Source organism: Acipenser ruthenus, chromosome 6, assembly GCF_902713425.1.
Source record: "Acipenser ruthenus chromosome 6, fAciRut3.2 maternal haplotype, whole genome shotgun sequence".
In the NCBI taxonomy this organism is placed as follows: Eukaryota; Metazoa; Chordata; class Actinopteri; order Acipenseriformes; family Acipenseridae; genus Acipenser; species Acipenser ruthenus.
Window position 1 is genome coordinate 18,535,967 of NC_081194.1, and position 115,054 is coordinate 18,651,020.

At 36.2% G+C, this 115,054-nt stretch overlaps 2 protein-coding genes across 5 annotated transcripts; both read right to left on the reverse strand.

The window, feature by feature from the left end:
- Positions 1-1,862: 1,862 nt before the first annotated feature.
- On the reverse strand, positions 1,863-74,748 carry adgb (androglobin). 4 transcript variants are annotated; one of them, XM_034017338.3, is made up of 35 exons: positions 74,552-74,746; positions 63,237-63,399; positions 61,530-61,628; positions 61,207-61,278; positions 60,552-60,755; positions 57,620-57,759; positions 52,093-52,179; positions 51,558-51,742; positions 50,612-50,710; positions 48,525-48,616; positions 47,151-47,325; positions 46,199-46,289; positions 44,493-44,634; positions 33,758-33,800; positions 32,138-32,285; positions 31,700-31,763; positions 28,994-29,126; positions 27,575-27,716; positions 27,041-27,155; positions 25,916-26,083; positions 24,280-24,415; positions 23,696-23,833; positions 22,418-22,511; positions 19,333-19,467; positions 18,918-19,071; positions 17,606-17,793; positions 15,856-16,031; positions 15,277-15,470; positions 14,720-14,831; positions 7,813-7,997; positions 7,224-7,379; positions 6,793-6,898; positions 6,440-6,542; positions 3,280-3,463; positions 1,863-2,802 (listed from the first exon to the last, which is right to left on the reverse strand). In XM_034017338.3, the coding sequence occupies exons 1-35, from the start codon at positions 74,629-74,631 to the stop codon at positions 2,617-2,619; spliced, it is 4,689 nt and encodes a 1,562-aa protein (XP_033873229.3). In that variant the 5' UTR covers positions 74,632-74,746; the 3' UTR covers positions 1,863-2,616. The 4 variants fall into 4 exon arrangements, with proteins under 4 accessions (XP_033873229.3, XP_033873230.3, XP_058881154.1 ...); XM_034017339.3 differs by having other exon boundaries at positions 1,865-2,802; positions 15,277-15,434; positions 74,552-74,744; XM_034017340.3 differs by lacking the exon at positions 3,280-3,463 and having other exon boundaries at positions 2,668-2,802; positions 74,552-74,747.
- Positions 74,749-78,104: 3,356 nt separating this feature from the next.
- On the reverse strand, positions 78,105-113,382 carry LOC117411082 (ras-related protein Rab-32). The gene is made up of 3 exons (XM_034018158.3): positions 112,382-113,382; positions 88,877-89,157; positions 78,105-79,767 (listed from the first exon to the last, which is right to left on the reverse strand). Exons 1-3 carry the CDS (start codon positions 112,593-112,595, stop codon positions 79,618-79,620), a joined length of 645 nt encoding a protein of 214 aa, XP_033874049.3. The 5' UTR covers positions 112,596-113,382; the 3' UTR covers positions 78,105-79,617.
- Between the last annotated feature and the right edge of the window lie 1,672 nt (positions 113,383-115,054).

A 115,054-nucleotide genomic window follows, 5' to 3' on the forward strand; every position in this document is an offset into this window, starting at 1 on the left:
CGGATCAACCAAGAGTTTTTCAGTTTTTCATTCAGTCATACTGAATGAGCAACAGAATACAGTTTAATGGGAGGGATAGCCTCACCATCATAGTTGGGTTGTATACGTTGTGCTGTAATACCAGTATGTTCTTTATTCTCCAGTGTTTTAGGATTATGTTGGCAGATAGCACACATGCGTTTTGTAAATATCCATCCTTATGCAGCGCGCCTTCCCCAACATCCTCAGCAGCCTCCCAGTAGGTCTCTAGGGAGCACTTAGAGGTCATACGACTAGTGGACCATGATGATGGATGTCTCTTGTATTATCTGCAGAGAGTTGTATGTTGTTCGTCTTAACTGATGATGGCTTTCTGTGGTTGCTTGTGTTGCCTTGCCCCTTCCACTGCTTGTAAGGGGGTTGGAGGGAATGCAGAGTTAAGGGCTAATCACACTACAGCGTTTATTTGCTGCATTTTTCGTTTTTAAAAATTGAACCTATGGAGTTGAATGTTACCATTCACACTTGAGCGTAATCGTTGCAAAAAATAAATCGAAACAGGTTCAATTTCAGGACGAAAAACGCTGCGATTTCCATAGAGTCCTTCTACATTTGGGGGCAATATCAATCAGGTGCAGGCTGCCGCATTGTTATTGTTCCAATGAAGGAGAGAAAAAAGGGGATGAATGTGGGTTCATGCTATAATAAAATACCACTGACCTGAGTACTGACACACGCAACAGAAAAAATAAATAAAAAATACCGGTAAGTAAAAAATAATAGCAGAGGTAGCCAATTTGATCTAATTTCATTAAACCACAATACTTCACAATGCAGTTTATGTTGTTTCTGAGCTGCAGTGTTTACTGAAAGCGGATGGATTTACACGGGGAGAACATGCAAACTCCACACAGACAGAACCCTAGACCGGATTTGAACCGAGGACCCTGGCGCTGTGAGGCAGCAGCGCTAACCACTATGCCACCGTGCCGCCCACCCAATGGACATTTGAAGAAGAGAAAAGCGCTCATGTGTAAATACAAAAATCGCTGCGAATCAGCTGGTGTAAAAAACGCAGCGAATAAATGCTGTAGTGTGATTAGCCCTTTAGGGTTAAAAACCTTAACATCGCACTTCCCTACTTTTGTCATTTTAATATCAACCCTAACTGATGCATTAACAAAGTTTTTTGCAAAGAATATATATATATATATATATATATATATATGGACTGTATCCACATTGAATCACGTTTTTCTTTTTCTTTTTCTTAATTTAATTAAAAAAAGATTGCCAATGTAACCATTACAGTCAGATGTGCGGCACATTTTTTTTAATATACTGTAATATGATTTGTATAACAAAGCGTTCTGTTGTTAATTATAATTTTCATAATTCACCCTGTGAATTCACCATACATCAACCTGTTCTTTTTGTACAAATTGTTCTAGTTTCCAGTTGAATTTCAAATTTCTAAGAGCTGCCACTAGAGGTCACTGTGGTCATTCCTATAATATTTCCGTAACTGCATTTTAGGTCCACTGCCTCCAAGCTTGCTTGTACAAAAATGTAAACTTTTACCTCTTGAGTCAAAAAAGTATATTGGGACTTAAAAAAAAACTTCAAGCATTTATAAAAATGTTCTAAACATGTATATATTGTAAATAAAATTATTATCCAATCTATGCAAATAAACACACATGTATTTGTATCGATTGAATGGATTACACATTCACATTAGGCACTCTGTGGAGCCTTTGAATTAATAATCAGCCTGGTGGAACCATTCTGAATACAGATGTATCATTTGACTCAATTAACTGAAATGTTTTTTAAGCTGCTTTTCAGCTGTTATTATGCTCAATATCACTACTAGGAAAGCAAAAGTTTCTCATTGGTACTTACCAGCCTACATAAATGTAACTGCACGGCGCCTCCACAGCTATACGATTTAATGGCTATGGTGCTGCCATCAGTTTCATTCAATCCAGACTACAGTGTTAAAACTATGTAATAGAAAACTCAATTTATTGGATGATACTCTGTTTAATTATGATGAAATTAGCTAGGGACACTGTATAATGATGACATTTCTACATCAGACGGAGTAGCACATTTTCAAAGTACAGTTTAATACATTTTATTTTTGTTGAACATACATAGTTTTTTAATACACAATATTAAACCATGAATACAAAATGTGGTAGGATAAATTCATGTAATGGTTAGTGCTGTACTATAATATAGAACTTTGAAGTAAAATAAATTAATACTACGACTACTACTGAGAGGCCACACTTTTCAGAGCTCATCAGTTTTCCAATTAAAAACAATTAAAACAGTTATTTAAACTTTTTATTTTCAAAATCTTTATATATTTTCTGTTTTCTAAAGTAGTAGTGCAACTTTTTTTGTTAAACTTTTTGGTTTAGTTGTTTTATTTTTAAATAAAACACCTTTTTCGTTTTTTTTTCTTTTTTCTCCCTGCACTTGTGCTTATATACAAGTGCAGGAGAGATTTTTCCTTCTTTGAATTTTCTTTTCTTTTAAAACCCCATTTGCACCAAACTTTTAATTTTACTACTACTATGACTACTACTCCTCCTCCTCCTAACAATAACAATAATACAATTCCATTTACTTCTTTTTCCCAGCACTTTTCCCTTTCTGCTTGGGAGGGGGGCTATGCTTTGCCAGCGCAGCTTGACGTGCAGCTTCCAGTGCAGCCGCTTCTTCCTTCATCTTGTGCTCAGCCTCCAGCAGGTTACTCCGGTATGCTTCTCTGCACGTCAAGATCCTCTGTCTCTTTTCATCTAGTATTATCTAGAGGCGAGAGAATTATCTCAATGCAGGAGGAACCATTTGAGAAAAATGAATGAAAATGTGATATAAAATAAACAAGACCGAATTACTAATATAATCCAGAGGAACTATATAGGCTGGTTTAAATTCAGTATTTATTACTGGATACTAAAAATCACAATTGACAAGCCAGCCTTCCCATTACAAGTTTGTTTTAAAGGTGCAGTATGTAGAATGTCATTGTTTTTGTATTTTGTATTGAAATACATAACAAAAAAAAAAACTGAAATACAGTAATAGTATTTTAAAACATAACATTTAAACCATCATACATTGGAAATGTAAGACTTTTATCTGGCCTTCAAATGATTGGGCTGCTATTGGGATCCAGGGAGTCCTAAAGGGTTGTTGGGATTTTGAAGTGAAGAAGTAAGGGTTTGAAGTTACTTGTATATTTTTTTAAAAATATTTTTGAAGAGGCACTTTTGTATTACTCACTTGCAGTTGCTCATACATCTCTAACTGTCTTTTCTTCAAGATGTTTCTTGATTGCATCTCCTGCTCTCTGCGCTCCATTACCAACTCTCTAAACTGGCGAAACTGGTGGATTTCCTCAGATTTCTCTTTTTGCTGTTGCTCAGTTATAAACTCATCCTTCAGCACAGCTTCTGGCAGGGCTTTTCTATTGCAAAACCAATCAAGAACCTTATGTTGGTCATGGATTCCACGAGGGATAATTTTTTTAAATACTTGATTTATGTCATCTAATCTTTGATGTGTAAAATCAGACTCTCTAGTAATATATAAGCAAATGCCCAATATACATGGATGAAAGAGTGCATTTGAAAATATGATTTTCAGAAGTACAATGAATTATGACAAATGACACATTGAAACATTTTTCAAATCTCAGAAAGAAGAAAATCTCAATCATATTTACGTTGTGGGTCAGTAAACTGATCAAGCAAGGTTCCAATGGGACTATGACTAATTAGGTAGTGGCAGCAAGCACCTAACTGTAATTTCATCTCATTGTATGCAAATAAAAGACTTTACAGTGACTTTTAATGAAAAGTTGATACAAATGAAAACTACAGTAGGTCATTTTTTAAACATCAATGTACGACTGAGAAAAAAGGTGATTTAATCACATGAAGGTGGGGAAGTAATTATCATTGTAATTGACCTTTGTGATAATAAAGAAAGAAATAATGAATAATGAACAATAACCTTTGTAATCTAGAGGGTGAAATCTCTCAGACTAATTTTCCTTTCAAGGCATAATAGACTCCCCTTCTGTGATTCTGTCTTTTGGTGTCAGCTATCATTAGATAGATAGATAAGGGTGACCAAAAGAAACCTCCAAGGGACACCTAGCATTATGCTTGAAATAGCTTTTCAATTAATATAAAATAATATCTATCACAATTAACTGAAAAACTTCTAAAGTAAAGCACAAGGGAGTCTGCATACATCTAGGCACAGGCCATTTAGAGAGTTAATAATACAATTCCTCTGATATCCTGCCATCAGTTTTCACACTTTTCTTTTTTTTTAGCACCTGGAACACATTTCCCTCACTGATTCTTGAGAGTTGGGACAAAACAGGCTTGCCAACTTCTAGTATCAATTATTCTTACAAGAATAATACTTGCTGCAGACAATTGTATTTAAGTTATAATTATTGTATGGGGCAAAACCTATACAATTAAAAGTGTTCAAAAACACTTTATTAGTTTCAAAAAAAGGAAGAAATATAGCTGATTTTAAAGGGAAAAAAAATCATTAATTAGTATATCTTCAGTTTTTCTAAATATTTCTGAAATTTTAAAAAAAAGAACCTCATAACTTGTGTCAACTCCATCAGATTGTTTTAAAATTCTGTTTAAATCAGACATAAACAGAGACAGATATGTTCCAAGGGTCCTTTCTGCACTTCTGTGTTGTCTTTATACAAGAGGCCAACACATGACCTTTTAAGTATTTTATTTTTCTATAAATTAACCAAACTAATTAGTTTTGAACTGTCACAACCATAACATTTCAGCTCTGTACACCTTTTAGACTAAAATTAAAACATGATTTAAGATAACAAGTGTGTAATTTTACTTCCCTTTATGTTACCTTAAAACTTTAGTAAAACAAGATGGCTGCTTTGTCTGGCGTATCACGACATCACCGCAAGTCCAAGACCACGCAGGCCATTACTGCGTGGGCCATTACAGCGATTGCCCATAACAGCACTATGACATCACCACGCCGAACTACAATTCAATTCCCAGAAGACTCTGCAAAGTTCACAAAAGTGCAACTTACCAGGAACTCCCCCCACCCCCTCAGTATGCAGGTTTTAATATGACTTAGCAGTGTCAGCGAGACTCGTATTGCACAATTGTAAAGCAGTTGCATACCAGGTTTGATGAAGATCTCTTGCAGATCGAAATGTTGATCTTGGGTATAATAAAAAATATAAATACTTTGGAGCATAATATATAAGTGTGCGGGTACTATGTTTGTTTAACTTTAAAATCTTTCTACCCTGCACCCTGAAAGACTTTGGATGTGCGTATGTTTTCTCTTTGTTTGCTAGCAGCCCCCCATCCCATTTCTCAGAGCGTCCATTTCTCAAGGCAGAAATAAACAGTGGTTGCTGTTACCACTATTTTGGCCCCAAAACTGCCTTTGGTGTGTGTCTTTTGTCCGCCGCCACAATATGTAGAAATGTTAGTTTGCAGGGCACCTAAAAATCTAATCCTGTAAGCTGCTAGAGAAAAGATTTATACTGTGTGTGTGTGTGTGTGTGTATACAGTGGTCGTCCAAAGTTTACAAACCCTAATTTATGGAAGTGTAACACCCTACAATTAATGTTGACTACATGTATATAGTACATTCCTATGAACACCCCTATTTATTTATGGTAAATATATAAATGAAAATAAGGAAATACCTGAGGTCCAGAAAGTGAGTCCTTTGGAACAACCACGGAAATCACTCTCTAAAGCCTTCAATTTGGAGACTGGCTAGCAGTCATTTATGACAATCACTGGTGGTTATCTAAAGTCATCATAGTAGATGTCGAACATCAAGACCTGAAAGTGAAATTTCTACACCCCCATGGTCCACATCTCTCATAGATGTGCTTGTTAAAGAGTAAGTAGCGGGGTTCCGAAAACATAGCGTTACACGTCCCCACGTGTTGCTACAAGTGTTTAAATAAACGTGCCTGTAGTTTATCTTTACATTGTTAACATCCTGACAACTTTTTACACTTATAATTTTAAAGTCTGTTTTGAAAATGTCTGCTCTAGTGCACTGATACTGTAAGGATTATTGCCCACATTGTCAAACAGGTAATACAGCAATAACGATCCATGATGTGGTACGGGAACAGAAAAGTCAAAGCACGATAGATAGATAGATAGATAGATAGATAGATAGATAGATAGATATCTCTTTTCCTGCAGTGATTTAGAGGACACATCTCAAACCCCAGTGTACTAGTGCAGACATTTTGAAAAGAGCTTTGAAACAAACTCTAAAGTTATAATTGTAAAAAGTTGCTTCAGACCTGACAAGACCTATGCAAGAGGGCTGGAATGGAAAACACCAGACGGCATGATCAATTAAAAAATAAAGTGAAAGAGTCTTGCATGCTACCTGATAAAAGGAGTAAAGTCCATGGGTGGCTGCACAAATGCTTCAATTGAAGCCCTTCGAACCTGATCATGAGCAGCAAGAGTAGGTGGTGTTGCAGGACACTCTGGAATAGCAGACACAATGCCGATGGGAATGAATAAGGTTTTACAGGAAAAAAATAAATGCACTTAAAATTACAAAAGAAACTGTTCAACATGATGAAAAAAACAAACCACATGCTACATTGATGAAGTGTACTGTAGCCTTTAGTTTCTAACATGGAGCTATTTTCTGAGGATGATTACATGTTTTGGTGGAAATACATTTCTTTAGACGAGCCAATTTCTCATCTAAACACATTGGTGCATAAATACCTCCATCTGGGGCTGCAGCAGTAATGTCTTTGCCTCCCTCAGCAGATGGCTCTGGATAAATCTTTTTCAAATATTTGTTTATATATTGTAGGCGAGACTGCATTGCCTGGAAAAAGAAGATGCATGATGTTTACAGTACTGTTCCTATGGAACTGACAGAATATGTTGCCTGTATGGTTTACTTAGTGCGACACTAAAATATTCCTAGCTTGTACCACAACACACAAGAGGTGTCTGTATATTACAGTACGCATGTAAATCCTGTCATGTGTTATTACTTACATATTACTTTTAACAAGCATGGAGATAGTTCATATACTTTCACATGTCTGTTATATCCTTTTTGAGCTTACTTTCAATACAAGTTGGTTGCCACAAAATCATTTTATTTGGCATAATGAAAAGTTATTGCAGTAGAAGTGGTAATTTACCTTGATTGCTCTTCCTGGTTCTGCTGTTTCCCATGCTTGTTTCAAGGCCCTGATTTCATCCACTCGCTCAGTGTCTTTTTTTACTTCAATTGCATCTGCGTCATTCTGGTCACTAACAACACGAAGAGTCCAATTGGGCTTACTGGCATCCAGGGACTGTATAGCAAAAAACAACAAAATGGCACTTCATAAACCACATCATATCAGGACCAGTAAACCATGGATTTTATATCTTGTTTTTAAACCAGTTAAGAAAGTAAAATACCTATTTATAAATTATATTCTGTTTTTATTTGTATAGGTGTAAACCAATTAAGAAAGTAAAATACTTATTTATAATTTATATATTTAAGTGTTTATCTAACTGCATGCAGATGCCAATTGTTACAGTACTTTTTAATGGCATTAAAATTTCATGCAATCTTAAGACAGATCTAAAGAGATTGCATTTTAGAACTGAAATTGCACTTAAGGAGTATTTTTTCTCTTGTTATGTATATTGTTGCAGATACAGTATTTATGCTTGTGAATTGGTGATGCCATGGACAGCAGTAGTGAGTATGATTGCAAATGTACTCTGCCTGCCTACCGTGGATAATGGCACTATCTTCTCTCTGTCTTTGCTGGGCTTATCCTTCTCAGATTTCTCAACAGGTTTTTCCCTTCCCTTTTTGCTTGATGATTTAGGGGGTGTCGCTGCTGGTTTCTGTGAATCAGTGTGTGGTGACTCCATGCTTACTGGGGTTGTAGCTTCCTCACGCTTCTCTCCATGAACTGTGGACACAGAAATACGAGACATAAGCCCTGAAGGCTGTATATGTATAGCACTCATGAGGAACAAGCAGGTTTCAAGTCAGCATCTCGATAACTTCCATAAAGTGGGCCATATTAAAAATAACACCTGCCTAATGTAAATGCCTGATATGTTCAACCTTCTTAAATGGAAGGGAATTTCCAAAAAAACAAAAAACAAACATGATTTATCTGTTTCAAAATTGACAATTTTAGGTTGTAATGATGTGACGTGACTTTATGACAATTCAGAATTTCGGATTATTTCAGATAACCCACTGCCTTATACTGCCTCAGTGTTCCAAATAAGAGTTGAATGCTAGTTTATGTAAACACAGTTTTTTGGCACTTACTTGCAGTACATTGCACTGAGCACTATGCAACATTTGCTTGTCACTAGTAGCAGATGTACACTAAGTAGCTCCCACTCCAAATACTCCTACTGCTTAGCACACCTAGGAAAATGTATATTGTAGTATTAATGAGCAGATGTACTACATGGAAAAACACTAGGTGCATTTATGAAGAATTTATAATATAAGATATATTGTAAACCTACTGACTGCTTTAATGGTTTAAACAATTATATATGGTAGTGATGCAAGGTCAGAGAGCGAAAGGAATGTTAGAAAATATTATTAGACTGTTATTTTTTTCTTTAACTGTGTAAGTTGGCATCTAATTATGTGTGCTCTGTCTGTGTCATTGCTGTACTGTCTTACACTTCCCTAATTTACTCATAAGTATTGTACCTCTGCCAATTAATTTGAGTGCCCTTTAAGTTTGGGTGGCCCTTCAGTTTACTCGTTCTGCACATAAACTACAGTTCTCAACATTAAATGGTAATGCTCTATTAGGGCTGTGAGTTAAGCCTCCAAATAGCAATCGACTAATTGGGCACACAAAATATAATTATTACAATAAATATCAATGAAGACATAAGCCCGATACCAGCTCCTGCAAGGGAGCCGTCTCTTTTGTACAGAGCGGGAGGTCACGGGTTCGCCTGTGAGAAACTCCTGCTTACGGGAACCACGGTTCTCCACAATAGCAAGCGTTCGGTGATGTTTCGTTGATAAACTTAAGTTATGTTATTAACTATGCGCGTTACAAAAATGTAATTATTTAATCGATTATCCAGTATTTATTTTGATGTATATAATGAGGAATGGCATCGATTGAAAAATCGATTTTCGATTTAATCATAGCAGCCCTATGCTTTATCTACATTTATATAATTCTATTCAGTGGTATGTTTCACACTATAAATGTTTGAGTTGAATTGGCTGATTTGTTTTATTTTTTATTTTTGTATTGTAGTTCTTTTTTTTTTTGTTCTTTTGCTGCACAAGACTATAGAAAGCTTGTAGTGAAACAAACAAACAAAAAACACTAAAAGATTCTCGTCTACCCTAACACTGGCCTCATTTTATAACATAAATCAGTCAGATTGCTAGACTTCTTTATGGTCTAAGAAAATCAGAATGTATGTTTAAGCATCTTTTTGTTCATAGAATGTACTGAAGAGACCAAAGCTGTCAGAATCAGTTTTAATGTTGTTAGTTATAATGCTGTTATGGCACGAAAAGCATCTTTAAAAAAAATTAAATAAACAGCTGTAACGGATGGGGGGGGGGGGATCTGTGCTGACTATCTGGCGCATGCGTGGTACTGCAGGAAGGGGGCAGCAGCCTCGTAGATCCGCCTATCAGTCATGGCAGTGACACAAGGGAGGTGGGGAAGAGCGTGTGTTGGCTTTCCCTCTCTCTGAGTGGCTGAGAGGCTTGGTTATGCATTCGGGTGGCCTTGATTGGGAATACACAGAGACGCTGGCTGAGAAGGCCAGTGTAAACATAGACCAGGCAAGAACACCAGTGGTTGGAGCGAGCGACCAAAACAGGCAAGCACGGCTGAGGAAGACAGCCAGCAATAAATAAATAATTTATTAAAATATATTGTTACGTACCGGAGGGGACGTGTGTAGTGATAGGGGAACCTTGGCCACCCCAGTGTATAGTGCATAACAGTGTAGGACGGAGATCCCGAGCTGACCGGCTTAGCAGCAGTGGGAGCACTGTGTAAGCAGCATCTTTATTTTGTAGTTTTATTACTGTGTTTTATTTTCCCTTTTCATTTCGCCTTATGTTTTCATTATTATTTTGAGCACCTGTCAGTGTGCCAGCTTTTAACTGTTTACCAGTATTGGTATTTCTGTGGTCCTGTTTACCGTTGCCGGTACTCAGGCCACGGACAACAGCGCCCTCTGCGGGCTAAAAGAAAATTTCTAAAATAAGAAAACTGGGCATCAAATAAACCTTCTGTCTCCCGTGTGTGTCAGTGAATTGCCCACCACCCTTCCACAAGGGCCTATTTCAATTGTCTAACAGGTGGTGGGTCTAAATAGCACCCCCATTTGACTCTACGTCAATACTTAGAAAAACAATAACATTTTATATATATATATATATATATATATATATATATATTTTATAGCATACAAGAAATTCACTCCTGAAAAATGCACCCTGTTACATGATTTTAATTAGTTCACAGTTTTTAGTGAAGGTGCTAGAGTAGCAGATATTGTAAAAAATGCTCTTTTGAGATATTCTTTGAAAAGGTGTTAGTCAGAAAACAAGAATGTACTCTAGTTGCAAAATAAGATTTTGTTGGTAACTGATTGCAAGAATTATCAAGAAACAATTTATACTACCATTTCAAAACCAATAAGTAGGTTGTTGAGCGAAAAACTTGGTTTCACACCATAGTTTCACACTTCAAGTCTGTGAGTTCATCCTAATCGGTGCTATCTATATTGGTACAAAAGGTAAACTTTACAATGCATGATTAGTCAGTCACATACAATTCTTCTTTATAAATATAATCTCTGACATGTATAAACACAAGTACACTTGAAATTAAAAGTGACCTGACTACCAAAATGGACAGGATTTTATATATGTTTGCACTATAGGCCAAAGTCCTAAACAATTGAAACTGTACATATACTTTAATTCTTCCATAGCAACGGTACTCATAGAAACCGCTCTGACCTAGACTGACGTGCTCGCCATGCACATCACAAATAAAAAATATGGTGGAAGCTTGTTTTCCTCAGCTTTCTGAAGATTAGCTTCAACAAATTCTAAATGAAAAAGTCGCTAAAATTACAAAAGTTGTAACAAAAACATACCGCCACCTTTCACAATATATCAAAAAACACAGATTTACAGAAGTCATGGAGCCTCAAGGCCTGTACGAGCCACAAGACCTGAATGCAGATACAGCTGTCTTTCATGGTTTAATAAAACATATATGGACTGGATATTTCATATATCCCCCTCGGGGACAATCATTTTCCACGATATGCCTCATCTTCAGTGCATATTTTTATACTATAGTGTCATGATAAGCACAGTTTTAGAATACCATTCTATTGTGCAAAAAGGTAAATTATACTGTCAGGTAGCTCAGGAGCTTCCATAAATTCACAAGACAAATATTCTAAATGTGTTCATATTTATGACATCCACATGTATAACGTATTATAGTGTAATTTTATGATATCTGAGACTGTCTGTATTTCAAGATCAGACATCTCCCATTATTATGTATCTCAAATAATTATTAATTTATTTTTAAAAATACTTCAAAATGCTGATATTCATTCTCCAATCAAATGCAACTAAATAAAATAAATTGCTTTATTTGAAGCTGCAATGTGGTTTCATAGGAATGAAACATGAAGGGATATAGGAGGGGGGAGGGGGAGGAGTTAGCAAATCAAGAAAAACTGACTTCCCCTTTAATGTGTAGTACTTCTTACTGCCCATGCATTTTCTGTAATTTGTAGATAATAATCAAATAAGCATGCATTATTTCCATTATAGAAAACATCCATCCACGGGAGCATGTATTGGATACAGTGCAGAAACTGTAACTGCACAATATGGAAGGTAATGACCGTTAAAAAAATAAAATAAAATACACTTCATACATCATAATTACTATGTCATTTATTGTCAAGTGTTTTAAATGTGATAATGCAATTATTATTTTAAATATCCTATTTTTCCGAACCCCCCACATAAATTTGATATGTGCCTATAATAAAATGAATCAGTTTGGAATTATTTATTTCACACAGGTATGAAGTATGAGCTTTCTATCATCAAAAACATTGAAAGATATCATTTACAGAGCAGCATAAGTTTATCAAGCCAGGTTGTGATCCAAGGTACTAGTCTGCAGATGCAGGGCAGGGACGTTACAATCAAAAGTTGCATTGCAGACATGTCTGTGAACATGTAAGATGAACACCAGGATATTTTGTTAGTTTTCTGTGTTGCTTGTTTTGTTAATGCAGTTATATTTTAACGTCTGATTTTTTAAAATATCTGCAACTATGAAGCCCTACAAATTGGATATGTGCCAGTTTCTCAAATAGTAGAATAGGACTGAGCTCCTTTGGAACGGCAGCTGCATGTCCCCCCCTAAATTATTGGTAAAAGATAGCTTGAGTCAATATAGTAATACCCAAATTTAGAACCTTTGAACAGGAATAAGGGAGCTATCATACAAATGGTATTCAGAGAAAAGGGAAAAGAAAAAAGAAAAAAAAGCAACTGTGATCATGGTAGCCTTATACAATAATTTGCAATCAATCATCACAGGCATCCCTTCAATATTAAGTCTGAGAGAGTAGGTCCAATATATTTCAAAAAGGGATCCCAAATTTTATGGAATTGTTTAGCTTGTTAATCTCGATAAAACATAAACTTTCAAGTGGGAGCATACTGTAGATAGCCTTATACAACTGCAGGATCATACGTGGACTATCTGAAATCCAACTTGTCAGGATACATTTTCTAGCCATTACAGGAAGACCCCTTATGAGTTTGTCCATTTCACAGTGTACATTCCCGGGATCTCCTAAAATGAGCACTAGTGGGTCACTTTCCAATTGTATCTCACACATATTCTTGACTTCCCTACATATTCGATCCCACGATTGCTTTAAATGAGAACAGGACCACATACAGTGTACATATGTCCCTGGTGCCTTTTTACACTTGGTGCATATTTGTGACTTTTGGGGGTTGAATTTGTGTAATTTATGAGGAGTAAAATGCAGTCTATGGATAATTTTAAATTGCCTTTCTGTGGTTTGGTTACTTGTCAGATTTGAGTGTATCCGGACGATAATGTCTTCCCAGGTTTGATTATTTATTGTTTTGTTTAGGTCCTGCTCCCATCCCAGCCTACTGTCTATTTTGTATGAATTCTGTCTAATCTGGGTTAATAATATTAGGTAAATCACGTTCAAGTCGTCAGGCTAGCACCTTAGCAAGGGCCTTTACATCCGTTGTCAATAAGGATATTGTTTTAGTCAAACTCTTGGCGGCTCTTCTCAACTGCAAACGAAAAGTCCTGAAAGAACATTATTTTCCTCCTGTTGAATCTCAGGTCGCCCTTCTTCCTTGCAGCTTCCAGTACAGCTTGTCTATCCCTGTAGTTGTGGAATCTCACAATTATGGGTCGTGGTCTTTCCTTCCGCTCCAGGCTTGGGTGAGAGCGAGCGGTGGGTCCTCTCTATTTTGAGAATTCCATGCTTGGCTGTAATGTCCAGTTGTTCAGGTATCCATTTTTCAAAGAAGCGTAATCGGTGATTTACCCTCTGTGTCCTCTGGCAGACCAATGATTCCTGAATGTGTATGCCTCACCCTGTTCTTGGCATCCTCCACACGCTCTTGTAACTCTTTAATAGCCTTCTCAGCCGATGTGATACGTTTATCTTGATCAATTTCTCTGTCCTTAAGAAATATACATTCTTCTGTTGCTTGATTCCTCTTACCGGATTCAATAATTTCTGCCTTTAGTGTGTCGACTGAGCTGATAACCCGTTCAAGCTCTGTATCCAGTATACTCTCGATTCTTGCAGAGACATCTTGAACAATCTGCGAGATGAAGGCTTCAGGTACACAACAGCAGTCGCCATTTTGTCCCTCTTCTTATTGTCGTGCAGCACTTCTAGTTTTGGTTGATTTTGTAGCGATCTCGGTCGAATTCACCCAATATTCATCCAGGGAGATTGTTACTGAAGTTGTGGTATTTTTTTAATAGCGGAGTAGAACAGGAGGGGGTAAAATGGTGGCAAAATACAATCAGGTTATGAGGAGCTTGTCTCTTTCACATCCACTTTAAGCGTCACATGATCCCCTACATATGTCAGAATTAACAAGCACAGAGATTGCAGTGCCCATCTCGGAGGGTAAAGAAATATTAATCTGTGTGTGCTGGTTTTATAAAACTATGCTGTTTTAAAACTTTGTATATCATAACTTTAAAACGAATATGCTAAAACAAATGGCTGACAGTGACATTTTAACGCAACATTATTTAACTATGTATTTCAACTATTAAATTTACTCTGAATTTAGAAATACTTAAACTAAAATGCAATGACGTTATGACGACAAGTCTATTTCAATGTCTTCACTGAATTTTAGTTTACTATATTATTTCCAAGCAAAACCATCTGTTATCGTCTTTTGATAAAAATGTGCTTCAATAACTTTTGAGGAATAAGATAACATCTGACACACTCCTAAATCATACTAACAACAACATAATCATGTTAGTCATAGTAATAATAACTTGCATCCTACCTACGGACAAGCAACTTTTTATTTGTAACAGCATACCTTTAATATCATTTTTCTCAGCTTCTTTCAGCACCTGCACATAGGCTAGCTCACTTTCATTCAGGGTCCAGCTCTTGTGCAGCACTGTAGCTTGAATTACGTACTTGTGCATCTGTAACAATACATTGTTAACAATAAATACCATAGATCAGTACACTTCCACAAGATCATCTTTCAAGTCTTCTTTCTCAATGTGAACTTTTTAAGAAGGTGGTGAGGGGGTGTTGCAGATATTTCTGGATGACTGCTCACTAAGAAACACCTCATTAAAAAGATAAATAGTCGAGAACTAATTAACAGTCTGACACACATCTGGCTTTGGAATTTGATTAATGCTTACATTTTCAAAAACCTTCAAAAAACTGTTAGTGTGATAAAATGGCTGATTGAAACCCTTGTATTTTTGTTTCTGCAGATTTTTTAGAAAGCAAAAAAATACGTCTTCAGGAGATATTTTTCTCCACAGTTGCATTTTTACTGTACAAGATTTTATACTTTAGCTACATCTGAAGATATTTTAACGAAACGGTTACAATTCAATAAATACAATGTATTACCATTTGCAGAGGTTGTGGTGTGGAGCTGCTGGTCTCGTCATCCCGCTGAGACTGGGATTCTTCAACAGATCTGGCACTTTGACTGCAAGCAGAGCTGCTTCTTTCCTTTTTACTTCCCACTGTCAGGCTTTGTATAGCTGTACCTTTACGTGATGCGGCTGTCATTATATAAGTCAGGTTTTTAATTGAGACACCTAAAGTTTACAGTAGCAAAGCATTTGTGAGAAAAAAAAAAAGTCTTCACAATTAAAGTCAAGAAATCATCAAGACTTTAGGGACCAGAATTGCCAGTAAAACAAAAAGCCATTTGGAGCATGTGAAGACTCTCAAATTCTATTTGCTTTCAATCGTCAGTGGCCCAATTTGTGTCTGATAAACACCAGTTACAATTCTGTGTGTGTGTGTGTGTGTGTGTGCGTGTTAATATCTAATTCATTATTGCATTGATGAGAATATGTTTTAATGATTTAGAAAACTGTGTATAGACGTTGTGAATAGAATGGCTAAATGCTGTGAATTAAACACAAAAACAAAAAAAATGCTGTCTACATACTATTAAATTAAATATATTTGACTCACATGATGGCTTTTCATTTGGTAAAAAAGTGAAAGCAGGAACAACAGCATGACCTTTCCCAGTACTGCAAGCCACTTCATCCTCATTATCTAGAATTTGCAGTTTGATATACACGTCTGGTTTGGAAGTCTGTACTTGGACAGTGGCAAGATGATCCGAAATAACCTTTACTTGGTACCTGTCAAAAGAGGGAACATACAAGTTCTGCAAGACAAGTATTTACAAAAAGAATATGATATATATTATATATATATATATATATATATATATATATATATATATATATATATATATATATATACACACATCAGTCGCAGACAACAGTATTTGGGCAGTTAAAAAAATGAGAAAACCACATTTCTAATTGTTCTACTGAAAGATATAAGGTTCAGCTTTATAATAAAACAACACACTATTACATAACATGCATAAAATGAAAAGTAACATGCAAAAACTGATTTAATACTTTGACAAAAGTATTTGGGCGCCCTTACATTAGTATTTTGTGTGCCCACCCTTTGCTTCCTTTACAGCTCTTTTTTTGTATTTTGAAGCCAGTTCCTGGCATCTTTCCGGAGATATTTTTGCCCATTCTTCAACACATACAGTTCTGAGTTCTGTATTCGACTTTGGTTTCCTTTTTGCAACAGCAGCCTTCAAGTCAATCCATAACATCTCGATGGGATTCAAGTCTGGGGACTGAGATGGCCAATCCATAACTGTAATCTTCATTTTTTTCAGAAATTCCTTTGTAGACTTTGCAGAATGCTTAGGGTCATTATCCTGCTGGAATACAAACTTCCGTCCAATTAGCCTTCTAGCGCTGGTAACAAATGAGAGTGCAAAATGTATTGATATTTTGCAGCATTCATTAATCCTCTACAATACAAAGGTCGCCAGTGCCTGAGGAAGAAAAACAAGCCCATAGCATCACACAACCATGTTTAACACTGGGCATGATGAACTTTTCTTTAAATTCTTCTCCTCTCTTCCTCCAAACATACTGTTGCTTTCTTGGTGAAATAAGTTATATTTTGGGTTTGTCTGACCATAAAATTTGGTTGAAGAAATCATCACAAGTATTCAATGGAAAACTCCAATCGCTTTCTTTTGTGTATTGTTTTTAAGAAAGGTTTGCATCTTGGTTTTCGTCCGTGGACATTCATCTTGTTAAGGTATCGTTTAATTGTTCGCTCGTGAATTTCTTGACCATCTTCTCTCAATCCTTGTGTTCTTTTGCAGTAAACCATGTCTTTCTGCTATTTTTCTGGTAGTTTCTCCTTTTTCGTTTGTTGAATCACTGCCATTTTGAGATTGTTTCTGTACACTTTAGTTTCAACCATTTTTGTTGCTTTTTTTAATCACAAATTTCAAATTTATTTTTCAGCACTTGATTATGTATTTATTTATTCTATAATTATCACCAGTTGTTGATTTTCAATCATAATAATTGTCAATAATTAGCACCGAATGGGTTTTATACAAAATATGCTGATTGCCCAAATATTTTTGTAAAAGTATGAAATTAAGTTTTGCATGTTATTTTCCATTTTATGCATGTTATGTAATAACTTGTTGTTTTATTATAAAGTTGAAACTCTACTCTAAAGAACAATTAGAAATTATAGAAATCCCTTTTTTTAACTGCCCAAATACTTTTGTATGTGACTGTGTGTATATATATATATATAAGTGTGTGTTAATATTAAAATAGTAATACAACTTATCTGTCCTAAATATGTAAGTGCTCACCTACAAATAAGGTTTTTATCATTAGGCAGAAAATAATCCTTTACTTCCTTAATGGAAAAATTGTTGTTTACAGTCTCACGGCCGAGAACTGGCAAGGGATTGTAAGAACCAATCAGGCGCAATTTCCACTTTCCTGCTGGTAGCAGTAAATCGCCAGAATGTGCTTCAGCCATGAAGGTATATCCATTCTACAAAAAAAAAAAAAACACAGTTAGATGGGTTGCAGTATCACAGAGTGCTGTCATTTTTATCACCAGGCATGAGTTGCATAACATTAATAGTCAAAGGGTTTTTCCAAGGAATACCAGCATCATAAAATATTTTTTAAAAATCCTAAATACATTTTGGTCACCAATGGCATGCAAAATATGCTACATGACTATTACCTGTATAAGTACAGTAACGTTTAGAATGTTACAAATCTGGAAGTAAGGATACTGTTATAATCCCATGTTATAAAATCTAAGTAACACTATTCAAGGTTTAGATACTGCAGTGTATCAACTAACAACATTAGCAAATATAGTCAGAATGATATGTAGAATGATATATAATCTGAGATTTTCTGGTTTTATAAGCACTCAAGGGTATTAGCAGTAATGTTCAGTCAATGTCAAAGAGAAGTGATCAAACAGCCCAATATATTTATTTTAGGAGCTTGTATCTTGGAAAATATGTACAGACCACATTGGTAAGATTCACTGCACTTGACGAATCCTTCAGTAAGTGTCCTCCACCAAAATCACCAACAACGAAGCAAATTAGAACTAACCAGATTTACAGTGTTTTGCTCCTTAAGATTAAGATAATTGAAAAAGCTACCCTTCTCAACGAATAAGAAATAACATTACATATTTACACTGGAGATTATTAACGTGGTTAATATGATGTTATACGTTTACATTTTTAAAAGTATAAATTGTCTTTTTTTTGTATTACAACTTCAATAAAAGCTATGTTTTGGTTTCTTCATATTTTGTTTTAGTAATTATACATAAAATGTGATTCCCCTTTTTTCTTGTTTATTCACAAAACTTTAATTAAGATACCATCCTGTTTATAGTGCTGCAGTACAGTACTCTAGACAGGAGGTGGAGGAGGTGCAGGAATCTGCATCCTACTTAAGAGTACATATATCGTAAGGGGGGCCCTGTGCGGAAAGGGTTGTGAGAAAAGTTTGCTCAAGCAAAACATACAACACACTAGTAAAGGCTTAGGCCCATCGTGCTTATTGAAATGGCACCAAAAATAAATCCCCAAATGAAAAATAAAAAGATGTTAATAAATTAAAAAGTTCAAATTTGAAACCAACAATGTTCTTTGTATAAACTCTGGGTTCAACTTTTTGAAAGACTCTGGGAACTTCCTCTCCTGTGTCATTGTTAACCACATGAAGAATGCAGACTGGTATGGAACAGGAAACCTTGGGAATCACCAGCATGTCTTCAGGGACATGAAACACCTCCCTTTAAAACAAAAAAAGAGAAAATACAACATGTTTCCTGTTAAAGACAGACACTTAAACAACTTTCAATCAAAAAAAGACAATAATTACCTCTATAATTGAAACTTATATTAACCTATACAATTTACAATTAATACAAGTCCAAGCTTAAATTGATAACAATCCCTTACTTTTGGCTATTGTTATCTCGTGCAATCATGGTTGGGTAGAATAACACAGGTTTAATGTATTGAAAAAAACAAACAAGCAAACAAACTCATACCTGAAAACTATGAACCAGCTATTCATTGGTTGATCAGGATATGTTACACAATAGTCATCATAACACATTTTGGTCCATTCATCATGAAAGCATGGATACAGTTGGACTGACTTCTCATTGCTTCTGAAAATGTGTCTAATTAATGAAAGCAAAAACACAAAATGTGTGGTTTGGTTTATCTCTTGGTTGGTGCCGATTAGGCAGCACTCTAACTGTTCTCTCACATAAGACATTCAACCTGTTTTAAAATGTCATGGTGAGGAATAAGGTCTCAGCACGTTGTGTGGCATGGATCTTTAATTCAATGCAGTAATCTGTAGACATAGTAGTTTCTGTGGTCTTGTGTTAATACAGCTACCCTTTTATAATGCTGTGGTCATAACTATAGTTAAGAGAAAACTATGTGTTCCCTTATAAGAAGAATGCAAGTGGTAGTCATTTTCCCGGGCAACAATGGGAGCCATACTATACTCCCTTAAAACAGGTTCTGCAGTACAAATGCTGGCTTACCACTGTATATCAGTATAGTGAGCCATCAGATAAGACATATGCATTATATATATATATATATATATATACACACACACACAGTTTTAGTCAAAAGTTTACATATCCCAATAAAAATGGATAATTTCTAGAAATTTCTTGAAAACAAATAATTATAGGAAAAATCTTTTGTAGCAAAAGTTTTGCTTTTGTGGATGAGGAAAAAAAGTTACAAGAAATAGATGTCTTACAAATTATTTATTTCAGCAATTTATTTGCAAAACTCCAAAAATGCTAATTCAAAAGAATTCATACCCTGACAAGGAAAATTAAATTAATAGCTAGTTGAGGCATGTTTAGCAATAATAACTTTAAACGATTAGGATATCTGTCAATGAGCTTTTGGCATGACCTTTCTTCAACGCAAAATTGTTCCAGTTCATTCAAATTCCGAGGACTTCTCTTGTGCACAGCCTTCTTCAACTCATACCTAAGATTCTCAATCGGATTTAAATCAGGACTTTGACTAGGCCATTCCAGGACCTTGATTTTATTCTTCTTTAACCATTCTAAAGTAGATTTTGATGTGTGCTTTGGATCGTTGTTGTGTTGGATAATCCAGTTGCGCTTTGTAGCGGAGGGTTTCAGATGATTGGACAATATCTTTTGGTATGCTATGAAATCCATTTTACCATGTATTGGAACTAAATTTCCTGTGCCATTAGAGGAAAAACAACCCCATAGAAGGATATTACCACCTCCATGCATATGGTGCTCTTTTCTTTGTACGCCTCACCAGACTTTCTCCAAACGACTATCAGCGTGACCAAATAGCTAGATTTTTGTTTCATCACTCCACAAAATCTTTGACCAGAACTCATATCCATAGTTCAAATGCCGTATTGCAAACCTTAAACCGATTGTTCTTGTGATGTTTTCCTAAGAGTGGCTTGGCCTGCGACCATTGAGACCTTCACCATGCAATACTTGACCTATGGTTGAAATGGAAACCCCAGTCCCACTTGCAGCCAATTCACTTTGAATATCTTTGGCAGTCAATCTCAGATCGTTATTAACCTTCCTCACAATTCTTCTACTTGTTCTTGGTGAAAGAACCTTCTTTCTTCCAGACCGAGGGAACGTTGTGACAGTACCATGAGTCTTGTACTTCTTGAGAATAGAAACAATAGCTGAAATTGGGATACTCAAATGCTTGTAAATCTTCTTGTATCCTTCTCCAGCTTTATGACAATAAATCATTTTCTTGTAACTTTTTTCCCTCATCCACAAAAGCAAAACTTTTGCTACAAAAGAAACTATAAATTTCCATTGGGGTATGTAAACTTTTGACTACAATTATATATATATATATATATATATATATATATATATATATATATATATATATATATATATATATATAATTATACACACACATACATATATATTAGGGATTAGACACCAATATCGATATTTTGATATGATCAATATCGATATCGTTCAATAATTTCCATATCGCGATATCGTGTGATTAAAAAATAAAATTGATGTACGCTTGCAGAGGCATACTTTTTATTGCTAATACTGCTAAAAATACAAATGCAGTATAATCAAGTTTATTTGATATTAATATACAACAAACCCTAAATATACCAATCACAGTCAGTCTTGTAGGCAAACACCACACACTAAAGTATTATTTAACCATTTTTTTCTACTGATTGGCGTTTAGGTACCAAACGCTATTTGCATGCTGCATTAGGTACCATTGGCCTTCCATTTTGCATTATTATGTGCATGCGTCACCGGTTCTTTACTTACGCTATTATTAATGTATTTTTAAAATTTTAACTTTCGGTATTATAAATGAGATGTACTTTTAAAACATCAAAACACATCTCAAAATAATACAAAATTCGGCATGACACCGTATTTTATACTTTTAGAGGTGTCGTGAGTCAGCATTTACACGCAGAGCAGCTGAAGATTCAATTACTTCCGGATTGGCTAGAATGTCTGTGCGCAGTGAAGTATAGAAATATTTCAGTTTTGAGGTGGCTGATGATGGAATAGTAAAACAATATAACAAGACCTTGTTTTTCTCCATGGATATTGCGAAGCAAAGCACCACTAAGTTAAAATATATATATATATATATATATATATATATATATATATATATATATATATATATATATATATATATATATATATATTACAGTAAAAGTCTGAATTTGGTCAATCTTACCAAATAAGGTGGTGAATGGGTTTTGTAAGTAATTGATAATGTACCATTAATGTTATTTTGCTGAGGTCTGCTAAAGGAATTCAACAGCTTAACAGTGCCAAGAACTGATATCCACAAGGAAGTTAAAGAGATGATACAATTGCAGTTGTTACAAAATTTGTTTTAACTTAACTAAGCATGTTCAGGGTCATCCACTGATACAAACTACCTCACATTTCTGCATGAAAAAAGTTATTTTCCTGGATCAAAACCAAGTTGATTCTGACACCAAGGAAAATATTTTCCTTAACGTCTTATTTCTTAGAATACTAGAGTCCTCTGTTTAAAAATGTAAGCACCTTATTTCATTACCTTAATAAAACAACAGCATGCTGTTCAGTATTTGGCTCCAGTGCAGCCCAGATTCTCTGCAAGATTTTTTTGGCAAACACATTTTCTTTTGTACCTATATGAATAAAATGAATCAGAGTAAAAGGAAATATTACCTCAGACTACTGTATTACTGTGTATTTGCAATACACTACAAAACACGATGTGGCTATTGTGTGCATATTGTGTGCGTTACAACAATTCATACAGTAAACATGCATAATTACCCCCTCAAAAAAAATTGATGATAAGGTATAAATATGTTTCAAAGCTCTTTTCAAAATGTCCGCTCTAGTGCACTGGGATTTGAGATCTATCCTCTAAATCACTGCAAGAAGAATGATAAAAAAATAAATAAATAAATAAAACACAAGTGCTCTGGTTTTTCTGTTCCACACCACATCATGGATTGTTATTGCTGTTTTACCTGTTCGACAAGGTGGGCAATAATCCTTACACTATCAGTGCACTACAGCAAACATTTTGAAAAAAAGCTTTGAAACAGACTTTAAAGTTATAAGTGTAAAAAGTTGTCAGGGTGTTAACAATGAAAAGAAAAATGACAGGTATGTTATTTAAACAGCTGTAGCAACACATGGGGACGTGTAACATCATATTTTTCAGAACCCCACTACTTACTCTTTGAGCTATTACACTGACTTTGTAATATATCTATTTATTTAATCTTTTGTATTCATCCTCTATTGCAACTGGAAAAATGAATTGTGACAACTATTCAATTCTGAGAGTGTCAAAAGATGGCCTTAGGCCTTGGCAAAAACAGAGTAGCTCTACAGCAGACGTCTTGCACTTCAACAACCCTGCTCATATTTAGACTGTAATTTCAATTGCCCACATACTTTTCTTATATGATCAAAGTTGAGGTCATTTTTTTTATTTCCCCTTTGCTTGACCTGTCAGCATAGATTTTGCTGATCTGAGTGATTGACAGCTCAGTCAGCCAGCTGTGGTAGAGAGGGCAAACACTGCCATCTAGAATATAAATATCAGATAGCGGCCAAACAAGGCTTTATTTAGTATCAGTAGATGGACAAGATAAGTTGCAGGCTTTTTTTTTTTTTTGCAGTATTTCTGTTGCAGTGTGGTAGGAGTAACGCCAGATCTAAAACTGATTGTAACCTATAGCATATATCATAATCAGTTAATGATATAGAGGTAGGCTTCCATATGCAATTCGTTCAAAAGGTATTTTAAATGTAAAAGTTACTATAATTAAAAGGTTACCAAATAGAAACAAACCTGGTTTACTGGCCTGTTTGATTTTGCGAACATAACATCCTTTCCATCCAGCCTGGAGTTTGGTTACTGCCTGTGTTTCTTCCAAAGTGGGTTCTCTGTTTATCCATGACTCAGGTTCTTCTGTTCTGGGACCTGGTACTGTAAAATATTCATTTAAACTATACAAATTATAAACATGATGCATATTTTATGACTTGCATATAAAAAGCAGGAAGCTACAATATTTTTTTAGCCATGTCAAATTAGCGGTACATTTTTTAGCAGATTTCAACAGCAGCACTGTGAAACGTCCTTCCTGTCTGCCTGCAAGTAACTAACCCAAGGAAAAACAGACTATATGAAAAGGAGTTTCTACCATTTCTTTTTTGTGATCTTATGTATGCCAACCTAGTCTAATGAAGTTCACTTGTAAAACCTGGATTGGCTCAAATTGCTGTGCAATGTGAGTCTTAGTTCCATCTCTGCAAACACAAGATAACTGAGAAAACATCACAGCAAATTAAAACGAGCAACTGTAAATTTAATTCCCTCTTACCTAAAGTACACACCTGTAAGATGGCACTTTCATACACATAAAAATGTACCTGAAGAGAGGTGTTCCTTGCTGTCCCTGTCAATGGTAACATCATAAATAAGTGCCCTGATCGCAAAGATGTCTTCAGACGTTATAGTGCTTCCCAAAGCTTTGGTAATTGTGTAGTACAGGGCTTTATTGAAGGCCTAGGGATCAATAAAGTCATTATTATAACAAGTTTGTACCTGATGTATTTTAAAACCACTTCAATATGTGTACTGATAATGTACAACATAAATTGGTAAATTGAAAAAGTAAATTATTACACACTCAAATGCCACTTTTATATATTAGTCCAAAACGTACACGTATATATTTCTGCACTATTATGTGTACTGGCAATCTGGTGATAATACAACAGCCATTATGATACGGCTGAATTACAAAAAATAAAGCAATAATTAAGAAAAAAGAAGAATATTGTAAAAATGCAATCATTATTGTGAAACAGAAACAGGAGATTTTTGAGGATCTATTTTCCCCTTCATTCCGGTGAAAATCATTCAACACTACAGTAGAATCAGGTCAATATTCTGGCAAGGGAATACCTGAACTGAATTCTAGTGCCCAGCCCAAAGAGGATTCTCTGCACAACTCATAAGTAATGTTGATTGTTTTCTGCTTCCAGTTGTGTTAATATGGCTCCTAATCTCATAACAAAATGCTGAAGTGACTCTAGGATTGCCATGGTTTTAATTCAATTTTGTACTTTTTAATTGTATGCCAAAGAAAAACTGACAATCAAACAAAAGTGTTCCATGTTAAATGACATGGTGATCCCATTTAAAAATATATATTTATTTTGTTTTTCTGGTTTTACTTAAGGGATCCAAAGGCTCCATATATAACTGTGGCATATATTTCTCATATTTTTATGAATATATATTTTTTGCATTTACAAATTTAGAATTCTACATTATTCTTTTTCACAGATGGTTTTGAATTGAAGAAACAATTGTAAAGTGATAACAAGGGGCTCAAACAGTTTTGTTCTAAGTGAATATCTGTTTAATGAATTAGGAAATTCAGTACAATGTGTGTTAACCAGAATGTAATCTTTAAACATGGCAGTCTTGGGAGTGTGTTAAATTGTATATAGAATACAGCAGTGTCACCATGTGGCAGCAGGAAAGAGACCCAGAAACAGAAGCTGCACTTCAAGCACTAAAGCACACATTTATTAAACAAACAGAAAAACAGGAATAAAACAAACACAGCACCAGGGCCAAAATAAAAGGTTCACAAACAAAACAATACAGGCAGGGCAGTCGCCTTCACTATAATAACGTGTACACTCCAAACACAGGTACACTCAGTTGACCCCCCTCCCCCACACAAAGGATTTCTCCTTCCTTATATACAGGTGGCCACTCCCCAGTTATCACTCAATTACCTAATTGAGGAATGGCCACACCTGTGATTGCTGGCAGGGACAGATTTAACCCCATCCCTGCCAAACTTACACTTACACCGGCACGTCTTCCACCCTGCCATACACCACATGCAGCAAAAACAATCAGCAGATGGAGAACATGCACTTTTTAGGGATACAGAAACGAGTAGTGAGAATATCATAACCTTATGTGAAGCATCTGTGTGACATATCTGGAATTTTCTAGAAACCCAGGCATTATGTCTGTGTTCACCTTGAAGTGTCCTTTAATCATGCCTGTGCTGTGCAGCTGTGGGGGGCAGTGAGCTAGTTCCATCTCTTTCTGGGCCTGGGGAAGTTCATTCTCGTCACTGAAGTTATTTATCACGTTTCCAATAGCTTTCACGATAACCAGAGCTTGTTCTGTAAAACAGTTGCTCTCCTGGGGAGAAAGAGCATATTGCTGCAGCCATTATCATAGCTGAATTATGCAGCCATTATCATAGCTGAAACTGTTTCTCTAAAATATCATATTTAAAGATGGCATTGATTACATTTTGTAAAGCTTTTTAGCCAAAGCAACATCATCATTCACCCCCTTTCTTGTGCTAACGTTCTATTGGTCATTGGCTTGTGGTAATCCAGGGTCCACCTCCTAGAATTAGAATTAGCAATATTATCAGCAGTATCCCTTTTTCAGTTTTTTTTTTGCTTATATTATACTGTATGTAGGTATCCCAAAGACCGTACTATAGATGCAATGTTGATGCTGCTTCCTGGTACCGAATCACATCATGTGTTGGGGTTCAAATTCAATCCAATGAGATATCTACACTTAAACCAAGTGACCTAGAGCTAAGGTATCAAAATGCAAAAATATAAGGACTCCTTTAATACATTTATTTTTTATTTTTATATATCTAACTGGAACATGTTTAGGTACCAATAGTCTAAAGCACTGATCATGAACAGTGATTGCTTTTTAATCCTTGTTTTTTCAGGAGGCTAGTCATATTATAGAGATGGAAAAGCTTGCTGACTTTTATAAATACTCTCTGAAATACTGGTTACCTTTTACCAAAAACACGCCTTTTAAAGAACATGTAAACTATACTAATAATTTTATCAAATAATTTAATAGCTTAAAGAAAAGCTTTAAGAAATTAAATATGTAACTAATTAATGCAGACACTTCCAGATTGCAGCTCCAGTTTAAAAAAAAAAAAAAGTTTTTCCCCTGTTAAGTTGCCAATATATCACACATTTCTTTTGCTTTCACAATACAATTGGATGTAAACTGTAACACATTTTCTAGGAGGATGGAAAAAGACTACTGGTACAAGAGAATTAATCCTAGTTTGAGACCTAGGATGTCTACAGTTGCTATGGTGATGCTTACCTTGTCAAGGTTTGGCATGACAGTTTCCTCCTCACCAAAGACAAATGGCACAGTACTGCACAGGTGGATGTGGTACCCTAGGGGGGAAGTTGCAGTGAAGCGTGATACGTGACGCCTGGAACAGCAAAAGAGCAGATGTTTCAGCAACTACAAAATTGTCCCTTTAATAGCCTTTATGAACTTTAACTGCCTTTTACAGACACGCTTTAACATTTGTAATTGGTCAGTTACATTACTGTCAATTATACATTTTTTTGCTTTTTTATTTTCATTTGCATCTCCTTTAGGCCTTTCTTGACAGTATATTGATTAATTAACTGAGTTTTGTAGCATTAACTAGAAATCTAAGTTCTGCTTCTCTCCTTCCATGCTGTGAACAATTTAAGTGGTAGCAATACATTGGTGCACTGAATCAATAGTATTGCCTGATCACACAGAATTGTACACTATTGTCCCTATACTAGTTGTAGTGTCTATCCAACAGGTTACAGTGTAATAATTGTATTGGGGTTGTTAGCAGCTAAAGTCACTGACCCCGGTGGCAGAATCAACATTGTTGCTTTGGTGGCAAAAGTATGGATTTGTAGCACAGGTGGACGAGGAGACAGACATTTCCAGGAGAAAGGTTCAACAACAAGCAAACCAGGCCGTGGCAAGCAGCTGTCCTTCTGACCCTCTGAAGAGACAGATAATTCCACAGGTAACCCATTACTAAACAATGCATATTGATAAAACAGACATTAGATGTATGGTATATGATTAATTAAAAAGTTGTAGCTCCAAATAAAATATTGATTTTAGTAATTTGAACCTGCTAAAATCAATCGTTTTACTTATATGTTAACAGGCACCATGTTTTTCATGACAAGCTTTTTAAAATCAAAATACTGCAGTTACAAATACCAGTTCAGCATAGGTTCAACAGTTCCCATTTTATTTCTATGTGCCTTTCAAGATGATGTTTGTCAACAAGTATTAAATGAAACTGAACTTTTAATTCATGTATTAATTTCACAACCAAAACAGCTGCCTTTCCCTCACCATTACAAATGAGTACCATTTAATGGCAATTAACTTGTTCGTGGGACCAGAGAGAGAGAACGTGCAGGTAACAGAAAGAAAAGCCATTACATTGTCTGTGTGTTTTTGCCGTCAGACTAAGCAGTGCTGTTTCCCTGCCTGTCTGCTGCCAAGGATTGGCCACTTTTTTTTTTTTTTAAATGTAGTCGTCGACAATGTTTTTTTTACCCTGGTTTTCTGCCCAGTTTGGAATGCCCAATTATTATTTGCATCCCAGTTCACCGCTGCAACCCCCTGGCTACTCAAGAAATGGAGGCTGGAATACGCGTCCTCCGAAACATGTTCCTGCCAATCCGTCATTTTTCGCACTGCGGATCCACAGTGAGGCCACCAGACCTGTAGTACCAGAGGACAACACAGATCTGAGAGCCTATCGGCCACAGGAGTCGCTGGTGCGCAGTGAACCATGGATTCCCCTACCGACCTAAGCCCTCCCTACCTGGGTGGCACTCAGCCAATTTTGTGCCGCCCCCTAGGAACACCCAGTCACGGTCGGCAGTGACATAGCCTGGATTCGAACCTGCACTCTGCAGGCTATAGGGCGCATCCTGCACTCCACACAGAGCGCCTTTACTGGATGCGCCACTTAGCTAAGACAAATGACCACAGACACCATATGAGTGGTTTTAGTTAGATTGATGACAGCCGGTCCTATATTAAATTACACTGTCAGATAGTTATTGATTGGTCCTCAATAGCTGTCTAAACAAGGGCAACTGAGGGAGCGGTTTGTTTTGTGAGTAATTAACACATTTTATTTCATTCAATTAATACTTGACAACTTAAAACATCTGTACTGCCCTACATTTATCCACCCTTAAACTGATCTCCGACTACATTCATTTGAAGATTGTCCAGGCTAAAATTACACACCTTTTTCATGTTTTCCTTTGGTCTGAAAACCAACGTCTCCCCAGTGTACCAGTGCAGAAAAGCTTATTAGGATTTCTGTTGGCTTCAGGTTGTCCACAAATAAGTAGTGAGAAGAACACTTTTCATCTTGTAACTGAAAATAATAACTGTGTTATTCATCAGGGTAGGCTATCTTTTGAAGTTTTCTGTTAAATTAAATTGTTCGGGGAAATAAAAAAAAATAAAAAAACAGGTTTGTCAGTCTTGTTTAGTGTTGCTTTGAAGAAAAACCATAACTTTTCGCTTTTTTTGTTAAAAGTTACTTTAAGGACATTTTACCTTCTATAACAAAGATGATGGCATTTTTATTGTTATTTCAATTAATAATATACTTGAATATTAGTGGATGTATGAAGGATTTATCTGCATTTATGTGGTAATAAAACAGATCGAAAGATACATTTGCAGATTAATTTCCAACAAAATAATTTGAATTTGATTTGAAAATGCTGCATGTTCAAATTAAGCCATACTACATAATGTTGGACATTAATGTGTAACATGTATAAACAAACAAACAAAAAAAATTGGTTTTGAGAATACCTACGGAAATGTATAATTATCTAAAGGCACATACAGCTGTTATAGCAGTAACATTTAGAACCAAATAAATGATGGGTTTGGAGATCACTAAGCACCTTGTTCAGTGCATTCAATTAAAGGCTCATTTGATTGAAAATCTAAACTATTCACCTAATTTACCAAAAGAAGTTGATAATATTTCAAAAACTGAGGGACGAGATTAAATTACTGTGTGGCATTGTTATCTTTATATCAGCTTTAAAGAAGTACAAACTATCTTCCTGTGATACCTTCAGAACGGATTATAATGAGAAAAGAACACAATGTGAATCAGTGATCATCAAATCTCATGGTACACAGATGTACGTAAGTCAATATTAATTCAAACTGGAAGAAAAAGACAGCTTTATATAGACACAATCATCTGGTACAGTAATTGGATACATCTTCCAAATTTGTGCAATGACATCATCACAGGTCATGACATTTCAGTGGTCTTGTTAAAACCTTTTAAAACAATCTCCAAATATCACTAAACCTGATTAGAAAATAGTATGTACCAATAAGTGCAGAGTTTATGCTGCTAAAACCTTGCCTATCTTGGAAGCTATTTTTAAAATAAATATGTGTTATTAATATTTCACCATTAACTCTTAGGTATATTTCAGAGACTGCCATTTTAGTTTTGAGCAGATGAACTATGTACAGTAGTCTTAGTTTCTCTAATTATATTTTTAGTAAGAAATAGAACAGCTGTGCACTTGTGGTGTGACTGCAGCTGCTGTAGAGCCCTGTTGCTTGGCAGGGGAGGAGGTGGTAATTGCAGAGGGAGCACTGCCTGACACACTGGTAGCAGATCCTTTCCCTGACACCACATTCTGCAAAAGAATTCGGGAACATTCCTTTGTTGCAGTAAGCTAAATATACATTGCCCTACATATCACTAAATTCACTTAAATCTTAAGTTAGCTGGTAAGTGCATCCACTATGTACTTACACTTTATATATATATATATATATATATATATATATATATATATATATATATATATATATATATACATATATATATATATATATATATATATATATATATATAATGTAATTATACAATTCTGCACAACACTTATTAAAAAATTCAGTTTGTTGACAAAAATAACGAAATAAAAGGAAGTGCTCTAAATGGTACAGAAACTGCAGCAATCTATGCTGTCTTGGTCTTGAATTATCTGCTGTAAATGGAACTGTTCCCCTGATACCTGTTCTAAAACTGCAAAAGTAAGACTGCTGCACAAACCATGTTTTGAGTTGAAACATGCTACAAAAAACCCTATTGCTAAATAAATGTATAATAATAACATACCACTTTAATAATAATAATAATAATAATAATAATAATAATAATAATAATAATAATAATAATAATAATAATAATACGTATTTTTATTATAGGACAATGGATATATTGTGTACAAATATGACTGTACACAAATTAAGTAATGCTTGGGGAAAATGTAGTTCCAACAACAACAACAACAACAACAACAGCAACAAAAAGTATATTAAAACAGCAATATTTGAAAAATAAGTTTCTTTTTGTTGTGATTTTCCTCAGTTCATAGCTATAGCAGTTCATTTCTTAAAGGAAAACTTTGCCACAGATAGCTTCAAGCTAAGAACAGATGTACATACATAACAGCGTTGACCTACATAGACTCACATTATGCAAGGATGCTTGAAAGACTGCATCAATGCCAGGACTCATATGGGAAGTACTTAACATAGAGCCCCAATAAACTTTCTGACAGTCTGTCTACCTTCTTACAAGAGCAAAATAATGATCTAGTTTGCCAGGCAATATGCTTAAATTATTTTGAGATGTCTGTGGTTATAGGCTTATTTCTGGGAAACACATGGGTTCACATAATTATGCATTTTACACTTTTCATTGCAGTATTATCAGTAAATACTGGAGGACATAACCATACTGGTTTAAAGACCTTTTTGCATGTATAAATAATTACAATATACATGGAACTATATGATATCTTCAACCTACAATACAGTACACACAATATCCAGCTATATTATACATAGTACTCTTTTGTAAAGTTTTGATAGTGGGTTGGGATAAAATAAAATTACCTTAAAGTCTGACTTCTGGAATGAATTTGAGTATGTGTTTGGTTTATGATAAACCAACAAAGTTCTGAAAAGAAAATAGATAAGGAAAGAACTGAATACAGTATAGTGTAGATTTACAGATTGGTGCACTGTAACTACACAGTGTAAATAATTTACAGTATTTTTCTCATTCTGTCCTTGAAGATCTATATTAGTTTATTAATCACATATTTTCTGAAATGTTGAAAAAAAACATCTAGAACTTATGACAGGTTAAGTATATTGGTGTTCATTTTCCATAAGTGTAAGCGGGGCCCTCTTGAAGTTTTCTTTTTTTTATTTAGATTATATGATTAAGTAGAACACTTAATCATATAATCTAAATAAAAACCTAAAAATGATTTGTCTTTCTGTATTAAATTAACAGAGTAAGGCAAAAAAAACTTCTGTAAGTCTTACTGGAAGCATTTGCAGAAGTCATCAAAGTCAATCCATGTTTCCCTGGAGATGGGCTTCTCAGAATGAACATCTTCCTGTGATTTATCTATCACATAGCTGGATACTGCAACTTCCTCTGACATGTGAACAGCTTCATAGGCTACATGTTCTGTTTGGTATGAAAATATAACAGGGACAATAAAGCACAAAACGCGTACAGATGAATTGTTAAAGACAATGTACCGCTTGGGTTTGAGGTCAGTAAGTAAACTCTAACGCAGGTAGCTACACAAATGATCCAAGATTCAGGAATCTATAAAGTAAGAAGCTGATGAACAAACTGTGGGATTAACATTCTATTCATGTTTCTAGCTTTCTTAACCCCAGTCGATTTATTTTGCATACATCTGATTATGTAGTCGTCCTGATCAACTTATTTAATGAGGAATTCATTTTGCTGGAGTATGAAACCATTAAAAAACCTGCAATATCTACTTAGGGTCAAACAACTAAACTGACAGTATTGGATTGATTTAATAGTCACCAGGGGAAATCCTAATGAGAAGAATCATTTGGACTAAAGTACAAGGGTATCCTAAGGGCAGTGCCAAAGCAGCCGCAACACATTGTACCCACTGTACAGCATTTATTAAAAATAAAGTTTTAGATAAATCTCATGCTGGGTGATCATTTCTTTTGATCTCTGCCCTGAAACAATGTATAGTTCCCCCACTATCAAATATATTATACATATAAAAGAAACACAAAATATAAAAGGATCTAAAAATAGGAGCAATGGTCCTAGTATAGATGTGGGACATCTTTTAAGCCCATTGTATAATCTAGATCATGTTCAATCTAATGTGTTAGGAGTATCAGGTTAATGAAAATAGCTCTTGATCCATCACTGAATAAATATATTTCAGGATATGTTATCCTGCTCATGTTCACCAACATTAATAACTGTGAAAAATCACACTGCACTGCAATATTCATTTCCTTTTTACATTTTTTTTTTTTAAGAGAAGCTCTGTAGTTATTAAAAACAAGCCAACGCTTTCATTGACTAGTGTACCCCATCAATGATCCCGGTTTCATGAAGTCTAACTTAGCAATATTAATCATTTAGAAGCTGTTACTTAGCAACACAAAATACATACTGGTACCTAACCGAGAATTAATTAACTTGGCCTTTATTGCACAATAGGCCTGATTTTTCGTGGCTTAATGGTTGGCACCATTTTTTTTAAACTTAGAGTCCTATTTTGAAATAAGTGTATAGGATTAAGACAATTTTCTCAAATAAAAACTATTTATATTTGTAAAAGTATAAAACCAGTTAATCGTTTATTTTATTTCTCTTTGAGAAACTGCCTTTATATTTGCACATGCTTCAAATTGGTCCCTTAATACCTGTCTTACAAAAAATAGTAACAACCATCTAAGTACCCTTCTTAACAGTTTTATTTTATTTCCACAAAAAAAGATGTGGCTGAGCTACTTCAGATTATACAGTACTGAAATCTCTACTGGGAAATTAAATCTGCAATACACTGCACTGAAAGAAACTGGTGCATTGCCATACTGTCAGTCCAGTTGTATAGGTCTGAAGAAGTTTTGGATTCAATTGGAAATACTTACCTCCACTCACAGCGTTCTCTTTGTTTCTGTCAGCTGCAGACACCTAGTAAGAAAAAAGTTTTTTTAATATGGTGGCCAAATAAAAACAAATAGCTTATGTAAGTTATAAAACTATATTTCCAAAGGTCATATTTGTCATTATTTATTTAATTGTACCTTTTTATCATAAAGTATAACCTACATTTAATACAGTATAATACAGTATTTACAGTAAGTGGCCTTACCTGGGTTACAGGATAATAATACTTTTTTACATAGATAAGTTCAGAATACCAACATAACAGAAAAATAACAATGTCCATATAATAAACAATGGACAGATGGTATGTTAGAGTAAATGTTTGAGGTTTCTATTAATCTAAAATGAACAAGTTTGACCTTAATGCCTGAATGTCCTCATTATCAGTTTACCACAGGCCATGCGTGGTATAGATCCAACAAAGACTATGGCAAGTTGAGTCATCATGCAACACAGGAGTCGTATTTTGATGCCAAATTAATTAACTAGCATCTATATTTAAAAATGGCTGCTAGCCATGATCTTCATTTGGAATCACAAGATAAAAACCAAGTGGGCTACTACTGTAGTTCTGAGAACATAACAAGAAAGACTGTGTTGGAGGACATGGTACAGAACAGAGGGCTCAGGACTTGTGAACCTTCGGGGAACAGAAATCTCCACAGGAAGAACAGTTTGTATTTTGACAACCTTGAGAAAATGAAAATCAACTACATAACACAAAAGGGATCTGCAAATGATAAGAGTGTGAACAAATTCTAGCAGCAATCAAATAAAAAAGCATGCGGTGTATAGGTATTAAAAATAAATGGCTTACGGTGTATAGGTATTAAAAATAAATGGCTTACTCTAGGTTAGGGATTATTTCAAAATACAAAGGAAAAACATGTTCTGACATGACAGAAAGAACATAGAGGAAGAGGTAGTGCTTTATATAGAGCCCTGTGAAATTATTTTAATTTTTTTATAATTTTCCGTTTTATTTTTCACAAATGTTGTTTCATTTAGTTTTATTTTTCACACGTCATTTTATTACAGATACACATTAATAAAAACAAGTCAAATAGATGTATAAAAATAATAGTATAGTATACATCATGCTTTAACTACATACATATTTTTTCCCACAAAAGCAATAAACAGCTAATGATGCTTAACAACGGTATCTTTCAAATCCCATTCCAGCCGACACTTGCAAAATCTGCACATCATTATTTTGTCAGCGTCAGCTGCATACATCCACTCATGTTCAAATTCTTTGCAGTGTTGTTTAATTGTTAGGCACGGTTTAGGCATTTTAGAAACAAATGTCTCTTCTCTTCCATCACAATTTTAATTCCCAAATGACTCGCTTGAAATTATACATCTGCGCAAGTGCTAGTCAGAGCTTCCGTTTCCCTTCAGACTGTGTCTATTGTATTGGCTGAGCCTTGACAACTACGATTGCAAGTATTAAAATATATTCTGTATTTATATATTGCAATATAAAAAATAAAAAAAAACTTGAAGCAAATTAAGTGTAGTTTTGTAAGACAATTGCCAACAGGTCTGGGCTGAGCTATCACGCAGAAGATATTAATGATAAAGGTATTTTGACATGACCAATATAACATACAGTCACATATAATCAGATGAGAAAGGGATGTTTGGACAAAATCATCAACAATAAAAATCCCAAATATAGACTATCAGATGTAGTATGGTGTATTGAAAAGTCGTATCTACGTATCTGTCGTTTGTGTCCAAATTTGCTCCTAGATTTGCAATTTGTTACCTCATTCAGCACTAACTCATTTTACAGAAAGACTACCCTAAAATAACATATTAAATAATCTCAGTGTCTTACACTGAAAAATAAATACAAAAAAACTGTTTTTACAGTACATATTACATTTTTTTAATGGTCTTGTAACAGGGGAGATCTGTGCTGACTGTCTAGCGCATGCATGGTGCTGCAGGAAGAGGGCAGCAGCCTCGTAAGATCCGCCTGTCAGTCATGGCAGTGACACGGAGAGGTGGGGAAGACGGTGTGTTGGCTTTCCCTCTCTCTGAGAGGCTGAGAGGCAGGCCTTAGGGGATTGCTGGGCCTATAAAATAATGTTATGTTGTTCCCTCAGACCTGGCCCTCTAAGACGAAAACGAGCCAGCGGAAGCTCTGCTGCCGGACCAAGCACTGCCGGAGAGGAACGAGAACAAAACCAAATACAAATAAAAAAAAGATAAGGGATTTTTTTTTTTAGTAGCGGGATAAAAACTTGGGCAGACCCCCGTAAAGTATATATATAACAGGTTGAGGGAACAGGTGAACGTAGGACGGAGACCCGGGCCGTGCGGATAGCAACGGTCGGGGTAACGCTGCAGAGTGCAGCACCTTTATTTTGTAGTTTGTTAAAAGTGTTTTGTTTAATCTTTTTCCTTTGTACCTTCTGTTTTGGATTCTTATTTCTGGCACTTGCATGTGCACCAAAGATGACCAAATAACCTGCTAATACCATCGTTGGTAGAAGCAGTACCACAGTGCCACCTTGTGGTAAAGAATAAATCGGGCACCCAAGAGGTGTTAAGAACTTTCTGTCTCCGGTTTCAGTGAATTCCCCACCCTTCCACAGGTCTACACTTTTGAAAGGAGTTATCTTTCCTGTACTACAATACAGCTTGTGGTTTGGAACGTAACTATCTTTCCTTGAAGGATAGGGAGAAAGGGCAGGGGCTTCGCATTGATCAGTACTTCTTACGAAGCCGGTCAAATCAGACAAGTGAAATCCAGCGACAGGATGCACAACACAGGTCGACACGGATCTCTGCTTTTTGTTGGAGAAGTTAAGTTGAACAGTAGAAAGGAAGTTGAATAAGTTTGGGGATACCATCAACACTTATGGGTGTGAGAGGTCTGGAGTAGAAGATGTAAGATGACGAATAAAGGAAGTTGAATAAGTTTGGGGATACCATCAACACTTATGGGTGTGAGAGGTCTGGAGTAGAAGATGTAAGATGACGAATAACTACAATTCCAGGAACGTCTAGAAGACTGCTGGAGATTTAAAGCCTGGTTAAAGAAAGTAGGCAACTGAGGAAGCAGTGGAGGAGGGCTGAAGAAAGTCAGAAGGAGGCTGTAAGTTTTTTGCAAAATTATCTGAAACAGAAGGTTGCAAAGTTGTGCAAAGTGGAGCGCATATGAAGGCGCTGTAAAAAGAAGGAGTGTGCCATAGCCAGCTTTTATAAAGATCTGTTCAAGTTTATAGAGAACTTATTCACCAGCGAAAATAATTGTATACTTACAGCAATTAAGCCAGAGTTGTATAGATATTATGAAGAGATGCACAGTGATATCAGAAGAGGGAAGCTTGTGTTGATTCCCTCTGATACTACACCTATTAGTCCACTGGAATACCAAATGGAGGACTCTGCTCCTAAGTGGAAGGTGGAGCCAGCAATGAAGTAAGCAAGAGCTTCATCATCGCCTGGGCCTAATGGTGTACCATACTGAGTTTACAAGAATGCATCTGGGGTTCCTTGTGGAAGTTGATGAAGGTAGAATGGGTAACAGGTAGTCCCAAGGGCAAAAATAATCTACCTGCATCAGCCAACTGTGGCACAAAGGTTGTTAACCTATCTATTGAAGAACCACATGATCGACACCTCCATATAGAAAGCTGGAATTCCAGGCTTTCCAGGATACCTGGAGCATGTCAGTGTGATCTAGCAACAGATTCAGGGGTAGACGTACTAAAGTGGTGCAACTGTCGCAATAGTCGCAAATCAGTTGCAAACGACTCGGAAGTCTGGGGTGAAATGTACTAAACAAGCGCAATGCTGTTAGCGACTTTTTAGAGAATGCTTTGCGGCAGCAGTTTTGATTTGCGGTTCAGACTTAGATGAATATGTAATTTGTAATTAGGAGATATGCAGGTTCTCAAATATATAATAAGATGTACTAAAGCTGCCGACAGTTGCGACACTTACAATTGTCAAATTCCTATTACCCCTGCTCAATCGCATGCTCTTGATTGGACCAATTTATTCCTAGGTTTATTTAATGTCAGGTCTCTGTCTAATAAGGCTCTGTTAATTAGTAATATTATTTAGGATTACGACATTGATATTCTCTCTTTAACTGAAACTTGGCTTGGACCGAATTACAATGTTTCCCTGATTGAGGATTCTTTTATTGGGCGATTTTAACTTCACGTTGACATTGATTCTGATTCTAACTGCTTGGAACTTTTGAGGCTTTTGGATTCCTTAGATTATATCCTGCATGTCAAAGGTCCTATGCATAATTGCGGCCATACTTTAGATTTGGTCATTTCTCATGGTTTAGCTGTTAAGAACATCATAACCCTAGATCTTACTATTTCTGATCATCTTGCCATTCTTTTTGAGGTGAATTTGCCAGTATCTACAAAGACTGTGGACCATACATTTAAATCCCAGGTAATTAATTCTTCAACTGCTGTTAAACTTTCTGATGTATTGAGCTCATTACCACTCTCTGAGTCTTTATCAGTAGATGAGCTGGTTAATACCTACAACACCACCTTGACTGGTTGGTACCTTAGATACTGTAGCGCCAATCAAAATTCGGACAGTGTCTTTTAAAAATAGCTCACCGTGGTTTAATAATACAACTCGTAAGATGAAATATGAGGGTCAGAAACTTGAACGGAGAAATATAGGAAGGCTCTGCCGTTGGCTAGATCATCATATTATTCTAATTTAATTGAAACAAATAAAAATAATCCTAGATTTATTTTTGCTACCCTAGATAAATTAATTAATCCTTCCTCTAAGAGTCCTACCCTTGACATTGGCTCCTCTTAGCTGCAATGACTTCTTACATTTATTTAAAAATAATACTAGACATCAGAAATGAGATTCCACAGACACCTTCTATTAAGGAGGACTCCAGCACAATTTTACCAACAACACCCATTAAGGCTACTATGAGGGCTTTTTCTTTGATTACCCTTCAGGAACTGACAGAGCTAGTTCAACATATGAGAGCTACTACATGCTCTCTTGATCCTATTCCTACAAAACTATTAAAAGATGTTCTTGGTGTTATTAATACCCACATTTTAAAAATTATAAATGATTCACTTTCCTCCGATATAGTTCCCTCAGCACTCAAGGCAGCTGTGGTAAAGCCTATGCTTAAGAAACACAATTTGGACCCAATAACTATAGGCCAACCTCCAACCTACCATTCTTAGATAAGGTTCTAGAGAGTTGTTGCAATTCAATTACAAACATTTCTAACTCTTAATGGTATATTCGAGAAGTTTCAGTCTGGTTTTCGTGCTGCACATAGCACCGAGACGGCCCTTGTCAGAGTTGTGAACGATCTGCTGATAAACTCTGACTCGGGCTTTCCATCAGTTTTAGTTCTTCTTGATCTAAGTGCTGCTTTTGATACTGTAGACCATTCCATCCTTCTGAATCGTCTTGAAAGCACAGTAGGACTGTTTCGCCTTGTCCTATCTTGGTTCAAATCTTATCTTTCTGATAGGTTTCAGTTATTCTCAATTGGGGAGGTAAAATCTGTGTTATTAGAAGTTGTCTGTGGTGTTCCACAGGGCTCCATTCTACGTCCCTTGCTGTTTTTATTATATATGCTACCGTTAGGTGACATTATCCGCAGACACAGAGTGAAATTCCATTTCTATGCTGATGATACCCTGCTATATTTGTCCCTAAAGCCAGGAATTTTCTGCCTAGGTGTTATTACTTGCCTTACAGACATCAAGCATTGGATGTCACAGAATTTTCTAATGTTGAATTCAGATAAAACAGAGGTTATGCTAGTGGGCTCACAGAACCAACTTAAAGGAAATGTGGGATTACATGAGCTCGACCCATGCAGTCGCTCATCAAAACGTAAACTAGAACTTAAGAGTTTGGGGGTCATCGTTGATCCTGATCTATCATTTGAGACTCATATTATGGAAGTTATTAAAATCTTTTTACCATTTGAGAAATATAGCCAAACTTAATTTCTGTATCTGATGCTGAGAGACTGTTTAATCTATAATTGATTATTGTAATGCACTTTTTTCTGGTGTCCCAAAACATGTGGTATCCCGCTTGCAGCTTATTCAAAATACCACCGCTAGAATTCTGACTAAAACCAGGAAAAGTTAAAATATTAGCCCTGTTTTGGCCTCTTTACACTGGCTCCCTCTGCAGTATATAATTGATTTTAAGTTTTTGCTGTTAACTTACAAGGCCCTGAATGGATTACCACCTACTTATTTGCAGGAGTTAGTGACCCTGTATCTTCCAAAACACACTCTGAGATCACAGGATGTGGGGCTGCTGGTTATTCCTAGGGTCAACACATGCAACACAGGAGGTAGGGCTTTTTCTTGTAGTGCTCCAAAATGATGGAATGCTCTGCCTTTGTTTGTCAGGGAAGCTGGGATCGTTACAGTTTTCAAGTGAAGACTAGAAATGCACTTTTATAAAATGGCTTTCTTATCTTAGTGGGTTTTAATGTAATTTTAAAATTGCTGATTATGGCAGTTGTATGTGTGACATGCTATGTACTGTACAGTGCTTTGCAATACTTTTGTATAAAAAGCGCTACATCAATGCAATAAATAAATAAATAAATAAATAAATAAATAAATAAATACATTGAATTGTTAAGTACTTTAAGTACTTTTTAAACAGTCACAATTAGCAAACCTTTAAAAGGCAGAATGAAAAACACTATCCCCTAACCATGGCTGCTGTGATTGCAGCAAGAAGAAGACATTGTCTTCAGCAAGAACGAGTGATTTGTAGGATGAAAAGAGAAAGTGTAATTTGTACCCGCATTACTCTCTTCAATTTAAATGAAGCCCAAATTCAGCACAAGTACAGGCTTGGCAGCCACATAATGGAGCCTGTTACCCAGAGAAGCCATGCAGTGGTCAAACTATTGTCCACCCTGCATTATCTTGCCTCAGGTCCTTTCGGGGACTGTGGCAGCTGTTGCTGGCATTTCCCAGTCTGTTTTTAATCGTGTGTTGCCAGTTGTGCTCAATGCATTTTTGAGGTGTACACCCAAATACCTATTTTCCCCATAAAAGCAGGGTTTTACATGCCTTGAAAACAAATTTCTATGACATTTCTGGTTTCCCCAACGTGTTGGAAGCAATAGACTGCACACATGTGCAGCTAACCCCTCCAGCTCATTCTGAGCGTATAGGAATAGGAAACACACCTATTCTATTAATGTGCAGGTGGTTTGTAATTGTGCACAATTTAGCACCGCACCCCTGACTAACTTCAATAAAAACTAACAGTATACATTTGGCTTATAGGCTATTCATGATAATATGAATTAGTGGTTGTCACAAAGACGGCCGGAGTGGGTGGTGTCAGACCAGAGCCAGGAAGTAACACACAGAGACTTGGAGTTTTGGTTAAGCTGAGCGTGTGATCGCGCTCAGCATTTAATGAATAAACAGACAGAACAGAAAATAAAAGGTTTGAACACAAAAACACGGGACACGGCACTATACGCCAAAATAAAGAGACAAACAAAACAGACTAAACAGTGAACAGACAAACGGACAAACACGGTGAGTGAAAACACCAATTACTTTACTTTACTTTACTTTACTTTACTTTACTTTACTTTGCTTTCCTCCTCTCTCTCCCGTTCTCCACTCACCGAACACCAACCCCCCAGTGAGTGAAAACATGCAGCTTTTATGCAGTTGTACCAAGACTCGATTGCTAGTCAATCATTCAATTGGAATCTCGGTACAACTGCACGTGAATTAATTAAAGTGCAATTCCCCGTGCTCACATATTATTTTTTACTTGCACGTGATGTGATGTGCCATCCCCGTGCCTAAATACAAATACACAATTTACACACACGTGAAACACAGACCCGCTTATATCCCGTGTACCAATGCTTATACACCGACATTTACACACAACACGTAACATATAACATACACAGGGGGGGCACTTTGCCACAGTGGTATAATGCAAAATGTGTTCCATACATGTCATTCTTTATGTATTTATTTTTTGTTGCCAAACCATATGCCCTGCATCCCATAGTGACCCACTGGATTATAAACTGATTTGTTTTTATATACAGTAGTTGTAATTTGGTCACCTGAAAGTCCTGGGGCTCGTTTGTGTCATACAATGTCGTACTATATAGCGTTTCTATATAACGTTGCTCACACAGATTGCAGGTGATAACTAATCGAAAGACCGATCATATTTGAACTTACGATCTCGCAATATAGAAACAAGCCCCCCGGTTGTTGTCTGTGCAAAAAAATTCTCATTGAGCTCAAATGAGCTGTGTGACGGACTAGTATTGCTGGAAACAGGGGCGGGACTGTACAAACTTGGTTCCCATTCCTGGAAGTCCGTTGCTTCGCTATGCAGTTTACAGTCCTTTTAACTGTTTTTTTTTTCACTATTTATTTTATTTAAAGTTAGTTAGATGTTCACCTATTCAGCAACCTCTTTTTGAGGAAGTTAATTTGAATAGTTTCTGCAGCCCTCGATTCTACGCTGACTAACCAGCAGACAAGTTAATAGATAATCGAATGCACCAGCGACAGTGTCTCGCCCTCCAGTTTGAGTGACGCTCAGTGAGAAATACTAGAGTGAAAAGATTGTGCCAAAATGAAACAAAACAAACACATAAACTTAATGCATTTCAATTTTTATTTATTTAGTTATTTTTTAATTTTTTAATTTTAGCACGAATTCTCCTCCATAGTAAACAGCAGCTAGGTGTCAGCTAGAATGTGACACTAACAATGCGCCTTGTTCAACCTTGACCTCTGTACACCAGAAGCAGTTTTACTGAACAAGTATATTTACGTAAATTTAAAGCAGCGTTGCCTGTATTGATGATTATATATGATAAGTGTAGTGATCTGGTTATCAAACAAACAAAAAAAGCCTGGCGTTTTTTTTTTTGGCCCCACCCAAAGTGCAAAACTAAAAATTCTCCGATAGCATTGAAAAGTCGTATTTTTCCGTGATATTCAGCAGCAAACGAATTCATATGATCCCTGTTTATGATGTAGAAAGTTTAACATTGCATTTCAGCAGTCTGATCAGTCTAAGCACTAGTATCAGCAATCTTACCAGTTCCAGAAGTGTCAGTACCAGTCTTACAGTCCTAGCAGTGTCAGCACCAGTCTTACCACTCCCAGCAGTGTCAGCACCCGTCTTACCAGTCCAGCAGTGTCAGCACCAGTCCCAGCAGTGTCAGCGCCAGTCTTAACAGTGCAGCAGTGTCAGCACCAGTCTTACCACTCCCAGCAGTGTCAACACCAGTCTTACCAGTCCCAGCAGTGTCAGCACCAGTCTTACATGTCCAGCAGTGTCAGCACCAGTCCCAGCAGTAGCTGTACCAGTCCCAGCAGTGGCAGCACCAGTCTTACCAGTCCAGCAGTGTCAGCACCAGTCCCAGCAGTGGCAGCACCAGTCTTACCAGTTGCAGCTGTAGCATCAGTGTCATCAGTCTCAACATTAACTTCAGTAGCAGTGAACCAAACACATGTCTCTCAATGAAGGTATTTTTACTACTGTACTGTATACTGTATAAGCCTTTATATTTTTACATAATGTAATGTGTAGCCTACCCAAAACACATTAGTGTTACTTCAGCACAATGATTTATACAATTAAAGTACATTGAGCACTATAAATATGTGTGTTTGTCTGTGTGTGTGTGTGTGTGTGTGTGATTTTATTGTATTTTTTTAAAACCTGACACCTCCTTATGTCGGACAAACATGTCCGGTTTAGCGAGGGTCTACTGTATGACTATGAAAAGTTTTTTGATTGAAACACATTTTTTATTTGGGAATGAAGTTGGGGGCCCCATTATAGAATCTGATGGGATTAAACTGCCTTTCATTATTTATTCAAAAAAATGTTGCAAGACTCTTGCAATGCTAGAGATCTCGCTAAGATGACCCAACAAATATTTAGATTAGTATATTGCGGCTCTCTTCATTAACATACTTTCTCTTAGTACATACGGCAATGAAAATTCAAATTGTTCTACGTTTGTGCTGCGACTGGCCCATCTTAGTACATCTAACCCTTAGTCTACAAAAATAGAGAAGGAGCTCCATGTAACATTCCTGGATTAAGCTAATGCATATGGTTCAGTGTCACATAAGCTCCTTTGGACTGCATTTCAGTTCTTCAACGTATCCAGTACTATAACAGGGGTAGTAAAAGCCTATTTTCGGGGACTTACAGTTTTTTTTTTTTTCACTCCAGTTTCTCGAAGTCAGAATTATGTCAGGTTGCACCATTTCTCTACTGGACTTCACCATGGCAATGGAAGTCATTATTAGGGCCTCGAAATGGGTAGTGGGAGGAGAATAACTGGTTTCTGGCATGCAGATGCCACCACTTAGATGACATGACCACCATGACTACAACGGTAGTCTGCACCAATCGGTTACTTGGCAAACTAGCAGATAATACCAGATGGGCACATATGCAGTTCAAGCCCGCCAAGTCGAGGAGGATCTCCATTATCAAAGACGGAGTAGTGGATAAGGAGTTCCATATTGATGACGAGGCCATTCCAACAGTGTCAGAAAAGCCTGTAAAGTCTTAAGAGATGGCATGTGAATTTCGCAGGGCCCTAATCATGACCCTACATATTAAGATATTTCACAAGTAAATGCTTTTGTAATAAGATCATGTAAAGTAAAGTTTTCTTACCTCTGTAGTATCTAACTCCTCCTCTGGCTTGAGACTCTCCTTTGCAATGTCAATATTATTGTCGCTCTCATGGTCAGTCTCTGTAAAGGATGTAAGGCTAGGGCTACCTAGTTCCTTTCTAATAGACGACGAGTGTAGCTCACTAAAAAGATATAATAACAATAATCAAAAACTAACAATAATATGTACACTGTATATTGCTTGCACCTAAAGTAAATAATTCCATCATTACGCTCCACTTGCTTAAGGAAGTCAGGGGTTAAGCAAAATGATGTAATAATTTGTGCAGTCTTTGATATGGAAGCACCTGCCAACTACGAAAGACCTGCTGTCTGACAATATAAATGCAACTTCTGAACCCACATTATCGATCAAACCAAGTGGTATAATTAAAGTAGAAGTGGTTAGACAACCAAGATCACACTGATCCTAAGTTTCTATGGTTCATTTTTGAATTGCAATATAAATATGAAGATATATTTTAACCAAATATAATTTTTTAACTTTAGCTACACTATTTTTTTCTTTCTTTTTTTTTTGTTTTACTTTTGCATTTTTATATAATTTAGTTCTGTATTCTAGTCTGCAAATGTTAATGAATTCACAGATCATGAAATAACATGGTTGCTATGGATTCCATGGAGATTGAACATACATTAATACTTTCATGTATCTGCTAGGTTGTAATTAGTTACAACAGACTCATTTTCTACAGCACACTTAGCACTTCCATTTCTAGGCATCCTACTAATTCCATATTGAAATAATTTGAACTAATTTGCAGAGTAATGGCTAGATGTAGTTTTACATTTTATAATTTGTGCTGTCTGTACAAAGAGAAATTAAAGCATTCTGCAATGCCCTTTCCTTATAACCAATGTGCCTGAAATGACAGAGTATGATAAAATATATTTTTCATGGTAAACCACAAATAAGAGTATAATTGACCTTTACTGCAGAGCTGTTTTGAACTGAATTTTCTATTGGAATATGTGTATGCTGTACACCAATTTAAACCACCAAACACATTTCAAATGCAAATTGCCAGCACAGGTGTTATTCACACAAGGCTTGATGGAATTTGTAGATTCTACTTATTAAAATTGCCAAAATTAAGGCGGATGTATTCAGTATTAAAAACAGTTTTGTTCTAATTATTTTCTTTAAAAAGTATTATGTTTGGAAATAAAGGTATTTTACATTATGTATTGTTCCAAATACTGTACAGTATGGTTCATTTTATGAGAAATATGGATTTTTACTGATTCAAAATATATGATACATAGTTCTGAATTATTTTGCCCTTTTTTCCCCCCCAATGTAGAACATCCAGTTATGTTCCCTCACCACAGTAACTGCCCACAATAGTTCAGGTGATCTGAAGGTCAGGGGGAGTCCTCAGATCTCATTGTCATGCCTATTGTCTCTTACACCCAGGAGCTTGACAGTGAATGAGATAATGCGACACTCCCTGTGAAATCCCTAGTAAAGATCAGCAACTTTGCAGAGCCAGGATACAAACCTGCGATCCCTGACTGCATGACTCACCATACCACTCAGTTGTGCCTTTACCACATGAACCACTTAGAGATCCCTTTATTTATTAATGTAATCATATTTAAAACAAATGTATACACTTTGATTTTCTGAGACAGATATCCAGATTACAGATAGATGGAACCATTTTTTAATTTTTTTTTACTTACTGCTCTGAAGTTATATGGATAGGATTTAGTCTGTAATTAAGGAAAGGGCTTGCAATCTCAACAAACTGGTCAGGTTTCACAATCACTGGTTCTGTAAGAAATGTTAACATATTAGAGGATTTAGCATATTGGTAAAATAACACAAAACATTGTTTACTGGTAATATGAGCTAACAAATTGGTATTATGAGATACACTACTAACATACATTGGGCTGGATTCTCAAAGCTATTTACTCCAAATTGTCATTAGCGTAATTTTTGTCTGAAAGGAAAAAACACTATTTACATTTCTAAAATGAAACATAAACAGCTTTCGACTACTCACAAACCCCTAAATGAAATGTCTGAGTTATTTATTTCTGGTTTGGTATCTTTATTGAGTGCGGTTTTGCTATCTGAAAAAAAAAAAAAAACATGCTAATGACAAATAGCTCTGAGAATCCTGCCTGTTGTGTTAGAACGGACACAATCAATGCTAGGAACTGACACAATCTATGTTAGTAGTGTATCTAGAGAACAAAAGCAAATATCAAATGCATTTCACTTTATGCTTATCCCTTGCTCAGCTTTAGAGCTGATAAGCCAAGTGTCTGTTTTGATCAAAGCAAGGAACATGCAAATGACTTGGTTTGCGTCTTTACTTTCTTTAAATGAATGTGAATAATTTAAAATATGAGAGGCTTTTAACATTTTTACAGATACTCATAACTAACCAGATTAAAGCGTGTGTAAGCAGTCTTGAAATCATCTTTTTTTATTATTAAGTCAATTTTAACTTGTGAAAAACCTAATTCATTTCAGCTTAATGGCAACAGAAATAGTTGCTTCCTGAATATCTTAAATTGATAGCAAACACAGAAAACATTCTATCTGCCAGGAACTAAGATGGGGTCACCAGACTTTATCATCTTTAATGTAAACACAATGTATGTTCTTGGTTATGAAGCCTACCTTTTGGCTCATCTGTTGGGTTTGTACGTCTTTTTGGTCTTATAAGTTTCCATCTAGGAATAGGTGGTGGTTTTGGAGGCGCAACAAGGGGGCATGACCTTGTTCTGGTCACTAACACTGGATGGCTGTATGCATGGGACAGCCCATAATGCCGTAGTTTCTCTGATGAATCAGCCTGGCGAAAAATAAAATAACCAGAAACAAAATATTATTACAGTAGACTCTTGCTAATCCAAATCCTAGTAGTCTTAATTGACCAATATTCTGAACATAGCTGAGACAGCAGCCATAGAAACAAAACTTCAATATTATAATGCTATGATAACTGTAAAACATATATAGTGGTCCCTGTTTTTTTAAATGTATATGTTATTACAGTTTTTTGATGACGTGTAAATATCAAAAACATAAAACAAAAAAGGGATTTTTATAAGATTAAAATCAGTTGTCTGAACAACTCACTGAACCTAAAATACTCTGTATGAATGCTGTCTTAAAATGAATTATTTATTTATTTATGTATTATTTGGAATCGTCAATTATTTTTTTCTGTTTTTCTCCCCAATTTGAAATGCCCAATTATTTTTATTTCAACCTGGCCCACCACTGCCACCCCCTCACTCGGGAGAGACAAAGACAGACACACACATCCTCTAAAACGTGCGCCGTCAGCCGTCCAGCTCTGGGCAACTTACAGGCAGGCCCGCAGGCGCCTGGGCAGTCCACAGGGGTCGCTGGTGTGCAGTGAACCGAGGACACCCTGGCAGACATAATCCCTCCCCCACCCGGGCAGTGCTCGGCCAATTGTGCGGCGCAACCTGGGAACTTCTGTCCATGGTCGCCAGTGGAATAGCCTGGACTCGAACCAGCGACCTCCAGGCTATAGGTTGCATCCTGCACTCCACGCGAAACTGAATTTTTAACGCTGTGAGATGTTTTGGCAATTAAAGGTTTTCAGTGATTACCTCTTCGCCAATGAATATGTAACACCCAATTCCCAATGTTAACTGAAATTAATGTGGATGACAGATTTAAATAGGGGAGTTCGGACTGGCTACATCCTTCTGTTACCAACAAGCACACAGAATGGAACTGAAATAGCATTGAAAGAAGATATTCTCAAGGGCAGTGTATGAAAAGTTGCTTATATTGTTGACCTTTAAATCAGTCTCAGTCAACCTAAGAAGAAAAAAGTAGACTACTATAGTACCTTTTGGCATCTACTTAAACACAATGTAGAATACAAATCCATTATAATGTTAGACAGATAAAAAATAGAGGTAAAATGTCACTCTGTATCTATTCTAATTTTAAATAAAAATAACAATACCAATACACACTGAAATTGTAAATCAGATAATGTTTTAATCATACCATTTGGCCAAGGATAGAAATCTTCTTTTCTGACAAATGTAAAGGCAAATAGCTGGCACAAACAACCATTTGTGGAATCTGTGGAACCGCACCTGAAAAAAAAACCCCAAAAACAATATTATATATATATATATATATATATATATATATATATATATATATATATAGCAATGAGCAGGCCAATACAATATGAGTGGGGCATACTGTATACTGGCAGGATACAATGTAAAGCTGATTAACTATTTCTCAGCTGCCATGATTGATTCCCCAAGTGATCTTTGGGTAGCTGACATTGGCGGCGTTTACATGCACAAGTCATGACTGTTGTCCTTACTGTTTGCCGTACTTTTCAGGAAATGCGTTGCTATGCAGTTCTGATTCAGGAAACAAAACCGTCTGTACCAATGCAGATTACTCAATTCATAGTCATTTAGGGGAGGGGATATTTAAATGTCCGTGTCTGCTTACTAAGTAGGAAAAGAACGACTCTGAATATCGACTCTGAAAAACATTCAACAAGAGAAATTCATTCACGTGTTGTCGCACACATTCTGAATTACGCCGCGCATTAGCTACTTGTTGTCTGGTTATTTTTTTGTATACAAGCTTATTTATTTATGTATTTAGTTTGACTGTGTAAGTTACCTGTAGATTTCCAGAATGATTGATAAAAAAGTTAAACTTAACCACAGTTGGCGTGTGCCACACATCATTGCCTGTTTTCACTCCAACACAGAACTCAGAAGCACATGGATGCAAATAGCTTTTCCTTATGTATCAAATTTATTTGTCTATGTAAATGTGAAGTAAAGTTTAATTCTCTTGAAAAGGCCCTGCCCATCGTTTAAACAGTGCCGTTCAGTTTACACATTTACAAAATAAAAAAATAAATAAAAACGTATCAGTCTTACCAATAACCTAGCCTTAATTTGTTGACCCACTGCCACACAAATAAATATTTAGAGTATGTTCAGCAGCCTAATAAATTCATAGTCAATGGAAGTTATAAAAGGATAACCAAAAGTGATATGTGAATATGTCCATTAAGAGTGTGGGTGTCAACTGAAAGGTCACATCTCACCTGTTTTTATTTCAAATATGTGACGCCATTCTAAGCATTTGTATGAAGTTGAATATACAGATACCTAGAATGCAGGAGCCTTATGTTGAGCTTTGATCGTTTGCCTGATTCCAATTGATTTTATTAATATTTTTGCAAAAGGCATATTTGCATATAAGATTAATTTCCTGTACAAGCGGTAAAACTGTCTTCAAAGAAATATATACATTTCAAAGTGTATCAGACCAAGTTTTGAGTCAGATTCCACAGAAGAACCAGGCCAATTCAAAATAAACCAGGCTCGGACATACAACTGTCTTGATTAAATCAATACATTTATGTTTGTCAGGCCTTTCACAGCATCATGAAAAGCAGCTGCCTCACACATATTATATTATTAAATTGTAAAATTAAACAGCATAAGTCATAACGTTTTAATTCCATACTAGAGCTCTTTTCTTTAAATAGTTACTCATTTGTGAAATAACAGGTGGAGCCTTAAGCTATATTACTGTGTCCAGATGGACTGAAATAACACCTCCACAGGGTGCTGAGCAGCTACTGGAGCATGGACAGCAAATAAACCATTTTAAAGTTAGGTCATTCAATATTTGGTACACTACAAGAATGATATATGATTTATATATATATAAATCACGTATGGAAGCTATTGATCTCTGTATTTTTAAAAATTGTCTAAATACTACTATGCAGCATAATGCCAAAATAAATGTACCAGTACTTAAATGATCTAACTATGCACATATATCTTTTTTTACCTCATCCCAATTAAGACATGTTTTACATGTTTAAAAACATAATGCTTCTTAGCTTGCTACTTAATCGCTTACGACCAGCAAAATGGTCATTGTGACCAACAATCTGAAAAAGGTGTTTTGTTTGTACTGTTAAAATATCTAGACTATATTGACATACAAATATCTACATATTGACGTGTGATTGTCACTGTTTTATTACTATACACAGAACATTTTAGTTGTGTGCAGTCACTGCTACCATCACTTACTCTCACAGACAGAATGATGCAGAGCATTTTGAGCTTCCGATGAAGGCCGAGCAGAATGAAACTTTTTCTCCACATCTTTACCTTTTTTCTTCCCAGCATCTTTCAAGTCAGAAAAAACACACTTGTATTAAGCAAGTAATTCGACACACTGTACATACATTTGTACATTACAGAAAAAGCAATTACTGTGAACTCTTTTACACTGCACCAAAAGTGCCTAAAATGTCTTTGAGAGAGTTTTTAGAAGGTGAACAAAGACTAAAGGGAAAACAGTAAAAACACACGATTATATTGTAACAAAGAATCACCGCAGTTGCAGGTAGTATTTAGTTATTGTTTTAGTTTCTTCTTTCTAGTTTTAAAACTTTGCGTTTCTTTCTTTTAGAAAAAACTCAAGACAAACTATTCAATTAGTATTAACAGTGGCCGATCAAAATACTGTTTCACTCATTAATATAGGGACCTTTGAGTATCAGGGTTCTGAAACGCACAAAAATATCAGGAAGACTACTATGTAATGATATGATTACGATATTTAGATCTGCCATTGTTTAAATCCATTGCAAAGTCTCCAATGCCTCTAAGAACACATATGGTTTGTGGCTGTACCCTGGTATCAGGGAAAGGTTATAATGTTTGCTATTGCAAGCTATGTAATGTATTGTAATAATAATAAACTAAATAATTTTTCTAATGCATCATTTGAGATCATGTGATGTCCCTTTTGTAAACATGGTATGGCAGATTATTTTATGGAGTTGTATCAATGCATAAATAGCTCAGTTCACACTGGATTAACTGAAAGAATAAATAATGAATGTTAATATAGCCCTAATAATTATAATGTGTACTTAATTACTCAGTATATCACAATTTGCTGTCAAAGACCTTCTTTGGAAAAATATGATATTTTTTAATCTGCTGTAATAGTGTGCAATTTCACTACCTTTGCTGTATTTTTCAGACGTTTTGTTGGCAGGTGGCGTTTCACTCTTGACCTCATTTGCTCTGGAGTCCTTCAATTTTGAATCAGTAGAGGGGCTTTTGGTTTCAGAACTTTCTTGATCTTGAAATTGGAATTTTGGGACTATATCTTTTAAAAGATTCCAAACCTTATCCAGGTACCCAACCCTAAAATAAAGAAAACAAACTGCATGGTTTGCATTTAGTAAATTCAGATATATGCAAACGAATGTGTTATAGGCTACATTTACAATGACTGTTGCACTGCTATTCCTGAAAACAATCCTTGACCCTGGCATTTTTTATTTTGACATGGGTTTACAACAATCTTCTAGTGGGTGTCATTTTATGGTAGTAAAGGAGGGGCTATGACAATATTCCATATGGCATGCACCATAAGAACGTACCAATAATTAAACGCACATTGATATTCAATTGAAAGACCTGCTGTTGAAATTCATGTAATGCATCGTTATTTTTTTAATTAAATAAATACTGTGTTCCTAACAGATACCTACTGAAGTGGAATGACCTCTGGAAGCCAACCAGTGAGGGTGTGCAAGACTGTAAACTCCCCAAGTTCCCTTTTTCCACATGTGTTCACACTGTGAATGACAATAATTAAAAAACAGCTAGATCATTAAAAAAGGAACAGACATTGCTTGTGGCAGCTTAATAACCTGTCACTATCAAAAACTGTGACAGTCTCACAGGGAAGTAAACCAATTATTGCAAACACATTGTATTCACCATAGACATAATGAAAGAAAAACATTTATAGACAGAGATTTTGCACCAGTGAAATCACTGTTTGTACTGGTAATTCATAGAGTTAGTCAAAGCATACTATTTCATTAATAAAACCTCAATACTAAAAAGGATACAAAAGAACGAACACAGACCTCAAGGGGTATGGTAGATCTGTTTTTATGCAATTAACGTAAGTTCAAAATTACCCAGGTATTCTTTCAGGATTTTCATAAAAATAAAAAAAGCCAATATTAAAGGATTACCCCATAGACCAGTGTTGCACAACTCGGTCCTGGAGGACCGGTGTCCCTGCAGGTTTTTATTCCAACTGCACCCTAAAGTACTTTATTGGACCTTATTATGAAGCTTGATTGGTCCAATTAACTAATTTAGAGTATGGTTAGAACAAAAACCAGGAGGGACACTGGCCCTCCGTGACCTGAGTTGTGCAGCACTGCCATAGACTATCATCCGAGTACCAAATTTGGTGATGAACCTCAACCCCCGGTAGAGATAATTTTTTATGTGTTTTTGGGACAGACAAGGTCCTAATACATCCTTCTACGTCATTGGCAATGGGTTAAAATAAAAAAATAAAGGCAGTTTTTCATGTAATTTACCTGAAATTAATATTTAAAAAAGTTAGGTGTGGTGGTAAGACAAATAGCAGTAACTAGATTTTTACACATTGGATTAACATAAAAGTGGTATCTTTGCATTGAACAAGACCTGTGTTTTTATTAAATATATCACAGTGTAGGGTAATATGATCATGTGACATTATCAGAGGTCAAAGGTCACATAGAGTCACTTTTTTGAGTTCAAATGGCTGAACAATGCATTCCACCTGAGCTAGAAGTGTTTAAGAAGGTTCATTATATTCCTGAGATTATGTGTCAGTTTTTTTTTACCAAAAAAATTTGATCTTTACCTTACTGTTCGGTTTTGGCAGAGTGTCTCAAATGTCCCTTTTTGACAAAAATGTGTATGGTTTTCGAACATTCCATGACAATGTCAACCCGTGGTGCAGAATTCTGATTGTCTCAAACCCTTGCAAGTTATACATCTACGGAAAGCTTTTTTGCCTCCCCTTTTATATTACACATCATGTTTTTCAATATTTTCATAGGCAGAAGTTGCAGTGTTACGTTACGTGTTGCAGTCAACAATTTTACAGCAAGCTAAATCCAGTTATGCGGCTGCTGCAGATGTTCAAGAAGGAGTGCAGCAGTAAGTCAAATTCAGTGCTAGGAAGAGTACATAACTGTGATGCACATCCTCCTAGATTTCATCCGAGCAGAGGGAGATGGCAGCTGGAGCCTCCATCTGAATGCAGCTGCTGCCATGCTTCTCTATGTCTTTACTTCTGATCGGCAAAACTATTTCCAGTGGCTCACTGTCTACGTTAGTGGCTCATTGTCTACGCTAGTGATATGCAACTCCTTCCTTAGACTACAGCTGAGGTATACGTTCAGTTTCAGGAAGGCCATCATGCCATATGCAGATCAGGAAAGCCTTTCTCTGGTGTGTGGATTGAACAGTCCCTTGAACAGTCAGTAAACCGGGATACCAAGTCACCAGGAGGAAACATAGGCATCTCCCGGCAATCCAGGGCTCTGAACATGTGGCTCCTGACCTCCCACCAAAGATCAGCTATTGTCACTGCAATGATGCAAATGAGCGACATGAAAGGTGATGATGAATCTGCTCACAGGCTGGATTTCAAAGAATGAGCCATGATGAAAAAGATGTCCAGCAACTGTACTCTGCAATCAATGCCCTAATGAGGAACCCTTTTGAACTGCAGGAAGACTTTGTACCTCTTAGCAACATTGCAACTGGTATAGCACTCAAAGAGGAGGATGTCTTCAGACTGCTGAGTGCTAAACAGTTAAGAGAGGAAACTTGCAACATATTTTTTGAAACCAGGCTTACACAACAATTCAACATCTGTGTTTGATCTCATCAAGAAAATTAGGCTACCTACATTTGCTAATATTAACCAACCATAGTACCCCACACATTCTTCAGCCATTTTAACTCAAAAAGTCCAAAAACAGCTCAAAACATGACTCTATGTGCCCTTTGACCTCTGATAATGTCACATGATCATAGTACCCCACACTGTGATATATTCAATAAAAACACAGGTCTTGTTCAATGCAATGATACTACTTTTGTGTTAATCTAATCTGTAAAACTCTAGTTAAACACAGAAATATTTTTCTCTACCAGGGGTTGAGCTTTTTCAAGATTTAAAGCTCTTTTTTAATTCAGATGACAGACTACCATAGCTGGGGAGAAAAACATTGATGTTCTTTTGTAGATGATTATAGAAGCTTGTGTAAATATGTGTCAATACTCTAGGTGTAGACTGACCTTTAAATTTGCTGTAGCTTCTGGACAAAATATCAAGATCTAAGTTTGTTTCACTTTGTTTTTATTGTACTGTACATATAAATGTGTTGTATAGATAAACAGATATGGCAATATTAAAGATTATAAACACCCATATGGAATATCTTTAATTCATACCAAATTGGATCTTTGCTGTAAATTATTTATGACACCAAGTCAGTGCTTTTTATCTCAAAATGAAATGCTATATCAAGTCATCTGTATCACAGAAATTACACGGAAAATGTACCTATTTTTCTGCATCTCTGGTCAATAAGTTTTTTAAATTATGTGCATTTGTAAAATGTACATCCATTCACCCGCTGCTCTTATTGGTGTTTGTATTTTCGGAGTCTGTTTCATTGTATTTTAATTGGTCGAGAGAACTGTCAGCAAGCAATATGCACATGCGTCATAATCTATAACCCAGATTTGACTGTGTTTTTTAAGTTTTGAAGTGTAGTAGTGTATTCTGTTTAGTTTTGGCAAAAAGATTGAGGAATACTGTTCTTTTCAGCCGGAATGTACTGATATGTACGCCTTTATGGAGAAGACAGGATCAGAAATCGAATTTAAAACACCATCTCATGACAAAACATGCTGCGTTTTCTCCATCCTGCCTTGATGGAGTTTTACCTTTTCACATGGTGTCGCACAGTCACAGCTTGTGTGGTCGTATTTTGAAAAGTTACACTGGGGCAGGCTGTGTGCTTTAATTCACTGGTTTTGACATTACTATAACTTCCATCGGCATTGAACTTGCCCTTAAAAATGTAATCACGGTCAAGGAAGTGAACACTGCATACGCGAGCATGTTGTAAGTCTGGGACAGTTTTCCTTTTTATTGCCTGCAGCCACTTTCTTAACCGGTTATCGCTGTTATTTGGGAGACGGTGGTAATGCATAGTTGTAATTTGTGCACCCAGGGGCAACACAATGTACACCTGACAGCTGTTTCTTTACTGACATGTTGCTTGTCATTGTTGATATTTGTTTACTATACTCATTTCATGGCCTTCTCACACACTACCCGCTGCCTTCGCCAACCAGTGATGTCACAGGAGTGATTTCCAGCAATGGCGAATTACAGTTTGATTGCCCACGGAATCTAAACAGCTTGTTTGACATATAGCGATCAACCCTGAGATTACATTGCTTTCCCATCTATTTGATAATTTACAAACAAACCAAAAAGTGTTTCCTATCCCCTTTAATATACTGTGTATGTTTTGAACTGAAGTCCTTTATTTCCATGGTTATGGACAGTTTGGTGTAAGGTCTGTAGGCATCAGCAAATTTACTTTTCACAAATTAAGATCTATTCTGGATGACCTGTGACTTATTCAATAAAGTTTCTGTAATGCTTCAAATATATAGTATTTGTAGAATATTGTACAGTTTTAACATCAAGAGATATTTTATTTGTATGGAACACCATCCAGAACCATAACAAATGTCTAGTTTACTGGCCAATCTATTTACCAATTACTCCTGATAATAAATATATACAGTCTAATCTTCCATATATTTTAGCTCTTGATCAAAATGACTGATATATATTTATTTTATCTGCAGTGAGTTTTTTTTTAATGATTTATACCTTTCTTTTATGTCCTGTAAATTTACTTAACAGACAGATAACAGACAAGAAAATGTTTTTTTTAGTAACAGAAAAGTTTAAAAAAATAATAATAATACAAACACTTCAATGTATTAATAAACGATGAAAGATTGAAGAAAAGCTACTGCTATGCGTCCTAGTCAGTTGATAATTATTGCATTCATCTATAAGTTAATACGTCCTATGTAAGCTGTGTAATTCGAGAGGATCACAAGCAAAGAGGAGAGGTTCTGGATGCTCAAACTGTGCGAAATTATATATCTTATACAATAAGAGACACCCTGCGCATGACTTATTAACTTATTATAAATCACTCAAAGATTCTACTCAGGAATGGCTTTAAAATGAAAACTATTTTTATTTTTGTAAAACATCCCCCCTACCCCTGTTGTGAAATGGTTCAGTACAAAATCAACGGCCACAGTCCCTGAATAATGCATGTTGGCCTACAGGTGTCGTATCATGGTGAGACTATTTATTAAAAACAAAAGGTTAGCTGGAGAAACGTGCGTCTTTCAAAGTTTGTAGTGATTTCAGTAATATTTTCTTAAGAGAAATTTGTGTCAAGTTCATCAAAATTTAAAGAAAGAGTGAAGTTAATAGAATGCTCCATTTTACAAAAGGTACTGTACCAGATATGTTTTTTTTTTTAGTTTTTAGTTTGTTTTTTTTTATTCTGAACATTGGAATTACGTGTGGTTTTCTATGCATGTGATGACATTTGTACACAGGATAAGATGTACTGGAATTTTGGCAAATACTTCACTGTGATTAGTTAATTTCTGATATATGATTTATAAAAGCCTTGAGGTGCTGTTTTTTTGTCTATACACTATGTATGCATACTGTAGTTCTGCAAATGCTAATTCTCTTGTTTTTTGTAAAAATATACTGTAAATAAGGTATTCATAATTTTTCTTTTTTAATTAAAAAACATGAGGCATTACATAGTAATCAAGAAACACTTTCCATTTCTCTTATTAGTACGATAGGGATTTTAGGGATTTTAGTAAATTGAGGGTGAAATAAACTGTTTTTTCTGAATAAAAGGCTGAAGCATAAGCATGTCTAATATATGCAACACACCAGAATATATATTTTAACTCCTCTAAGTTAAAAGATGTGTTTATTTTGTGATAGACTTTAACAAAATATCACTGAAAGCCTATTTTTTTTCAACTTACAGCATGCGCACTCAGCGTTTTGTAAAACATTTTTTGTAAAACTGTAATGCATTTCCTTTTTCTGTTGTATGATTTTGACAGTCATAGACTTACTCAACATTTGCTAGTTTAATGATTGCCTTGGACAGCAACAGTGGCCACAGTTCTGTTCGACAGGTTGTAGCTGGCAGTAACATGTTATTCTCCTCATCAAAAGGTACAGTATCATCCACAGTGATCTTTCGCCAACACCCCTGGGAACAAAAATAGAGGCACAAAAAAGTCAGACAAAATATTAATATAGCAGAGGGATCCAGAATACCCTCAACATTCTCTCAAAGCAACTACAGCAAGTCCCAGCAGATTACTCAACAACTGTACAGTTGATTGATACTACTGATGACTTTAATGAATGGAAGTAGGTCGCCAAGACTGCAATTTAAAAGCCTAATTGACCCAGTCAGCATGACAGTTACCCCAATCTGTTATTAATTGCTCTATCCAATTGTGGATTCATTGCCCAACATGCTATGCTTCCTATCACATTACTCACACTGCTCTTCACCACAATCTTAAAGCATCTTGCTGTGTTATTTGTTCCAAATGATTTGACAAAAGCTGTAATTTATCTGACTCTTAAACATCTGCAGAACATATTATTAGTTTGTATCAGGAACATTTAAGCGACCATATGCTTATAAGCCTTTACATCCATGGTGCTTTCATATGATCAATATCCCGACTTGTCTTTAATCAAAGCCTGATTTGAAACCGTAGCCATCAAGTTGGGATCTGAAGAAATTACTTGCAAATGAGACAGACCCTTTTACAGCACTGTATATGGAATAATACCTTGTACAGTAACAAATTCTCATTCAGATATGAATCCAATTCTGGTGGGAAGACCATCCAACCATAAACAAAGGCAGACATGAATCCAAATTCAGAGAAGATCAAGTCAGCTTTTACAATAAGGGAAATCAAAGTGCTTGTTATGTACTGTACTACCCAACTCAAAAGTAAGCCTCCATCTTGACTTAAAGTTAAATAAAAGATCTTAGACTGTCACAGAACACCCTGTTAAAGAGTAAATAGCGAGGTTCCGAAAAAAATATATAGCGTTATACGTCCCAACGTGTTGCTACAACTGTTTAAGTAATGTACCTGTATTTTTTCTTTTCATTGTTAACATCCTGACAGCTTTTGACACTTATAAATGTAAAGTCTGTTTCAAAGCGCTTTTCAAAATGTCCGCTCTAGTGCACTGGGGTTTGAAATCTGTCTTCTAAATCACTGCAGGAACAGCGATTAAAATAAAAACATAAGACCAAGTGCTCTGTTTTTTTTGTTCCGTACCACATGGATTGTTATTGCTGTGTTACCTGTTTGACAATGTGGGTAATAATCCTTACACTATCAGTGCACTAGAGTGGACATTTTGAAAAGAGATTTGAAACAGACTTTAAAGTTATAAGTGTAAAAAGTTGTCAGGATGTTAACAATGAAAATAAAAATTACATGTACGTTATTTAAACAGTTGTAGCAACACGTGGGGGCATATAAAGCTATATTTTTTGGAATCACGCTACTTACAGTACTCTAAGTCTCAGGTCAACTGGAAATGAACATCTTCAGCCATTTAAAAGTAAGGATACCCAGCTTCCTTTAGCAATTCTGAGTCACACTGTTCTGTTTATCAGACAGTTGTTGAGGCTGATGGATTAGAAGGGACATAAGAAAATTTGAAGCTGATTTGCAGAGTATTTATTACAAATGCTAAAGGATCTGTGATTCTTGACACTAATACTTGATGCTGTGGTTTGAACATGGTTGGAATTATAAAGACCATTTTTTAAGGCATGGTGAATATATCCCTTTTATTAAAAAGTGAAAAAACACTTTTGTTGGAAGTTCTGCAATTTTGTAAGGCATATGACAGATACCAAGTCTTGGAGAGAGTTCACAAAAAATTTAAATGTTCACAACCATTCTAGATGCAGTTACTGTATAAAAATATCACATTGAAGATGTAAAGAAATCTATTTAACAATACCCTTTTCTGTGATAATGACCTTGTTCATCAATAAATATTTAGTGGTACAGCTTTCCTTTTAATCACGAATAACAAGGAAATCACAGCTTCAATTAAACATTAATAAGGCTGAAGAGTACAGAGCAAACCTGAGAAAAGAATAATTAATCAAGTCTCAGCTACCGTCAACAAAAGGCATGAATCTTCTTTTCAATTCTCGTAGTTCCATAGGACATTCTCACGAACTTCAACAAAACATCTCATCATTTAGATGCAGTATTATGCAAACGTTTAACAGAATGCTGTTTTTCTGTGTTCCATGTATTATTGCAAATGTCTACTTAAACACAATCATAATGGTTTAGATATTTATATATAGTCCTGTCATTTAATCATACCCTTGAGCATTGTTACCAAAGGCATTTTACTGCCCACTACTGGATTTCCTTTGGGGAAAATCCCCAGTTTTCCTTTAGAACGTCATATCGTTGCACGGTTTTGTGAATATTAAAGTAGGTTAGTATCTGAGAGAATATGATATCCTCTTTATTCCTGATTCCCCCCCAAAATACAGACAAAAACAAGTGAAATTTCATAAGTGACAAGACCACATTTATGGCCCCTGGTTCTGAAGGGGATACACCCCCTTTTCAGAGAAGTAATTTACAATTTCTATTTCACAATGCTTCAAATCCTAACTGTGGGGAAATTACCAAAAACTAACATTTGAACGGCATGAATTATTAAAATTGGTGCAATGTTTAAAAAAACGAACGTCAATCGTGTATTTATGGGTACCCACCAAAAAATCCCTAAATCTAAAACCATTCATAAGGACTTTCTATACACAAATGGTGTTGAAATAACAAAAGTTAAGTCTTAATAGTGCTATCTGTATAATGTATAACCAATCTTCGTGTCTGCTGATTCATACATCCTTGTGGTTTCATATTGCTCTTTGCAACCTAAGGAAATCAATGATATTTCAAAATTAGGAAATCAGTGATAACTTACCATCCAGAAGAGCTTCACCACATATTTCCCAAATATGTTGTACAGCGGTACTTGTCCCTTTCCAGCCTTACAGAGTGCATAGATGTGCTCCCAAGGTTTCCATGATAGCGATGATGGGTCTGTTACACCTGTTTTTTCACTTGGCAAGTTCCCATTGCAGATTTTCCAAACAATGTTGATTTCACTGATTATCAGTCTTAACAACTGAAATAACAATATAATTTGTTTTTCATCTTTCAAATCAGTTAAGCCAAATGTTATTTACATAATGTGTACCCGTGGAAACCAGTTCATCAATAAAAAATGATGACAAATACTACAGCAAACTATTTGATTTGTTCATATCATTTACATTTACATCATGTGCTACATCAAAGTACTTAATTTTGTAAATCTGTATTATCTGTAATTTACTTCTATTTTTTGTGAAAAACAGACAGTAGATGCTTTAAAAAATATGCAGCACCTGCTTAAGAAAATGTGAATCATTTAAACAATGCAGGTTGATTTAGAAGATAAAACATGCTTGTAATGATATTAAGGTATTTTATGATATTTGCTTACGATTGTAAGTCGCCCTGGATAAGGGCGTCTGATAAAAAATAAATAATAATAATAAGGTACTGTACTTCATACAATCGAAATCCTGACTTACCTCACTACCAACTAAATGTTCATTTGCTGAAATAAAGTCAAACCAGCATTCATTCTCCACAATCACAAGAGCCTGAAATAAAAGTAGGTTTCAATGTATTTATTTTTATGTTATTTATTTTTTGCATACATACTGTATACCTATAAAAATAAGAAGTATAATGGCAAGACAACATTATTAAATTGTTTTTCAGGATTAATTTAAATCTTAAAGCTGGTGTAAACTGGAAATATACAAACGTGAGTCTACAAATGAAAACACATTTTGAATCAGTTTTTGTTCCAAAAGTCATTAATAACAAATGATATTGTCGAAACACTCACCTTGTCAGACATTGTTAGAAATTCAGAAGGACGCTTCCATGAATGAATCTTCACTGATGGAGGCAATTCAATTTTCCCTTCAGGATCTTCGAAAAAGTTCTGAAAATAAAACAATGTCAATATTTCATGTCTACTAGAGTAAATGAAGAATGCAGTTCATCCGTTAAAACTGCAATTCTTACCTGCAACTTTTATCTGTTATGTGCTACTGCTATTGGTCTTATATGAAATCACTGTTCTGCAATATTTATAATCACTTTCACACTGTAAATTAACAGGGAAAACAAGATCCAGTTATTATATGCAAGTCTGTGCTATACTGGGTTGTTCACAGAAAAAAGTGTGTGCGGTAGTGCAATAACTTGGGAGGTAGCAACAGTGGACCATGGACCATATGGCTTTTGAATGTTCATGATGATTGGTAGATGCATAGTTCACACAGCCTAGTCTCTGTAAGTCACCTTGGATAAGTAAGCAAATAATAGATAAACATGAAGTCATAAAGCTGATAAGCTGAGATTTAATATTATTTGGTTAAAGTAAATCATAATATTTATAAGTATATCATAATATAAAAATATAATATAAAGCACAAATATTCTGAAACGAGTGGACAAGAGGACGTATTCCAGAATATTGTAGTAGTGTAAAACTCTATCAAACGCGTTCCGGAATACGTCCTCTTATCCTCTCAAAAGTTGAGTTCGTATTCCAGACTTTGCTGGTGTAAACGCGCTGAGGAAATATTCTGGCAAGACTGGAGAAAATACTCAGTGGGCACTGCATGCCAACCAACAGCATCATCACAGTGCTGCCTTCCCATAATTCATAAACACAAACAAGAAAACATATTCAACTTCTAAGTTGTACCATCGAATTAAAGTAAGTGCAACTTATTTCTATACATTTTTATAAGTTAGTGATATGCTTGGTATTTCTGTTTTTCTTTAATGCATTTGTTTACATTTTTCCATGTGTAGACTGGGGGTCCGTGTAACACTTATCAGTTCAATTTTTAGAACATTTTCCGAAATTGAAAAAATTCAAATATAGTCTCGTTTTTTCGTTTTGGTGTTACTTAAACCATACTTGCTGTTTGTGTAATGAAAGGGTCATAATCAGCCTGTATCATAACGGTAGGAAAGAACACTGCAAATCAAACCTAAATTTATTTATATAGCGCTTTTCACATACCTGCGGCAAACGAGAAACGATAAAAGTAAATCTACAAAAAGCTTTTATTTATTATTATTATTATTATTATTATTATTATTATTATTATTATTATTATTATTATTCACCCAAATTTACATTTTTGAATTTTCTAATTGTAAACGAAAAAATGTGACGATATTTGAATTTTTTTCAAATGATGGCACTTGACAATATCTTCATTACAGCACAGTGTCAGCACATCTTTAGTTTACAAAGTACACATGCTCAGATTCTTGTCCTGAGAGAAGCACCCCCTGCTGCTCCATACAAGTGTAAACACACCGTTCCGGAACAGATCGTGCCAGAATGAAACAAGTGTAAACGCACCTAATGTATGGAATAGATTAGCCCAGTGAGTGGATTAATGAACAAAGCGTGTAGCAATACTGGGTGTGTATGGGATAAGCCTCTTGGGGTGGGGTTGCATATAACAAAACAAAATTAGAGTGCAAGACTGACACTGATAGTTAGATGCAATTTACTTTTACTTACAAGACTGGGGCTTTTACCAGATTTGTCTCGATCTTTTGAAACCTTTGCTCCTTCCCATTTCTCTGCATTTATATCTGCTTCATTCCACTCTGGCCAGATAGGAAACTTTCCTTTTTCAGGTTCAACCACTGCGCCAGCAGTGCTAGCAACCAACGATGATGTTCTGCAATGAGAATCAAGGCACATGTTAGTTATCATTTAGGAACTATTTAAAACACACACACATGTACAATAGTTATTTTAAATTGTTATAGTACATATGTGATTAGAAATATTCTTTCAAAATGTAACCAGTAACAGTAATGAAATAACTAAGACCAGCCGGTAAATACTTCAAATGGTGAAAGCATACTGTAGTAGAATGCTCAGTCACTGCGGTTGATATGAAACCAAGGAACTACAACGCTGTATGTCTCTTGTGATTTCTCCCTGTAAAGAATCATGTCCCAGGTGTAATGTGGTACTGTAATTTTCCAGGAATAGCTTTGAAAACAAAGAACAGTTGTACAATACAGGAAGTACTGTATACAATATGAGTAATACATGAAAGTATATGCTGTGTACTGCATCTACATTTTACCATATTTAAACATACTTCCATACTCACATAAATTGACATTTTGTGATTATGCATGAACAATTTTTTTAGGAACCTGTTAAGATTTGGAACAAAAAATGTGGGTAAATGTAGGTTGACTCATTGGGTGGGCTCTGATATTCAGTCACTTTTTTTTATATAGAAATCTATGATCCTATTTTTTTTATTGCGAAGTGTTGGCATCCTCACAATCTTTTTGATGTAACCAAAGAACTTCAGGAGGCGGGGACAGTTGAAAGTCTCTGAGATGTAGTGGTATATGAGCCTTGCCATACATCTGATATTGAGTTATAAATTCCATACTGTTGTTGAGGTGGTTTAATGTCAAAGTAAATGTGAAGGTGACACCAATATATCATCAAAACAAATGACATGAGAATTTGTAAATTCAACTTTAGCAGTATGTATTACAGCCAAGACATTTTTGCAACTTGTAATCCTGAAGGTCAAATGGGGAAGCGAAATGCAAAAGATTATGTAACATTTCATATATAATTATTATTATTATTATTTTCTTTTTAAAAGGATTTTCTGCTTATTGTCTTAATGGGTGAATGGGCCAGAAAAGATAAACCAATCAGCTGCAGAAGGCCTCTTTGTGCCAACATTTACAAATAAACTTCCAGCACATCTGGAATCATCATTCATGTTAAGTGAAAGGTTTGAGCTTATGTATAAATACAAATATATTTAGAGGGGTGACCCAGTTTTCACATGAAAGCAGTACCTGAAATTCAAGTAAAAAGGCTGATTGAGATGAGTATGTTTTTTTTTTTTTTTTTTTTTCCCCCCCAAGACATGAGCAGATATAAACAATGCAAGCAAGCAAAATACAAAATTGCAAATAAGAAAGCAAGTAGATGATTTTATTTAATATGACTTCAAAACGAAAGTAACATGTAAGAGTGTAAATGGATTGCGCTCTATTAGTTCAGAGATAATTTCAGAGAGTAAGCTGGGGAACAGTAAAGTTCTGATACAGGATGCAAACCCATGTACAGTAAAGAATCACTGACAGACCATGTCACAGACATATGCTCGCACCCCAGGTTACAAAGCAGTTGCAGGAAAGCTGGTGATATCTTCATTGTATGCCACTAACCAAATTACTTTTTGACCTCTAGCTGAAGCATTTTTTGGGTTCATGTCACAAATATACACTGAAATCTTAAGTTAAATTTACAGTAAAGGCGTTTGAGTGGTAAAATACCAGTTTAAACTACTTGACTGAGAACAACTATAATTCTGTTTTGTTATCCAGGAGTATTTTTAATTAATTTCCACAAGCAGGTTAATATGTTGTATACTAATTAGTGCACGCTTTCACAAAATTCAGGTTAGGGATTTATTAGCTCAACCAATCACATGTCATATTTCATGAATAAGTCAATCATCACTCTGTCCTACTATAAACAAACAAGGCATGCAAACTTGGAAGTATAAATCACTTATCAGCACTAATGTATCCCATGTGTAGCTACAATTCTTCACAAAATGATTTGAACATCACCACAGTTAAAATCCTGCCAGTGGTAATTCCAGAAGGGGTCATTACCTTTATGACAGCCACTTATCCCTTCAGATACATAATTATCCTTTGCTAAATGTAAATGACACTGCTTTTTCTACAGTATTTAGCAAGCCCAACATCCAAGATCAGTATTTGCTGTACTAATATTTAAGTAGACAGGCAGCTAGAACAGGTGCAATGCAAGCCTGCAGAGAAGTGCCCTACAGTAGGACATAATTCAGTGTTGCTGTAAGAAAGGCCAGATTCTGTACTGTATGCTGTTTACAAATGTTGCCTAGACTTCACATACCTCATTATTAAACTAAAGACACTCTCTATCCAAGATGTTGCTTCGCCAACATAAAGGCTTGGATTACATTTTAATTATGGCTATTCTTATTGACTTTTTGATATTAAAATATGATTAATATATTAAAACATAAACAAGAAATGTTTTATTAGTTGGTACTTCTTGAGAGTACCTATGGAGAGCGGTGCCACAAATAAAATATAGGCTAATTTATCAAATACTGGCATAGAACAGAGAAATAACGCAGATGATGATTTATTCCCTCCCCCTTAGTCATTTTGCTTTGTTTATTATTACTGGGCTTTTGTTACATTCTGTATTAAATGGATACCAAGACACATTCTCCAAAAACAAGCAGTTCATTTTGTATGCACTCCCAGAGTGTCAAAGCAATAGGCTATAACAGTACAGAGCATGCTTCTTCCACTTGACCAAAAATTAATTAATTTCAGCCTACAGAGTGCAGTCTCCTTGGAATACTAAAATTAGAACACATTTTTAAAGCTGTATAGCCTGATAAAAACAGTATCATATACAGTAAGTACATAACCTCTACCAAGTGACCTGAATATGTCTAACACTGTGCAGCTTCATTTATCTTCCTCATCTTTGAAATATCCCACTGAAAATATTATAAGGATTGTCTGGATGTACACTCTATTTGAAGGCCAGCATTTGCAAGGACATTTTTAATTGACAAGGTATGTTTTTTACTAAAAAACACTGCAACCTCTTAACTGCATTTACCACATGTACAAATTCCCATTTGATAAAAACAGCACAGACCTTTTGTTTTAGTGCAGACAATGTCCTTCATTAGGCTATATTTAGAATTGTATAAATGAATATAAACATTTATTGTGGTGTAAGAAACTGCTACCCTTGTTTATGCAATGGGGAAAAGATTCTGATCTGCCGTATTTTGAGATTATCCCAAAATGAAAATAGTTATTTTACAAAAATGTAAAAGCAGAAGAAATGCTATCAACACATTACTTTATGATTAGGGATACATATTGCTCATGTTTTAAAAACAGTAAAGATGAATTACCTGTGTTTGAGAAGCAACGTAAGTGCTTGATAAAGATGAGCAAAAAAGACTGTATAAAATAAATAGCTATATTGTAATTTTCCAAAACATGGAATATATTTGACTTTATTAATGATTCAATGGAATCAACCAAAAGTACACATTTCTCAAATTATAAATTTATTTCCCAAAAAAATGAAGTGTCACAATTATTGGAACCCTTGTTTTCAGTACTTTGTGCACCCTCCTCTTGCAAGGATAACGGCACTGAGTCTTTTTCTATAATGTTTAATGAGATTGGAGGGACACCAGGAGGGATCTTAGACCATTCTTCCATACAGAATCTTTCCAGACCCTTGATATCCTTCGGTCTGCGCTTATGGACTGCCCTCTTCAATTGAAACCACAGGTTTTCAATGGGGTTCAAGTCTGGAGACTGAGATGGCCATTGCAAAATGTTGATTTTGTGGTCAATTAACCATTTCTTTGTGGATTTTGATGTGTGCTTGGGGTCATTGTCTTGCTGGAAGATCCACTTGCTGCCAAGTTTCAGCCTCCTGGCAGAGGAAGCCAGGTGTTTGGCTAGAATGTCCTGGTACTTGGTAGAGTTCATGATGCCGTTGACCTTAACAAGGGCCCCAGGACCTAAGCAAACAGCCCCAACATCAAAGATCCACCACCATATTTTACAGTAGGTATTAGGTTCTTTTCTGCACATGCATCCTTCTTTCGACGCCAAACCCACCGCTGGTGTGCATGGCCAAAGAGCTCTATTTTCATCTCATCTGACCATAGCACCCAGTTCCAATCGAAGTGCCAATGCCGTTTAGCAAACTCCAGGCACTTATGTTTGTTGGTTGCTCTCAATAAAGGCTTTTTTTCTGGCAACCCTTCCAAATAGCCTATTGGCATGGAGGTGGCGTCTAATTGTAGATTTGGAGACTTGGTGACCCCAAGATGCAACCAAGTTCTGTAATTCTCCAACTGTGACCCTTGGATTTCCCTTTGCCTCCCGAACCATCTGCCTCATTGTGCATGGGGGCAAGATACACTTTTGCGTCCTCTACCAGGCAAGTTTACCACTGTTCCAGCGGTTTTGAACTTCTTAATTACTGCCCTAATAGTGGTAAGTAGTATATTTAGTATTTTGGCTATTGTTTTGTACCCATTGCCTGATTTATGAAGGTCAACAACCAGTTGTCTCTCTTCATTTGTGACTTCTTTGCCTTTCCTCATGGTGATGGATGACAAATGGATTTCATATGCTTGTTACCTCATTTTTATACCCCAGTGAAACAGGAAGCCATGGAAGGCCACAATACAGTTCCTTAAGACTGAGATGAACTTAAAGAAGTAGAATGTTAATGCAGATTTAATTTTGTTTGATTTTATTTATAAGAATCTTTAGGGGTGCCAATAATTCTGACACCTATCTTTCTGAGAACATTTTTTATTACTTGTTAATAAAAAACTTTTTCTCTCAGCAATTGTATTAGAATAAAGGAATATGGTTTTCCCATATATTTGAGCATAAAATATAGCTCATTACCTGTGTTGTTTATTTTATACAGCCTTTTTTGCTCATCTTTATCAAGGGTGCCAATAATTTTGGAGGTGACTGTATTTTCATTTAAGTTAAATAATCCTAATAAAGGTAGCGTTACCCATGTTGGAAAAATAGTCAACAGTAATAACTGTAATCATTTATACTTACTTAATACCAATACATTTAAACAATTTAAGTAGGGAGCTGTTTCTGACACAGTAAGCGGAAGAAGAGAAGTAAAACAGTGGCGAGCATGCGCAGTACAAAAAGAAGCAAAAACTGACGAGAAGCAAAACATGACAGAACTATCAGTATCATGAAAAATTATATGTATGTACAGTACATGTGTCCACAGATGCTGGTTCAATAGCACTTGATAAATAATGTTACTGTTATAGGGTACATAAGGACCTTTTTATTTTATTGTGTTACATGTACCCATGTGTTGCTACAACAGTTTACGCAAGGTGTGTGTATTGTTTACATTTTTTTTTTCTTACATTTTGACCACTTGTTTAAGCTTCAGATGCACAGACCTCTCAAAACTACATTTCCCATCATCCTCCTGCTCACATATGTAACTGAGATGGATTTACCAGTGAGCAAGAGGATGATGGGAAATGTAGTTCTGAGAGGTCCATGCAGGTACATGTGAAGCCATCTTGAGGCAAGGAATGCAGTTTAAAAGATAAAAAAGTGGTCAAAATGTAAAAAAAAAATAATAATTAAATCATTACACACACCTTATGTAAACAGTTGTAGCAACACATGGGAACATGTAACACAATAAAATAAAAAGGTCCTTCTGTATCCTTTAATGGAGGGAACGGTTTCAGGCCACTGCATGGCACACGAGGTGATACTTGGGGCTTGATACAGCAAAGTTGCCTAAAACTAGGTCTCCCGGTCTCCTAGAACCAGGTTTCAGGCCACTGTTGCTGAAAAAGTGGCTTCTTGTTCCATCAGTTTAAGTATCACAATTGGATAAGCTAATCGATTCTCTAGCTGCTGGTGTTCAAAATCGAAGTGTGAAATATGTTCCTATGTAATAAGAGTTTAACAAAACACAGGCCTCCTTATAATCTCCACATTCAGATACTGTAGTATAAATTGTACTAAAATCTAATTTAATCACAACTGAACCAGAAAAGCCCTACTACTATATAAACTTGTAAGATGTGTGACATACATCGAGGGTTGACGACTAGGGGGATCATCATCGATCATACAGTGTGTGTCATTTGAAAGGACCATGAGCATCCTCAATGATTAGAGGAAAATCATTACACCACTACAGGCAGTGCAGTGTCAGTTACTGTAGCACCAAGACATAGTTGAATGAACTAAATCATGACGGATAGCAATTAAGAAAGTATGATTGCACTTACATACATCAATTACAATGTAAAACTGCATTGTTTGTACTGTGGTCTTGTATACTGTAACAATAAACCGTAAGAAAAATGTCTCCAATACAGGATACCATAACGTTTTTAGGTCTGGGGAAAAGCCGGAACCTGTGGAACTCGGAACTGCGCCTCAAGACTCCAGGCTGCAAATTACAAACTCCTGGTTGTCGCACTTTAAAAAGACTATATATAGCTGGTAAATGGTCTATGGAAGTATAAAATCCCTTTTCCACATATGTTATAGTCCTATATATTTGAAAAAACAGCTAAAGTTAGCGGGAAATCCAATTATTTCATAATACACTTAGTTGCTTGCTCTTAGGCAGTATACAGTACTTATAAATGGCTAAGTTTTATATATATGAAGAATGCCTTGCCCCAAGAATGTCTTATTTTTTTTATATACTATGGGTACACATCTATTGGAAAAAATAATCAAAGATTTGGGGGAATGCTACTTACATACTTTAATGAACTATTGAAATGACATACCCACAATTGTATATAGTGGTTCATTAAGGCTGTCATTTACATATGAAAAACGCCTTGCTCCAGCATAATGACAATTGTATAATATAGTATGGACTATTATGTCTTAGAAAGTTTTTCTAAAAGTTTGGGGCAGAGCGATTTGCATACTTTATTGACAGTTGAAATTCCGTCACCACCAACTGTATATAGTGGTTCATTAAGGCTTTAATTTACATGTGAATAATGCCTTATCCCAGCAAAATGACAATTGTATAATATAGTATGGACTAATATCTCTTAGGCAACATTTTTAAAAGTGGGGCAGAGCGATATACATATTTTTATTGACCACTGAAATGACGTCACTCACAACTATATGTACAGGTTGATTATAGCTGTCATTACTATATGAAGAACATATTGCACCAAGATAATTTATTTCCATATTTCCACATAATGACAACTAACATCTATTTTGAAAGAATAGTCAAAGATCTGGGGCAATGCGTTTTACACACCTAAATCCAACAATAAAAAGACACCATCTACACCTAGTACTGCATTCATGTCCCACCCTACCTCCTCCCCCTAGACCCTGTCCCTGCCTCCCTCATACCCCCACTCCTCCCTCTTTTCTTCCCTTACCTAGTCTCCCTCTTTAACTCCTCTCTCTCTACTGGTATCTGTCCTGCCATTTGCAAATCAACTACCATCATCCTTCTGTTAAAAAAAGCCACTCACGCCTATCACATTACATTTCCTCCAATTCCCTCTACCCCCGATTTCAATCTGGTTTCCGTCCCTCCAATTCCACTGAGACTGCCCTTCTCACTGTCCAGAATCATCTGGCCAACTCCTCCCATGTTGGCCTCTCTCTCCTCTTCTCCTCGACTACTGTAACTCCCTCCTCCTTGGCCTCCCCTCCTATGCCTTTTCACCATTACAACAAATTCAAAACGCCTCTGCCCGTATCATATTCAACCTCCCCCACTCCTTCCATACCTCCCCTCACCTCCTCCAGCTACACTGGCTCCCTGTCTACTATCATTGCCTGTTCAAATTCTTTACTCTTGTGTACAAATCTCTCCATGGTCTTGACCCACCTTATCTGGCTGCACTGATCACCTACTATGTTCCATCACGTTCCCAAACCCTATTGTCCCTTTCGGTCCCACCCTCGCCTTGTGCCCAACCCTGTTTCCATTCCTTTTCCCTTCTTGCTCCCCTTCATTGGAATAAACTCTGATGTCCTAAAACAGTCACCTATACTACGTAGTTTCTGCTCCTCTCTCAAAACTCATCTCTTCTCCCTAGCTCATCCTACTGATACTCCTGGTCCCTGACTTCCTGTTATGACCCTGCTTGCCCCGACCATGACCTAGCTTCTGGCCCTCTGCTCTCCTAAAGCAACAAATTTGTATCTCACCATCCTAGCCCAATAAACTTACTCTCTTTCTTCACCCACTTTTCTTCATTGTAGCATTTTTGTTATAAATTTATAACGTACCTTGGCTGAAGGTGCTATAAAAACACAAATAAATTTAGTGCTGCACAGCTGAAACTCAGCGGAGCTAGCAGCCTCTCCCTGAGTCACAGCCACAGCTCTTTTAACAGTGTCACTTTTATATATAAAAACATATTGCCCCACAATAATTACACATTTCCTATATAGAGTGGACCTATATATATTACAAAAAATAGTTGAACTATTGGGGCATTGCATTTAACACATACATAGCCAGCGGTAAAAAGATGCGCGTCTGTCTACCCTATATAGTACTGCATTCCTGTATCGCCTGTTCTGGTTTTTTAAATAAAATACAAAATAAAGTGCAAAGGAAGTTTAACCCTGTTACATCAATATAAAAAGACATGATTTTGTTATTGTAGTAAAATACAAACTTTTATTCTCAGTTCCGTAGTTCCAGGCTTCAGCTCTAGGGAAAAGCCGGAACCGGTGATACATTTGACATGAATGCAGTACGATATAGGGGTGAGCTGGGGTCTTTTTATTATTGGATATAGGTGTGTAAATCGCATTGCCCCGAAATGTTAAGTATTTTTCCAAACAGATATTCGTCTATACTTTATTATATTGCGTTCTTCATAGGCAAATGTCAGCATTAATGAACCACTATATACAGTTGTAGGTAACGTAATTTCACTGGTCAATAAAAGTATGTAAATCGCAGTGCCCCAAACCTTTGACTATTCTTTCTAAGATATTGTAGCGTTTCACAGGCAGTCAGAAAATGGGAGAGACAGATACGCTGGCTTCCCATTCCAGGACAGCAGTGTGGAGTAGTGGTTAGGGCTCAGGACCCCTGACCGGAGGGCGTGGGTTCAATCCCAGGTGGGGGACATTGCTTCTGTACCCTTGAGCAAGATACTTTACCTAGATTGCTCCAGTAAAAACCCAACTGTATAAATGGGTAATTGTATGTAAAAATAATGTGATATGTTGTAACAATTGTAAGTCCCTGGATAAGAGCGTCTGCTAAGAAATAAAATAATAATAATTCAGCACACACAGAGGTCACAGTTCCCTGTCAGCTACTCTGGAACCATGGCAACCATGACACAACAACAACAGGGGTTGCAGCGCCTTTTATAACCCCAGCCCTGCTACTTTATTCAACCTTACACATCCCATTGGTCCTCAGCCGCACACTTCAAGCCAATGGAAACACACTAAACACGTGACACAAAGTGACTCACAGACGGGACCAATCACAGAACAGACCATGCATGCACTACACGACTGATACAGCGGGAAGGGCCAATAACAGGGGAGACACAGAACGTTCCCCCCGCGCTCAGGCTAGGGTCACGCCGCAACAGAACAAGTTAAACAACGACGGGAAATACAGAGGGGGAAGGGACTAGAGTTACAAACAACGACATAAGACCAGCACGTAAACACATTAACACAGAAGTACAATAGGACACAAATGCACAGATTGTTACACTATATTAGTCCATACTATATTATAAAATTGTCATTATCCTGGCACAAGGCGTTTTTCATATGTAAATGCCAGCCTTCATGAACCACTATATACAGATTTGTGGGTGACATCATTTCATAAAAGTAAGCAAATCGCTCTCCTCCGAACTTTAAACTATATATTTCTAAGAGATATTAGTCCATACTAAATTGCAGCAGTGTGGAGTAGTGGTTAGGGCTCTGGACTCTTGACCGGAGGGTTGTGGGTTCAATCCCCAGTGGGGGACACTGCTGTTGTACCCTTCAGCAAGGTACTTTACCTAGATTGCTCCAGTAAAAACCCAACTGTATAAATGGGTAATTGTATGTAAAAAAAATAATGTGATATCTGTACAATGTGAAATCTTGTAACAATTGTAAGTCGCCCTGGATAAGGGCGTCTGCTAAGAAATAAATAATAATAATAATAATAATAATAATAATAAATTATACAATTGGCATTATGCTGGGGGAAAGCGTTCTTAAATGACAGCCTTAATAAATCATTACATACAGTTGGTGGTGACGTCATTTCAATAATTAATAAAAAATATGTAAATCACATTGCCCCAAACCTTTAACTATTTTTCCTATGAGATATGGTGCAAGACATTCTTTACATTGAAAAGCCAGTCAAAATTAACTAATATACAGATGCGGGTGAGAGCATTTTCATGTTAGATGCAGGTGTGTAAAACGCATTGTCCCAAAACAATCTTTATTTTTTCTAAGATATAGATGCCCACACTAAAAGTGTTAAATTACCTTGGTGCAATACGTTCTTCATAGGAATGACACATTTGATGACACTCTATAGACCTCTTTGGTGACGTCATTATAATAGTTAATATAATACCTAATATACTTAATCCTAACTTGTGTGTATTTTTAAGAAGACATTTTGTCTATGCAGTATAAAAATCATCCATTATGGTCACAGAAGACGGTCTTCATAAAACAGCCTTAATTAAAAAAAAAAAAAGGTATGTTGCCTAAGGGAAATAACGTATATTAATTATTTATCAATCCCATGTAAAACTTGCTTACTCCATAAGATATGTTGGAAAATGAATGTATACTAGAAAAGACCATCGTTAGACTTTATTCAAACGCTACAGTACTAAATTTGAGGCTTCACACAGCGGCAGTGCTGTCGGCAAGATTTCCAAGTTCCGCCTGTTTTGGCTTTTTTCCTCCCCCCCCCAAGTGCCAACTTTTTAACCAGAACAAAGTCGCTACATCTCGTGGTGGACTCTTAAATAAATAAATAAATAAATAAATAAATAAATAAATAAAGGAGACGTGCAGATGTACGTCCATATTCTAAAACAAAGCAAATACTTTATAACTAGGCTATTGTAAACACTAGTATATTTCCAACTTTTTAACCAACCTAGACTTATAACTTACAGTACATCTCTCACAACATTCTTAAAAGGACCTTAAATGTCTTACTCTTTAATAACTGGAGTCTGTCCGGCTGCTGAATTCATTCGGTTTGAAGATAGATCTTTTTTCTTTAGTTGCTTCGACATGACAGATATAGAAAAATACTGCTTTTTAAAAAGAAAAGGTGAAAGGTTGCAATTCTTACTGTGTTTTTGGTTCTGCAAGTGTGTAGCGCGTTGCTAAGATACGACAAAGCTACCGTTTCATAGTGAGGCCAAACAAAGCACGATTCCTCCTGGGTCAAAACTCCCTCCATTTACACTTCGGCTAGCTCTGCAGCGGGTGCTACTGGAATAAATGTCATCAGGTATTGTTATTTTATACCGTGATTATCCTAAGATTTATTAAAGGGCCATGACAATCAGACATAATCAAATTCCCCAGCTGGATACTAATAACGTGTGAAAAATTAATAAAACAAACAAAAAAATAAATATATGTAAGATTCAATCGGATGAGCACAAGGAGAATGGCAGAGGCTGGTAAAATAATGCATTAAGTGTTAAACATGCTCAGTCAATAGTAGGCCTACTTCTCTTCCAGGATTGTAACCAGCCTTCCTTTAGTCTTGTCACACTGTACTACATAAACATGAAAAATAGATAGCTTTAAAAGTACCCTGCTCTTCAGCATCATGTTTCATGAACCTCATCTGTCACCTGAATCGGAACAGATCCCAGTCAGCCTAACATGCTATGACAGTTAATGTTTGAAAATTAGGAGGTGTGGTTTCCCCTCTGCCACTGTACTTCATATTAATATGCTAATGCCTATTGGAAACAAGCAGGACTAGATGTTTATTTAATTTATGTAATATTTATCGGGGAATCTAAAACTTAGAAAGAAGGGGGGGGGGGGGGGGGGGGGGCTATGTGGCCATTTTAGAAAATAACTGAATCATTTGACACAATTGTCAGAAGTCTATGACTGAATGGCAGCTGCGTTCAGGATGCTTAGTACGCGTGTCCACTTCTCCCACATTTCTTTCTAATACAATAGAAGTTAAGCAATTGCAGAGTGGAGTTAGATTGAAACATTAATTCAAAAACAGCCTTCAAAATACTTCTAAATACCTCAATATCTAACTACAGTGTGCTGTTGCTTGTGCCAGTTTACTGTACTTTCACTGCAATTTTGCAGGACTTCCTATTCACAGGGTACCCATTCAAGGTTACAGATCTTATGTTGAAATAAAAAATAGATATACATTTGAAGCCTTTATTGTTAGGAGGGGAAAAGTGTCTTGCAATCTCTCTCACTGTTACACTGTATGTGTGTCAAATGAGTCTGTGTTTAAACCTCTCCAAACAGGGTCTGCTTATTAACAAAGAAAATAAATTGTATTTATTGTGTGATAACCCCCCAATGCACTCTACACTGTACAGCACTTAAGCTACATGACATTTGTGTGAATCAGTGTCTACTGAATTTAAGGATGCAGATCATAACAAATACTATGATGCAGTTAATACAAGGCTCAACAACCAAAACTACTGCAAAGCCAGGCAGACAGTACCACTTACTCTGATAAGTATTATGAGCACTGAACTGGGGAGCGAGATTCTTCTGCTTTGTACTGCATTGGGGCATTTTTCACAATTCCACTTTATTGACAAATTACAGAATTAAACTGACTGTGAACTCAATGCATTTCCAATGCCGTTTGTTGATTGTGGCCCAAGGGGTGTAATGGGATAAGTAATGGAGCATATTGTGGAGATATCAGCAAACCAAGGTGATTTTGCTTAAAATCTACCACTGTGCTTACTGTTTAATCACTAGGACTCGGCTTTTATATTTGGGACCAAATGTACATTAAGTGCACTGACACAAATGTCTGATTTGAATCAGCAATTTTTACGGAGATGTTTTCAGATACAGGTAGATGACAACTTGGCTCATTTGATGGATTAAAACACACAATGGAGCCAGTAAACTCACCATGCTATGGCTTGAGGCCTGGTCACAAGCAAAATCTGTCATCTTGTGGGCAGGTTGTGTAGTGAGGATAGGTTGGAGAAAGAATGACCTTTAAGAAGCTACTTCTCTTTGTTCTATATACAAATGTCAAACTATATTTCGTAGCAAATGGCATGGGGGTACAGTATTAGATAAGGCTTACTTGGATCTTTTGGTAATGTAATGAAATCCAACAAAACACACGTAAAAGAAAAGCAGCACACAAAATCAAACATTTTGTCAGCAGTTGTTTAACATTATCATGATACAATAACATGAGCAACATATTTGTTTACTGGAAATTACAGCATCATAAATGTCCTTGATTTTAACATGCTAGTTTTACTTTTTGTAGTTTGTACTGGCAGAAGGCACCGGTGTCACTGTCCATCCATCAACAGTCCAAAGCACCTTTGACCATTGTTCCATAGTCCAATTTCTGTGTTCCTGTGCTTATTTTAGCCTTTTAGTTTTGTTCCCCTTTCTTAACAGAGGTATTCTTACTGCAACACATCCTTTAAGTCCTGATTTCAAGAGTGACCTTTGTACTGTTGGTTTGATGGACAACGACACCTGTGTCTTCTGCCAGTTCTGTTGTCAATTCAACGCTTGTCTTCTTTCTATTCCTTAAGAATATTATCTTCAAGTATTGCTCATCCTTGTTAGACAGCATTTTGGGTCTTCTAGTCCTGGGTTTGTCAATTACAGATGATGTTTCTCTGCACTTGTTGGTTATATTTCAGATACCACACCTTGAAAATCGAGTGATACGAGCTATTTCACTCAATGTTTTTCCTTCTTTATGCCAGTTAAGATTGTTATAATAGCAGAACACACTAGTGGAGGCTTTAAGTAAATTGTTGATGCTCATAATGCATCAGAGTAGAAAAATGCAACGTCTAAGACTTTTGCACAGCAGTATATATTATATATATGCATATACACACACACACACACACACACACACACACATATACAGTGCTCCCCTTTATAAATCTCCGATTTGCCCCATAATGCCATTACACTAGCACTTATTCTCATTATAAGGTGGAACACAAATAGCACAGTCCCTTAACTATGGCTCCCGACTACAGCGTTATAAAGGGGGAGCACTATATAAATCACTATTATAACACATTTATTTTCGAAAAAAAATAAGGTATATAAATGATGGACATTGACTAAATGTTTTTGGTTTCTTTTTAATCACTTGATCATTTATCCTTGACCATGACTGCAGCATATGCACTTAATCACGTAATTCGTGAGACAGTTGATTGGACACTGGATATGGAGTGATTTCAGCTGTTGAATTGCAAGCAATAAAGAAAATCACAGAAAAAAAACCCCACAATATGTCAAGAGAGCAGCGCCTTCGTGCAATCGGCATGTTGGAGGCTGGACTAGGGCAGCGTACTGTGGCTGGCCGTCTTGGGTGCTCACAACCAGCAATTTCAAACCTGGCGAGACGGTATAACCAGACACACTCTGTCAATGACAGGCCACGAACTGGGAGACCAAGAGTCACAACACCTGCCATATATATATATATATATATATATATATATATATATATATATACACACACGCACACACAAAATATCTTTCTTTTCTTTATTATCCATTGAAAAAAAGCTTTAATATGCCCCCCCTGGAGAACACATGATATTAAAAAAAATAATAATTTGACAATTTCTATAAAATCAGAGAACTAGGAACCAAATTAGTAAAATTGCAAACCTCACAAAATGTTAAAATATTGTTTTAAGAACACATTTTAAATATATTATATATACCACACTTAATGGCTAATATAGCAGGGGAAACAAATTACTATCAGCAAACCTTAATTCACTTAGAGAGCTTTTAGCACTAAAACACAGATTAGCATTGGCCACAGTGTTAAGAAACATATCCATCAGGCTGAAGCATCATACGCCATTTGCATGAGCATGAGGTTGAGCAACAATTAGCTTTGTTTGAAAATAAATGGAAAACCTTTATTTCTGTCTTCAAATTGGCAAGTTATTTAACAGTGACAAAAAATACATTCTGTTATTTTATGGCTTGGCTCAGCAGCTGTTAACATGTGTGTTTATGTAACAATATATATATATATTACTGTTGTTTCTAGTACTAAGCAGTTACTGGAAAACCTCAAAATAGTAGTATCCACAAGTTTGCTGCATATAGTGTTAGCTTATCGAATATAAATATAGGGTACATGTTAAATTCCTATCAGTCTAAAAAGTTACATTCCAAATGACAATGCAGTTATAAAATACAAATAATAGAAGTGCTGTTAGGCTGGCCAAAATTAATTAGTTTATCCTCTGTGCCTTACCATTACCTACAAACTGAAGCACTTATTGAAACACTCCTGAGGCCTTTTTTGATGCAACTGTCAAACTATATTTCGTAGCAAATGCCATGGGGGTATAGTATTAGATAAGGCTTACTTGGTGTCAAGATCTTTTGGTAATGTAATAAAATCCAACAAAACACACGTACAATAAAAGCAGCACACAAAATCAAACATTCTGTCAGCAGTTGTTTAACATTATCATTATACAGTAAAAAAAATTACTGGAAATTACAGCACCATAAAATGTTCTTGATTTTAACATGCTGAATTTACTTTATGTAGTTATATCCCCATATATATATATATATATATATATATATATATATATATATATATATATATATATATATATCCAGAGGCATATTAGTTAAGGCTTGAGGTTTGGGAATTTGTCTCCTGGGTTTATTCAGGCTGGGGGAAAACTATTTTGGATGACAAGTAGCTAAAACAAAACTAAAGTTTTTTTTTTTTTTTTTTTTTATCCCAACTGATAAAACAACACTACCAGCTACTCTGTAAGTCTTCTAGAAGTATTACAGCTCCAGTACTGGTTCAGAAGCATATTAAGGTAGTGGTATGCCACAAGCTAGGATAAAGAGAACTATAGGGCTTATTGCCCAACCTTATTACACTGTGTCCTCAGGAGCCAAGTCCAACTTGACCCGACCACGGTAGGTTTACTGTTGAGTCATGTGCTGCTCCGAGATCCAGCCTCTGACTTGAATCCACTCTGGGAGAGCCATGCCTGTTAGCAGCACTGGGATTTGCTCTCTGCTGCCACTGTCTCCTGATCCAGTTTTACTGTATCCCCATTACTGTCCTCACTGGGGAGACCCTTGTCATTGATCAGGATGTTCTCCACCAGGAATCGGGCTGCTTCCTCCACATTAATGTTATCCTGAGAAATGAAACAAATGCATCTTGTGAGACAGAATATTGTGATTAATGACTATCTATTGTTTTTTAGGGAGTGTCTGAACTCAAAACCCGAGTACATCCGTTTTCAAACTTTGGTGCTTTTTACTAGACGAGATCTACCTTAAGTTTTTAGAGAACAGAGCTTATATTCCACTACCTTATCTCACCATCAGGAGTCAACAGTACAGTATCTTTAATAGTAGTGTGTCATAAAGAAGGGGGTAATCGGATCCATACAGTAGCTGGGGTACAATAAAGGGGTAGTGTAAAAATACCCTTAATAGCTAATGGCCTGAAAAATCAATTGCCCAACACCATGTGTGCCAATAGTCCGATACAGTTTTAGACCATTTTTTCTTAAAACTGTACTAACACTATGGTGCATGTTGTTGCTTTTTTACAACCATTATGTCAATCCAACACCAATAACCTAAAACATCTGATAAGAAAATCCTTAGGATTCAAGAATCACCTGTCTGGTGATGTTGCTTTTAATAATTTGTTATTTGAACATTTCGCAATAGTGCATATGCTTTCATTCTAACGTTACATACTTTTTGGACGGCCCATCAAAAACAAATGCTGAACATGGTTCTTAAAAGATAAACATCTTGACAAGAAGTCAATGATTCATTTATGTAAAATGTAGTCCAATGGAACTGGAAATACTGGACCTCAAAAAAGAAGCTAGTCATCTTCTTTATTGCTTTTATTTACAACACTTTTTCCCCCAATGTGCTTGCTTATATTCCGTGAAGAAACTGAAAAAACAGAAGATTATTTTCCATTTACAGCACTTATTTCCCCAGAAAGAGAGACTTCTTTATTATTTCAACAGAATAAAAACTCATTCTCAGAGACTAGCTGTTTGTGGGAGTATACAGTAAGCGGACAGTGGCACTTAATTATTGATAAAAATGAAAACAATAATTTGGGATAAAAGGATTTGTGAATGTTATGTATCTCATTATTAAAGTAGACATGAATCCCCTGTGGCATATAGCAGTTGCATAACTCGCTGTGGCACTTAGCACTCTAAATATGCATATGCAGCACGCATATTCACATAACATTATCTTTGTTTTAACATGCTGGTCTAGACCAGCCATAAATGGTATATGGAAGCCCAACAGCTCAACTCCCCACTTTCTACAAAGAGCGTCTCAGCTTTGCTCTACACCTAAACTTATTATTAAGGATACGATTTGTCACGGTGATTTTTAGTACATTTCACGGACAAGTTGCGAAAAAAAAAACAAGAATTTACGGAAATATACACAAAATCAGCATGTCAAATAATAGTTTTTATTACCCTGTCAAAAATAAAACGTCAAATCACACAGGCAGCACCGTGTCCAAGAAACAGGGCATCACAAAGATCAGAAAAAAAGACCAGAAACAGATAAACCTCTCTCTTTTTTTTTTTTTTTTTTAAATAAATTTAGTAGTCGCCATTTTTTACCCAATTTGAAATGGCCAATTGTATTATTTTTAGGCTCAGCTCACTGCTACCACTCCTGTGCTGACTCAGGAGTGGCAAATAGCCGCCCCTTGGGAGCTCTCGTCCACAGTCGGCAGTGGAATAGCCTGGACTCGAACCGGTGATCTCCAGGCTTTAGGGTGCATCCTGCGCTCCACGCAGAGCATGGATGCGCCACCCGGGAGCCACCTAAACCTCTCGTTTTATCTACAGTTTGCAGGAAATTAAGAAAAAGAAGATGTTCAACGGCAATCTAAAGTATTCTGTTTAGCAATATTTAGTTTTAGAGAAAGTGAGTATTTACTAGCTACATTGTATGAAAAAAAGTTAAGAAATTTCATTAATATGTTTTGAAGATGCAAGCCCACATTTTTGTTTAAAAAAAATAAATAAAACAACAAGCGATGTATGCATGTGAAGATCACAACCGAGTTTACAGTAACATATGATCTATTCATTTACATGCTCGCTCAGCTACAATATACAAATCTCATTCGCTGACCCACATAGCTACATGTAAATGCTGTGTGCATACACAACCAAACAATTTACAGATATTCACATATTTGTATTTTCAGTGCATGACATTGCATTTTAAAGGAAATAAAGGCAGTGCCTAACCAAATGTGTTTTTACATCCAATTTGTTCAAATTCACGATTTCTGTGGCAAAATCGTATCCTTACTTATTAAGGATAGTAGAATTTTTTTTTTATGAATTGTTAGAACTCTTTAAAAAGTTACCCTGCAGTAATGTTGAGCAACCTTCCACAGCAATTACTGCGACAGGGGACATTAGTCTCCATCAGCAGCTGCAATGAAAAACTATGAAGAGATAAAAACAGTAAAACCAAAGAGCAGGAGCCAAGAACCATTCAGCCTTAATGAAAATATCCGACAAGTGAGGGCTGTCGGTCTCACTGACCGTGGGATGACTCGAGGACAGCTGTCACATGAGGTTATTGGTTATAGAAGAATAACTGCACTTTGAATGACTACAGGACTTAGGAGGAGGAAGAGGTACAGTACCTTGCGAAAGTATTCGGCCCCCTTGAACTTTGCGACCTTTTGCCACATTTCAGGCTTCAAACATAAAGATATGAAACTGTAATTTTTTGTGAAGAATCAACAACAAGTGGGACACAATCATGAAGTGGAACGAAATTTATTGGATATTTCAAACTTTTTTAACAAATAAAAAACTGAAAAATTGGGCGTGCAAAATTATTCAGCCCCTTTACTTTCAGTGCAGCAAACTCTCTCCAGAAGTTCAGTGAGGATCTCTGAATGATCCAATGTTGACCTAAATGACTAATGATGATAAATAGAATCCACCTGTGTGTAATCAAGTCTCCGTATAAATGCACCTGCACTGTGATAGTCTCAGAGGTCCGTTTAAAGCGCAGAGAGCATCATGAAGAACAAGGAACACACTAGGCAGGTCCGAGATGCTGTTGTGGAGAAGTTTAAAGCCGGATTTGGATACAAAAAGATTTCCCAAGCTTTAAACATCCCAAGGAGCACTGTGCAAGCGATAATATTGAAATGGAAGGAGTATCAGACCACTGCAAATCTACCAAGACCTGGCCGTCCCTCTAAACTTTCAGCTCATACAAGGAGAAGACTGATCAGAGATGCAGCCAAGAGGCCCATGATCACTCTGGATGAACTGCAGAGATCTACAGCTGAGGTGGGAGACTCTGTCCATAGGACAACAATCAGTCGTATACTGCACAAATCTGGCCTTTATGGAAGAGTGGCAAGAAGAAAGCCATTTCTTAAAGATATCCATAAAAAGTGTCGTTTACAGTTTGCCACAAGCCACCTGGGAGACACACCAAACATGTGGAAGAAGGTGCTCTGGTCAGATGAAACCAAAATCGAACTTTTTGGCAACAATGCAAAACGTTATGTTTGGCGTAAAAGCAACACAGCTCATCACCCTGAACACACCATCCCCACTGTCAAACATGGTGGTGGCAGCATCATGGTTTGGGCCTGCTTTTCTTCAGCAGGGACAGGGAAGATGGTTAAAATTGATGGGAAGATGGATGGAGCCAAATACAGGACCATTCTGGAAGAAAACCTGATGGAGTCTGCAAAAGACCTGAGACTGGGACGGAGATTTGTCTTCCAACAAGACAATGATCCAAAACATAAAGCAAAATCTACAATGGAATGGTTCACAAATAAACATATCCAGGTGTTAGAATGGCCAAGTCAAAGTCCAGACCTGAATCCAATCGAGAATCTGTGGAAAGAACTGAAAACTGCTGTTCACAAATGCTCTCCATCCAACCTCACTGAGCTCGAGCTGTTTTGCAAGGAGGAATGGGCAAAAATTTCAGTCTCTCGATGTGCAAAACTGATAGAGACATACCCCAAGCGACTTACAGCTGTAATCGCAGCAAAAGGTGGCGCTACAAAGTATTAACTTAAGGGGGCTGAATAATTTTGCACGCCCAATTTTTCAGTTTTTTATTTGTTAAAAAAGTTTGAAATATCCAATAAATTTCGTTCCACTTCATGATTGTGTCCCACTTGTTGTTGATTCTTCACAAAAAATTACAGTTTCATATCTTTATGTTTGAAGCCTGAAATGTGGCAAAAGGTCGCAAAGTTCAAGGGGGCCGAATACTTTCGCAAGGCACTGTAAAACGTGTGTTAAGAAGACTGCCAACAGGTTTACAATTTTGCTTATTGATTTAGGCCTGCTAATGGTATCTTCTGCAATTTCCTTTTTTAACCTGGTATCTTAATGTAATGTGAACTGACAAGGACAGCAAAAACATTTAAATACTCATGAGCACAAAATGTGTTCTTTGTACCTGTGCAAGTTTCACAAAATGACGAATGAAATACACAATAATATAAAAGGTGGACCTTCGATGGACAAGAAAATAAATTGAATTTTTAGATTCCATAGTAAAACTTGAAGGTTCAATTGAGACTGACCTCTTCTGTAAACCTACTAACATGCACCAGTATTTACACTGCACATCCAATACACACTAAAAGGGCAATCCCAAAGGGTCTAGGAATAAGAATACGAAGAATTTGCTCAAAAGAAAGTGATAAACTAAAAATAGATGATCTGATAGGATTATAAAAAGGTCAAAATAATCCCATTAGTAATTACTTTCTCTAAACTTTTTCCTAATATTTCTAAGATAGTTTGGAAACACTAATTCAGAAAAATTGAAAAAAGTATTTCTTAAGGCCCCAGTTGTAGCATTCAAAAGAGAAGCTAATTTAGGTGATATTTTAGTTCACAGTAAACATAAAAGAATAATTGACAGAATAGGTTCTACAAATACTTGCACTAGTACATGTAAAGTGCGTAAATACATGGATAAAAGTAAAAATATATTTAAACACAAGAACAACACATATCCACTAAAAACTAATACCTACTGTAAAAATAGCAATGTTGTTTATGAAAAATGTGATGAAATCAAATATGTTGGAGAGACTGGAACAACTTTATAAAATAATTCAGAACCACCTTTCATTAATTAGAAATAAAAAAATGAATGAACCAATAGTACAGCACTTCACCAGTCAAGCACATGACATAAATGATGTGAAGTTTGTAGTATTAGAACAGGCTAATCCTCAGAGCCAGCATTGCATGACAATATAAATACAAGTTTATATAAAATAACATTAATTAGAATTAATACAGATTTAAACATAGAAGTAAAAATGATGTCACAATATGTAGAACACCATTACATCATGTAAAAATAAACGCTTCGATATGTTGCACATATCTTTCTCAAGGGAGATGTGTTTGAATCAAAACATTGGAGGTATTTATATTATATATTAATACTACTACAACGTATATACTGTATATTACTCAGATTAGGGGAATTATCCATATGGTTCTATGCTGAATACCTAACATGGTTTAGGATTTTTTTTTAGTGCAGTATAAATGTGCATTAAAATAGCACTGACCTCATTGAGTAGCTACACTTCTAGTCTAACCCTTCACCTGACCTGCCAGTTATATTAGAAATGAGCTTATTAAAAAAAAGAGACAGGAAATTACTAAAAGAATAACAATAAACATATCTCTAATGCAACATTTGAGTTATGCCAATACTGAATCCTAAATGTTGCACTTACAATGTATTTATTTTTTCTCTTATATACAGTGAGTTGAGCCAATGAGGCATTGCTTTTTCCCCCCAGTTAAATCAGGCACCAAGCTGGGGGTTACGGCTCCTCATCTTCCACATTAACTGCAAAGCACTGATGCTTCCTTCAAGACAGACAGGGTCCACCTGACCTACTTTCATTTCTAATGGGTGCTCTCAACATGCATCCCTTTGGAGCACTGGGGGATTAAAGCTTCTGTGCTGAAAGCATTTTTAATAGCCGATTAACATTTTTGAATTTAGATGAAATGAAGTGTATGTGGTGCAAATTTATTAAATGCATTTATTATTATTTTTTTTTTTAAATGTAGGTTGAAAAAGTTCATAACAGAATGTCTTAAGGATTTACAGTGGGGATGGCAACAAACCAGATCTTTCTGGCATGCAATGAGGGACAAGTATACTGACCAAAAAGGGCTAGGAAAAGGAATTAAGAACAGAAGAAACCGTTTCTCCCCTGAAGATCCCCCTGGGGCCGTCTATCTCCCTGAAACACTGAACTAGTGCACAAGGTATTTCTTACATCAACACAATGTTGACGGGGGACAGGTTAAAGGTCAAACTGTAGTACACCAGCTGCTAGTGAAGACATGCATGATATCTCATATCAAAACCTCTTTGATCTTTAATCACTTCAACACCATGACGTACGCACGTATGTCAAATGAAAACCCACTTACAGTACCATGCCGTACGTGTGTACGTCAAGTTTCCCATTCTTTTCTATGAGCGGTTTCTCAGTCTAGCGTTTCAGGTTTCATTCCCTAAGGTAGAGCTAATACTGTGGAATGTGCAATGAAAGTCAGGGGAGGGTCAGGTGACATTTGTATCCAATTGCGTGTTGTGTAGAGATTCCTATCTACCTGTGGGCATTTAGAAGACAGATATATTGCGGGAAGCCATTCAGCTTTTACAAGTATATATATTGTGAGATAGCAGGGAGGGGGTTAAGGCCTCCCTGAAGAAAAAAAAAAAAATATATATATATATATATATATATATATATATATATATATATATATATATATATGTGAAAATTCACATTGATTTAGTTTAATTGTTTTATTGTTTGTACTGCTTTGTTTAATTTTATTTGTTAATTGTTTTATTATTAATTGTCCCCTGCACCTGGTAGCTATTATTAAATTAAAACCAGGTGCAGGGTATTAAAGGAGAGCAGTCATTTTGCTAGGGGTGGCTGAGGAGAAGGAGGCAGAAAGGTGTGCTCTGCTTCCTGGCAGTTGTGAGTTAAAAAGTAAGTGCTGTATCAAACCTGTGTGTTTTGTAAGGACGGGGAAACAGCATAGCTGTCCCGTGTTAGTCAGGGTGTTCCTGTGTGTTAGTTAGTGCTCGTACAGAGCTAGGTGTTTATTTTTTGTGTTTGTTTCTGTTTCATTCTTGTCCTCATTAAAAATTTGCGCAACCGCGCAAGAAAATCCATTTCAGTGTCCTAGGTCGTGTTTTTAAAGGGGCAACGAACCCGAGTGGGTAAGTTTCTTTTACTATATATATATATATATATATATATATATATATATATATATATATATATATATATACATATATATATATATATATATATACATACATACATACATACATACATACATACATACACACTGACTTATCACTCCGCAATGATGATGAAGAGGATGTGGAGCCAAGAACAGCAGGGGACTGGGTGTTTATTACTGATCCCTACGATGATGCCAGTCCTCCATCATTTGATTTTGCACCTGTTTACACAGATGTGCACCCCGCCGTGGAACTTGAGTTTGCTTTCTCCATTGGAGCGCTTTTTGGTTTTTGTTCCCAAAAAGCTAAATCACTTACCTTTGTGACTGTACAAACAAAAGAGCATGCAGCTACTTTACAGGTAAGCCAGCTGCAAACGGGAAGGTGTTTGGTTTGAAATGGCAGTGCTGTGACGAAATACTATCAAAACACAGCACTGGGTACAAGGCAATAAAGCAGGCGTCTGTGGCAGCCAGATCCATCACAATGCCTGTGCAAAGTAGCCCTGTACACGCATTTGAGACTATCCCTCCAACACAAGGAAAGCGTAGACCGCAAAAAAGGTGCAGGGTCTGCTATGAAAATGAAAAGAAAAGAAAGGAGACAAGAAAAATGTGCAGTGGTTGCAAAGGCAACCCCAGGTTCTGTTGTATTAAACATTTCAAAACAAAAACAAACAAACAAACAGAACAGTCTAGTTTATACTGGACTGCACTTGCAATAACATAAGGGGGACATTATATTAATATTAGTAGTGGTTAGGGCTCTGGAGTCTTGGCCAGAGGGTCGTGGGTTCAATCCCAGGTGGGAGACACTGCTGCTGTACCCTTGAGCAAGGTACTTTACCTAGATTTCTCCAGTAAAAAAAAAAAAACAACAACTGTATAAATGGGTAATTGTATGTAAAAATAATGTGATATCTTATAACAATTGTAAGTTGCCCTGGATAAGGGCGTCTGCTAAGAAAATAAATAAGAATAATAATAACAATAATGATATAATTTCATAAAATTATATTTTTTACATATTGGAGATTTCTTTTGCTGTTATGGTAAATGTCTGAAAATGTCCTTGAGCATTATGTAGGCCAGGGATCTACACGTGTTTTTTCCCCCGCTACAATGAAAAGTGAATGAAGATCTTAATTTATTTAGAAGACAGACACACAAATCACAATGACTGCCGCTGAGACACATTTCAGCTACAATGAATCAGCGTAGGTTTGAAAGGCCCACCTGCGATTCAGAGTTCATGCTTATTCAATAAACGGCCTCCTGCTGAACCACTATTCTCTATTACTGCAAATTAAAGTTACTGTGTTAGTTGGGGGTTGTACTAAGGCTGCTGAACCTCAGGGTACCAGGGAAAGGGACTTGTGGTCTTTGTCAAAACTCAAAAGGGGAAGTGCCTAATGAAGTTATATATTCTGACACTGTCCTACAACTTTGGCAGCAGTCGTGTAACTTTCAAGGCTTATTTTATGCTTGGAAATAGCAAGCATGTTCACTCTAAAAATAGCATTTGGAATCCCACTGCACAACACACTCGTGGGATCCTGAACAATTCAAGGGCTCTGGTTGAAAATTGTATAGGTTTAACAAGCACTGAAGCTTGGCATGTCTGGAATCTGTGCTTTTGGAAGTCCCGTCCTTTAAAATTCCACATTGCAGATGTCAATTCAGTGATGCATCGAAAGAGAGAACCAGACTGATCAAGGTGACCTGGTTAAACACCTGCCTGGCTCATTTTCATTCCCAACCTGACAGCCTTTTTAAATCCCTTATCTGGAAACAAGTATGTACAACAGGGATTGTGTTGTGTCATCAAACGTACACTTAAAAGGAGAGCTAACCAAGATTAAATAAACTTTTTTTTTTGGTCTAAATAGGTTCCCTATTTAGAAACGCGTGGGGGCAGTTGGTCACTCACCTTGGCAGAAGTTTCGAACCAGCCTATGAAGCCACTCTCTTTGCAGAACTGATCCATGTTGGAGGAGTTGTCTCCATTGCCATCCTTCTTCTGGTCGCACTTGTTGGCGAGTAGCACAACAGGGATAGCGCCCCCATTGGGCAGCTTCACCTTGCTGTCCAGGTCGTGTTTCCACTTTGAAACTGCCTCAAAGGTGGATCCTCTTGTCACATCAAAGACCACGAAAGCTCCCACAGCCTCCTTGTAATACACTCTGGTCATGTTGCCAAACCTTTCCTGACCTAAAAGAGGAAAGCAACACCTGCTAAAAAGGTCACTCAATGGTAAGCTAGACTAGAGCATTGGGTCTAAAACATATTCTTTCTTGCTTCATCTTGAATGAAATATGGGGATGGGAAAGGCCAATAATTTGTACTGAAGGTTAGGACCGATTTATTTAGGTGTGGGTCATATTTGTATTCCAAAACCTACATACTGCAGAAGTACCCTTCCATATTTTACGTGTGGCAATTAACAAATTATAAAGATGTGAATTAATACAACATTCATTGGATGGCCTGCCAATCTTGGAAACTGGTCTAGTGTAACACATATACACACACTATTATATATATATATATATATATATATATATATATATATATATATATATATATATATATATATATATATATATAATAAAACAACCTATAACAACCTTACCTTAATATGCTGTGACAGAAATTATCAAAATATACTTTAATTAAAGACTACACTCAAACCAACTTTGGGGAAATAGTTTAAAATAAATACTATAGCACCAATAGGATGAACATAACAGAGGTCTACAATGTTGTATACTAGATTTGGGACTTTACTGTACTGTCTGACACCTTGGTTTATTATTTGTAACCTTTTTCAAGTAACAGAAAACAGAAAAGGCTGAGGCTACAGTACAGTATTTTTCCTACTGAACCTCCCTATGTACAATATGCAAAAAGCAACAACTAGCAAATGAAATGAATAACTGGCTTGCAGACATCCAATTTTGAAAAAAAGACGTTGAAGACTCCTGCTAAAATTAGGTCAGTACTACAGTATACCCATATATTTTAAATAGGGCTGTCAAGCGATTAAAAAAAAAAAAAATCTTCGTTAATCTTGGTTTTAATTGCATATTTAATTGATACAATTACTGCATCCATCTCATTCATTTGTTTTATTACTGATGCTATTATTATTATTATTATTATTATTATTATTATTATTATTATTAATGGTCTTATATGGTCTTGGACCTTCTTCTCTTCAAGATCTGCTGACTCCATATGTCCCTGGTTGTTCCGAGATCGGAAAATGCTTCTGACAGTCCCTAAAATCTGTTTGAACTCTGTCGGAGCCAAGGCATTTAGTTATAATGCCCCTCATCTTTGGAACTTGCTCCTGATTCATATCAGGAATGCTAGCACAATTTAATCTTTTAAATCTTGTTTGAGAACGTATTTGTTTGGGTTTGTTTATTTGTAGCTGGATTATATATTAGACACAGGCTTTTTAATATTTATTTTGTAGAGTTCTGGAATGCTTGCATCAAGAGTGCTATATAAGTGAAATTTGTATTGCATTGTCACTGTATCATTATCATCATCAGGGGCGTAGCTAGGATTAGATTTTTACTGAGGCAAAAAAAAATAAAATAAAAAAGAAGTTGAACAAACCTCTTGCAGATCCAGTTCATGTTACAAAGGTAAAAGTTATCATCTTATAAAGCCTGGAGACTGTCCATGCAAACTGCAAAGCAATATTAAGTCCTGGATGATGATGTTAATGTTAAAATTTGATGACCCATATTATTTCAAAGATTAAAACTAATTGTCTCCCAGCAAAACCACAACAACCTAAAATGACCATATTTAAACGGTCAGAAATATGTGATTTTAAAAGGACAAAAATATAACATCAATATTAATAAGTAGATGGGTTCATACCTTTATTGACTTGCATTTGGTTCACTGCTACTTAAGTTGCCTTACACTGCTGGGACTGGTAACTGCTGCTGACTGGTAAGACTGGTGCTGATACTGCTGGGACTGGTGCTGACACTGGGACTGGTGCTAACACTGACTGGTGCTGACACTGACACTGTGACGTGCTGACAATGCTGGGACTGGTGCTGACACTGACTGGTGCTGGGACTGGTGCTGACACTGTGACTGTTGCTGACACTGCTGGGACTGGTGCCGACACTGACTGGTGCTGGGACTGGTGCTGACACTGGGACTGACACTGGGACTGGTGCCGGCACTGACTGGTGCTGGGACTGGTGCTGACACTGCCTGGTGCTGACACTGCTGGGACTGGTGCTGTTTGTGTACAATATTTGTATGACTATAGTACTTTGACAAGGTATTCACCAAAAATAACAACAATAATAACAACAATAATAATAATAATGTGATGTTCCCACCTCTGAACGCTAGATCTCCTTTGAACGTTTACACAGTTTTTCAATCAATTCTAATATTCTTTTGTCAGTATAAATCGACGATAGGAAGTAGTACAGTACTTCAGGTGGGGAAAATCGGTCGCAGAGGTCCTAGTGCTGCCTAGCACACAGGCCGGGTCACTATAGATGCAAATACACAGCCACTATGCTATAATAAAACGCTATGCTATGGCAGGTAGGGTGATATTTGGACGAGCTGACTGTCCCGTTAATGTGACGAGAAAAAAAAATACAGCCATCTATCCCGGTTTAGCTACACATTTAATGTCATCATAAAAACAGGTACTTGGATTTTTGCTGTGCTGGCATTAAAACATTCTACATGAAAAAAAAGGATTTAGGCCTATCAAAACGTATTGCAGCTAAACATCACATTGTGCAGGGGAAAAACAACAATATAAATGATAAATTCACTTAACATTGATTCTTACCAAGAGTTGACTTCTTTAGAAAGAAATGTGTAATTGTTTTTTTTCTCCGTTGCATGTTGGTGCTGCACTGTAAACCAGAGTACAGAGTAACTTGGGAAACCGACAAATGAGAAACGTCTTTGTGGCGCGAATTTGACATACAGTGTCTGTACAGCCCGAGATCACAGTAATGTGAAGAAATTAAAAATAATATTTTATATATCTCAATTTTACACTCTTAAATAAAATGGGTACGTTTTGTTTTTTTCATCTTTTTTTTTTTTCGTCTTCACAATTAAGAATTGAGCCCATTTTTACCGAGGCGGCCGCCTCGGCTGCCTCAATGGACGCTACGCGCCTGATCCTGATCATCATCATCATCATCATCATCATCATCACTGTCCAGAAAACAGCCCAGCATACAACAGCATATTGTCCTATTTCTGGATTAATATTGTTGTCCTTCTTTATAGAGTCAACTAGGGCTGCAACGAAGGGTGCATTTTGACCTCGAAGGTTCAGAACACATTACCGAAGGAAGGTTCGTAATGGGCCTTAAATAGGACAACTACTACTACTACTACTACTACTACTACTAATAATAACAAAAACAACAACAACAACAACAACAACAACTTACGATTGTAAAGTGACCCCAGAGATTGGTTGTGCCTCCATGATACATCAACAGTCGCTTGCACAGTTTGCATTCAACTTTTTTTTGGTCGTCTGGGCATTTAACAAAAAAAAAATCCCAAACTGCAGAGGGGTGGAGAGACATTTCTTTCAATACAGCTTACGTCATCGCTTTGCTGTCGAGATGGTGAATGAAGAAATTTGCCTCTGGTCAACACGGGTTGGAGGGGGGAGGGACAGATGATGCTCCGTTTTTTGTTTTTTTTAATTAAAATTATTAGTGTTAGCGTGTATTTTGTATGTTTCAAACATATTCTACCATAGCACCTCTCTTACACTGTCTTGTACACTAGGTATTCAGTACATATTTTACTGAAGCACTACAACCGCTATAGGTACCCCCCAGTGCCTTGGATATTATACCCTGCTCCATACACGGCAGCGGCACGTATGAGTTGCTACGTATAAAGACTTTTGTTTAAGTAATATGCAGGATACAAATAAAAAGATCAAATTTTGCATGTGGGTGACATTTAATGTGCGATTTATAGTATTCACACGATTTCTGTTACCACCAGTAACCCCTGTGGACTGGCTGGGCGCCTGCGGGCTTGCCTGCAAGCTGCCCAGAGCTGCGTCGTCCTCCAACGCTGTAGCTCTGGGGTGGCTGCATGGTGAGTCCGCAGTGTGAAAAAAAGCGGTCGGCTGACGGCACACGCATCGGAGGACAGCGTGTGTTCGTCTTCGCCGCTCCCGAGACAGCGCAGGGGTGATAGCGGTGAGCTGAGCCTAAAATACAATTAGCCATTTCAAATTGGGAGAAAAACAGTGTAAAATCAATTGGCGACTACTAAATAAAAAAATAAAAAAGTAAAACTTCAGACAAACGTGTGATTGACACACGTTAAAAAAAAATTAATCTCCAAAGAAATGAATGCATTAAAATCACAGAAGTTAACTGCAATTAATTGACCGCCCTAATTTTAAATGTACAGTAAATTGGTAAATTGCTTAATTGGGATTTTTTAAAATCAGGACAGCACCTACTGGTAACGCTGTTCTGGTACTTTTTTCTATAGGCAGAACCTTGACTTAAGAAATAACTTAAGAATATTTACTGATTTGTTATGAAAATGCACAGTTGTCTGATTGCAGTCAGTCAGACCTTGTGATGGAATAAAGAGGACACTAGGGACTAAAATTACAAACCACAGTACTACTTTAAGAAAGCTAACAATTTTCTTTTGTATAAATGCTGACAAAGATGACAGTAAAAGTGCACCCATTATTGTGGCCATAAACATGAGTTTAAAGCTGCTTTATATAAAATCGGTCAGTGCAGGACTCGGGGTTTGGAATGAATGACTGGCCTTGCTTTTAAAATGTAATACATTACAAAAGCATAAATGTGCTACACATTTATTTAAAAAAGAAATTAAAAAAACACTGGTAAGTAATGATATAAACAAATTATTTATGTATCTGCTTTACATGTTGTTTTTCTCAACTCACAGGCCCCAACAACTGTTTTTTTTAATCCTATGAGACCAAATGCGGTAGGTCCAGTGTCAAATTAAATTGTCCTGAACTGTCGGCAGGTAAGTCTTAAAAAACAATTCTAAAATTGTACTGATACAGTTCTTAAATCGGGACGCTGGAACTAGGGGTGCTGGGGGTGCGGCAGCACCCCTGGCTTTGCATGGCTTCCATCATATACAGGGGCTACAGTTTTGTTCAATGGCAGTTTTGTTCAAGAGTAGCCTAAAAGTCGCATGCGAGATGCATGCATTACCTATTAAATGTTACGTCAAGTTCAATGTACAAATAAAATGTGAATTTGTAAAATATGTTTTAGATATATATTTTAATTGCCGTTCCAGTAAGATTTAGGACTACACCACTGCTGGTAACAGCTATCTTATGTTCTGTACACTGCAACCACTGTTCCATGATCCAATGCCTTTAGCCAAGCTTAAACTCTTTAAATCCAGCATAATACAATGTAATCGGAAATCCTATGCGTTTCTTTATTTTCAGCTGACTAAGTCACCCCCACTCCCTCCTGTAAGCAGACCTTGCTTGTCATTATTCTTCCGTTACACTGGGTTACACTGTCTGACTGCCAAGCATTAAAAGGCTGGGGATCCTGGCAAGCAGAAACATATTTCAGTAAATTCAAAATGTCACTGTTGTGTTCCCCGCCTCCTTTTAAAACTGTAGATTTATCTATGGTATGGCAACTGTTATATCTGCTCAAAGGCACTGGTTCTTATGCCAGACAATTATATGTGATCTAGGAAATGCAAAGGGTTATTTACACTAACATAAGAGCAGTCTAACAATTCAAAAGTTCACTATATTACATGCTTCATCTGCCATTTGGATGAGACTGAGAGAAAGCTATTCATATTAGGTCTCAAGTTTCAAAACAGATGCATAGCAATTAAAAACAAAACCAAAAAAAAAAACAACTTACATGAATCCAAATTAACCCTATCCTGTTATGAATCTGATTTAAGATAATACTCCAATTTAACTAACGATATTAGTTCTAAACTAGAGCTGGTAAAACTTTTTAGTCATATAATTGTACTTTACTGCACTGCTAATTTAGCCTGAACCTAAATGAGCTGGATTCACAGAAGACAAGGCACTGTGCCCTGCCACGCCTCATTTCAAAAAGCATGGCTTTAATATTAGAAACTCTACATACAGATGGCAAGAAGATAATACGTGGGGCCAAAACATTAATGTAGAAATTGTGGTTTACATGACACACATTGTATGAGCGCCTAATAACTCCTATTCATTTGGATTAATAAGCTATACATATAAACAGCCCTGTACAAAAGAGCTGCATTACTTGGAAAACCCTTATAAAAACATTTATCATGGTAAATTTGCAGTTATTTTGCAGTTTGCCATGCTTTTCTTATGCTGCAATTTATTGTGGTTATCAACAGTATTAAATTAAATGTACCACCCTTGTCAAACATTTTACAATGGTTTACTACACTTTGATGTACTCTGTACCACAAAAAAAAAAAAAAACACATTATAAAAGGGAAGACCATTTATTCCAATTTCCTAATAACCCAAGACAATACGATTTCACAACACTGCTTATGCAACAGCTCTTTTTCAGTAGCTTGAGAATACAGATTCAGGAAATAAAGGTGTTACAGAAATATGTAACACACTGCTGCATTACATAATCACCACAGCTCACTGCGTGTGCACAATGTCATGTTTGTAGTCAGTCTGCAATGTTTCTGTACTATCATTTAAAAATAAATAAATAAATAAATCTGTAAACATCATAAAATTACACACAAGGTGCATCACTTATAAGTTTCTTATAAACCCATTATAAATGAAATGTAGGTTCAAGTGGATATTTTTTCAAGAATAATAGCACTACTATCATAATGTGCTACGTCCATTTTTGTTGTAAAGCCACATATTGTGCAGAAGCTCTCACTCCAAATCCACCAGCAGTTCAGTGTTAGTTTCACTTGGGGGGAGGTGGGGTCCTGTTTAGGTGTCAGGTTTCCTATTTACTTTTGACCTTAGAAATTTCCAAACTACTTGCTTGGCTTGTAAACCACTGGCCCTTATTGTCACACATCAAAGACTGCAATTTTGATATGTGTGCACACAGTCTGACTTTTAGTTGTGAACCAATGCTCTAGCAGGGTCAGACGTAGTTAAAATTAAGTTTTCAGATCTTTAAACAATTAGTTTTGAAATTCAATAAATAACAGATGAATCGTGGCGTAAACTGCTGCTGTCAGAAATATAGACCAAGGTATTTAAAATGACAGGAAATAAATAATAAAAAAAATCCCACATAGTAATATACCTAAGAGTTAAATACCTAAGGATAGACATTTAAAAGTAACTGAAAATATACACATTGATATGGTAGCAGATTATCAGTGCCACAGCGATGAATATAGTAAAAAATATTGAAGATAGAGAAAGATGGTCATTGCTTTTTTAGGTGTCTGAATACAGTTTTTTGTATGAAACACAAGACGATCATGGATTAGCAAGGGGAATATTACTGGACATGTGAGCATAAATGAAAATAGACACAAATGTTGCCTTAATGAGGATTATAAAGAACACATGGAGAAAATGAAATTAAGCAGTGGTGTCGTAGAGACCTGGGCCACAGAGGGCTACTGCTGTAGATATTATAAATAGACCAATACATGTTTACTTAAACGTAGGCCAGGAATGCTTTAAATATGAAGGAACAGAAACTCCAGTTCCATGTAATGGAGAACCAGTTAATCTGTTTCATAAAAATAGTCTTTCTGAATTAATTATACTTAAAAATGTAATAGCAATAGATACATAACAATATTAACTGCAAGGAATCAGAATAATGATAAAAAATAAATACACACAAAAAGAAAATAATGTGAACAGGGATTTAGGAAAATCAAATAATATTAATAATAAAGCAACTAATTAACAATCGGTTGTACAAAAGTAAGAATGTCAGAGTTAAAACAAACAAAGAGAAGATCACTATACGATGATCACGGGTGATAAAGGGGTTAAAGAGGCGGAACGAGAGATAAAGAAACTAATAGAAAACAATTGCTACCCATGTTGGTTTTATACCAGGATGATACTTATTTGTTCCGTGTTTGTTAGTCTGTCTGTTTTGGCCACCGTGCCTGTTTATTTTGTTCCTGTGTTTGTTGTTTTATTACTTGTAATTAAATTGCGCAGAAGCGCATTTAAACTTGCAGCTCTCTGGTGTCCGAGTATCTTCCCGATTAGAAACAGCTTGCCGGTGACGTCATCCTTTCACAGACATGTACAATGAAGTAGTTAGAAATGAAATAGTAACAGACCTAAGAAGTAAAGGTAAACTAAATTGAACTAAGAGGCACTAAAGGAATTAATAGAGGATGATAGTATCGTTATAAGAGCAGAAGATAAAGGTTCTGGGGTGGCAGTAATGAACAAAGATAATTATATAAAAGCTGTAGGGACTGAATTGCAAAATATAAATACATATGAAGAAGTAAAAACTAAATCATAACAGCATATTAAAAGAATTCTATAAGAGCATTCTGGCAGATTGATTACATAAAAATGGGTTTGTGTCGAAACAATTAGAAGATTGCATGCTTCTGCAAAATCAAAAGAACAGGTTTGGTTACAGGTAACCCAAAAATTCACAAAAGAAAAACACCCAATGCGAATGATTGTTAGCACAGTTGATAACCCAACATATATTAATTGCGGATATAGTTGAAAGGCAGCTGCAGCCACATGCTCAAAGCTTACCTAGCTATGTTAAAAAGATACAACACATTTTCTTAAAAGGATTAATATAAAAAATGCTACAGCCGTATTAAACATCCAGATCCACACAGAGTACATCAGTATCAGAAGGCGATTTTGATAGTATAAACAAAAATAGAACTCTGCTATTCTCCACTATTAGTGTTCAAAGACCCTCACCAAAAGCCTTCAGTGTTTACTGTTTTGAACACGTATTCATTGTGATGCTATACCTAGCACATCACTGAAGACTTTTTGAATAAACTCCTGAGGCCCTCATTGAGGGGAGTCTAACCCTCAGTGTGGATTGTCCTAGAAACACAGACAGATAAGACAATGACAAATTATATTGCCTTTAAAAACGCTTAACCATACTTGCATTTGTTGTGACCCCCCCTTTAAGTAAGTATATATATATATATATATATATATATATATATATATATATATATATATATATATATATATATATATATATAAATTTAAATGATAGGGATTCACTTTGTGGCTTTGTCTGGCATCAGCAATGATTTAAAATAGTCTGCAGTGTCTTCACTCCACCAAATACAGTATGTGTTGTGTTCTGTTGAATTTTATAACTCAGTGTTCTAACTTAACTTGTATTATGGATTTACACTGCCGTAAAACCACTGCTTCATTGTACATTGTGTCATTAAGCAAGTACAATGTCCATGGAATAGTCTACACTGGGTCTAAAAATAAATGAAAAAGCTGTAAAATTATCCCTTAATTCAGATGCTAGATTAATATGAAATAATGTAATTCACTAAAATATCCGAATCTCACCACTGCTTGGATGATTAAAATAAATTTTAAAAAAAAACAGGGTCAGCTGTAAAAATGAAAAAACTAAAAAAAAAGCTAAATGACTAAATATTTGAAATGTGAATCAAATATGCATTTTTGCACTTAACAGCTAATATTTTACTTTTCCTCGCCAATAGTTTACTAAACTCATCAATGCAGATTGGTTGACTGATTTGAACATTGTGGAAGCATGCGTGTATGCGTAGTGTAGATACGAAATGTGATACACATGGAAAAGCATACCTGAAAAAGCAACGTCAAAGAAGTGCTGCAAAATAAATCAAATCTAAAATCAATTTGGCCAGCAAATATTTGAGCCTTACAGCTAGCTACCATTATACACTCAGAGCACGTTTTTAGCACTAGTGGGCACATTCACCTTTTCGTTCACGTCGAAACATGGAACATCTGAATATGCTTTTTTTTTTTTTTTTTTTTTGTAGTTTGGGTATTTTAGTAGCATAAACATAAATACAATTGTGGGTAGATTTTTTAATCAATTAAAACAGACCCTATTGATGACTCTGTTTCTTATTTCTGTATGCCTAATATCAGTAGAACTGCTTGCTTTTATTTTGAGGCAGGCCAGATTTCCATGAAATGTGTTTGTTTTTATTGAGATATTCATTTATTAAGAACACTTAAGGGCCCCATTTTGAATCGAGTGCAAAGTTTGCCCTCATTTTTCTGAAAGGAATAAAACCATTTTAAGATTGTAAAACTAGCAAGAAACAACTCAAAAGAATAATGCAATTGCTCCAACCTGCAACAAATTAGTTTCTTGATAGTCTCATAATACTGATGATGATTTTTCCTTTCAGAACTTCAAAAATCGGACCTGTAATATCACGATACTCAGTATATCATGATAATTTCTGGACTAATATCATGATAATGACAAAGGTAATATTATTATTATTATTATTATTTATTTCTTAGCAGATGCTCTTATCTAGGGCTACTTACAATTGTTACAAGATATCACATTAGTTTTACATACAATTACCCATTTATACAGTTGGGTTTTTACTGGAGCAATATAGGTAAAGTACCTTGCTCAAGGGTACAACAGCAGTGTCCCCCAGCTGGGACTGAACTCACGACCCTCCGGTCAAGAGTCCAGAGCCCTAACCACTACTCCACACTGCTGCCCACTGCTGCACCAAACATCAAGACAATAACTCGGAGTGTTCAGTTTCCATGCAGCTGTAATTCCAAAAGTCACCAGACTTTAATACGGCAGCAATATTAGATCAGATGTGATTTTCCACAGTCAGCAACACATTTAACACAAAGGGGTTATATAACCCTGCAAATATTAAGTTACAACCTAAAATGGCTTGAGATACAGTACACAGCTTTGCACAAAAAAAACCCTGTCTGGAAATAGTTACATTTTTCACCCACGATCATCCCTGAATATCTCGAAGCTTTTTGTCTATCATCCAGAAGCCAAAAAGTCATACGACTCCAATAGGGCAGAGTTGCCACAACACAGGAAATCATTTGTAACACACTGTATATATCCCCTGCAAATGATATAATAACACATCATCCCAACCTATACCCATCGCATCAGAACAGGACAAGGGGTTCCCCAAGAGACAGCATTTTAATAGCTGCAGCCGTCCGGTCTCAGAACTGTAAAGCACTATTCCGAACAGTACAATGTAATTTCATTGAATTTATTTCAGATGTCAGTTAATATATTACATGTAAATACTGGTGGCAGCTCTTACGGTACAATAATTACATGACGTGTGAGATTTCTGGTGAACACGTGGCACTTTATGCCTCTGAATGCATTCCCAACTCTAATATGAAGTACAAACAGCATAGAATTGCAAATAGGGAATGCAGACACTTTACACACTAGCAAATGAATAATAATTTTTTTTTTCTCCTCATGATGCCAATTATGTGTGCTGTAAAAACACCCAGGAAGTTGATGAAAGCAATATGATTTGGTGTTCAAGAGAGAAAGCAGAAAAGTGTCACAAATCAAACATTTATGTCTTGTGGTATTTGTGAACTGATGAGAAAATAACCAGTGCATTAGCAACCCAAACCCAGCATTCAGAATTAGATTTTGGGGCCGATGTAAGGATATGTGCAAAGTGATTTGCAGCTGCAAAACATCATCTTTAAATCTGTATTAATTCTAATTAACATTAGGTTTATATAAACTTATATTTATATTATCATGCAATGCTGGCTGAGGATCAGCCTGTTCTAATACTACAAACTTTACATCATTTATGTCATGTCCTTGACTGGTGAAGTGCTGTACTATTGGTTCATTCATTTTTTTATTTTTTATTTCTAATTAATGAAAGGTGGTTCTGAATTATTTTACATAAAAGTTGTTCAAGTCTCTCCAACATATTTTATTTCATCACATTTTTCACAGACTATTCCATAAATATTGCTATTTTTACAGTAGGTATTGGTTTTTAATGGATATGTGGTGTTCTTGTGTTTAATTATATTTTTACTTTTGTCCATGTATCTACACACTTTACATGTACTAGTGCAAGTATTTGTAGAACCTATTCTGTCAATTATTCTTTAATGTTGACTGTGAACTAAAATATCACCTAAATTAGCTTCTCTTTTGAATACTACAACTGGGGCCTTAAGAAATACTTTTTTCAATTTTTCTGAATTATGTAGAATCAGCGTGTTTCCAAACTATGTTAGAAATATTAGGCAAAAGTTTAGAGTAAGTCATTACTAATGGGACTATTTTGACCTTTTTATCTCTATTTTTATAATCTAGTAGATCATCTCTTTTTAGTTTATCCACTAAAGAGAGAGAGAGAGAGAGAGAGAGAGAGAGAGAGAGAGAGAGAGAGAGAGAGAGAGAGAGAGAGAGAGAGAGAGAGATCTTAGATCTTAACACACATTGTAAATACTACAATCATATAAATAAAGCCAATGTATTTTCTGACTGACTGAACTTCTAAAACAGATTAATAGCACAGATATTAATACAAATGTCAATAAAAAGTCATATCTATCACAGGTCTCATTAGGGATGCTGTGCAGTAAGACACACTGGCAAACTTCCATCAGGCCCTGTCTGATTTGTTCCAAGTCACACACCAAATCTGCAGGGGACCAGGCACAAAACATACAGCAGTGAAAGCCAAACAGATGATAGACTGGATGTGTGACAATCTCTTCCCTCATCAGACTGCATAGCAATTATGTTGTGTTTCATTTCGCCTCAGCTGTACTAAAATTGGTTGATTACTTTTTTTTCATTTCAGATAATTCACACTGTGAAGGAACATCACAGCTGCTTCCTGGTGAGGAAAAATTCAAACAAATCAAGTTATCGTAGTAGCCTTGATACTGTTCAGTACAGATTGAAAGCAGGTGTTGATAAAAAAAGGTGTTTTTAAAAGGTTGTATTACTGGAGTATGGTTGAAGTAATTGTAAACCCATTGATGTCTGAAGGGTCCAGGCACCTTAATGTTCCTAAAGGTTTCTCACTGAAGTACAAGCAAGATGGAAATTAAAGGATTTTTTTTTTTTTTTTTAAAGCAGGCAAAGGTAAATACTACTGCCTGCAACTTCTAAAAATGTAGTCATAAAAAGGTCAAACTAGAAGAAACCACAGCCATTTGGAATTAGCTTTTTATTAAAGAAAAACAAACAATAGGAGTATAAAAACGTGCTGAAGCAAATAAAAATGTCTTCTCAGGCGACTCAACCTGTTTGGTACATGGATTCTGACGCGGTTTGCAGTTAGACAGGACCAAACTAAATAGTGATTAAGTAAGTAAATTTGCTCATTCTGTGCTCATTTCCTCAGTTCTTTCTTTGCCAGCCTTTTCTTAATTTGAGCATCTCACCATCAAGCTCCTCTCTCCCATGTCCCTCAGCCTTGCTGTTATCTACCGTCCACCTTAGAGTAAGTCTGCTTTTATTGCCGAGTTTTCGGAATTTCTCGTCTGCACTTTTAGTGACAAAAATCCTACTCCAAGGTTCAACATTCATGTTGACTTGCCTCCCTCCCCCCCTAGTGACCAACTTCAACACGCTCCGGGACTGTCTTGGGCTCCCTCAATCTGTCAACGCCCCCACTCACACCCGAGGAAACACCCTGGATCTGCTCATCACCAGGGGTCTTGACCTCTCCAATCTCTCTCTCTCTCTCTCTCTCTGCTTCTTCCTCCGCTATTGATACTGTTATTTCTTTCTGTCCCAAGAATCTGCTGAATCCTCCAAAACTCTCGGAATGCATCTCTTCATCCCCTCTAACTGGTACTCTCCCGTCTTTAGTTGACGATGCGGTGACCCTCTACAACACCACCGTTACTCAGATCATTGACACTGTTGCCCCACTTACAACCAGTACACCCTCGAACTCCGATTGCTTAAGTCTGCCTGCCGCAAGCTTGAGCACAAGTGGAGGTCGTCTGGACTAACGGTTCAGAGAGAGCTCTGGACCGACAATTTCATAGCTACAGACGTGCACTCGCTGCTGCCAGGGTTAAATACTTCTCTGAAATCATAGCTATGGGACGCTGTTAACCCAATGTTTTTGGGTTCTTTCAGAACAAAATTGACAACATCTATTCTACGCTGTCCTGCCACAAACCTAGTTTACTACTTGACCACCTTGACTCACCTCCGGTTGCCCCTCCTGCTCTTTCCTCCTCCTCTCCTCATTACCGATGTCTCCGGTCTACTGTTGAAATCAACTACTGCCACGTGCCCCTTGGACTCCCAGCTGACTAATCTTGTCCATCTCTGTGCTTCTGATCTCACTTCTTCCATTATGCACACTCTTAACCTGTCCCTGGATTCAGGCTTGGTTCCTGCTGACCTCAAGCTTGCCCGAGTTAGGCCGGTATACAAAGACTGCAGCTAGTTCAGAATACCGCCACTAGGATCCTTATCAGATGTAAAAAACGTGAACACATCATCCCCTTCTTGCCCAGTGGTACTGGCTACCTGTGAAATTCAGGATTACTTTCAAAATTCTCCTGTTCACTTACAATGCCCTTCATCACACAGGTCCTGAGTACATCTTCAACCTGCTGACGCGTTATGTCCCTGCTTATCCCCACCCAAAAGTGCACCACACTTGGAGAACGCTCATTTAGCTTCATGGCTCCGACTCTCTGGAACTCTCTCCCAGCTTTGGTGCGTGATGCTCCCACCGTCGCTCACTTTAAATCAACTCTCAAGACCCACTTGTTCTCTCTTGCTTTCCATGCTCTTTAAGCCTGATATTTGTTATTAGCTGTTGTGGCTTTCTGATTTTTCACTGTATCTTATTCTCATGATTCTATATGACCTACGCATACTGTTAGGTCTCTGCTACTTCTGATCTTTCACTGTATCTTATGATTCTATATGACATACGCATCCACAGTGTTTTAGAATTTTCACATCCCAGCCTTGTATTAATGTATTGTGCTTTGTTTTTCACTGTATTTAATGTATTATGCATTGTATCTTGTAAAGCACTTTGTGGTGGTGGTCCACTATGAAAGGCGCTATATAAAATAAAGATTGATTAATAATCCATGAACATGTCATTTATTAAGAAAAGCACGGTCAAGAATGGTGCTCTGCCAGCACACTCAGTGAAATTCAATTTAAAAACAGGGCTGTGCAAATGAGCAATGGTCATGCAAATCATGGACTCTGAAAGTCTAATGAAAATTGAATGAATCTTAATATGCATCTCTGACTGGCATGATACGATCACATTCTAAAGTTAATAATAAAGCCACTGTAGTTGAATAGTTCCAAAAATCTAATGACATTGAACCTTTTTAGCCCTGGTTAAATTCCACATCACTTGCAAAGGTTTATTTTAAATGTGCGACTTCAAAAATAAAACCTTGTGTAGGACTGCCAAATGTTTACTTTTTAAAGGCCCTGTCCATGCTACATAACCATACTCGAAAGCATTACAAACATTGTGTATTTTTTTATACAGTGCATTTACTCGTTGTGTGGCCTTTTTCTTATCTCAGTTTTCACTTTTGATAGATTACTGTTACTGGAAAATGATCTGCTAAGAATTTCTTCAGGCTGCTGGGCAGCTATATGGAGCATATCCTATTGAAGGTCAGCACATTCATGTCATAGTCATGTTACTAGAATTGCCAATATAAATAAGAAACAAACATGACAGCGAATGGGTGAAAACATGTTAATGGGTCTGTTGCGAACCAGTTACAAGATCGGAACAATTACCAAACATAAGTACACCAGGTAGCAGGAAAAAGGAAAATGCTACCGATACTAGTGCAGCGATACCTCTGTGTTCAATTGAGGAACCAATACAAATTCCATTTATTGATTTATTTTTATATACTATTTTTTATAACTATCTATACTATTTCTCTAATGAAATAACAATATTCTGTTAACAAAATTAACAGTTACTTCTTGGGGACTCTGCATTTCTCACTGTCTCCGCAGTGCAGGAGCCATGTCTACTACAGTCAGGTCCAGCATGTGGAAGACTAGCCCATGATACCATTTCCTGGATCTGATTTTCATCCTGCACAATGAAATAAGTAAATGCAGGAGGTCCACCCCACCCATGCATTTTTTGTAAACCAGGATAACAGGATCACTTGGGCATGTTGCTTGAACAATTTATTTCTTCTTCCTATCCCATCTATCAGCAGTAGAAGTTGGTTTGGCAGCAGCAAACGCAGAGCAGAGTGACCGCACGATCGTCATACCATTTTACTGCCCTGAGATTTACACCAGACAGTTGCTGCTTTCTCTTGAAATGTTCCCTTCCCTTTTTTCTTCACCTCACTGTCAGACATGAATGGGCATCTACGTAAGTGATTGGATCGGACAGCCCTCACACTGTGAATTCTTCTCTTCGAGTGCCACTTGCAAATCTACACTACAAATCCAGTTGTTGTAGTATATCTTGTGGGAAAGGCTCTGTGGTACAATTGACACAAGTCTGAGGACTATGTTTCCACTTGCACCAATGTCAGGCATTCCATCAACTGGTAGAATTGGACCACTGTAAATCTCAAAGTTGTAAACCACGCTTTGGATAACAGTGTCTGCTAAATGACTAAATAATAATGATAATAAAGTATTGCTTTAGAGTACCACCCCTCTAAAATATTGCAATATGCATACAATAGTAAGTCTAATATCTCCCTATGTTCCTACGCACAATGTTACTTTTTGGATACATACCAATTTTTCGTTCATTTTATATAGTAAAGCTAATGTAATACTAAGTTCTAGTTATGAACATACTTCTTTACTTGTCTATAATTATCAATCTTTTTTTTTATTAAATAAGCAGAAAAAGCAATATTACAGTATAAAATACTCCACTCACAAAGCGGGCCTTCACACATGCAAACTGACTCACATCGTAGTAGTAGAAAGAAAACAAAAAAGTCATGTGACCAAATGGGACTCTACCGTTGGTTTATTTAGATTGTTACCTGAAAGTAAGAGCATGCAACTACACAATTGAAGTGTATGTGTATTAAGCAAGATAGATGTGTGTTACCTGCAAGTTACAATGTGCAATAGAGGGTTTATATATATATATATATATATATATATATATATATATATATATATATTCAAAATCTACAGACTTCTACCTTTCAGAAAACATATCATGGTAGAATGAAATTATTTAAGTGTCAAAAATTCATATACAATATAGAAAACATTGAGCTGCAGTTCAGACGTGATTTACCACTTCTAACCAACAGTGGGGACAATGGGGTACATGAAAAATAATTTATGCTAATAATATGTACACTTTACTGTCTCTCAGTAGCCCAAAAAAATTACCCTCGTCAAATTTATCACCAAAAAAAAAAAGATACAAATAGACCTCTAGAAACACTAAGCAGTGAAAGATTTAAAGAAATGACAGTTTAGTTTCTTTATAGCAACAGTTAACTGATGTAAACTGCATTTCTGCAATAAATGCATATCTGACTTGTTCTGCTTAAGTATCCTCAGGATATCATTTTATCAATAAATATTTTAGCACTGCATTAACATTAGTGCCAGGCAGCGGAGTCAGCAACAGGACCTGGATCAAGTACATTTTAAATGGATGCTTTTTGAATATGGCAGCCATACTAAAAAGGCAGTTATAGCATATGCTTGTGTGTAGTATTTTAAAAAGGTGCAACAGTCCACTTTTTCTTTCTTTCTTTCTTTATCCATCCTGCCAGCTATTACATGAATTACATAAAATAAACTAATTGCATTTACTCTCAGCTTCACAGTACCATTGTATCTCACTCACTATCAAATTCAAAGCTCTCTTCACTAAATTTGTTTATTCACTTAAAAGCACCTTAAAACTAATCTCCAATATATGCAACATCCCCATCCCTTTATAAGTTTCAAAATAACATCCTTTCACAAACTGGAAAGCCAATAGTTTTACGAAAAAACTCAAACGACCTTCTTTTAAAACACTACAGGTGGTTTATCTATATTTTCTGTGGGCTGGTTTCCATGGAAACTAGCAAAGATACAAGACCTGAGAGAAATCTTAAAAGGACAACTATGGTGTGTTTTCACTTACAACTCGGACCTGAACTGGCTTAAGTTCAATCAAATTAAAAAGATTCTTATCATTTGAGTCACCTGTTTACACTTAAGTACAGACCTAGGCTGGCTCTGGCCCTGTATGCGCGAGCATAGCCCCTGAACTGTAGCGAGTGCTCGATGACGTCATAATCGACCACATTTGTCTAACCAAGAAACACAGAGATGGCAGTGTTTAAATCAACAACAAGTCATTTGTGTGTTTCTTCTTCAAGGTGGCGGTTCTGTGCCAATTAAGATTTAAATTTTGCCATCAGACCATGCAGTCGTGTTATATTCTTATTTTATAACGAACAAACTGGCAGAAAAATATTTAAAGCTAATAAAGTAATTTTGCAAACCCAACAAAAGCATTTTTTTTCCAGCTTTGGTCATGGCAGTGACTTCATTTCACCAGCAAAGGCCTTAAGTTTTACTTCTTTATTTTACTACAAGTTAACCATTAGCACCACCGTCAAGAGATATCTATTCTATGGGAGACCAAGGCAGGAAACAACTGGAGCATTTTGCTAAATTACTGCAGGAAACAAATATTTTTAGAGGGCCACTATAACCCTGTTGAACACTAAGAGAATTACAGGTAAAGGGATCTTTTTGGCAAGTTGTAATACTATAATAACCAAAAGCACACCTTATTGAACCAATAATATCCTTTTTGTTAAAACTTACAGTGCAAAACATGATTTTTAAACAATTTTTTCAGCAATTAATGAGCCGCTGTCATTGGGTCATCCAATGGTCATATTTAATAGCAGACCTAGCGTTTCAAGATCAAAAACACTGATCTTTTGCTCTTAGAGATGGGTGATTCCTCATATGGACAGCAGCCTAGAATATCCTACATTGCTATTTTGGGTATTGTCAGTTACCTAACAAAACAACATCTTATGACAACTCTCTGTTATTATTGCATTTAAACAAGCTAAATTAATGAAGCTATTAAAAAAGTGCTCTGCTGTTAAAACAACAATACAGTAGCTATTTTAATTTCTAAGGCAGGAGTCTCTCTGTTGCTGCAGTGCCTCAATGCAACAGACCTTTCTCTTTTCATACCAACACAACCTTACAGTTGTGGTTTGACAGGCCCTATTCACAGTTATGATTCTGTAGGTATAAAATACAGTTCCATTCACTAAACTGCTATAGTTTCACGAATAACAAACTGTATTTGAAGCAAAACAATCGTCATTAACCCACAAATTACGCCTAAAGCGTTGCGATTTCAAGCTCACGTTTCCTCCAATAAAACATGTTTCAAATCTGCCAAAGCTGCTAAATGCTATGTACGTTCAAAGCCCAATTAACTTTCATTTTCAGACGCCTATACACTAAGCTCATGTGTTATTTAAAGATGGTTTAGATGGATTAAAATTTGGTACGTAACATCCTAGAACATGAAGACCAAACTTAATTTAATAATTCATTATAGCCCATTTGATCTTATTAACTAGTCCACTGGCTTACATCATACTGTAAATTAGGGCTGTTAGTTAAGCCTCAAAATAGCAATCGATTGATTGGGCACACAAAATATAATTATTACAATAAATATCGATGATTGTATTGTCCACATACATTTCGCTCCATCCCCCCCCCCCTCGACTTTCATTGTAGCAAATGTAGCAATATGAGGCAGTAAACCCAGTGTTCTCAGTTTTTGTGAACTATGTCCATCACTAAACTGCAATTCAAATACAAAAACAAACCTGAACTGTTACTTGAGAACCAGTGTTAAAAACCAATAATTTACAGTACCCTTCAGGAATAAAAATGACCTGTTAAGTTTTGTATGCATCATATATGCGTGACCTTTCATGTACATTTTGTTTTTATTTGATTTTACAGATCCAGCCATTCAAATTTTAAGAACACATTTTGTATATTGAAAAAGTCCGTTTAGAAAAGTTATAAGGTTTAATGTGCTGTATTTGTAGCTCTCAAGGTTCCTGCAATACAGCCTTGCTCCACAAGGCCTCCTGGATTTGAATCTGGCTTTAGTCACAAGGAAGTCAGTCTGGATGGTGCTCTCAGCGCCACACACTGTAAACACTGTATATTTTAATTCCACCCCTGACCGTTCAAAAACAAAATATTCATTTTCCTAAGCAGGACTGAAACATCTTTTAGGTTTCAGTGAAGCTATCTCCAGAGGGTATCTGATACTGGACTGTCATTCTGCCTGGTTTGTATTATTATTATTATTATTATTATTATTATTATTATTATTTATAACTATTACTTACATTGCATAGTAGGGAAACAGTACAGCTTAAAAAAATATGAAAGTTTCATCAAATCAACAGTACGAAGGTCACTCTTGAAATCAGGACTTAAAGGATGTGTTGCAGTAAGAATACCTCTGTTAAGAAAGGGGAACAAGACTAAAAGGCTAAAATATGTACAAGAACACAGAAATTGGACTATGGAACAATGGTCAAAGGTGCTTTGGACTGTTGATGGATGGACAATGACACCTGTGCCTTCTGCCAGTTCTGTTGTCAATTCAATGCTTGTCTTCTTTCTATTCCTTAAGGATATTATCTTCAAGTATTGCTCATCCTTGTTAGACAGGGTCTTCCAGTCCTGGGTTTGTCAATTACAGATGATGTTTCTCTGTACTTGTTGATACCACACCATGAAAATCAAGTGATGCAAGCTATTTCACGCAATGTTTTTCCTTCTTTATGCAAGTCAAGGTTGTTATAGTAGAAAACACTAGTGGAGGCTTTGAATAAATTGTTGATGCTCATAATGCATCAGAGTAAAAAAATGCAACATGTCTAAGACTTTTGCACAGCAGTGTATGTATGTGTAATTATACATATTAATGATACATACACTGCTGTGCAAAAGTCTTAGACATGTTGCATGACAACGATCCAAAGCACACATCAAAATCTACTTCAGAATGGTTAAAGAAGAATAAAATCAAGGCTCTGGAATGGCCTAGTCAAAGTCCCGATCTAAATCGGATTGAGAATCTTTGGTATGAGTTGAATTTTGCATTGAAGAATGGTGAAAAATCACTGAAGAATCATGCCAAAAGCTCATTGACAAATACCCTAATCGTTTAAAAGAAGTTATTATTGCTAAAGGTGCCTCAACTAGCTATTAATTTCATTTTCTTTGTCAGGGTATGAATACTTTTGAATTAGCATTTTTGGAGTTTTGTAAGAAAAAATGCTGAAATAAATAAATTGTAGACTTTTTTTCCTCATCCACAAAAGCAAAACTTTTCCTACAAAACACTTTTCCTAAAAAACTTTGTTTGAGAACTTCCTAAAAATTATAACATTTCGATTGGGGTATGTAAACTTTTGAGTACAACTGCATAATGTTGTATTATACATATATATATATATTCCTTCTTGTCCATTTTCAGTCCAGCAACACGTTATATAACCAGCGCTACTCGCTAGAGTCTATACACTAGTCTAGCGAGTGAATACCTCATACTTGTTTTTTTGTTCGGATCAAGAAAATTTGTGCAATAACCATTTTTTTTTAAGCTCATGACGTTATTACGTAGAGCTGTTTGTTCGCTAGAATCTAGTTTAATGGAAGCTTGTTTTTCTATGGTAAGATTCGCATATATTTTTGTGCAAAATGTTGCAAGTTTGCTAGAAATTGGTTCGCCTTGTTAATGGAAAAATAGTTTGAGACTAAAATGTTTGCAAATGCGACAAAAAAAGTTTTTTCAGGTTTAGGCACCATTCATTGGGCCTGTAAGACAAACATGCTGCTTCTCCCTTTAAAAGCATGTATCAATATTCATGGCATTGGTCTGTATAAAAAAAAAAACACATACCACATGTTTTAATAAACTGAAGAGCGAGAAGGACGGTAACAATTTGATCGAATACAGATGCTTGTAAGTGCAGAGAGGTGCTGTATTAACACCAGCAGAATTAATTGCACAGCAGATTCCCTAGTTACATGATGAGCTGATAATATCTTTTCAGCCAAAGAAGCAGAAACGGTATTTTAAGACGATACAATAATTAAAAACAGTAATGTAGCGTGAGTTTTGTACTAAGCAGGGTCCGCTATTGCAGAGAAAACCAACTGACTATTTTAAGAAAGGTGAAAGCAGAACGCATAACAATACTTGGGAGTGTAATTAGCAAGTGTACTGCTGAGGGAAAAATGTACTGCAGCTTATTTGATTGCAGTAAAATAAAAACTGCCATTCACTAAATTTAGCTAGGTGCTAATGAAAATAATACAATGTGCTTGCTGTGGTGTACTTATATCATAAATAGCAGAACGAACTCATTGCAACTTAAACTTGTTTTTACTGAAAAATAAACAGTAACATGTAATCATAAGAGTTGTCTGTGTTACATGCGGTCAGATCAGGACTAACACTGAGCATGGGAGCTGCAAATTGCTACTTCCCAGAACTGTACACAAAGGTGTGGCCACCAAATCCATACACAACACTACTTAAAATATAAACATGCAGAGTACATTACAGTCATCGGCTGCATAGTTTAACTGTTCAGCAGAATGAGGCAACAAACAAGTGAGTACAGACATTAAGTTACTGTATCAAGTTGTTGTATTTTAAGCAGTTGAATATGATAGCAACCATCTTGCTCCTGAAGTGGCATCTAGCAATCTGTTTTGACCTAGGAGTCATTGGAAAAAAGTTTCTTGAGAACTTTCAAAATTACTGATGGGGACCCAAAGCAGCCACTCTGTGTTGTTGATTGTGGTGAACTCTTGTCAAATAATTAGATGATGGCATCACATTTTCAGTGAGAAAACTGGTTTTAATGGGGTAGGTCTCTGTGTACAACAGCCGTTTTAAGATTGCACTTAGTTACTGGTACGCCTGGTGGTCCCTGCTGGAAGCACTGGTATTGGATATGAAAAGGTTGAAAACCACTGATCTCGGCAACTCCACTCACACCTCCGTGTACATTCTGTTGCAAACACAAAACTGCCTGCTTTAATTATGAGTCTGCATTTAACCTAAAAACATAAAATACATTATGCCATCTAAACTTTTAAAATGCTTGTTTCACAAAATGTATAAAGTGTTACAAAACTATATATATAGTTTTATATATAACACATTTCTGCAAAATGTGTTTTATTAAATCTGAAGCATTAATGCACATCACAGAATTAAATTTAATTTCACAGGCAGCCTACAGATGCGTGCACCATGCAATCCCTCCTCACTAAGAACCGCATTGCCACTTAGTTCATGCTTCCATGACTTACTTGTGAAGTCTTACCTGCTATGTCCCAAAGCTGCAGCCTGACCAGTGTCTTGCTGTCCCAGCTGATAACTTTCAGAGCGAAGTCCACGCCGATTGTGGCTCTATAGTGCTGTGAGAATAGTTGATGTACGTACCGCTTGATGAGACTGGTTTTCCCCACACCTAACTCCCCAATTACCAAAACTTTGAACAAATATTCTTTACATTCTGTTACAGTACCGCTCGCCATAATCAGGCTTTTTAAAAAATACACAATTAAAATAAAAATGAATAAACCGCCGCTCTTTCTGCAACAGCTGGCTCGGATATGCAATGTATTTATTTATTATTTTTTGTTCGTTTTAGAAACTGGAAGGAGGCCAGCTGAGAACAATTTCTCCCTCTTCCTCCTTACGACGCTCCACAAAACCATCTGACTGATTAAATCACAAGACCCGGAAATTCGCCGGCTCTCTAAACCACCCACTTACTAGATTTGTTCAAAATTGTTGTCACATCCCTAATATTTACATTAGATTGAGGGCGTGTAAATCTCTGTTTGAACTCGTGCTGACCACACACACTGCAGTTTTAATAAAAGCGCATAAAGTTAACCCAAACTGTCTGAGCTACACATAAACTGTTACAAAACTAGTCTTTCTAAAATATATAACACGTGAAGCAGCACAGCGAACTTGGGCATGCAGTTTTCAAAGTGATCACACTTTGAAATCAAAACAGCTAACCTTGGTGTTCTATTTTTACTCGTAAGATATAGTTACAAAAAAATAATCCTTTAAGATCCAACGCGATAAAGTTTTTTTTATTTTTTTTTTAGATCAATTAGCTATTAGGAACCGGATAAGCTTAGATGGCCAAATGGCCTCCTCGTTTGTAAATTATGTTCTTATGAGATGACTGTTAAGTTGCCCGCTTTTCTCATATAGCAATAGTAGCTGGACACGCTGGGCTACCTATTGCCATTACTGATCCCTTACAGCAGGGGTCTCCAACCCTGGTCCTGGAGAGCCCCTATCCAGCAGGTTCTATAGGTGTTTTTACATCATCAGTGACTAAAGAACGAGAACACATGTTAATCTTGCTTGTTTTTTGTTTCAACCAACCACAGTAGCTCTCCAGGACCAGTGTTGAAGACCCCTGCCTTACAGTATGTGCTCTTGATGTATTCAATGCTGGGCACTGTGTTGCAAATTGTACAAAAACCAGGTAAATCACTTGCTGATAGCAAACATTTTTCTCATCCCTGACTAAATCTAACTTGTGATATTTTTTGTACTTCAGATGCATCTACACAGCAATCAAGAGTTTTTTTGTTGTTGTTGATTCTAGCTACATCTAATCTAAACACAACAGCAGCACAAAATAAATAGTTTAGTGTTTTTTATGTGATTATTAGGATCAAGTGGCATTTGAGATTTAAACACTTGTAAGGATGGCAAAGAGATAACTTGCTTGTGGTTTTTACACTAATTAGTTCAGTCTTTCACACTTTCTGTGCCTCTACCAGTTCCAACTGTACCCTAAATTACTTAATTGGACCAATTAAGTGCTTATTAGAAGCTCAATTGTCCAATTAATTAATTTAGAGTACAGATGGAACACAAACTATGAGGAACACCGGGCCTCCAGGACCAGGATTGCCCTCCCCTGCGTCTACTCTAAACCAAATGCAAAATTGGTGTGGCAGGACGAAAGCCCTAAAATGTAAATAGATTGCGTGTGGGAACGTAAGGTTGGCAGGGATGGGGTTAAATCTGTCCCAGCCACCAACCACAGGTGTGGCCATTCCCCAATTAGGTAACTGAGTGCTAATTGGGGAGTGGCTACATGTATAAAAAGAGACAGAAATGCTTTGTGTGTTGGTGCTGCTGCCTTATAGTGAACGGAAATGTTGCTTTAGCGAGAGTGTGTTGGTGTTTGTGGTTGTTTAACTGGTTTTGTTTAATAAAGTTGCTTTAAATCTGCACCTTTCTGTCTCTGGGTCTAATTCCTGCTGGTAACCAGCCTTGGCCGTGACACGACCCTGTCACATATGTGTTTAAAGTAAGGGCAAGGGACTCATTAAGTAACTAGAAAATATTTATTTTAAAGCATTATCATGACAAAGTTTTTTTTTTAATAGCTTAGAACATGTCAAACAAGAGCTTCCTATTAGCTAAAATTAAGAATATTTTTTTTGTGAAACTGCATACACTATATTGACTAAAATGCATTGTATAATAATTTGTCATAACATTAATATCAAAGAATATTCATAATACTGTTTTATGCTTTAGACATTCTAACAGCTAAGTTACTAACTTAGTATCAAGAATTCAGCTCTAATTTATTCACATTAGAGTACATTATTAGCAATGTCTTATCTGTAATAACTTTTCACCAGAAGCAACTACAGTACAAACTGATATACTTAAACTATAACTTTTATGATTTTTAATACTGACTTGCACATTTCTTGTCTCAATAGTTACCCAAATGTAATGCTAACATTTACTTTTCCACAAAACATATGCAGACAATTCCAAGATTATTGTTATTTCACATTTTCAAATATATAAGCAATTACATGTTACAAACATATCTTTTTGTATGAAGGAACAAGTTTTGACCTAATACAAACTTTTACAGATCTAAAATCATTACAATGACATAAAAATATCAGCAACAGGAAAATATGAAGAACACTGT

What these genes read in the sequence shown, in the direction of transcription:
- adgb (XM_034017338.3), bottom strand. Translation starts at nt 74,631, where the DNA reads ATGTCGAAGCAACTAAAGAAAAAAGATCTATCTTCAAACCGAATGAAT. An exon ending in TTCTAACAATGTCTGACAAG is followed by an intron (nt 61,279 to 61,529) that starts GTGAGTGTTTCG and finishes CTTTTATTTCAG; the next exon opens with GCTCTTGTGATTGTGGAGAA. An exon ending in TGATTAAAGGACACTTCAAG is followed by an intron (nt 24,416 to 25,915) that starts GTGAACACAGAC and finishes ATTGATCCCTAG; the next exon opens with GCCTTCAATAAAGCCCTGTA.
- LOC117411082 (XM_034018158.3), bottom strand. Translation starts at nt 112,595, where the DNA reads ATGGCGAGCGGTACTGTAACAGAATGTAAAGAATATTTGTTCAAAGTT. An exon ending in GCAGCTTTGGGACATAGCAG is followed by an intron (nt 89,158 to 112,381) that starts GTAAGACTTCAC and finishes TTCCTCTTTTAG; the next exon opens with GTCAGGAAAGGTTTGGCAAC. An exon ending in GGTTCGAAACTTCTGCCAAG is followed by an intron (nt 79,768 to 88,876) that starts GTGAGTGACCAA and finishes TTCATTTCTCAG; the next exon opens with GATAACATTAATGTGGAGGA.